The sequence below is a fragment of the Dermacentor silvarum genome, unplaced genomic scaffold (assembly GCF_013339745.2).
Source record: "Dermacentor silvarum isolate Dsil-2018 unplaced genomic scaffold, BIME_Dsil_1.4 Seq496, whole genome shotgun sequence".
Classification (NCBI taxonomy): domain Eukaryota; kingdom Metazoa; phylum Arthropoda; class Arachnida; order Ixodida; family Ixodidae; genus Dermacentor; species Dermacentor silvarum.
Window position 1 is genome coordinate 1 of NW_023606328.1, and position 140001 is coordinate 140001.

The 140001-nt window shown below is 46.7% G+C and overlaps 1 pseudogene; it reads right to left on the minus strand.

Annotated features, from left to right (window-relative positions):
- Nucleotides 1-36889: 36889 nt before the first annotated feature.
- LOC119435171 (structural maintenance of chromosomes protein 4-like) lies at nt 36890-111868 on the minus strand (annotated as a pseudogene).
- Nucleotides 111869-140001: the final 28133 nt, after the last annotated feature.

Sequence of the window (140001 nt, forward strand, 5' to 3'; positions counted from 1 at the left end):
ACCGATCGAACATATAAAGAGCATAGAAAATTGTGAAAAACCTGTTGGTCTTCTAGTTATCGTGTCATTTGAATGGAAAAGAAACATTGCAAAACGATTATTGGCCGATAATTGGTGTTTAATGCAAACCCTGAGGAAACTCATACCGCTGCGGACGAATATGAATGTTTCAGTATTTAATTAGAAGGTTGCCATGATCATAAATGCTAGTGTCCAAGTGCAGTTCACTGAGTGACATTTATTATGCTTGAGCTATTAAACAGTTGCCACGAAAATATGCCACTTCACTTGCAGCTACCTAAGGAAACAAGTATGTAAAAATTGTAGTGGTCGAGTATTATCTTCACCTTGCTGTTCGAGGTGTCGCTGGGTTGTGTGTAGGCAGTGCTGCAGAAGCTTCACCCTTGAGCGTCCTGGAGGGCCTTGGACTGGGAGACTGGACAAAATACACCAAGTTCAATGAGGAGTGACTGCATACTGCAACATAGCTTGAAATTGATGGCCGTGCAAACGAAACACCAGATGCACAGTTGAAACTAAAACCCGGGGCTAATAGCGACACCATTGGCTTCATTTAAAGTTTAAGCGCAATAATGACCAGCAAGCAGGACATTGTTAGGGAGATCTGTGGCTGTGGCTATATACTGTATTTTTTATCTACTGTCCCAAAAAATGTTGATAAAGCTTACCAGCACAGTTGGAATGTTATAAATTTTATTACTGTTGTAAATGTGGGAGCCTAGCAAGGGTGTTAATTATGTGTGTAATAAGAGGACATGGCTGAAGTATAATTAAGAGAAGGAGTGTGTTTTCCTTATTCCAACTTTACTGAAAAAAGTGGTTTTTCATCTTACATAACACTGCATTGCTGCAGTTTGTTTTATTTTCCTTATCTTGTACTTATCCTAGATTGACTAAAATGAGATTATGATGTAGCATATATGGCTTTCATTCATTAGCGCTTGCTTTTGCCAGTGTTAACAATGAAATCTGAACGCAGTATGCTTGTCACCTGTGTCAAAAAAGGGCTGTAATGTAGCCAATGATAGGTTGAACAGTTCTATCTTTCTCTTCATTCTGAGCATTACTAATACATCTTTTAAATCTGTCGAAAACATCTTACAAAAAGCTGTATGACAGTCTCATATATGCACTTTTGAAACTTAAATAATTACTTTAAAGGTGAAATCCAAAATTTATATTACAGGGAAACACCAGATTTTTGCAAAGCAGATCAGAACATGAATGAACCAAGGCACACATGTGAGAAAATGTCTTAAGCAAGCTCTGTGATCATTACGACAATCAAAAATGCCAGGACATGTTGGATTTCGGAAGGCTCATCAGCGATGTCTGAATCAGTCAAGGACGCGCTAGCAGATGTAGCAGTATCCTCTGCTAGCACATCAATCAGACAAGCCCTCAGAGATGGCCATATTCATTGTGGCTTGAGAGAGAAAAGAAAGCATATAAGAAAAGCATATTTCACTTCAGGAATGGTGGGGGACATCTACCACAGTCATGAGAAAGGTATGATCAAACTGGAAACATGCATTATGGCTGCATACAGCTGTGCATCAACTTACTGGCTCAACTTGATGCTGTTATGTTCCCGTAGATGTAGCTGCTTCACTTTAAGGTTGACTCATTGCTATGGCATCGTCCTTTGCCAGCGTCTGCAGTTAAAGAATAACCCACCAGATATTTTTATGGTCCAACAATAACATTTGCTGTGGAATGCATTTACACAACCTTTGCAGAGTCATGCAAAAGACCTCGCATGATCTGTGCACGCTTTCCCTACACACCGCATCCCCTTGTGTAGAAAACTATCTTTGATCTAAGTGTGCTTGTAAAATACAGATACAGCTAATTGAATCTCGGGGAAAATTGAGCTGTAGTAACTTTGCAGTGCATGTTTCACACAAAAATATCAAAGATATAGCTGTAACACATACATAATGTAATGTAATGCCCCCTCTGTAATGCCTCCAGGCCTTCAGGGTACTACTAATAAATGAATGAAAATGATGTTCACTCCTGTAATTCAAAGTAAAACTGTGTTATTTCATCTCAACTGTCATTTACCTGTTGTTTAAATTATGTCAACCAACATCATATCTTCTGAAAAAAAAAAGAAAATGATATTTAGCCTCAACATGGGGACTGATTGAACTTTGCAACATGATGTTTGAACTTTGCATTCACAAGCCGAGTTACTACGAGCAGAATATTCTCTACAAAATTATTGTTCTTGGCGACTATTGCAAAACTTGGTATGTTATGTGAAGACTAATCGTTCATGGTTTCTTCAATTAAGTAGTTTTATTGCAATGTTGATTGTTTTCAGCCACAAGAAATACATACAAAATTCAGTCAATAATAATTTTTATAGCAGGAAATGGTAATTCTTCGACAATAAATAGTTTCACATCGTACCTTTTTAGGAGTGTACGCTAGTTGATAAAAGTACTTTAAAGACAAATAAATGTTTAACACTTAGTGGGAATTATGACAAAGTTGGAAAAAAATGGCTTGAATAGTATTGCACCACTATTTCGTCAGTTATAATTCACACGAGCACGTAGTCACTAACGATCGCGAATATTGCAGTTCCATTTTCATAAATAAAAGAAACGTTCATTGTGCTTACCTATGGAAGGACAGGCCATCGCGCCGGTTTTCTGTTCGATTAGGGCATCCTGGCACAAAACACTTCATCACGCAGGTGCGCCTACTGCTGACGGGAGTTCTCGCCGGTCTGCTAAGAGGCCGAAGACTTTGAGCAGATCTCGAGCAACAGTGTCGACTGCGCTACCTTAACTACGGGCCGGCACGGCCCTAAATATGTTCGGAGTCTCCGGCTCGCCAGTCCATCCTTGGGCACAAGACAGGACGCATTTTTTTCCCGTAGGGAAACAGTCGCTTCGGACCCTGTACGCTCGCTTAATTGCGTGCACATTTTGCGGGGGCGAAAGGCATCATTGTTTCCCAGAAGACGTCGTCAAACGCAACGAATCGTCGTCGGAAGGGCGGCTTGGTTGCCTTCACACGTTTGCAGGGCGAAAGGTTTCTCGTTTCCCTGAAACCACACCGAAACGCAACCAGTCGTCCTTGAGGTGGTCCTCCCGGGTTGTTGGGCGCAATGCCGGTTAACCGACGCCTTCGTTCGCAACAGCCTTGGCGCCTGTCTGCTAATTAAGCGGCGAGACTCAACTGCTTCACACACTCGAATTCCTTCAATAACCTCGGCGCGCGTTTGCCACGCCGAGTATGTGCGCATATTCCGAAACCCCCGCAGCAGACGAAACCGAAGCCACCGAGGCGCGCCGAGTAAAATCTACCGCTTGCCTATCACGTGAGGGCCTATTTCCCATCATCCCATTCCTCTAAATTTTTTATGACTAGGCTTCGAGATTGTCACGTGACGCTCCCTCCTAGTTTTTTTCCTTCCTTCATGGCAGCAAACGGCGGTTATGGCATATGCAACGTCACCACTCCCTGGTTGGGTGGCGGGGGATTTGAATTGCAATAAAGGTATTCGAACCCTTCAGATGCAATTTTCTCATAAACTAAGTCTTTTCTTGACACGAAAGAAGCGCTGAGAGGTTTATGGAATGGTATTTAAACAGTCCAAGTCGACGAAGTATTTGCCTTTAGCGTCCCTTTAACTTTACGCGAGGTCCTTGGGCTCCGAGGTCGCATTTGCTACATTTAACTGAAATTCGGCGACTTGCGCTGAGAACAGCAGCAAGGTGGTGACGAGAGAGCCATAATGTCAACGTTTTCTGTATACATGGAAGGGGTCGGCCAGACACTGCTGCTCCATGGGAATAGCACCTCCCATGCGCATACCTTCACTAGATGCCCTGGCAGCAATCGCCCAATCGAATCCGTCTATGGGAATCTTGCATCTGACGACATATGCCAGTTGCTTGCAGCTTCGAAATGGGTGAGGAGAAGGCCTTTGTTTAAGAGGAGGGCGTTTGAGATTTACGTAAATGTGTTCTGCTGTGAACATCAACCGCCACGCACGACTGCACCATTTGGCTCACATGTTTGCAGCAGCCTGTGCTATCTGTAGAATGTGTCAAGCCCGAGTAGTAGTTAGGTGACATGCACTGAAAACTCTACACGAAAGCTGTTTTGCATTCGGCTCCCCATGTAATTAGTCCGAGGATCTAACCCATGGCTTTGTGCTCTACAGCAGATAGATGACCAGTACCGCTGATCGACTTTGGTAACGCTTTGGTTACCAAGCCGTCATTCCAAACCAAGTGGTGCAATATTTCATTGCTATCTCTACAAACACTCGAGAAGCGCTCGTGTGTCGCCGCACTGTGGCCATGCAGTCTGTCGGTGTTGCCTGCATGCTGTGCCTGTGCATTGGAGGTCACAGAATGTGCTGCGGATACGAGCTTTTACAAAGGCTTTCCTTCTTACATTATTGCGGTGTTGGAGGTCACGTGATCTGCTTAATTTCGGTGGCGTGTAACAGTGAGATGGTAAATGTGCGGCAGCACGGAACATTAACTTTGGGACCAGTGCAGGCGCAGACCGCTGCCAGTGCCCTTAATTGCACAAGCGCGATGACCATGAGTGCTTCTTCTTTCTGGGGTTTTTACGTGCCAAAACCAGTTCCGATTATGAGGCACGCCGTAGTGGAGGGCTCCGGAGTAATTTTGACCACCTGGGGTTCTTTAACGTACACTAAAACGCAAGCACACAGGCGTTTTTGCATTTCGTCTCCATCGAAATGCGGCCGCCGCGGTCGGGATTCGATCCCGGGATCTCGTGCTCAGCAGCGCAACGCCTTAACTGGCTGAGCCACCCCGGCGGGTGACCATGAGTGCTCATCATCGGGGGAACTCTGTTTTTATGAGTGGTCACTGTAGTATATCAGTTTCAGTTTCTGTTTGCCATTACACGCCGCCAGTGGCGCCAGTGTTGTCACCTGTATATATACATGCCTCTGAATAAACAGGCGGTCTTGTACTGTTGCGGCCGTGACTGTCACAGTGGCTAGAATGGGGAAGTTTGTCGAACGCGCCGGCTCGCGCGTGCCCCTTTGGGAGGAAACCGCCAGGGGGCGCTGACACACGCTTATACGTAAAACCCCTATATTTATAAAAGTAGCGCCATTCTTAGATCTTGCCGCCACCGCGCTCACCCCGGCGCTTCCTCCTCGCCCTCTCTTAGCCGCCTCCTGTCGCCCCAGCCTCCTCCGCTCCCCCATTGGCCAATCCGTGTCACGTGGAAGTTCGCGTCGCGCTTTTGTATATTTTTTTCTTTCCAGCGCGCTCCGACTGCCATTCTCGGGCCTGTGCGACGAAAGTGCTGTACGCACAAACGGATCAAACGTGTTATGGACAAAAACATCGTTGTGATGGCATGCTGCTGCGCCTTAAGTTGCCGCAACCGACAAGGCGAGGGCAAAAGGCTTTTTTTGTTTACCATCCGGCGTGCGCAAACGCTTGCTGCACACTTGATATTTGCGCCGTCTCGCATCGTCGCGTTGCTACTTCCAAAACGGCATTATTAAGACCAGTTTACTGACTGACGAAGCAAAATCGCGCCTCAAAAACGTCTCCGCAGGGCGCGATCGAAGTTTTCCTCGGATTTCCTCTGGTAGCGCGTTAGCTGTCGTCTGCCACGGCAGGCCCGACGCAGGCGGCGCCACTGTCGATATCGCGCCTCGATCGCGCAGGTCGCGCCGAGCGCGATAGTGGAACGGAGGAGGAGAGAAGTGGATGGCGCTACTTTTATAAATATAGGGGTTTTACTTATACGTAAAGCCCCTATATATAAAAAGTAGCGACACTCTCCTCCTCCGCCTTCCCTCCTCCTCGTTTCTCCTCTCTTTCGCGCTCCTTTTTCGACCGTTGCGCCGCCTATACCGCTTGAAAACACGTGCACTTGTTTATCTTTCGCCGCTGATCAGATTCGACGATCGACGACTGTGTTCGCCGCTATCGTTGTGCTCCTCGCCAGTCGGTAGACGCTTCTCGGGCGAAAATGGCGATGGAGCGTGATCGTAAACAAACGCAGCCAGCGCCCGGCGGCGCGACGGTCCACGTGATGCCATTAGGCCAATACCGACGCGGCGTCGGCCTCGGACAGGGTGTGCGAGGAGGCGGCGACATTCTTCAAAGCGTGACGCTACTTTTTATATATAGGGGCTTTACTTATACGTAAAACCCCTATATATAAAAAGTAGCGCCATCCACTTCCCTCCTCCTCCGTTCCACTATCGCGCTCGGCGCGACCAGCGCGATCGAGGCGCGATATCGACAGTGGCGCCGCCTACGTCGGGCCTGCCGTGGCAGACGACAGCTAACGCGATACCAGAGGAAATCCGAGGAACTTCGATCGCGCCCTGCGGAGAAGTTTTTGAGGCGCGATTTTGCTTCGTCAGTCAGTACTGATCTTAATGATGCCGTTTTGGAAGTAGCAACGCGACGATGCGAGACGGCGCAAACATCAAGTGTGCAGCAAGCGTTTGCGCACGCCGGATGGTAAACAAAAAAAGCCTTTTGCCCTCGCCTTGTCAGTTGCGGCAACTTAAGGCGCAGCAGCATGCCATCACAACGAAGTTATGGTCCCTAACACGTTTGATCCGTTTGTGCGTACAGCACTTTCGTCGCACAGGCCCGAGAATGGCAGTCGGAGCGCGCTGGAAAGAAAAAAAAAATAAACAAAAGCGCAACGCGTGCTTCCACGTGACACGGATTGGCCAATGAGGGAAGAGGCTGGGGCGACAGGAGGCGGCGAGGAAGGGAACGCCGGAGTGAGCGCGGTGGCGGCAAGATCTAAGAATGGCGCTACTTTTTATATATAGGGGTTTTACTTATACGTCGGCCGCGACGGCGGCTAGCATCCGCAGTGCAAGGGCGCTGCGTTGAATGCGATCGTCCGCGCGCGCAGCCGAATATGCAATAACAAAAAAAAGAAAGCTTCGTAATATATATTATCGCTCGTGCATGGCGGCAAATGGCGATAGAGTGGCTATGCTAGCCCTTTCGTAATTGAAAGGTGCCAAGGTAACAATGCGATTGATCGCGCGTCGATGGTAGAATGTAGCTTGCTTTAGGCGATTTACTCCGGCTGACACCTTATCGAACTCAAGTAAGAAAATTCCCAGTGGTAACTCGGAAGTAAACATTTTATTTTTTGACGCACTGTTTACGCAAACAGTGCGTCAATTTTTGAAGAGTGCCTCACAATCCGTTTAAAACACACCATTCTCCGTCAGCGATTATTTTTTGCTACGCGACGCACATGAGCTGGTGCTTTTTTTCTCATGAGAAAGAAATGTTTTAAATTGTTGACAAACAGTTGAAACAGAACTTTGTCAGCCTTATGTTATTCTCTGCTAAGTGACGCGACTGAGCTTCAGGTGCTTCTTTTCAAGGGAAGACTCTCTCTTTGTTGAGTGCCTTCGTGTAGAAGGAAAAACGGATGACCAAAAATAATTTTGTAACTTGGTTGGTAAGGCTGGGGCCATGCGGTTGCACAGCCCAATATGACGTCGTTTTTGTGCAGACAGTAGACAAGCTCTTCCAAGCTGTCACTGTGCAGCTCGTTGTAACTGAACCACATCGAAAACAGTGCATGGTTTCAAGGGCGTCTATACAAATGAGAAGAGCTTCTCCGAAGGGTGAATGAGGCCCCCATTGACGCAGAACTTGGTGAACATCGCCACCTGTTCGATGGCTTTGCCGGTGGCAACAAGGAGCTCGTCAAAACATTTCTTGCGCACAGACTACTGGGTATTTACCCTGTCATGCAGAAGACTAACCGCGAGTCGCTCATCTTTTCAGGTTAATCATGGTCGGGTAGCATTGCGGATTCAAAACGACAGATTGGTGGGCTGGTTGGTATGACATTATTTACACAGTAGCGCAGAAGCACACGGACGGCGAAAGAAACAGACGGGACACAGCGCTAAGAATTAACTGAATGTTTGTCGCGTTAGGCGCACGTGTCAGTTGAACTTGCTAGGTTATTTGTTTGTGTCTTCCGTGTACATTCCTTTTGTGTGTCGATATATATATATATATATATATATATATCTGCTCTCGTCCAATAAACACTCAGTTGTTAGCGCTGTGTTCCGTCTGTTGCTTTCACCGTCCGTGTGCTTGTGCGCTATATCCTGCGTATATAACCATTGTGGACTTCTTTATCACGTGAGAAGCTTCTTCAACCTTCCCACTATCCAGCAGAGCGTCCAGTTCATGGTCTGCATCCTGAATGCTGAGGAGAAGTGTCAGATCGCCCCCTTCACAGTTGCCACTGCTGGGAGCTTTGACCAAATCGTAGAAACTAAGGCAGTTCACGGCGAGCAAAAATTGGGCAGCACTACGATAGTAGCATCCAGACACGAACAATGTTTTTGCACCATTAGTACGCATATAGACTTGCTGTAGCACAAAAAGAAACGAACGTAACGTTCCACAGGTCAGGGCGGGCGGCGTCACTGAAGCAGCAGAGCCGGCGCGACTCGCATCGGGCGACGTTGATGATGATGATTTGTGGCTAATGAACCCTTTGTAACGGGTGGACTCAGTATATTAGTGTCCTAGCCAAAAGAAAAAAAGAAAAAAAAACAATCTATACCACATAGTCACGAGTTATATCACACCCGGCACCGTTCGCGATTGTTTACCGCTTTCCACCACCGCTCTAGGCGAGCTTTAGTTGTGGCTACGCACTCGAACCAGCGGCCACCTCAGCATCGAGAAATCCGAGAGCCTGCGGCATGGTGGTGCCCTCTTTTGGGGTGGGAGACAACTTCGCACAGTTAAGGACCAGGTGCTCCGCCGTCTCCCGCTCGCTACCGCATACCCTGCACACAGCGGCCTGCACCTCGGGAGCGCAATCGAACCGGCCTGCGGTAGTCAAGAGTTCGGAGTGCGCCCGCACGCGCCTCGAATAGGAGGGCGCTGCCACCACTGTGTCGTAGATCGGCTCCGGTGTGATGGTCCCCTTGTTGTCGCAGTACAGGCGGAGCGTCGTCTTCGAGGCCATCGCCGATTTCCACAGCTCTCGCTCTGTCTCACGCACATGGTCCTGAACTCCTTTAGCCGTCTGACACCTGGCTCCTCTGGTTTTCCGAATAGTTCAAGAGGCCATATTTTGCCTCAGGAACTGGACACGCGCCCTCCATTGTGTCTGGATGCCTTAAGGTAGACGTACCGAAACACCCTGCGCGCTCACCTACCGTCATCCATGTTGCGCAAACGGCACTCAAACGCAATTTTGCTCTTGGCCCTCTCGAGCCTCGACGGAGGACCAGCCGACATCGCCCTGGATGGCCTCTACGGCAACTAGGCCATGGCAGCCCAGGGCCAGGCGGCCTACCTCTCGCTGCCCACGTTCTAGCCAATCACGGGTTGGTACCGTCAGGCATATGGTTGAGTTCGCGAAGGTCAGTCCAGGCACATGCACTGACTTCCATAGCTCGCGCACCATGAGATATATCGGCTACAGCCCCCACAGGCATTGTCGGCGCAGTATGCGACTGGCCCGCTGTGCCGATTGTCTCAGGTGCGCCTCGTGTTCCGCGTTGACCCATCTGAGGCACTAAGCAATACACCAAGATAGCGGTACTCTTCCGCTGCCGGGAGCCTCTTTGCCATCTGGGAGCACCATAGTCGGATTTTCCCGGTTCCCCGGAGAACTGTATCTATCGTCGACTTCCTCGAATTGGAAGGCTAGGCCCAAGGTGCCAAGGTTTTTGGCTGATTGTTAAAACCAGCTGCTGCAGTTGGGCTTCATTTTCGGCCAGTAGCACAAGGTCGTCCGCAAAAACAAGGCCAGGAATCCTCCAAGTTGTTGGGGTGCTGTCAAACGAGAAGTTGAGTGTGAACCCCACGTCAAATTTAGAAGGGCGTGCTCAAGACTCGCTGTATATAGCATATACAGCAATGGGGACGAGGGGACAGCCCGGCTTCAGGCCTCTCTTTACCTCCACTGGTCGGGCGCGCGTCTCCCCAGAAGCGGGTTTCAATGGTGTTGCCAGTGTAGAGTCGGCGAAGTAGGTCGATCACACGGGCGGCATGCGAGGTATCCATGCGAGATAGGAGGAGGTTATGCGGCACGCTGTCGTAGGCTTTGGCTACGTCCAGGAAACAGCGATGTAACCTCGCGATCCTTGCGCGCAATCTCAATGCACTGCATGAGCACAAATAGGTTGTCCTCGACCCCGCCGTTTCTGCCGAAAAGCCATTTTGCAGCTCCGTGAGTGTCGCGCTCTTCTCCGCCACGCGTTCATCCAGCTTTGATGACCTGCATGACGATTCGGTAGAGCACACTGGTGACCGTGAGTGGCCTATAGTCTTGTAGTTGGGCACTGTGTCCTCCCTTTTTAGGTATCAGGCATACTCTACCGCGGAGCCAGTCTTCAGGAACAGGGTCGCCTGCAACAATGCCGGTGAAAATTGAGGCCATGGTTTCTCGTGCTCGCTGCCCAAGTTGTTTCACGAGACCAGGGGAAATATCGTCAAGCCCTTTGGCGCTGTGGGACCCAATGTGAGCTATGGCCCGGTCGATCACAATGCGTGTCACCCTCCACTCACAATCCGCTGGGGTGCTGTCCCTCTCCTGCTCTGTCACGAGGCACAGTCGATCTTACCTGTTGTACTGGTATCGGGCTATTGTTTGTATTGTATTGTATTGTATCGTTGCATGTAGGCCGTGAGATGTCATCAGCGTCTGTAACCTCTTCACCTGCTGCATCGCGCATAATAGGGCGAGGGGCCTCGCGGTCAAGCGAAGAGATGTACGCCCAGAATTTTTGTGGTCCGTTGCGGCCAGCTTCCGTAATAGTCCGCAATTGCTTCTGGTTACTTTCGGTGATCTTCCTCTGTACCATTTGTTACATGTCTTTCTTGCGTTTTAAGAATTCCTGCCACGCCTGGTGACATTCTTCGGTCGAGAGAGACCTCACCGCGTTGCGATGTGCGCGATTCGCCGCGCGTCGCGCCTCGAGGGCCGTTTTCACCTGCTGGTCCCACCAGGCCTTGCGTTTAGTGCCACCGCGGGAGTGGACTCGCTTCTCGTAACGACGCATAGTGTGATGCAGCTCATCGATGAACTCGGCGTATGTGGTTTGTCGCATGTGTATACCACTCTTCTCAAAATCACCGCCACTCTCTCAAAGGACGTTGCCGGCAGATACTGTCTGACTGACTTGCGACGATCTGTCCGGTGGACTCGATGGCGGAGGCAGAAAATGTCAGGGCGATGCGGTTGTGGTTGCTGCCCAAACTAAACTGTCCGCTCTCGCCCACGTGTACTCTCGTCATATGGGCTGTCAAGTTTGGCGACGTGAGGGCATAGTCGATGCAGGAGCGGCTATTTCTAGCACTCCATGTAGTTTCGCCTATGCAGTCGGGGCGGAGGTTGGCGACTTCTAGGGAGAGCCTTTCGGCTAGCTGCAGCATCAGCCCACCGTTACGGTCTTGGTAACCATCGATAAGTTGGACATGCCCGTTAAAGTCCCCCATCACCAGAACCTCCCTATTGGAACCCCAACATCCAACGTGTTCAGCGATACTGGATGATGTCCTGATTTTCAACATTTTGCCCTCGATCAACGCTCAGGTATAACACCGCCATGATCACGGGCATGCCCAAGATAGAGCCCGCCAACCACATGTGTTCATTGCACGGGCCTTCTAGCTTCGTCCAGATGTTGCCCGCGTCGCTGCGCCATAGGATACCTACTCCTCCTCCCTTACGAGCCCCTTGAACTCTATTGCACCCGGCCCATTGCCATTTTAGGTCTACCGGTGGTTCCTCGATTCCAAGTAGATGGGTCTCTGCGACAGCGTACAGCAACATGTCCTCGGCATCGAGCATCTGGTATAGCTCCTCCCATTTGCTACGCTTTCTTGCCCCGTGCATATTGAGGAAGCCAATCTTTGCGATGCCTTGTTTTTCCTGCGGCGGCGGCGGCGGCAGGCGCGCGCTGACGTATAAACGTCAGCGCGCGCCCCCTCGCGGCTCCCTGCCAGCGGCTTCAATGCGCCCCATAGGCGCTGCCTGCCGCTCGGCACACTTCCCCATTCTAGCCACTGTAACTGTGTTTGTGGTTCTTCTGTGGCTTCCGCCGAAACACAACAATGGCGACGAAGATGGGATCTTTTCCAGGGGCGTAACCGCGCCTGATTTTTTTTTTGCCATGAGCTGTATCCGGCTCGTTCCGCCGCCCCCATTCCTGCCTGTACCCGGCCGCCCCCTGTTCCTTGGCCGCAATGGCACCGGATGTTCGAGAACTTCCTACTGGCATCAGGAGCGTCCGACTTCAAGCCCGAACGTCGCAAGGCCCTGCTGATACACAGCCTCGGCGTTGAGGGTCAACGTGTCTTCTCCAGTCTACTGCTTACATCGGATGCCGCCCAGAGCGGTGAGTCAACTGCCGGCGGTAAACGTAGTGAGGATAGCGGGGACGCTGCTCAGCCTTCCGTTTACGACGAAGCTATCGAAACCTTAAAGCAACATTTCGCAAGCACAAACAATGTCGTCGCAGAAAGGCATCGGTTAATTGCGCCGTCGTATTCAGCAGCCGGGGGAGTCTGTACAGGAGTATGTTTGCATTACGTGCGCTCGCCGTAGCATGTTCTTTTGCGTCTCTGGAAGACTCGCTTCGTGACCAGTTCGTGGAAGGGGTCGCGTCACAGCACCTTCACGAACGCCTTCTTCTAGAGGGCTCGACCCTCTCGTTCTGCCGAGCAGTGGCATTAGCTTCACAAGTCGAACAGGCCAATGAGGACATTCGAGAATTTGCTTCCGGCAACGTGCAGCGCATATCAGGGCACTCTCGCTTGGCGTTAAACGACCATAGAGGCACTAGAACCCGCCACCCTTCTTCGCGTGACGACGCGCCCTGCGTGCCCCTCGTACCGAAGCGAGCCTGCAGCACGACAGCCGCCAACCTGCCTCGTATCTGCGCCCATACAACTCCCTCTCACGGCTATCGTTCTGGTTCGCGCCAGCCCCGTGCCGCATCACCCCGCTGCCCTGCCCAAGGTCAACGTTGCTATCATTGTGGTCTCATTGGTCATTTCAGTGCGGTTTGGAAAAAGGAGCAACGGGCCGTTACTGTTCGTGAGCTTAGCGACCAGACATTACCCGACAATGAAACTGACAATGAAGCTGTGAACATTCTATGTGTGAGCGCGTCCGGCCGCGCCGGAATTGTAGTCGAGGTAGCAGTTGGTCACGCGACTTTAACATTCATTATCGACTCGGGATCTTCAGTCTCCATTCTAGCGGGTGATATTTTTGATAGGCAATTTGCCGGAAATTAAAGGTGCTGCTGTCCGCGCCCCGTGTGAAGCTGTTAGATTATTCGAAAAAGCCTATCCGAGTGCGAGGATGCTTTCTTCGAAAGTCTTATACAAGGAACGTGAAGCGTCGATTCTGTTCTACGTTGTCTCGCAAGGCACATCGCTTCTGGGTGTCGACGCCATTATGGCTCTTGACTTACAGATTGATGGCTCGTCTCTCCGCTGCCTTGAGACTACTACGTCAGCTAACAGTGCTACCAACGTACAGGTTCCAGATCAAAACCAGTTTCATCTGCACTTCTTCCAGCACAATGCGCAATGAATTAGCATGCCTTTTCGACTCCACCCTCGGCTATAGCCAATGGGTTTGTGCATCGTGTCAAAGTACGGCTCTTGATTCCGCCCGTTGTAGCAAAACTTCGCGCCTTCCTCTTTCACTCCGAGCCCAGGTATCTGAAGAACTTCGTCGGCTAGAGCAGTTGGGTGTGATAGAGCGCATTAACGCTTCAGAATGGGCGTCTCCTATTGTTGTTCAAAAAAAAGAATGGAGGCATTCGTCTTTGTGTTGACTTACGAGAGCCTAACAAAGCTGTCGTGACGGATAGCTTCCCTCTTCCACACACCGAAGAACTCCTCCGCAGTCTCGTTGGGGCACCGCATTTTTCTAAGTTAGATCTCGCATCGGCCTACTACCAGTTTTTCTCGATCCTGAAAGCCGTGTCTTGACCGCTTTCATAACTCACGATGGCCTCTTCCGCTTCAAACGCGTCTGCTTCGGGCTGTCATCCGCCCCCGCTGCGTTTCAACAAATGATGATAGAATCCTTCAAGGATGCTCTGGTGTTTTGTTCTATATCGACGACATCATTGTTTTTGGGAAGAGCGAACAGGAACACTTGACCAACCTGACCGCTGTACTGCGGGGCATTAAGGAAGCAGGGCTCAAGTTGAATGACAAGTGCGTATTTGGCGTACAAGAACTTTCCTTCTTGGGACACAGAATCACACCGCAAGGTATCTCTCCTTTGCCACAGAAAATGCTTCCGTTATGAATACTCCAGCGCCCACTGACAGTACTAGTCTGCGCTCTTTCCTCGGACTGATCGAGTATTATGCCAAGTTCGTTCCCATGCTTGCTGATGTAGTCGAACCAATGCGAGCTCTTCTCCGGAAGAAACCATTCATTTGGAATGATGCTGTAGACGCCAGTTTCGCCAAGGTGAAGTTTCTGCTCTCTTCCAGCAAAGTTCTGCACATGTTTGATGCGTCCTTCCGGTTGTAGTGTCCCTGACTCTCTGACTGCGGCTGGGTGCTGTTCTCCAGCAGGTGGATGGCCACAGGCTGCGAACTGTTGCCTTGCTTCACGCACACTTTCACCAACAAGAAGAAATACGAGTAGGAGAGCGTGAAGCGCTGGCGTGTGTTTAGCATTGGCATACGTACTTGTGGGACGGCATTTCACGTTGCGCACGGACCACCAGCTTTGGTCTCGCGGCTTCTTCTAAGGCACTGGGCGCCGCCCCCTTCGCATTGCACGGTGGTCGGAATGGCTGCTTCGCTACAATTATACTGTAGAATATCGGAAAGGGTCTGAAAACCAGGTGGTCGATGCCCTTTTCCGCCCTCCAGTTCCGTCTCCACAAGAAAATATCTTATTTGATGAGGTTGTGTCCTTTGTTGAGTTACCGTGCCTCACTAAAGAGCAGTTTCAACAGGCCCTTCGTGAAGACTGCATGTTGGAACAAGTCAAGACCTATGTCGCCACATCTTGGCCTGCACATAAGAAGCTCTCGAGTGAACTTCAGCCTTTCTTCCTGGTACGTGAAGAAATGTCCATCGTTGACAACCTGCTCCTGCGTGGCGCACGAATCGTCGTTCCCTTGTCTCTCATACCGCAAGTAATCGCTGCTGCCCATGAAGCTCACCCTGGTATAGTTCGAACAAAGGCTCGGCTACGAGAACGGTTCTGGTGGCCAGGCATGGACAGGCAAGTGGAGCTTTCCATCCAGAACTGCAGCATCTGCCAAATGGCTGACAAAAGTGCGAAGACTGCTGCTGCCCTTGCAGCCAGTACCCTTGCCAGAACGTCCATGGCAGAAGCTTGCCGTTGACATCGTCGGCCCTATGGAGAGAGCACCACATGACTGCAATACGCCATTACGCTCATCGACTATTTTTACAAATGGCCCGAGGTTCAATTCTGCAGTGAAGTATCATCCGCACCATCATAAACTTTTTGCTTTCTGTGTTCTCCCGTGAAGGCTATCCGGAAGTGGTAGTCTGTGACAACGGGCCCCAGTTCTCATCTGTGGAGTTCATTGAGTTCCTCAAAGATCGCGCTATCCGCATTGCGCACTCTTCCGTTTACTACCTGCAAGCGAACGGACTTTTCGAGCGGTTTAACCGTGTCTTCATGAATTTTGTGCAGGTCGCCATGCTGGAACAGCGTCCGCTTCGCCAAGCAGTAACCGAGTATTTGGGCATATATCGCTACACGCCACATGCCACTACGGGAGTTGCACCGTCTGTTCTACTACACGGACGGCGACCGAGAACACGCCTTGACGTTGTGGGTCACCCGTCACCAGTTTCTTCAGCGATCCTGTTTCCGAACTTCATCGTCTGCGCCAACGCGAAGAAGACAACAGTGTCTGTCAGTGATTACGTTAGAATTAAGAAACCTGGAGACCTCACGTTTAGCCAACCGCGGAAGGTAGTCCGCCAGCAAGGTCCATCATCGTTTCGGCTTGATGATGGACGAGCCTGGAACGCGTGGAAGCTATCCAGGGTACCTGCAGCTTCAGCCACATGGAATCTGCCGCATAATGCTGTTTCTGAATCCGCCACTCCGTCGTCGGCATCTCAGCAATCCAACGACTACGCCTCAACAACTCGACCCGAAGCCTCGCCAGCTACGCCTACGCTACGAGCTCCAGCGCCAGCTGTGTCGGAGGACCCTGTGTTTCAACGTCGGGTCCAACCACCCAGGAACAGAAGGCCCCAGATCGATACCGCGACTACATGTAGCTTGTGTGAGGTGCAGTGTCAGAGAACTTCGAGTACATGTAGCTTCTGTGCTAGGTGCAGACAGGTGCAGTGCCAGGGAACTTGGAGTGCTGCATGGACTGTGTTCAGATGGTTGCGTGTCTCTGCGAGCGTTTATTTTAATTTTTTTTGTTGTTGTTGTTGTGTATTGCTTGTTCTAGGCCTTCTTGTTCCATACAGTGAAGAGCACATGCCATGTATGGTTGCAGATAATTGTAAAATTTTGTAAACACTGTATATCAATACTAATCTACTAACTATTGCTTACCTTGTTATTGTAAGGAGGGGAATATGTAGTATTTCAGTTTCTGTTTGCCATTATACGCCGCCAGTGGCTCCAGTGTTGTCACCTGTATATACATGCCTCTGAATAAACAGGGGCTCTTGTTCTGTTGCGGCCGTGACTGTGTTTGTGGTTCTTCTGTGGCTTCCGCCGAAACACAAGTCACCATCAATACTTCACCCTTCCACGCAGCTGTGACTTAGGTTTCTTTTTTTTTCGGCCATCATGGATTTCAGTGCATGTAAGGAATAACATTATTGAAGTCTCAAAAGAGAGAAGCGAGTACTGTTTCGTATGACTGTTGTAGGTGAGCTGCTGCAGTTGTGCAAGGGCAGCACTGTCACTTTAGCTCATTCTTAGGCAGCGTAATGCGATTTTTACAACGTAAGCTGTTATGGGCTCATTCCAATAGCCGTTTCGGTTCGCGATGATGTCCGCCGCCGCCGGGTGTGGAACCGCTATCGCCGGAAATTCGTAAAAAAGTACCCGGTTCCCGCCGGGATCGAACGTGGGCCCACTGCGCGGGAGTCACTCTACCACTGGGCCACGCAAGCGCTTGCTACCAGGCAGCGGGAAAATGCCCTCGCGACTGCAATAGGGTGCCTCGATGCCCAGCGCCGCCGTCCAGGGTGGAGACAACCCCGCTGGCGCCGCCATATTGAGTCACACGAGCTGAGACTCAGCTACGCTTGCGTTCATAAATAGTGTTACTTGCGGCGCACTTCCAAGTGCGTTGCCTTGAGAATTTTTTATTGGTATCGCATCTGCACATCTTTATAACCAATAGCCGTTAACTCGTCGAAGGTCAAGACTTAAATGTATGGCGCCGGGAACATGCCACAAGTTGCCTAATTCAATTTAACATGCATTTAACATGCCGTATGTATGTTTGAAATACGCACTATTTTTTTTGCGCTTCGATGCTTGATATATAAGGTTTGCGACCCCCTGTGTGTGGAAGTTTTTCTTTTTCGTTGTTGTATTTTCGTTTACACGTCACGCCCCCTTTACCGTAGCCAGCCACTCGCGCACGGCGGTTAGTTTCCCTTGCGTACGTTGCGCGTGCTCTTCGCGTTCGTTGCAATTATTTGACGATATCTACGCGCAATTTTGCTTTTTTTTGCCCACAAAACTGTGTGCTGACAGGATTAAGCTGGTGTAAAAATAACTGCGATGTGAAAATAAGGTTTAGTTAGTGCTGTAGAGAAAAATGTAACGTAACTTGTCTGTGTCAATCTTGCGTAGTACACATAAGAAACCAAACGATGCACAAAATACATTTACTTAGTAATGTCTAGTACAGTCAATCATGAAACATGAAAAATTATATGTACTGTGTGGCGCCTGAAGGTTATGTTGAAAGACGAGATAAAAAAATTCGCAAGGTAGGCTCGACACACAATTCGGGATAGTGAGAGTTTTTTTTTAATTTATGCATTACATGGGGGGGGGTTCAAGTGAGTACATCAACCTTATTACACAATATAAATCGAAAACAAGAATGCAAACAAGAAAACGCAACCGCGGGTAATATTAATCAAGATATCCAGCCAGAGTATACATCAGCTACCATCGAATACGTCGCATCAGCCAAACACATCGATGGCGAGTACAGAACATTTTATAAATAACCATTAGAACACTGATAACTACATTGAAAAAATAATCAACACTGCATACATTGCGTACAAAAACCGTAAATGAAACTAAGACAGTCAAATACAGATTAGCAATGTTTTCACTTCGAAAATATAGTCCATGATGATGTAGGGCTGTTGACTTTAACAGACGGCGCCCATCCTGTCGATTTCCCTCGTACTGGTCCTCTTCAAAGTGTTTCTAAGTACAAGTAAAACAACAAAGTGATTATTGATATGAAAAGTTGCCTTGTAAATACAGAGAACCCATTACAGTGCTTAAAAATAAATTTCGCAGAAGTAATGTTGTAGCACCTCGCTTCACACGTTTCGAAGAAATGCACAGGCTACAACAGACACCATGCCAGAAAGCGCCGAAACATTTTGGTCCCATGATGCCCCTTAACTCTACTACACCTGGGCATACCGTGCACAGGCATTTAAAGACCGTCACAGTACCCACTACGATCGGGAATGAGCACGAATGACCATCGGCTTACGAGCACCACGCTACAAATATATTCGTCTAAAAAATCAGCTATATAACGTAACAACCTGAGATCCGCAAGATATCTGCTGAGAATAGAGAAAATCACAATGCTTCGCTTGCCACGTACACAACAGCCGATCTCCCCAGAAGAAGCACTGCGTTCTTTAGTCCCAAATAACCAGTAGCGAAAAAAGAAACTGAGGGGGAAAAAAGGAAACAAGAGACACACGATGTGTGCTTCCCGTGAAAAACTAAAATAGGTGGTTTACATGACGATTTGTAGCTAATGTAAGGCTATTTCGCGGCGAAGCATTTTCGTCAGTTCTTAAAATAAGGGTACTACTCGCATAGACTGCGCTGATCAAAACGGCAAAAGCCTATGCGACGCGCGCTCCCAAACCATAGGCTACTCAGCAAAGGTGCAGTGCTTAGTTCGTGAGCGAACGTAGGTACGTGAGCGAGGATCAGAGAATACTTTCTTATTTATGAAAAACACGATGCGATAGTCTAAACTTTCTTGACACTTACCTCGCAAATGTAGTAGCTATCCGTTGCCTTCCAGTGATACCGCTTTACTTGGGCTTCCCATCTTCCTTCGCTCTGGGTCCCGGGGGAAGCGTAAACAACGAAGCCCTTTACGCGTCGATCCGGTGCACTTGAGAACACAACAGCCCGTCATGTCGACTCGATGCACTTGACAAGCTTGTCATTCATGCGGCTGAACACTTTCCAGCAAGTAGAAGCGTCAGCGAAGCATCCGCGCGCACTGTGTCTCGAACTAAGCACCGGCACCAAGCACTCACAACCGCTCGCTGTGACTCAAGATGGCGTCGCAGCGAGAAAGCGGCGGCGCGGGTGCGGTCAAAGGATGGCACCCCCCTGAACGGCGGCGCTGGCATTCATGCGACACCTAGCGACGAGCGCCGGAAACCTCACACGGAGGTCGGAGCGTCGGAGCAGACGGCTCCGCCCGTAGCCTTCGTGCTGCGATCGGGTGCGCTTCTAGTGCTATACGATGGAGCCACCATCTACGAAACTCCGCACAGCCGTGGAATTATGCTGCGTTTTGCAGTTTTGCGGCGCCGAAGAGCTACATGGATTGCGAATCCTGTCATAAGCTGCAACAACGGCAATAGTTGTGTTCTCAACATCTTGCTCGAGAAAGTTTTCTTTTTTCTTTTCAGGCGAAGGTCGGCTTATTTGTGTGAAGAGAACGCGATCCTGTTGCTGGTACTACGTTTGCAGTAAAGTGCTACAGCGAACTTCAGGAAGTTTGCGTTGAGGTTGTTACTGCCTTCGTGATAACGTTCAGCGTATGCGTGCTGCAACATGCAGTTTCATTTGATAGCCGGCGTGGTAATGCAGTTTATGATGCGAATGTCGCCGCGGTACTGAAGCCTTCCTTGATTAAAGCTTTTATATCGGATACATGCGGCGCACAACGTGGAACTACCGCGTATGATACATCAGCGAAAATCGGTACATCGGAGTTTCAGGTACTCCCGGGTAACGTCAATAAATCGTTCTATGTAAGCACAATATGTTCGTGCCAGCGTGCAAGATAACTATGGGGTGGCATAGCGGTACGCCTTCCATGCGACGTGGACATGCTACCCGTGTAACTAGTGCAAATTAGCATGCGCTTATCTGAAAGTGCGTAATTATCAAAGCAATTGTATCCCTTATCAGTGTATGAAGGAAATATGCAGTTCAGAGGCGAACACAGTTTTGGCCACTGAAAGTGCAGGATACGTCAATTATAGAATAACATGGAAAATTAGATTCATAATGCAGTAGCTTAGTTAACATTAATTTACACAGCAGCCATAAGCGACATGTTCGTAGAAAGCGGGGATAAGTAATCAGTCATGGTCAGGCCACGCAGCACAAGCCATACCTGTACATGGTGTGCAAATGTTTTTTATTGTAGTGAGCAGATCTTTCGGTTTCTTATTTATCGTTTTGTTCTCTACGAGAGAAACAATGCGCGAACTACTGCAATAACTACAGCTAAGCGAAGGATTCACGTTGCGCAAATCTTGAATGTAAAATAGGTAACAGGAACGCAAAAGTAGCGGGAAAGGTTCGCCACTTATTCGTAGTGCATGCTCACGAGAAAATGCAAAGCTTGATTTTAGGTTCGCTTGCTCTCTGCACTGAAAAGAGCGTGCAGAGTTTGCGCCTTCGCCGAACGAACAACAATGAGAAAGTGCATGCGCGCCGGCTGCGCATTTATCCGCATGTACAGCGGCAACAGCTGATCGAGCAGGTCGGTGCGCTACTGCGGGCCATGTTAAACGTGCCAAACTGAGCAGGTTGTAAGATTTCGGCAATCCTAGCGAGGCCAGCGTGACGTATCCAACTTCGCCGGCCGCTGTCTCGCACGCTTGAAGCGCCGGACTATACCTATAAGCGCCTTCACAGTGAATCAAAGCAGCAGAAACGTGCTTGTACTTTTCCGACAATCCGACAATGCACAAGTACTTCGGTTCCACGACCAATGGGTTCAAGAATACATCGGTGATTTTTATCAGAATCTCGTGCGGGTCCGCTGTCACGCCAGATGTTTGCACACACCCTGCGACCATTTCAGCCTCATTACCCACTGTGCCCCTCTCAGATCGGCTAAAATGACTTGGTCGGCGTAAGCTACCCGCTTTCCTTCCACAAAACAGTGCAAACTGGCATCACACTGCACGAAAATCGTCAAACTACAGTGTACTGTACATCCAACACAGCGGTTGCGGCGACGGGGGGGACCTCCGTATAGCCGCCATGTTGCACAGTGTAGCCAGACGCGGCCAGTTTTCGCAGCGGCCCCTGCAGTTCATTTGAGTTGCGAATAAACGCCCTAGCACACGAGGAGACACGACGATGATGATAATGATTTAATTGCATCCCCTGTGACATAGAGTTAATATAACCAACTCTAGAGGAAAAGCTCCCCATAGCGCCCGTGTACTGAAATCGGAAAAGCAAGGGCGCTGCCATGCTGCTACCCTAGGCAGGCGCAGACGACGAGATGCGATGCCTAGGGTAGATGGCTCCGCCAGTATGGTGACGCCATCTAGTTAAGGCGCCTGCAAACGCAGCGTGCCCGGCATGTAAGTTGCATATAGCAGTTGCATGCAGCATGTAGCTGGACCTGGTGAACTCAATAAGGCTATGTGACTATTGTCACCAGCCTATTTTGAAGATTCCAATAGACGGTTTGCACGTGACGTCATATTCGCCGCCTGGCCCGACCGTCCGCCATCACTAGGCACCTCGCTACTAGCTGCTGGCCCGATGTACCGCTACGTTTGTGTTCGGCGTTCGCTTCTACGTGTCAGCGCCGCATGTTTGCTGTCGTGAAAGCTTTGCGATGGCAAAAGTGAGGAGCCCTGAATTTTGCCCTTCCTACATGGACGAGCTTGTAGGGCCGACGTGGGCTTGCTACAAAAAAAAAATGTCGGAATGCGCGACGGTGTGGACCCATACCAGCTGCACGTTGGCTTAGATACCAGTTCAGACCCCGAGGTGCTCCCGGCCATGACGTACTACGTGGATATTATTAGTTATCTTGTCCTGTCCACGAGCTACGTCACGCTGAACGGAATGAAGGCTTACAAATTGGAGGCGCACAATTATTTCACGAGCGGTTGGGTGAGGAACGTTGCAACGAAGCGCCTGTCGTCGCGGGTCTTATCATCGTACTCTGTGAGGTGAGTCAATGAAAGCATATGTTCCTTGGCATGCGGCAGAGAAAACTATATCAGTATTTTTTTTTTGTGCTGCCATTCACGGACAGCTTTCTTGCAAAAAAGTTCACCCAGATGCACTTTTTCCCTAAGCTTCAAAACGTGTGTTCGCTTCTTTCTGCGACTTTTGGTTTACAGTTCGGTACATGTCCGTGCATATATTTGTTTTGTAAAATAGAAATAGCCCTTTATATTGAAAGCATGCAGTGATCTTCGGTATTTAACGTGCCTTTCTGAGAACTTCAGCAGCTGAACGTGAGCACTCGGTCCAAATTATCTCTGGTTTTACATGCTAATGTGTGCCAATTCAGGCCTTTAAATCGGGAAAGAAGCAAAATGTGCTCTTGAGGTAATATCAGAATGAAGTCACAAATACAGAAATGTTTGTGAAAACTTGGATTACCAAGGCAAACTTTATTTTCAATTTCAGGCCAGCCATTCCCAAAGACAATGGGAGCCACTAATAAAATCTTGGTTTTTGGCTAAAGCTGATGGCTCTGTCATCACAGCCCATTGTATATGCATGGCAGTGTTCAGACAATGGCAGACTGAGGCAGTCAAAACGCCCACCACTCTATGAACTTGCTGTTTCCACTCACTTCTGACCACAGATTTTCCGCATTACGGCAATAATCCTTTTGTTGTCTCGCCTTCGTACGCAACATTTCTTGCTTTAATTCTATTTTTGACTTCATATTGATGCGTACTCTATGTAGATGTTTAAACGACGATGACAATATGTGCTTTAAACTGACTCCGAGTAGTAGGACAGGGTAATTCGAAGACGAAGATGTCTTTGTTCTAGTGATTCTGGTGACCAACGGTAATTTAAACACACACCACATTGCATCGCTTAGCGACACTCTGGAAACAAAATATCTACGATCATTGCCCGATAGTGTCCATGACATAGCTCTGATGCGAAGTTTGTTAATTGAATATGTTCAAAAGTCGCTCCCTAACCCAGTTTTCAAGGAATCCAATGAGCACCTTATTTTCAAGGAGCTATAGGGGCCCTTTTCTTTTTCCTAAATTCAAGGGTTTTCAAGGATGCCAAGATGGTATAAGAACCCTGGCCCCCAGGGTTCGTACTCTCAAGAAACTAGGAAAACGTACACAAACACTTGTAAATGCAGTGTTCTCTTTCTACATGCACCAACTTTGCGCACACGTGACATATCTTCTCTTTCCACCAAATACGAAGTCGGTCCGACTTAGTTCTCTAAAGACATCAGGAAACCTACTGTGCACCTCGTATTTTGCAGAAAAGGAAGGAAAAAAGTATTCAGTAATTGTTTGCACAGTGTAATGAAGAAGAGTAACCTTGCCTCAGCAGCATCCCCACCGGCATGAGCTCGTGGTTGCTGTCCTTGGCCGAACGCTTGTGAGTGCTACCCGTTCACTGCATCCGTTGCCAATAAACCTCTTAGCAAGTGGTGGAGTCTGCTGGGTTTCGACCACCCTGGAACTTCGGAGTCGCACTCTACCCCACATCATGCCCGAGGACGCAAGCGGGACTCCTCCAACTCCTCCAACGGCGCCGCCCACCCTGGTTTGTGCCGGCGCCTTACGTCTGCGAGATCCCCCTATCTTCTCCGGCACAGATGAAAAAGACGTTGAAGATTGGCTCTCTTCATACGAGCGAGTGAGTGACCATAACCACTTGGAAGATGCTACCAAGTTGAGAACCGTATATAGCCTTCTATCTCTCGGGCGTTGCGAAACTGTGGTTTCTAAACCATGAAGGCGACCTCACTTCATGGTTGGTCTTCAAAACCATGTTTACCCAAGTTTTCGGTCGGCCAGAAGTAAGAAAGCTCCGTGCAGAACAGCGTTTGCGCACACGAACCCAAGAGATCGGGGAGAATTTCACGAGCTACATTGAGGACATTATTGACCTTTGCAAACGGGTGAACGCGTCGATGTCAGAGGAGGAGAAGATCAAACATATAATGAAGGGTATTGAGGACGACGCATTCCAAATGTTATTATCGAAGAGTCCTCGCACTGTCGTTGAAGTGATAGAATGTGTGTCAGAGTTACGACGAGTTGCGTAGGCAACGGCTTCACACCAGACGTCCCCCTGCGCCCGCCGACTCTGTGTCCAGCCTTGGTGTCAGCGACGACCATGCTACCCTGTTTCTGAAGATTCAGGAATTTGTTTCCGCAGAGGTCGCTCGCCAGCTATCTTTGATGTCTTGCGTCCCGGAACCACCACCCGCTTTGGCACCTACGATCCGCGACTTCATCCAGGAGCAAGTTTCGCAAGCCATTCCTCCAGCACGTGATCCGTCGCCAGTCACTGCACCTCTCACGTATGCCGAAGCAGTTGCCCGACCTCGCTTACAAACGCTCTCGCCGCCCGCTATGCATCGACCACCGACCTTTTCGCCGCCTCCTATGCCGTTACCAGACGACAGCATTTTCCGACTTCTCAGCCACGAGTCGGAGCTTACCCCCAACAATGGCGCGCCTTCGATGATCGTCCAATATGTTTGCTTGTGGTGGTGCTGGTCATGTGGCGCGCCATTGCCGTCGTCGCATGGTTCCTTTCCCGAACATCTGGCGAGCGCCACCGTTCCCCGCTCAATTTTCATCTTCGCCTTCCAGCCTTCCTACCTCTTCCTTTTGTCCTGATCGCTCACCGCGCCTACCCGCCGCTCACCATCTCCACGTCGTCGCTCGCTTTCTCCGATGCGTCGCCGTGCCGGACCCACCGAGCAGGAAAACTGATGGCCGCAGTTCCCGAGGCACGAACTGCGTCTACGTCTAAATGCTCAAGTCCTCGTCCCTCTCCAGCCAACGTAATTGAAGTGTATGTCGAAGGAGTCGCCGTCCTGGCACTTGTCGATACAGGAGCCGCAGTGTCTGTAATTTCCGCCAAACTCTGTCGCATACTAAAAAAAGTTCTGACGCCTTTTATCCGACCTCTCCCTTCGAACCGCGACCGCTCCAAACATTACGCCTCTCGCTGCCTGTACTGCGCGAATATTCATTCAAGGAGTTCTGTATACCGTCGAATTCGTCGTGCTGCCCTCGTGTTCCCATGACATTATATATTAGGCTGGGACTTCCTTGCAACTAACAATGCCGTTATTGACTGTTGCCACGCCGAACTTGAACTTTCTGCGCTTCACGATTTTGAGTCAATCGACGACCACCTTCTAGTGATAAACTGTTGTGTCCGAAGAAAATGCCGTTCCTCCGTGCTCTTCCCTGCTTGTCCCTGTATCGTGCGCCGCTATTTCTGAGGGCACTGTTCTCTTTACGCCCTCTTAAAGTTTTCCTTCGCCGCAAATGTTCTCCGCTGCCCTTTGCTCTCCTTACTCTTCGCAGTGGCGCCACGAAGATGCTCATCGACAATCCCACGGCGTGCCCTTCACCTTTATTTCATGGCGAATGCCTAGGCCTTGTTCAGCCGGTCGACACCTTTTGCATCTTTGATGCTCCTGCGGCTTCTCCTCCTACGGACCTTAGTGCACTTAATTTCGTGTGACCCCGCGGTTGATCAGGCTCTCCTCGACGCTTTCAACCGCTCCATCAACGATGAAACGTCATCTTCACAAAGAAGCCAGCTGCTCACTCTGCTGCAGAAGTTCCGCGCCTCTTTCGACAGCCCTGCTTCCGGTTTGGGTCGCACATCAACCGTTTTTCACCAGATAGATACCGGCAGTCATGCACCTCTACGGCAACGCCCTTATCGGATTTCCGCCTCGGAGCGCCGTGTAATTGATGACCAGGTTGATGACATGCTCAAGCGCGGCGTTGTACAGCCTTCGAGCAGTCCCTGGGCGTCACCGGTCGTTCTTGTTAAGAAAAAGATGGCTCTATTCGGTTCTGCGTCGATTACAGACGTCTGAACAAGATAACGCGCAAGGACGTTTACCCGTTACCGCGCATCGACGACGCCCTCGACTGTTTGCAGGGAGCGGAGTTCTTTTCTTCGCTGGATTTACGTTCCGGATACTGGCAAGTCCCTATGGCACCATCTGATCAACATAAAACAGCATTTGTGACACCTGACGGATTATATGAATTTACCGTGATGCCTTTCGGCCTGTGTAACGCTCCAGCCACTTTTGCGAGATGATGGATAATATTTTACGCGGCCTCAATTGGAACACATGTCTCTGCTACCTGGACGACGTCGTTGTCTTTTCCGCTGATTTCGATACACATCTCAGCCGTCTCGAGCACGTTCTGAAATGTCTCACTGACGCGGGACTTCAACTCAACTTAAAAAAATGTCGTTTTGGTGCCCGAAAGCTCACCATTCTTGGCCATGTTGTCTCGCGAGACGGCATTCTTCCGGACCCAGCCAGCTCCGCCGTCGCTGACTTTCCAAAACCGACGAAGTTAAAGGAGCTTCGAGGTTTCGTTGGTTTATGCTCGTATTTCCGACGTTTCATTCGAAATTTTGCATCCATAAGTGCACCCCTGACAGACCTTCTAAGCGGCGACAACGAACTTTCAGCTTGGTCACCCGCCTGCGATGACGCCTTCACGAAATTACGCCGCCTGCTAACCTCGCCACCTATCCTCCGTCACTTCGACCCTGCCGCCCCCACCGAGGTCCACACCGATGCCAGCGGCGTCGGACTCGGTGCCGTACTCACGCAACGGAAGGCGGGGTTCGATGAATATGTCGTCGCCTACGCGAGCCGAACTCTGACAAAAGCCGAGGCTAATTACTCGGTTACAGAGAAAGAGTGTTTAGCCATTATTTGGGCCCTTGGGAAATTCCGCCCTTATTTGTATAGCCACACTTTCGACGTCATCACTGACCACCACGCCCTTTGTTGGCTGTCCACCCTCAAGGACCCATCTGGCCGACTTGCTCGCTGGGCCCTTAAGCTACAGGAGTACGACATCCGCGTTCTTTACCGTTCTGGCCGCAAACACACGGACGCCGACGCCCTTTCTCGATCACCGGTCGCAGCTGACAACGCTTGCCTATCCGCCCTTGAGCCCGCACACATCACATGCACTGCACAACATGCCGTCGGAGCAGCGCAATGATCCCTGGATCAGTGCTCTCATCACCATCCTTTCTGATCCATCCACCTCTTCACCATCTCGCGCTCTTCGCCCCAGGCTACCCACTTCTGCATTCGCGATGGCCTTCTTTATCGTCGTAATTACCTTTCTGACGGACGCAAGTGGCTTCTTGTGATAACCCGACATCTCCGTGACCTTATCTGCGACACTTTCCACGCGGACCCGCAGTGCGCGCATGCCGGCCTCTTCAATACCTACGCTCGACTACGCCTCCGATTTTATTGGCACGGCATGTATAACTACGTGCGAAAGTTCGTTCGCTCCTTTACTCAGTGCCAACGCCGTAAATTACCTCCCGGACACAATTACAAGCTCCCAGACAATTCAGGACTATTTTCAAGGTTTATTATTTACCTACAAACTTGAAACCTTCAGTGCATATTTCCCATAACAGGGCCCCATTCCCTTTAAAAATAAAATGTTGGGCTTTACCAGGACAGTGAGAAAAGTTTGTAAGCGTTTCATATAACTCCTTACAAACATGCAGAAACAAGTTCATATTTTCCCCTCTAATCAACACCGACAAGTCGTAATTTGTTTTCTCATTACCCTTAACATGGCAAATCAGTTCTGTGGAAGCCTGTTAATTGGAATAAAGCACAGCAAGGAATAAACTGTGATCCACTCGAAGTGTAACATGAAAATACAAAGGAAACCCATATGGGTTTCTTGGAAAGAAAGCCTCGCAGTTGAAGAAAAATTCGTCTGGTCTAGGATTTTGTCTTGCACCCTTAACGTGCCTCTCATTCCCTCTAAATATAAACTCTGAATAAGCTAGTTCTCTCAGGACCGCAAAACGCAGACATAACATACGTTTTCGAGCTCTTCTATACAGACACACTAACAGCTTGGCTGTAAAATACAGCCCAGTGCAATGCTTCAGCAGCAAACTGAACTGAGCTAAACAGCCTTTCAATGCAGTGCAAAAAGTGAAGTTCACTCCAATTCGTTTGTTGCTTGGATGCACCCAGCATCCTCGCTCATTACCTGTAACAGCCCGCAATAGCCGAGACTGCAATTAAATTGTCCACCAAGTCAACACTCTTGTTACCAAATGAAACTACTGTTAGTAGGTGGTTACGTTCGCCCAAAAATCATTTTTATATACTGAGAAAAATTGCCATCCACCAGAATGTAGCTACAAAGGAAACCCATAAGGGTTTCTCAGAAAGCTTCGTAGTTGAGGAAAAATTCGTCCTGGTCTGGGATTTGAACACGGGACGAATGCCTTTCTGGGCGTCGCTCTACCATCTGAGCTAACCAGGAGCCCAGCAGATCACAGCCCGTGGGCGAATTGATAAGTGACAACTCAAAGCACATCTACACGGAATGACAAACCAGTTCTGCGGAATTCCGCAAGGTGGAGGGAGTATCATGAAAAGGGAAAATTGTCATCCACCCAAATGTAGCTTCGTGCTACATTTGGGTGGATAATTTCCCCTTTCATGATACTCCCTCCACCTTACGGAATTCTGCAGAACTTATTTACCACATTCTTTATATACGTGCAAACATAGCTAAGCCTCATCAGCACTGGCACTTGGAAGCAGTGGCCATTTCATAATTTTTACGGTACACACATCATGCCTGATAGCACTCTCCTGTTGAACCTGACCCTGAACCCTGACCTTTAACAGAATAATATACTCGATATGAAATCACTGTACTTTCACGGCTCAAAAGAATGGCGCGGCAGCGATACGGCACTGCTAGTTCCAGTGACCACCACTTAGGACAGGTTTTGCGGCGAATTTGTGAAACTGGGCTGGTCCTAGTAACATCAGCTCAAGTGTTGATTTGGACACCACCTATTTAAGAATGGAATTTGGAGAATTTCAGAGAATTTATCAGTGAACATAGGATAAAAAAAAATTAAAAATAACAGGGTAATAGTTTTCTTCCTTGAGGTTTCCTCATGGGATCTAATCGGAAGGTTTTGCAGCTGAAACCCCTGCCGCCAGTTCTAATGCAATTGCATTATACATGACGCTTGCCAAACCTATTGATGTAGGCACAAAATAAAGCTGGCCGGTTCCGATCATGCTGTAGCAATACAGTCGCTCAGGAGTAGAATAAACCCTGGAAGTGTTTTGTGTATACATCATATGGATAGGAAGGAATAAAACACGATAGTCATGACACTGCGTCTAAGCAGCACCCACAGCAGAAGCTGGAAGTGGAGCAACCTCGTGAATGATGAAGGTCCCGGAACTGTGTAGAGCTAATAGACATGCACACATCATGCCGCCACTTTAAGCAATTTTTTTCTTAATGTTGCAAATAAGTGGTGAAAACACTTATTTGCATTTAGGAAATTGTAGTCCATGCCTATGTAGCAGCTCCCCTCCAACTGGACAATGTGCAGTTTGTAAGTACAGTTTCTCTTCAATTACAAACAGCATGCACGATTCCACCCCCTCCCCCCCTTGATGTAATACGAGGCCAACAATGCCATGCTTTCTTTCTTGAACAATGCAGATCTAAAAGCTTCATTGTTGAGCAATGCACGCGCAAACAAAGCAATGGTAGGCTCAAAAAGATTCTTAAATTTGGAAAAAGAAAAGTTCTTAGAAGTTCAAGAGGACGTCACGAAATTTAAACCCAATCTCATGTTATGCCTCAGTCATTTAGCAGTTTTTCAATCTGGTACTGAAACTTATCTTTGCAAGCATGCATCAGAGCTATCACTACAGCCATATAGAGGTTTTCACAGGTTAACCTTCATAAAGTGCACTTAAGAGCTGATGGCTACACGAGTTGGTATTGGTTCATTCTGGAACATGGTGCCACAGAAAAAACATGTGACACGGAAAGCCATGGTAACATGACGTGTGTGTGTGTTGTGTTTTTGCATCCATGTTTCTTCTATGGTGCAATTTTTCTAGAACGAAATTGCACATAAGCACAGCCTTCTATGACATGCAATCTTACAGCAGCGTGCTATGCAACTAGGCATCCAAAAGTGACAAATTACGAAGGGCATCTTGAGTCATCCTTTTCAAAAGTGGTGAACGGAAGTCCCACAGTGGCACCTACTATTCCAACAAACTGCTCTTGTACTTATACCTTCAGGGCCACATCCATTACATGGCACAACTATGGGTGAATGACTCAAACTCGTTTGTTGTCACAGGCCCAGCATTACTTGTAACACATATCTGCCTCACAATTTTGGAGATGCATAATTTACCCAAATGCTAAAACACTATAGCCTTCCCAGAAAGAGAACTAGGTGATGTACTATAAATCGCACCATGGCTTTTGACGTTGTCATACGATGAAACCCCTTGGCAGGCAAAATGAAAAAAGTAGCAAATGAAATCTGATAAATGTATAAGTGGCTGCGAGTTTTGTTTGGTGTGCTCCAGTAGTACAACTTGTCAGGAAGCAATGCACAAATATTTGACTTTCACCAGCTGCTTTCCAACTCAATATGGTGCCACAATTTAAGTACTGAGTTTTGAATGGCCTCTGACATACTGGAGCGCTGTAGTCGGCACAACGCATGATGCAACCCAATCTCATAAGCCACCATTTTTACATACTGTGGTCAACACACATATGGGTGGTCAATGAAGTGGGATACCTTGTTCAGGAGCTGAAATCAGTGCAAAAACAGTTTTTTTTTCTGCTGATGAGAAGTTCAGCATTCATGTTGTTATTGGCACAAGCAAACCCAGATACACCCAACAGTATTTGCACAACAAGGAAATAATATGTGCGACCAGACACTGCAAGTAGCCAAGAAATCATTGGCGTTGTCTAAGTGATGTTGTGCATGGGCACCGCCTATGCATTGTTGATTGCATATGCAACTGTTATATCCAAAAGAAGTGTTTCCTTTATTAAATCGCATTTGTACACGTGCTTGCACAATTAAAAATGCCTTAAGTGGATATACAACCACCGATCATGAAATAAAAGTAAAATTCTCCAATGACAAAGTGCTCATAGGTAATAATTAGAGAGTTCAATGAGCTTAAAGGTGATTCAAATATAAGTTAAAAATTTACATATACAATATATGAATCAATTCATGCAGTAACGTTAGTCCAACACATTTTCTGGCTGTGGCTCTTCAGGTTGTTCTTCAGGTGGTTGTTGCTCTTCAGGTTCCGCTTTAACCTCTACAAGGTGCCGTGGGTTGATGGTGCACGAGTTGGTGCAGTTGTGCACCTTATAAATACCAATCAGGCGATCGGACAGTTCGAACATGTTGTTCCTCAATGATATGATGATGAACTGCGCATTTCTTGTTGCTCCTGAAAATGCAAGCAGACAAAAAACGGTGAAACGTCTGGGGCAAGCCATGCAGCATTTCACTACACGAGATTCCAAGGAGGTTGCTTATGGTATACATAATTCAACTCGTTCCTACCATGCTCTGATTTGGTTTGTAGGTCGCAAAGGCTTCTCTACATTTGAACCAGAGAAAGCTTGCACGAGCCATATGTTCAGCTGCTTCCAGAGTAATTAAAGGAGCCACGTGATCTAAATTCTGTCGGATCTCAGTCACACTCGCAGCTCGAAGCTGTGAACACTTTACAGCGCTCCAAACTGAAGTGCAGCACTCTAATGAACCAGGCGAATGTATCCCAAGCGCTCAATTTTGAAGAGCCAAATGTAAATCACAAAGAGGTTTTAAGATAAGGTTGCTGGAGTGGCAGTCCCTGTAGCTTCTTACCAGCAGAGGTAAAGCTCACCTCTACATAACCTCTGTAAAAGAGCTGCAGCAGCAGTAGTCCGTTCACAGTTGAAGTTGGGTTTTGTAAATGATGGGATATATAATTGAAAAGGTTCTTGTTTCTGGCTAAATATTACCTTCGGCAAATTTCTGATATCATCTCCATAAAATTCCCTGTGATTCAAGTTTTAATCTAAGACAAGCGACACAAAGATGCACGTTGAGCCAAATCCACAATACAAATCTTGAACCTGCACGATGTAGGATGAAAGCGCTTCCTATATTCCACAATACATTAACAGTTCTTTGCCTACGGTAAGACGGCAGTGGACTGGCTTCACCTTTGGCACATTATCTTCGCTCCAGTAATTTTATTTGAAAACCTCTTACCTCACCACGATAGCATTTAAGAGACCAGTCAAATAATCATTACTTGAACTTGGCTTGTTTTTCATTACTAATAAATTATCTGCCTACAGCACATGTATAGTGTCAAACAATGTTTAATTTTTTAATTTGGCTCCTTGTATAAAAGGTACATATGTGCGCAGAAGTCTGAAGACCACAGAAGCCACGAAAAAATTTCTCATTCGAAGTCTTAAGAATGCAGACCAAAATCAATTGTACAGTGTACTTGTTCGACCAATGTAATACATTCAGACAATTCCATGCTGCACTGCTGTGCTAGAAGAAATTAATTTTTTTTGCCAATACCATGATCTAGACTTTTGCACCTAACTTCACTTTTCAATGGGTGCTTCAGCTTCAGTAGTTTGGAATGCAGGACCATTGTAGCGAGTTTTCAAGATCACACTTTTGCCAATTGCCTCAGGGAAGTTGGCAGATCTACTCGTCCAGTAAACTTGAAGCTGAACTTCAAGCGCCATTTAGAAAGTGTGCTTTGTTGCACGACACCAAGAGTTTCTCAAGTTTAGTCTCATGATAAAGCAGTCAAAAAGGTGTCTTAAAATATGACAGCGTACACGTGTGGCATGAATTCACTGAAACTATGACATGCAATGGCGACGATAGCCAAAGGAGACATTTTTTTTCATTCCGCAAGTAGATTCTATCAGTGAGACCATGCACGAAGGAGCCCTCGTGCTTGCACATAAGTTCTACATGTCATTTATTTATTCACTGTTAACTGATTATATTAGACTAATGCTTATCACACCTACACTCTTTGCAAATGCAGAGCTACACAATGACAAAGGCACATGTCTACAGCGTTTCACTATAAGTATGCCCTTAATCTGGCCAACCCAGCCTACATACCACAAGACCGATAAAAAGAATTCTAGTTAGATGAGCTTGCAAGAGGCAGTGCGAGACATACCTTGATATAGTACCCGACGATTGACACATTCCTGATGTCCAGCGCAGCGTCAATCTCGTCCATCACATAGAAGGGTGCTGGCTTGTAGTAATGCAGAGCAAATACAAGTGCCAGAGAGCTCAGTGTTTTCTCACCTCCCGACAAGTTGGATATGTTCTTCCAAGACTTCTTTGGGGGCCGCACACTGTTGGAGATGATTTTGTTATAGCAGTGTAGTGAAAGTGAACACTAAACCCCCCCCCCCTTTTTAACTGCAACTGCAGTTACAAGAATATTACACACTTTCTGGTCCAATGACTCCTGTGGAAAATGCAATGCTGCATGAGGACACTAAGCAAAGCGAAAGTGAAAACTAATGTGAAAAATTGTAGTTAAAACACTTGTAGCAGTTGGTACACAGTAGAATCCCGCTGATACGTTTTTGATGGGACCGTAAAAAAAACAAAACAACAAAATGTAAGAGTCAGGAAACTGGAAAAATTGAGAAATGAGAGTAGTGTTGAGCTGCACACAATTTCATTTGAATTCTTACGTTTCGAAAAAAAGTTGCAGTTTCGCACGAGAGCTGAAGCATCGATTGCGATAGCTAATTAGTAGACAGAATATGTATTTAAAGTAAGAATAGTAGTTTTATCGCCCCTATAAACTTAGAAACATTCGCTTATTAACTATATTAACAAGCATGTTGTCAGCACGCACAGGCAAACATGAACACATCACACTTGATGAGCGCGGACACTCGATATCAAAACGCTGGTGTGAGGAAGCGCCGCAGCAGCGAGGGAAGTGACCTTCGTGCTGTCTATCGCTTCAATGCAAACTGAGTGCCGAGAACCACGGCACGCAAAGAGCTACGAACTGCCGACGCACCTACACAGCCTAGATTCTGCCCTCAACGCAGATCACGTTCAAGATACGGCCCGCGCCAGTCGTGTGCGGCGGCGCAGTACGCAGTTGATGCCAAAGTACAATGCCGTGCAGGCGCACACTTTTTCCACATCGCAGATCGCTTTCAAGATACGGTACCGGAGTAACCCCTCTCCCCTTTCTTCCCCCCGTGCCCCGCGGGCGACAGAAGAAGCACGCTTCCGCCCCGCCTTCCTGCTTCGTGCGTGCGGGATTGAACTGCAATCGTTGACTGACCCTCACACGCCTTTCATTCGCACATAAAGCATAGGGCGTGCGGCGACGGCGTTATCGCCCTTGGACTTTATACGGTACAGCTATGGCCCCAAAAATTTTAGGGCCCCAACGCGTCATAGACACCATCTTGAGATAGCAAATAGGGATCTCTAAGGCCATGCTTTTGCTAGTGGAAACTGAAAATACTCATAGATGTTGCCCCGGCACTTTGGGCAGCCAATCCCATCGTCAATACCAAGCCAAGCGACATGAAAAGTCAACATGGCCGCTTGGGCTGGCGCTGAGCGGCAGTTCGCAACACATTATGCGGGAATGGTCCCACAGTTGCGACGCAACAGCCGGTTCCCAATGCATTGGGCCTCATGGGGGCTATGGCGGGACTGGCCGAAAACAATGTAAGAGCCGAGAAAACGTAGCACCGGAACGAAACAGCGGCGTTTTCTGTATTGTATACTTGTTGCTATGGATCACTGGAAACTACCTAGTTCTAACCGGAATTTCACAAATGTCCATTTCCAAGCTAGCTGAACGATCACAGTGCCAGATGTCCGCTTGTAATTTTAGTAAGAAACTCTACGACCCAAACCACTTGAAATCTCATCATACATGCATAACACTGCACCAGCTATTGCCATAACTGCTTTGCAAACTGTGTGAAATTGCAATGTTTCAAAAAGCAGTCGCCGAAACTATAGGCAAACAGAAGCTCTTTTGTGAAGACCACTCAGAGAAACAACACAACAGAGACCCACCTGAACTATGCCTTCGGTGAACGGGTCGAGCGAGTCAACCACTCGAGCTCTGCATCACCTCCAGAGTGAGCATCTGGTACGTCTCCTTCAGCTTGCTGTTGATGATGCCAAATCCCTTCATGAACTCGTTCAGACGCGCCTTGCGCAGGTTGTCGCGATGACGTTGCTGCTCAGCCCGTTTCTTCGTTACCGCTTCCAGCTCAGTGACCCTCTGTTTGTAAGCCTCTTGCTGTAAAAAATTGCGCAGTAGGTGTACCATGTACTAGCTTTGCCTCTGAGCCAATGAAAACTCACAACAGCATACCGCCAACCTGTGAAGCTTAAAGTTAGTGAAAATCTCAAGGACATAACATCTAGCGGTCAGAGGCATTAAAAATTTGAACTCATCTATGAGACTATCTAAGTATGCCAGTGCCATCATGGATGAGCGTGTACTGCAGCCGGGCTCCTCTCTGGACAATGCATTGTTCTTTAACCACACTGACTTGGCTGTTTCTCACTTCAGGCCCAATGGTAAGCCCAAAGCAAGTACCCTTTGGTATATGGCGCTGCCACGAAAGGATGAAAAGATGTCACAGCTACCACCATATTTTCTGTATGCATTTTTTTGCATCCATTTGGTTAAAAAAAGGGTCTATTTACATCATTACATGCGCTCTTTCACTTTCACTGATTTACTATACGTACCACCTATAAGACTAACTATGGATTAGTGCTTTCATTTTCTTACGTTGCAACAACAAATTTGGAATGCTACACCACACCATTTTACTTGCAAAGCAGCTCATCCACTTTCACGTATTTCGTTTACAAAACAATTCCCATGGTTCAACGCGGTTAATTAAACCAAATTTGTCGAGCGATAGCACGGTTTTACTTGCTTTGGGAAAGGACACAGATGCTGCTCGGTGCGGCAGCAGCAACAAGTGAACTGACCTTCATGCTGCTCTCGCTTCAATGCGAACTAAGCGTCGAAAGCACAGCGATTACGAAACTACAGTCAAACCTCGTTAATACGTAGTTGGCCGGGAATGACGTTTGGGTACGCACTAAGCGATGTACGAATTAACCGTCAGTGCCGGTTTAGCGGCTACTTACCAGCCAGAAAAGAACGCCACGATCCCCACAACACACTCTCACGCACACACAGGCACGCTAGCTTTATTCACTGGCAGGCAGCAAAAAGTCGTTATTTTCACTTGCCGCCGTGGTGGCCTCAGCCGCGACGACGGCATCTTCGAAGTCAGCAAGTCCAGCAGCCAGTTTGTCCATTAGGCCTCGCTTCTCTGCGAACGCTCGCATCACCTGCCACAGCACGCGCCGCGTCGGATAGTGAAGGGCCGTCGTCCACTTCGACATCGCTGTCCTCCTCACTTTCGCTTGAAGCTGGACGGAGGTGCGACGGCAGCAACAATGTCGCTGTCCTAAAAGTCCGGGGAGGTGGTCACGTCGCCGTCGACATCTCGGAAGGTGCCGAAGTTCACCTCCTCATCTGCTGCACCTTGCCGCTCGAGCACTTCAACCAAAAGGTTCTCGCAGTCCCTCGGCGTCTTCACCGTCCGCGTCGTCGTCGCCTTCAAGTATTTTGAATTGCGCTCGCGTGAAACAATTCTGTATTGTTGCTGGCTGGACCTCCCTCCATGAGTGCGCGAGTAGGTGTACAGCGCCCAGTAGGTCTATGGTGTACGTTTTGCCGCTATCCATAACGAGCAACATCCTCCGTAGCAGATTTTGCGGTACGTCTGCTTCACTGAGCGGATGATGCCCTGATCGAGGGGCTGGGCGAGCGCTGTCGTGTTCGGGGCAAAAAGAGCAGCTTAATTGCCGTCAGGTTGTCCAAATCGACATGCGCCGACGCATTGTCGAGAACGATCAGGACATTCATTTTCTTGGCAGCAAAACGGCGGTCCAGCTGGCGCACATACTCCTCGAACAGCTGAGCAGTCATCACGCCTTTTGTTGTGCTTGTAAATGACATCGGATGGCAAACGGGCGCCTTTGAAGCAACGCGGTTTTCCGTACCTGCCGATCACCATCAGTGGCAGCTTCTCACTACCGGTCATGTTGACCGCCGAAAGCGACCGATACCCGATTTTGGCATGTTTCCCGCCGGTGCACTTTTCATTCTTAAATGCCAATGTCCTGTCCGGAAGCAGGCAGTAGAAAAGTGCCGACTCATCAAAATTGAAAATGTCGGCGGCATCGTAGGCTGCCAAGGCTTCCTGCAATTCGTTGTGCTGCCACTCATCAGCGCCTTCTTTGTCCGCTGCAGCAGCCTCACCGCAAACAGCTTTCCCCACTATGCTGTAGCGAGCTTTAAATCTCGACAACCAGCCATTGCTGCAGGCAAAACCGGTGCAATTCAGCTGAGCTGCGAAAGTTAGCGCTTTCTCAGCCAGAAGGGGTCCACTGACTGGCAGGTTCATGCTACGCGCCTTCTTCAACCAAAGCAGCAGGGCCTTTTCTACTTCGGGAAAAGCAGAGTCTCTGATGCGGCACCTCTTCAGATTGCTGCCTGAGCCGCCCCACAACTTTTCGCGAGCGTTCCATATTCCGCACACAGTCGTCAGAGGCAAGTTCTTCTCACGGGCTACCGCAGATTTCTTCGCTCCATTTTCAATGGTGCGAATGATTTCCAGTTTTTCCTTTACACTCAAAACGTGATACGGCATAACAGCCTTCACGTGCAAATTAAATCGCACAATACGCGCACCAAACAATGCAAAAAAAAGGACACACCGCGCAAAAGAACGTTGTAAAAGCACACAACACTACGCAAAAGCACACCACCACTGCCGTTAGCACTGGTGGACACGGGAGAATGAAAGAAAAGAATAAAGAAACGTGGCGTTTGAGCCGTTACGATGCTTGGATTGGATTCCAAAGTGACAGCGAATTCCCCTACCCTCAGCTCCTGCGGGCTACCAGAAGCTAATCTCGAAGGCCACGCTTTTGCGCCCTTTGATCGGCAACAACCGTACGAACAAAAATACGTCGACGTGGCCATGTTGTGACGTCACTACGCTGACAATTGTAGTTTACCAATCTCGAAGGCCATGCTTTTGCGTGCTTCGATCGGCAACTCCTGTCGTCGCCACTGAAATTTTGGCGATTTTCTGCCCGTGAACATATAAAACAAAGAAAATGGTACGTACTAACCGTATGTAATGCAACAAGCGACTACGGCTTAAGCGGTCAGCCAATACATGGGGTACAATGGGGACCGGGTGGGGGAATCTTCGCGACTACGTTTAAACCGGACTTACACATTAGCGGGTACGTATTAACGAGGTTTGACTGTACCAGCACTCAGTGCCAGGGCGTAGCCAGAAATTTTTTTCGGGGGGGGTTCATCGGCCCGACCGGGGGGGGGGGGGCAAGCGTCCGCTTTCCTCTACGTGACGTGATCGATAATAAATATCGGTAGTTTAAGCATCCTCTATGTATGTATATCAAAGACATGGGACCCCCCCTCCCCCCTCGCGTGTGTGTGTGCTAGAGCACTGCACGGGCTCGGGCTTACCCGAAAGCCCGGGCCCGTGGGCCGGGCCGGGCCGAACTGTTTTTTCACGGGCTCGGGCTGGGCTCGGACACGGCGTGTGCTTTTTGACCCGGGCCCGGGCCGGGCTCAGGCTTTCTGGTGGTGTGCATGTAACGTGCAGTGAGTTATTCTCGGGCGACTCAACTCTGAAAAACATTATTTTTCGGTCTCGGGCCGGGTTCGGGCCAGTTTAGAGTCGGGCTCGGCCGGGCTCGGGCCTAAGGTAAAGGGGTGGCCGGCCGGGCCGGGCGGGTAACGTAGATTATGTCCGGGCCCGGGCCGGGCCCGGGTCTCGCCATAAAAGTTTTGATCGGGCTCAGGCGGGCCACCCAACGTAATAACGGGCCCGGGCCGGGCCCGGGCTGAAAAAATCGGCCCGTGCAGTGCTCTAGTGTGTGCTTGTCAAGAAATTAAGTAAAAAGTAATGTAAGCTCAGTAAAATACAGTAAGTACGACAGGTACAGTGGGCGTTGCAGCAACCGTCTCTCATCGCGCCACTGAATGGACCAGTCTTCGAAAACGCATCATTGAGACGACCCGCCCGATCGGAGAAGACATCATTAATTGTTAATCTCCGTTAAGCGTGGATGGCGTCGTCCTCGTCGGGGCGAAGTGCGTTTCACAGGTCAAGGACGGCTATACATGTGAAAATGCACGTGTTACCAGGCTATACCTACTCCCATAGCAATAGCTGTTCGCTGCGTCTTTGCGCTAGAAAACTTAAATACGCGCAAAAACGAGTAATACTTTTTTACGAAGCTTTCGTCGCCTTGCATTCCTGTGGCAAGTGCATGGGCTGCTGTGTCTTCCGCTGTGTGCGAGCGTGCAGCCGTCATTTGCCTTTACGTCATGGCATGTGTACGCATTTTAAGTAGTGCGTGCGAGTCATTTCTGCTTCACTTAGGCCGGTGCAAACAGGAAGCGGCCTTGTACCTCACAGAATCTCGACTGATTGGTGTACTAGTGATGCAGGAATGAACTCCGGTCTTGTTCAGTGCATAGTGCAGATAATCAATTTCTCAGCACGCGTGAACTCCGACGAGAACTGTCAGCGCCTGCAACAAGAGTTTACTTACGCTGTACTGCGCACATGTAATCCATGCTTGTCGGCTGTCTGTTTCGTGCATTCTGTTGCGAGTCGGTGGAATTTCACTGCTGGCATCAACCCTTTGGTGGGCACATTGCTGGTTTGGGATTCCACAACACAACAGCAACTACCAGCCTTTCGCAATTGCTGGTTGGGGATTCAGCAACACAACAGTAACTACCAGCCTTCCGTAGGGGCGCAATCGCAAACGAGAGACGTTCTGCACTGCAGACTATGGCTACGTTCACAGTTGGGAAGCGGCAAGCGGGTGGAGAGGCCAAAGCGGCCGGAAAGGCCAAAGCGGCCGCAAAATCTTTTCCGCGCATGTCCAAGTTCACATTTGTTTTGCTACCACCGCGGCCGCCGCTGCCGCTTTCGTCCACATCCATCTAGTCTGCGTACGTTTGTCGGCGTGGTGGCGCTCATTATCATATTATTTCGAGCGGTATGTTCATTCACTGACCCACCCGTCATCAAAAGTGATCATCTTGCGCAATTTCGCGTGTCACCTGCGACCTTCGGTAAATACCTCGTTGGCGTTCTGTAATTCTCTTCACACGGGTGCGGTAGCGCTGTGTCACAGGTTGCTGCCTAGGCGTGATTACATTTCTTTAATAGCTTTTATTTACAAGTTGTAATAACATTTCATCAATTCGTATTATTTTCGGCGCCTCCAGGACACGAAAGTGGCAACGGGAACACCAAAGCTAAAACCCGGGCTGGCCCTTTGTGTTGAGGCTCGCCAAAGCCTGCGCGTCCTTCGTGAGACCTACGCTCCCAATCTATCGTCGCGACGAGAAAAGCACCCCGCGACTTCTGCAACATACCGTGCACGTGCGAGGAGAATTATGGAGCGCCAACGAGGAATCTGCCTAACTATTGTCTGTCATGGAAGTGGAAGAAGAAATGGCTTTTATACTTCTACCTACTTGTTTTCTAGAAATGGACGATGAATAAACGGAAGACAAGAAAACCTCGGAAACGGCGGTGGTGGGTTCGCCTGGCTTTGCAAAAGCGCGAGAAGTTGGGTCACGCGACTCCGTTGGCTTCGTTGCCGCGCCTCCAGTCGCGCGACGTTGAATACTATCGCGAGTATTGCTGACAGTACGTTTTAGTACTTCTCTTGTTGTAGAGCAAGGGGTGGTTCTTGATCGCGTCGATCAGCATTGCAGCCTACACGTTTGGTGCCATGTTCAATGTTACGACCTGAAGTTTACATGCTAGTGTAGCTTCCGGTCGAGCAGAACGACTTCGTTTCCGCTTCGCCATGGCGAAAAAATCGGTCCGAGACCAATTTGGCTCGCCGCCTGTTTTTCTGCCTGTTTTGCCGCCTAGGCGGGCGGATTTTTGCAAGATTTTGCCGCTTCCGCCAGCTTCGAGACCAAGTTCCTACGCGAACGCGGCCTAACCGGCACCTGAAGGGAAGCGGTGGAAATGTATACCGGAAATTTCGACCACCTGGAGACTTTAACGTGCACCTAAATCTAAGTAAACGGGCCTCGAGCATTTTCGCCTTCATCTAAAATGCGGCTGCCGCATTTGTTTTGTTGCTTCATTTGTTGCGCATTTGTTGTTTCAGAATGCGGCCGCCACATTCGCGCCCAAAACCTCACAGAGTGTCAAGGCCTTGACAAACACCGTGACAGTTTTTTTTCCACATGCAGACATGATTCGCTGTAAATTACCAACCCAAACGGAAGCGCCCAGGAACGAAAGTGTGAAAGTAGCACTGGTTTCTTGAAATATGTCAGCGCGAAGCGACGAGAGCAAAGGGTGGGTTAGTGGGGGGGGGGGGGGTGCAAAAATTTCGGGGGGGGTTTGAACCCCCCCAACCCCCCCCTTGGCTACGCCACTGCTCAGTGCACTTTGTCCACATCGCAGGTCGCTTTCAAGATATGGGTGCCCACGCGGCGTATGCAGCAGCCGCTGGTAGTGACAGGCTAAGTCCCAGTTTGACCTTGGCTGAGCTTGAAAGCCAGATTTACGGAACCAGGCGTTTTTTGGGTTTGTACCTGAAGTACTAGAGCTATCGCACTAATAACTCCTATGATAGCAAAATAAATTTGTTGCACGTGTTTCTTAATTTATTCTGTTATTCGCAAAACTTACTGTAATATCTGTATGTATTATACTTGTCTTGTAGTTCCTTGATAGCCCCGTGTGTTAACGAACCCCTGCCACAACCCTTGAGAAGGTTCTGATGTCCTGCCTTTGTGAAAATATAATGTTACATTATGTAAGAAACAATATTGACTGATTAATACATGCATGTGACGCCCTTCACTGAGAAGCTTGTAAATGACAAATAACTGTTTTAAGTTATCTGGTGCACCATTAGACTGCATTTGTGGAACAAGCAACAGCACCTCATCAGGTGCACATAGAGCGTGGTGTTCACTGAAGGAGGAGTTAAGTGTAAGAACTACAGCACTGCAAATTATTTTCAAGGGTTGCAAACACGGTGAGATTGGAAATTATTTGCCTTGCCCTAAATAGAGGCAACAGATTTGTAAGCTTCCTAAAGGTGAGCCATTCTCATGGAACAATTGTAATATGTAATTCAGAAGTTATCTGTTCCGTGTGCTCACTCGGGAACCTGGCACCTCTGAACAACTACCGTTTTCTTGCAGCATAACTTGAAAACACTTCATTGTAACAGTACCCAATGTTCTCATAAATACTGTTATTCTTATATTAAAGAACAAACATTATTCGACAGTTTCGAATAGTGAACTGTCAAACTGAATGCGAATCAAATAGCCTGAACCATTCGAATCGCATAAGAAATTTCCGATATCCACACACCTCTACCATTAAGATATTGAACAGGCAGTAAGTACACTATGAAAAGCTTTCATGGACTTAGCTTCAAAGTTACGAAAATTTAGCGCAAACACAAGAGACAAAGAAGGAAAAAATGCACAACACGAGAGCCGAGACGCTGCTCGTGTCCTTTTTCCTTTGTCCTTCTTTGTGCCTTGTGTTTGCGCTGAAGTTTCGTAACCATTAATCCAACATTCGAACTAGCTCACTTAACAGTCTTGAGTCAGCTTCAAAGGTTCCACCTACAATAAAATACAAGAGTACTTGAAATAGGCTTGCCTTTCGACAATACTCCTGTATCGCAGCCATGTTGGCTTCATGGCAGACAGGTTCTCCTTGAGCATGGTGGACTTCATCATTAGCGCTTCCTCATTCAGGTCTTCCAAATCCTTGTCTTCCAGCTCAGATAACGTAACTTCTGCTCGCCATCAATTGTATGGCACCTAAGCTTCTTCAACTGTAAACAGAAAGAACACAGGCACACCCTTATTAGGCTATAAGTGGAATTAAACCACGCAAACCAGCAGTAAAACAGCACTTAAGCTTTCACTACCAGCACCAGTGGACCCAATAGCTGAACAGCGAACATACATTTTTTCCAGTAACACACATCATGAATTAACATGAGACAGTGAGAGATACGTGCAGTGTGAAATGCACAGAGCATTATGTTTCAAAGTAACAGCCATAGAGGAAGGAAAAAAAACAGCATGTATTGAGAGGAGTGTGGCAGAAGTCACAGTATCACTTTAGGCTTCACTGTCTTATTTATGGGGCAACGTTTGCAAGGATGCTAACTGGTCTTTCTGATGTGACCTCAGTGGCATGGTGCAAATCCCGGAGGCAGCACACTTGGCTAAGAGATGAGAAAGGGTTCGTGCTGATACACAAGTTGGATGTGCCAGGCATTGCAAAGACAGATGTCAGAGCCTCTCCTTAGTGTTCTTTTTCCATGTGCAAAGTCAACAGTGATACAGGAAAAAATTCATGCAGATCCCACAGACTGCGGGATAAATACAGTAGAACCTTGCTCATACGTTCCCAGTTAATACGATTTCCCGGCTCCTACGTTTGCAATCGCCAAAGATACCAAAACACCATAGAGGAATGTGTTAATACGTTCCCGGAAAATACGATTATTCGGCAGCAACGTTCAGCATCGCGGCAAACTGCGGTCGTATGATACGTTCTGCAGCGAAAAATAATCATTCAGGTGTGCAAAAAGGCCACTCTCGTGTGCTTGTGAAGCGCTAAGTGGCAGACAGCCGCCGCGCGGCTTCTCTACAGTGCTCAATTTACCCCCCCCCCTCTGCGACTTCTCTGCATTGCTCGTTTGCCCGAACTGACGAAGCGCGGCAGCAGCGGCGAGCGAATTGACCTTTGCGCTAACTCGCCCCTCGCTTCAACGCGAACTACTAAGCGGCAAAAACAGGCGGACGCCATGGATGCTGCGCGCGCGGCGCTACGACTTGCCGCGATAGAAGCAGAGGTGGTGGCAGACAATGCGCCTGAAGACGGCGGCGAGAACGAAGGCTTGCACCACCGGCTACCTTCACCGAAGCCCTTGCTGGCCTGGAAGCCTTACGAAGCTTCTTTCGCACGAAAGACAACGAAAATGCGGACAAGGGTCTGCAATGTGTGCAAAAGGAGTTGTTCCCGTCCAAGGGTGTGACGCACCAGCAGAAAATACAGTCGAATCTTGATAATTTGAACTCGAAGGAGCCCGAAAATTTGTTCTAATTAAGAGAAGGACTTACCGTATTTACTCGAATCTAGGCCGACTCCGATTCTAAGCCGACCTCCCAAAAGTTCGAAGTCAGAAAAAAAAAACTTACCTCGAATGTAGGCCGAACGAAAAGCAAGGAAAGCATTCGCAAAATGAAACAGCATTTATTAAATTTGAACATGCCGAGCTCATTCTATGTCACCATCGCTGCTAGCCTCGTCGCTATCTTGCTTACTGCTGACATCTTCAAACAGTGCGCTATATTCAGTACCATCCAGCGCATTAGAGATGCTGCATTTTTGGAAGGAGCGCACGTTGCGGTGCACGCAAAAACCATCTCCCGTGGCCCCCTCCAACGACAGACCGATGCCGAAGTTCCGCCCGGGCTTGAATGTTTGACGATGCCTCTACGGCTAGCACAACTACAGTATTTACTCGATTCTCACGCTTCCTCGATTGTAACGCGCACCCGTTTTCCGTGAGGAAAAAAAAGTCCTTTACCAGTACCGCGCACCTCATGCTTTCAAACAGAAATACAACTTTCTGTCATTTGGAAAAATAGATTTCCTCCCGATGCACTGAAGTTGCGATGAATAACAAAAAGTCGCAGTTTCGCCCGAGAGGCGATGCATCGAATGCGATAGCAAATTAGTAGACCGTTATTAACAAGCACGGTGTCACGCACGCACAAGCAAACATGAACACATCTCGCTTGTGGACTGCGGAAACGAACTGTCAGAACGCTGGAGACGAAGCGCGCCTTCGTGCTAGCATGCCTCTCGCTTCAATGCGGAGAAAACACGGCGCGCGGCGGACTTTACCGTCGCAGATTGCTTTCAAGATAGGGCCAAGGTGATCGCATCGCCGGAGTGGATCGTCGCAGGTTACGTCCTGCTTCGGTCCACTGAAACCGTTCCGCATTGCTTTGCTGGCAAAAATCCTCTCCTTCTGTTTGCGCCAGTCCCGCTCGCAAGTTTCGGATTCTCCGAACGCCCATGATGCGGCCCGATTTCTGTCCGTCTCCGCACAGATGATCACTTTCCTTTTAAATACGGCATCATGATGAACTCGGTACTTCATACTGATAGAGCAGACGCTGAGAACGTGAAGACAGACGGTAGACTATTGCCTAAGCACGTGTACTGCAGCACACGGAGGAAGCTTCCACATGCTACGGTAGCTAGGCTCGACGCGCGTGAGAGGTGGCCATTTTGAAATGCCGACGCAGATTAGGGTCGTGTTGAAAGTGCGCGTTAAATTCGAGTAAATACAGTATTTCGTTTAGAAAGTGGCACTATAGTGGCATCGCCCATTTGGTGCCATTACGATAACGCCACACCGCGTGCCGATGCTCCACCATACCCGATACGACGCAAGTCAAAATGGCGACGTCGCTTGTGTACTTCAGTTGGCTACTGGCGCGGCTAGTAGCGGCTGAGATACTGACTTTCTAGATGGCTCTAACTATGCACCATATTTATCAGTTTCAGTTAAAAACTGGCGCGTTTTTTTAAATCCTCGAATCTAAGCCGACCCTAGAGTTTCGTATGTGATTATTTGAAAAAAACTATCGGCCTAGATTCGAATAAATACGGTATTTTCGACATATTTGTGCACCATAGCGCCACGTACGAACGGTGCGAGTCGTGAAATATGCGGCGTGCAAGCACATAGCGAGCGAGGGCCCCGAAACTGTCTATGCCGGCCAATGTTTGCATCGCGATAGCGCCTCTTCCTTTTCACAACCACAATCTCTCTCTGCATCCCGATAATGGCAGTGAACAAAACTTCAGGAAGCGGGACGCGCCGGCACGACGACGCGCGCGCGCGGTGACCATCGAGGTGAGGGAGGAGGGTGGCAGGGAAGCACATTTGGCCTCGGCAACCCCGTCACTTCAGTGGCTCCCCTTACACTCTTTCTTAACTCCCTCGTAGCTCCCTCACCTTCGACTGCCTTCGTGTGCGCCCGCCGGCCCGGCGCCAGCTTAGACAGCTCCCCTAAGTTTCGTTTTCTGCCGTTGAAGCGAGCGTTGGTGGGCGGTGGGCAGTTTCGTTGGCCCGACTGGGCCTACGCATTGCTTCCCTCTGCACTGCAGCCGCTCCGTTTGGTTGAGACGTTGGCATGTACACGCGTGTTCCGGCACGACGCTGAAACGGCGACCTTACCATTTGAGAGAGGAAATTTTCACCGAGGTATTTTTTTCTTTCTTTGGTATTTCTCCACGCGGCGTTGAGGGGTCTCTCTTAGCTTTTGCTTATGGCGGTGTCAGAGGATTGCCAGTCGGAGGCGCCGCCACGTGATTTGGCGTGCTGCTGAGAGCATTGTCGGTGCGCGGTTATGCTCCAGTTAACCGTCGCAAATGCTTTCGCATTCGAATTACCGAGCATTCTCGCCCATTGGAATACACATAACTTTGATGGGACCACAGCGTCATTCGACTGTAAGTATGTTTTTCAAGAAATAAATGTTTTCTGCCCTTGCACCTCAATATGGGCTTGTCAGCTTCAATTTTTACTGGATTCGGATCGTACTTTTCCCGGATCATACATTTATTTTTCGCGTATTTTTGGAAAACATATGAACGAGGTTCTACTGTACCGTATTTTTGCACGTATAACCCACCCCGAAAATGCGAAACTTTCAGTGGTGAAGTAGAGGTGCGGATTATATGCGAGGTTTTTTCTTTAGTACAGCTTTACGGCAATGTGCATTGTGCCGTGAAGCCCCTACCACAGAGAGTGAATAATCCTCTCTTTATCACGCTAATACTGCTCATTTTGCGCACACAGCCCAATAATATAGCAACCTGTGAAAAAATATTGGGCTGACAAGTCAGATAGAGTTTTCCGCAAGAAAAAAGTGTCATTCAAGAGTGAACAGCTTCAATGCCAAAACTAAAACTCTGCTCCATACCATGATTCTGATGATGGTTGCAAGTGGAATTTTCTTAGAAATGGGGCGGTGGCTTTTGCCACCACACTCTAGTCAACTGTTTAAGTGTTCAAATTATTTTAATGTAAAATGTTTTTAATTTCTACCTTTTGCTCTATATTAAAGGTTGTATTCTGCGGTTATACAAGAATGGTAGATGGCGACGCCGCGCGGGAAGTCGGAGAAGTGCTTTGACAATCTTCGCCCTCATTTTTTGTTGTCATTTTCGTTTGACTGCTCGCTTGGTGGACATACACAGGCGGGACCAATCTATTCAGTCGTTATGAGCACTGTTCGGTGGCACTTGTTTACCCCTGCACAAAAAGCTGAAAATTGTTCCCATCGTCGAGGAAGTTGGAAACCGCGAAGCGGGAAGACGATATGATGTGATGAGTCCTGCATGCGTCAGTGGAGAAAGAAGAAGAAAGCCTCCAAGCTGCGCAACCGTGACCGTAGGTTGTTTCGTTGCCCCAAAACTTGGTTTCACCACGTTTGATGCAGCATTTCCTGCATCAAATGTGCGGCAATAGACGAGGATATATAGATTTTTTCAGTGGGCTGAAATTGAAGGTGCGGATTATATGCCAGGGCAGGTCATACGCGTGAAAATATGGTAACTGTGATGCAACATGACAGTGATACGGAGCGGTCTTTCCTCCTGCCTTGCGCAGTAGATTTTGGCAACAAATGTTTCTTGCAACTATCCTCAGCCATGCCGGTGAACCTTAGAGATGCTGACAGACAAATTTGGCACTGTGCCACCATTATCCATGGCAGCTAAACCTTGTGATGCCACAAGAAAAACTTAGCTAAATATGGCATCCCAATTACACCCCGTTTTTTCCCATTAAACCTTTAGCCATGTAGTTCAGCAAAATACGGCTGCAAATGACTGATGGCATGGCTGCGTGGGCTTATTTTCAGGTGTAAAGCTCTTCATTGTCAGCTAGCAGAGCAGCGAAATAACCCCCCACTGAGCTCATCAGGTGAGCCAATGCGCCAAACCCCTGGGGGTGGGCACCGACAGCTTTGTTTAAAACAAAATGAGGTCTGAAGAGATTAGCAGCTCACCTCTCTCGTCCAGCGTGTCACTTTGGCTTGGCGGTCTTGAAAGGCAGCCTCGCTCTGCTCCAGCTGGTTCGTGAGCTCGATCTGCTTTGAACTCAGTGCATTCTCGGCAAATTTCTGCTGTCGATCCTTGCCTGCACCTCAGCAAGTGTTTGCTTCAGGGTCTTCAGTTCCTCCTGCACGAAGGGCGAGTAATTCATGCTTTGGGCTATTATACCAAGTGAGACTAGTTGGCAGCAGATCATGGTAGAGTGTACAACTATAAATGGCATTCGGGGATGATGCACATGCACACACAGTAGAACCGCTTTGATACCTTTGTTGCTGCTGCGTTTGCCAGCTGTTATGCCACGTTTTCGCGGTCCCGAACTAAAGCTCATTGGCTCCTATGTATTACGTTCCCATTTGATTCATCAACATTCCATAACACTGCTGTGTCTTGCATTGCATTTGAACGAGGCAATCACGTAAATTTAGCAGTGCAGAGGCAAATTCTCTTTCGCATGTTGCTACGAAGACAATAAAGGCATATTTGCTGATAAGTCTGTCAAGCCCTACCTATGGCCCTGCCCCAAAATGCCGGAAGTATGTGATTGTCAGTTCAAAAACCGAGTCTCGGCTAGTGTTTATGCCTGTTTCCGAAAGTCAGCTTTGCTGCAAAACAGTTGTTACACTGTGAAGCACACGCAAAATAATCAAGAGAAGATAGGTGCCACTGTCGCAGCATGTGTCACATAGTATGTGTCCCTTAATTATACACATGCTGTCTCTGGCTACAGTACGAGTGCCGAGACGTTTTAAGTGTACTGGCAGTCATTCAGAGCTGTTTCTGATGTTACTGTGGCGATTCAACGCCTTCCTCACTGTCATGTTTCCCCGCAGTCCCTTGAAATAGGTATCAATGGGGTTCTGCTGTAATTAGCAGAAGCACCAAGTCATAACTGGTGAAAAGACACGTAGGAGACACAGACAAAACGAAGTGCGAACTTGAGTTGGTGCATAATTTCATCTGTATATAACAATACGCTGACTTCACAATATTCAGAGTGTGTGAGCAGTTGCCGTGACGGTGCCATGATGAGAATATTCCTTGCTGCTTTTTGCTGTACTTCGTTCAAGCTAACATACAGAGAAAGCCAAGAAAAACACCACAGTGGATTTCTTCAGTGAATCTTGGGATAGGGTTGCGGAGTGCTCTGTAACACTCAGTACACAACAGCATTTTGCCACCATAGTTTGTTCTTCTCCGAGGAACATTTCACTCTCGCACAAACAACTATGCATGCTTTCGCTCTTAAAGAAAGGCCAAAGTTATTTTGACGTATCCGCACCTGACAACTCCTAGGTAATTAGCGTAATGTTATAAAAATCAGGAAGCGAAAGCAGTTTCAATTCTGCAAAGAGTAGCTTTGTGTATCTGTTATGTAGCATGTTCACAATGAATCGAACGGCTTCTTTTGTGTTATGTGAAGTATGCTTATTTGAAGTCTATTTATATATTGATGAAAGGGTCCTGCGTTTAGTATCGCTAGTAATGTTTATCACTGTTCTCGCTACACGAGGCAGGGATAATTAGCCCCAACAAGAACACCACATCGAGTGTTGATGCAATCCACGATACACCGTGTCGACACTGCACTGGCCAGTTATGACCTCTGAAATGAGGCAGCGTGCGCGACGGGATTTTTGGAGGACACCATCAGTTCAATTTGCCACTACTGGTGAATGAAGGCACTGCTCCACTTTGGCAGCCGCTCTGTTATGCAGCGTGCGATTGCAGACGTGGATTCGCAAGCAAATGCATGCAATTCAACTATTTGACCATCTGCGTCTGTGGCAGTTTCCATATTGCCTTGGTATTCTTTGTGGCGGCAGCGAAATTTCATTATGTTGAAATCGCATAGAAACACACTTCATTATATTGAGGTTCAAAATACATGGTGTTTCTATTGACTAGAAATTAAAAGGTAAATACTTAGTTATGTGAGAATTTCATTATATTGAAGCTCGTTATATCGAGGTATAGCTATTTAACTAAAATCTATATAGTGTAATAATGTACATATAATAATGATGTTGAGTGATCAGAGAATGGCAGTGGTACACGCTTGAATGCTCTATGACTGATCTGAGCCAAAGTTACAGCATGTCAAACTTATGTTTGAACCGATAGTAACACCCAGGACAAATTATTGCTAATGGAAATATTCTGTGATAATATATGCCTATATTATAAGTCTACTGCAATCTCCATTTGTCTACCTTTTTAAAAAAAATATTATTGCAATAGTGAGGAAAACATTTCACAGTAGTATGTTGATGGTGATTAAGGCACAGGCTAAATTTATCAAGAATGATATAGGGATATAATCAAGCAAGAATAAGTGCTCTACATCAATCTTATTAAGGAATATTAAGATATATTTTGGCCAATTTTCAGCTACAAAGAGCAGGGTCAGCCCTTACCCCAGCCATTTCACTGACAGTGAGCAGCTCCTTTCCCACTTTTTCCAGTTCACTGTACTTGAGCTTGGCCGCTTCGAGTCGCTTCTTGGCATCCTCAAGCTCTGTCTCCAATGATGCCGCCTTGCTCTCAGCTTTGCTTAGATTCCTGGCACAAGAAGAATCACACGGTCACAACACACTCGCTTACATCGGCTTGCAGATATAGAGCTCCTCACTCGCTTGCCGTGAGTGAGGAGCTCCTTGTAGTATGAAAATTCGCATGCCGGTTTTTTACTGCCACTTATTTGGTCAGCAAACTAAGAAGAATTAAGCCCTGTGTCTTGAAGAGACTAAAAGCTGATTACACTTTCAGAAATACCGTAAAACCTCGTTAATTCGACCCCCTTTGATTGAGGAAAATTGGATAATTCGGACTCATCCTCTGGTCCCAGCAGGCGCATGCATTATTTAATGCAATCAAACTGCCGTTCATTCGGACGTACTTCGACAAACATTGGTTAATTCTGATCACTCTCGGAGCTCGGTGAGCACTCAGCTCCCCAAATGTGCGACACAAATGAGCAAAAAACGCTGCTAACATCCAACTGAAACGAAGTGATGGAGTCTGCATCGCCATAGGCATCAGTGGAAATCGTATGTGAATGACAGCAATGCCGGAATGCTTCGTGCCTATCTGTGCCTTTAAAGCCGTTAAAGTTGCGTTTCCCGCCACAACTAACACCATGTTTGCCGTGTGTCTTCATAACTGTGTAGGCGCCATTATTAATCGCGTCGATAGCCACCACAGTTTCGTCCACAATGGTTGTGGCAGGCAGTAGTTTCGGTTTTATTTGGTGCACACGTCAGCCACGTGTCTTTAGAACTGAAAGATCGTCATCCATGATCGTGTACACAGCGGCCAGTTTCCTCCGCAGCGTTTGTCGCAAACAGTAGTTTCGGTTTGACTTGTTCATCCATGTAGCCATCCAGGAGTGTGTCGATTAGCCGCCACGATATCGTCCGCAATTGCAGCAGTGAGTGAGTATGAACTTTATTAAGGTCCTGAGGAGAAAGAATAAATGGTAGCTTTGTTTTGACTCAGTGCAAAGCTGTTGAAGATGAAGAGCACCGGCTACATTGTGAGGGAGGCGCGATCTTTTGGCGGCCAACTCACCGGTGAAAAAATAATCAGGATGAGTGTGCTGCGTGACTCAGATGAAGGCACATGCCACGGCCACGCTGTGAAGGAAGTTGCGAGGCCATCACTGCTGCGAAAGCCAATCAGTCACGAGATGACGAGAATTGCAGCTTCAGCACTGCTTTTGAGCAAAATAGAAACAGGATTTGATCATTCTTCAGTCAATAAAAGTGTGTCAACATAGTAAGCACTTGTTTGTTTTCTGGATACCCTCGATGACATTCGGGATAATTCGGACATTTTTTTCGGTCCCATGAAATTCGAATTAACGTAGTTTCAAGCCAGTAATGAAGTGAAAAGAAAAGCAACACCCCTCATTGCGATCCATGGATAACAACACCCCGTTTATGACACCTGTATGTTAAAATGAATAGGAATGATTGAAGCAACACTCATGAGAAACGCCAAGTCAACTTATACAGGTACAGCATCCTATCAAAACTGAATATGCCTTTTCTTGGAAGAATAATATTGTTTACCAGCAGAGGTATTGCTTTGCTGGCCTGTTTGAATGCATCATTGTTGCATTTTTCCCAAGTAGCGTGTACGCTTTTGCTGAAAATTTGATATATTGAAGTTATTGTCATGTTGGGGCAACATTATACAGTGACGTTGACATATTCCAGATGTGCCCTCTAACCAGGGTTCGTACAGGTTTCCAAGAAAAAAAAATTCAAGGACTTTTCAAGGACCTTTTAGAAAATTTTAATATTTAATATGGTAGTTCACATTTATTGGTCAGAGCAAAGTGACTTCACTAGTGCACGTACAGTTTCATTGGAACTAGATGAAATTCTGAAGCTCAAAGCAGGTCTTTCTGTTTCTTTTCTATTTGCATCTTAATGCTGCCGGTTCTTCAGCCTTCGCTTTTGCAGTCTTTCTCAAGCTGTTTGATTTCTCCATGTGCGTGATGTCACCAGTTCTCTCCACCTTTTCTGCATATCCATCTGCAGAAGCCGTTAAATCGGCAACAACTGCCTCAAGCTTCTTTTCTTTGTCCGCAACCGTTTAACTTCTTCCACGATTGTGTGCCTTTTTGTCTGCTTTGAGTTTTTCCTGGTACCGCTTCTTTTCTGATTCCAAGTGTGGCACTGTAATGCTGCCTCGTTGCAGGACACACCTATCCTGAGTTCTTTTGTTATTGGGAAACATTCAAAATTGACCTGCCCTGTCCACTGTTACATATGATACGCTGTGAAAATGTATGACAAACCTTTCAGATTCTCTACGGAGATCTGGCGGTTGATGTTGCTTGCCATGGCTCAAATAAGCAACATCCTGATGGCTTTCCACAGCTCTTTGTAGGAGGGATTGAAGCTCAGGAGGTCATGAAGAACTCATCCAGCCTGCTAAGGCTCCTCTCAAACAGGCGAAGCTCGTGCTTTACCTCTGCAGTAACTCAGTGTATTCTACCATTACACATTCCTGTTGGCAGTCACTCAGTCCTTCCTGCCATGGTCAAGACGTCCAACACCTTCCTTAGGCCCACAAGGCACTGATCCGGCTTTGGAGCACATGAGCCGGGGGTCTAGAGAAGCCAGGTTTCTACGATTGATGATTCAAGGAGACTTCGTTCAGTATTTTCTTGGTCACAGCTGCCAAAAATAGTTACACTCCATTCTGAATTGAAATGTATCCTTTGCACTTGCCCTTGAATTTTTCAGTGCTTGTTCACATTTGGGGCCAATATCCACTTTTTCAAGTGGAGAGTGATTATCAGGTTATCAACGTCTACCCTGAGCAAACCACCAATCCCTGCCAATGAAGACAACAATGAAGCCTTCATGAATTCACAAGGAGCTTCCGCACAACACACTCAAGGTCTCTAGCAAGAAAGAAGATCATTAGCTTGTTGGACTGGTAGTCTTTCAAGAATGGCTGAAGAATGGAAGCAACACTGAGAGCGAAGTTCGGTTTTGCCAGCGTCAAGGAATCACGACAAAAGCTGTACACATTTCCAAATGATGCACACTTTGGTAAGCTCACCTGCTTACTCCTTGCAGACTCCACGTATTTCTTATGTCATTCCAAAGAAGCAAAGCTCTTTCAATGACAATTGTGTTTTCAACCCCATCGATGAGACACAAACTATAGTGAAAATGTTCCTGGTTAGTCACCGTTGAAAAATCTCCCTTCATGCTGGTGAGTCCTTGGAAAAGTGCACTCAGGCTTTGAAAGCAGAACGTCAATGCCCCACTTGCTGGCTCCTACCCCTGCCCTGTAAGCATTGTGGATGGTATGAAGGCCACAAGTCCCCAAGTCAACACATTGGACTGATGGGTTTCCTGCAAGTGCACTTGCATATTCCTGAAGAACTTCAGGCTAACGTTCGGCCCATCCATCGAGATCTGAAGAATCTTGCCGAGTGGCAAAGGCTCCAAACCACTTAGAAGTATTCCCTGAATGTCCTCTGCCGTGGAATGCCCCATAAAAGCGGATGTGTAATATCTGGTGGCGACGTGTGACGAGTCCCCATAGTGCACATGCACGTCCCTTTGCTTCTCTTGTAAGAAGTCATTCGCTGACTAGTCAAAAAGCACGACGTAATAGACTTCTGTACCTCTTGTTGCAAGGACGACAAAAAAAATGGCCTGAGTACATGGCATGCAACATACGCGCATTTTTTTTCTCAGCAGGAAAACGATTTCGCCACGTCGCTGTCGGGAAACATCTGCTTGAAGAAGTCGCCGGTTTGTGCGGATGATCTGTACGAGTAGTGGGAGGTAATCACTTTCAATGTCCACAGAATTTCTGCATCGGTAACCACCTCGTGTGACTTGCAGGTGCTGTTTAGATGAGTCGCCTGCGATGGAGCCAACCCAGTGGACTCCTCGCTTGTGCTTGGTGCCAGGTAGTTCTGTATAGAGTTTCCAGCTGCCATTTGCACGATTCCACAGTGCTTTGCACTTTTTGTGTGGCTTCTGAAAGCAGATTTGCCCATAGAAGGTCTTTCTGCAGGATGTGCATTTCGCGCGGTGGCGGTCTGATATATCCGGCGCAACCCAAAGTTTGTAATCGTCGTTGCTGAGCCAAGTGCTTTGGAATTTAATTGCCCAGGCATTATTCTGAACTACCGTAAAATTCCAAGCAAGCACCCTCCCTGTGCAAGAGCCCCCCCCCCTAACTGCCCTGCTAATTTCAAGTGTCCGTGCCGTTCCGGGAAAGTGCCCCCCCCCCCGCTCCGCACCCACACTGGCCTGCCAAATCCAGGCCACGAAAATGATGGCAAATTCGGCAAATCGCACCGGTGCGCATCAGGGTGCACCGATGAGCCATTTGATCGAATCATGGTTGCACCCGGGCGCCCCAGTGGACGCATGTGCGCATCGGGGCGAACTGCGGCTGGCGGTCTGTACTTCATGGACTGCCGGCGAGACCTGCCTCTCGCACAGACGATTTCGCTGCGGCAGAGCAATGGTCCCTAACATTGCCGGTAATTTCGACTTGCTTGAGGGGGGGGCGCTTGCTCGAAATTTTACTGTATGCGCACCACAACCGAAATGACGGAAAAAGCAAACAAATCATCGACGGCGCCGGAGTGAGCACGCACAGATAAACACAGCACAATGTGGCCAACAGAGAACGCTCAGGCTATGAGGCTGTACCTGTTGCTAGTGGGTTGCCAATAAAAACCAGCCCAAGGTGAACCCCCCCCCCCCCCAAAAGTGAAATAATACCAAATTCAACTGTTAAGATTCATGTAACTGCTTTTTTGTCACAAATACACATGATGTCACAACTTGTTTTTTCCGAGGAGGTCGAGGTGCTCTAGCCTGATTGTGGCCAACAACTTATGGCTTTTGGCCAACCCCAAAGTTGATGCAAGCCAGAGGGGAAAAAAATTGCGTGGCAGAAACGCGCTCGCCTCTTCATCGCGCAAGAAGTTGACTTCGCGGTCCCCGCATTGCGGAAAGCAATAAAGTTTGCTGGGACCACCCTCAACCGCAATATAATGTGAGTCACACTGTCGGACCCCGTGAAAACCCAAGAATTCAAGGGTTCTCAAGGACGGAAAAGAAATTCCAGGACTTTCAAGGCCTTGAAAACGGAACTTTCAACTTCAGGGGTTTTCAAGGATTTCAAAGACCTGTGCGCACCCTAACACTCCATACTGACATTTCTCTTTTTTGTTTTTTAATTAAGGAGTACGTTGGAAGCAGCATAGTGATAACGAAGCAGCTTCATACCGCTCTGAAGCTTTGATGCTGGACTGCGCCCTTGTGATCTCCATCGAGGCAGCATCCAGTTGCTTTGTGATGCTTTCCACCTTTTGCTGAACTGAGCCCATGCACTTTCCGGTGATTTCCATGATTTTAGCGTGAAGTCTACGGGCAAAACAGTTCATCAGGAGCAAGAAAGGTCAACATTTGCAACGCCAACACAGACAGGCTATAACACAACTGTCTTTTTTTCCACTTACTACACTCAAGAAAAACAAGAAGCACATGTTTTACAACAGGACACAATGTAAACATTTTATAGCACTACCAAAGTTCATGTTAGAGATGCAGCCTTTCGTTAAAAGAGATTGCACGACCATAGCTGAGTACAGGACACTTAGTTGGTGTCCTGTTGTGTCTGCAGTGTTTGAAATTGAAAGCAGGACCCCCCCCCCCCCCCCCCCCCGAAAACTTATCTTCAATTTCCAGAGCTTTCCAATGCAGTTACACAGGCACGAAACGACCCAGCTACATCTATTGAACACACACATAACTGCACTAATTTGTCAACACTTACTCCAGAACTTTGTTTTCCATTTTGTTCCATGATGCCATGCTTGGTCATACTCTGCAAAGAACAATAATAATTGTGTAGTACTATGCAATGCGTAAAATGACACAGCAATAGCTGCAAATCTGCTTCCTAGGAAACTATTTTGATGGATTGATTCTTTTGGCACAAGGGCCATAATAACAAATTTTCAATTGCACGTGAACAATGGATTAATGTGGCAGTAAAAGGGACTAAAAGGAGGTTTTACGAGCATGTTCAACTTCCACTGTTTGTTGCAGTAAATAAAGCTAATCCTTGCATAAACTTCATCCACATCCAGTGAAGCAAGGAAAACATGTTTCTAAAGCAGATTTCTAAGAAACAGGTTTTCCAATTACACAGGTGATAAAAAAATAATGCAACCACATTTGATGGATAACCGTTAGCCATAGTAAGGGAACATTGAACTCAAAACAATGTTGTGACCAAGTGAAAATAAACTTTCAACATGTCAGGCTCTCCACAAAACCCATGTTTGTGTGGGCTACTGAGTGTTACATAAATAGGGGCGTCAGGCATACACAGCGGTCTCTGCTAAACCACTGGCTCATACACACTGATTTTGCTTGGGCAAGTAGCATCTTGTAATGAATTACATATTTACCTGCATAATGAACGCAATTGTGTAATGAATGCACCCCCACATTTCAAATCAAGAAGTGTGTTCTTTCTTTTCTTTGCATAATGAACGCACCCTGGACTTCCTGCCATAAAGTAGGAGAGACAATTTGGCGTCTGATGATATGGCATCCGGATGGTACGATTGTATTGGACACCGAATCGTACCGTGCTCCTAATTTTATTGCGATAGCAATCATATGGACAGTCCAGGCGCATTTTTGCCGTCGGCGCCGACGATTGCGGCTCAATTTCACGTGTTCGAGGGAGGGAAAGAGGGTAGGAAACGCACCGTATTCCATCGCATGCATGGCGTCGGAGGGAGGGAGGGGGGACAGCGCAGTAACCACGCGCCCTATCTTGAAAGCAATCTGCATTGGGGGCTGAGTCCAGGTGCGATGGCGGCTTATACCTTTGTGTGTGCTCCGTTCTCGTCGCTCAGTTTGAATTAAGCAATACACGGCACGAAGGTCACTTCGCTTGCTGGTTTAGCTGCACTTGCTCACACCAGCGTTTTAACAGCGACTGTCCACGGTCATCGAGTGTGATGTTTTCATGTTTGCCTGTGCACGCTGACACCACGCTTGTGAATTTACATAGTTAGCGAATGCTTGAAAGTTTATATGGCCAATAAAACTACTATCATCACTTCGTATAGCAGTCTACGCCTTTGCCATCGCAATCGATGGTTTGCCTTTCGGGTGAAACTGCAACTTTTTTAGAGGTGGCTGCGGAAAAAAATATTGCTCAAAATGTTGCCCCGCATAATCAATGCCCTCAACTTTGCGCATATTTTTTGGGCAAAAATTGTGTTCATTAGGCGAGTAAATACGGCAGTTTAATGCCATGTCGTAGAGGCATTACTCACAAGGTTTGCCTGCAATAAATCCAAAGTGGCATAGCCTTAGGCGACGCATTTAATGGTTTTCGATTTCCCTACAACACATATTATGAGTGGTGTAGCAGACACCTACTTTCGATTTATTGGAGATGAAACTGGGGGTAAATATTGCTCATAAAGTGTATTAAACCAAACTGTCTGTAAAATGCAAACCCTGCACAAATTTAGCAAATATAAGTGAGTGGTTTAGCTGTAAGAATTACCTACACCTGTGATCAAAGGTATGCAGACCACAGGTGTCTCAGGAAAGAAAGAAAGAAAGAAAGAAAAAAAATTTGTTCCTTATTACAGTGCTATCCCGATAACTCAAAATCTCTTAATTTGAATTGATGGATAATTCGAACTGCTCTGTTAGTCCCGGCAAAGTGCTGCGTATTTGAATAAAGAAAAACTGCGAATTCAAAACCCAGAAACTGCGGAATGGTTATTTTGAACAATATTTCTCACTCCCATGGACCACTTTTTGAACAAACTCGATCCAAAGGCGAAGGTTCAATGCTCATGCCTTAAAAATGACGAGCAAAAACACACGGTAATCCAAGATCGAACTGGAGCAAGTACAGCAGCGTGCGCCCTCCTATCCCATCTGGCTTAAAAGGACCAGAAATGAGCCCCCAGCATGAGCTTGGTTACGTCACCATGCACCTCCACCTCTCTTAACATACACTTAATCACATTAACGTGCTTGATCACGTCATCTTTAACATTTGGCACGCAGGACGGCCAAATCAAACAACCATCCCTATCGCTCACCCTCGCACATTTTCCCTCACACCCACAGAAACCACATGCGAGACGCGATCTTATCTCACTTGGACTTTACACAGAACCTAGGCTTCTTCTGGCACATGTTGAGCAGATAGAGAAAATAAGACTTTTTCAATGCGAGCTCAGTGATGGTTATGGTTTAGCGTGCAGTACCGCACCGTTGATTCGGATGCTATATTTATTTTTTTTTATAGATACTGCCAGCCCTTACACAGGGCTATAGCAGGAGTGGAATACAAACATTAACAAAACAAATGTTTTGTACATTGAAAATTAACACACAAAGGGACAATAAAATAAAATAACACCAAGAGTCATATAAGCAGATAACAGCATTAACCGCAGAAGAGCACATAGAGACGAAGAAAAGTATATTACTTATAAACAAGGATATCTTCTGTGTTTTGTGAAAAAATCAATTTATGAGGATGAAACACCTTCTTCCGACAGGGAGTTCCATTCTTTGATAGTTCTTGGGAAAAAAATACTTAAAACAATCGGTATGAATAACAGGAGAACAAATAAACATTGAATGACGGTGTCTAGTGGTTTCACCGTAAAGAATTTCAAGAATGTCTGCATACATAATATAAACATGATTATGAATTATTAGGTCAAGATATTTAAGTCTTTCATATTTAGTTCTAGGCTGTAATGTGGGCAGTTCTGCCAGTATGCAAAGTTGAGAAGGGTCCCTTCGCCAATATTTATTGGTGAATCTGACTGCCAGATGCTCTATTTTTCAGTTTTTGATATATTATAGCACTGAAGGGATCCCAGACAACCTTTGCATATTCAGTTATAGATCTAATTGGTATTTTATATGCTAGACGTTTTGTTTCCCGAGTTATGAATGGTAAACTAGGCCTCACACACCAGAGGGACTTATCGGCCTTGGCACAACATTATCTATATGGTGGTTCCAGCGAAGATCACTTGTGAAAATCACGCCAAGGTACTTATGCTGCTCAACTCTGTAGGTTCCTTATTACAGTTAAACCTGCTTATAACAAACCTCCATATAATGAATTCCTGGATATAATGAAGTTTTTCTATTCCCCGCCGTTACTCTTAAACCTGCTTATAACAAACCTCCATATAATGAATTCCTGGATATAATGAAGTTTTTCTATTCCCCGCCGTTACTCTATAGAAGCACATGTATTTGAGACCTCTAGTAACGAAGTGGCAGCAGGAGATCTCAAAATAACGAATTTTCCCCGCCAACAACCTAGAGATTTCGCCCTAAATTTTGTCATTTTGCGCGAGCAGCAACCAGAAGCATCTTCTCAGCCGCGGCGGAATGCAAAGCGCGGCGGCAGCGCACTCTAATTGACGGCGACTGCGAGGCGAGAGCATGCGTGCGTGCGCGTGAGCATGTGCGAGGCGGCCTGCATGCCCCGACCGGGCGATCTTGCCGCCACGGGCATGATTTTCCCCCCTCCCTTCATTCAAACCTGATCCTGCCGCTTGCTGCAGCTGGCCTAGCCCGCCAAGCTGGCACTCTTCTTTTCACTTGATGTTGCCGAAGAAAAAAAAATTTTTTTCAACGTGCTGGCAGCCCCACTCTTGGTTACTGCGCAAGTCTCTGCGCTTCACTTCACTAACCTGACACTAGGTGACACTATACGACGCCATCATGTTGCTCGCTCTTTGTTTCCGACGCCTCGCACTTGTGCGAAACGACACGCGTCCATGGAACTTTTTTGTTCATCGCAACTTTAGTGTATTGGGAGCAAATCTTGAGTGATAGTTGTATTTCTGGTATGAAAGCATGAAGTGCATGGTACTGTAAAGGATTTTTTCCCTCTCTTTTGGTCACGGAAAACGGGTGCGCGTTACGATCGAGGGCACGTTAGAATAGAGTAAATACGGTAAGCGTTTCTTTTTCGAATTTTCATGCTGAACCTGCATATAACGAAGCTATTCGGAAATTTGTCAACTTCGTTATATCCAGGTTTAACTGTATTAATAAAATAAGAGTAGTTTAAATATTTCAACTTTCTAGAGACTGCCATAACTACATTTTTTAGCGGGTTTAACATCATTTGCTATTCATCCACACCATCTCTTTATCGTCTGTAAATTTCCGTGTAATTTATCCTGGTCACTTACTGTTTCTATTTTATTGTATATAATGCAATCACCTGCAAAAGCCTGATAGAAACGTCTATGTCAATCAGGAGGTCATTGACAAATAGAGGAATAAAAGGGGGCCCAAAACACTGCCTTGGGGCACTCCCAACTTAACAGACGAAATCTGAGACCTTGAATAACTAATTTTGACATATTGCTTGCGAGAAGAAAATAGGAGAATAATTTTGTAATAGTAGCATTTTTGAACATCAATTTTTCTTAGCAGTTTATGGTGAGACACTATCAAACGCCTTCGCGAGGTCCATGAAGACCATATCTGTCTCTCCCCGAAAGGTACGGTAATAGTTTCTTAAAGATCATGGGCTAATTCGATGAGCTGAGATGTTGTGTATAGGCCTTGACGAAAGCCATGTTTGTAGTTAGATAGGTTATATTCATTTATATAACTTGGGAGATGTTTTGAGATATGTTCAAGGTACTATTAATTGCTACAGGGCGATAGTTTGCCAAATTGTCAGCACTGCCGCTTTTGAGGATACAAAGCAGTTTAGCTTGCTTTCACACTTTTGGTAAAAAAACACTATGAAGTGAAGACCGAAGAATTAATGCAAGATACAGTAAAACCTCGATAATTCGAACTCGGTTAATTCGAAATTTCAGTTAATTCGAAGAATTTGAGCGGTCCCATCATTCTCAATGCAAATTCTACCGGATAATTTGAATGGCCCGCGCGGCTCTATTCGGATAATTCGAAGTTTCCGGCTAGTAGCAACATGCGGCGGTTAGGTTAAGGCGCTCAGTACTGTCTCCAACCGATTTTCCGAGCTCGTGGGGACTGAAAAATAGTCCAGAAAACTCGTTCGGCTGAAAAAAAGTTATTAGTGCGGCTTAAAAAAAACAAAAAAAAAACTCTAATAATGCCCTGCCTCATACTACGCTTGGAGGGGATCGGCTTGCTTGGATTTGCGCAGCAATGACATCGTCTCCATGTACAGTCGACACGAACGTCACCGCGTTGGCGATCTCCGCCAACGGAGTTCGCCATGAAGATCCAAGAAACGAGCTTCGCACTGCTTAGCTCTCGTGAAGGTACAGGAGGTAGTGCCGATCACTGAGACATGGGTCTCCTAGACACCTGCTCAGTGTACACGCCACGTCAAAAATAGCAACCGAAACTTGAGAGAGAGAAAAAAAACTCACTGAATTAACAAGCGTGGTGTCAGTGCGCACGAACGAGCGCGGCCGCCGCAGCGAGCGAAGGTTCGTGCAGTCTATCGTGTCAACGGAAAATGAGCGGCGAGAGCACAGTGCATACAAAAGGTCAGAGCCGTCTGGAGATTGCTTTCAAGATACGGTGCGCGCGAGAAACCGCTCCGGCGCTAAGTACGCAGTTGTTAGAAGAGTAGAAGTCCCTCCCATACCTCCACGGCCTTTCGCACGAGGGAGGAAGTCGTGTTTACGCTCCGCCGTGCGTTCGCTCTCCATGAAAGCGCGCATCCTCCGCGCGCTGTCACTCGCACATACGACGGGCGCGCGGCGATGATTTTATCGCTCTAGGACTTTGTATGGAACCTCAGGGCGTCGATGCCGATGGCGAAAATCCGTTTAAAGTGTCCATATAATTGCTGTTGTAATAAAAAAACATCCCACAATAAATGGTTACACGATAGTGCTGAGCGCATATAAGAAAAAAGAAAAGAGTACTCTGGACGTTTTGTCAGCCAAGGAAAGCGGGCATGGCCTCCGAGACTGGAGGATTGCGCGAGCTCTCTATTGATAGCGCGCGTTCCAATCTGGAGGCTATAAAGCGAGCCACTGGAATCCAAGCCAGTGCAAATCCAACATGGCGGCCTTGGGTAGCGCGGCTCGGAAAGAGCGATTTAGTCCGCAAAATCGAACTTGGGGTCTCAATTCATCCGAAAAATTGGGTGCGAAAATGCATGAACTCAATGGGAACCCTGACGGTGCATTTTTGAAGTCCGGAATATCCAGAAAGTCCAAATTTTTGGAGTCAAGCACCACCACGCCCGCTTTCGCGGCAGTTATCGATTCCGAACATCGTCCCAACTTTGTTGAATGCAGTGCGGGTGATATTTGTATGCTACGTTTTTTGAGCCAGCTGGAGAGCATGGCACTAGGGGCGGTGGAACCAGCGCGCCAAGTAATCCCGCATCGGATCGGTGATTACATTGAGTAATTTTTCTCGGACATGGGAATATAGGTGATTTCTTTTTGCGGCAAGTTCTTGCTTTTTTTTTTATTATTCATTACCGCTTATTCATGACCGCTTAATTCGAAGAATTTTCGTGGTCCGGCGGCCTTCGAATTATTGAGGTTTTACTGTATTTAGAATTCCATATGGCGTATCGATAAAGAAACTTCCTTAGTTCGAACTCCGTTTCAGTCAAATAAATTTGCAGTCCCCCGTTGAGTTCGAATTAACGAGATTCTACTGCATGCACAAATGAGAAATGACAGGTGCATTGGGCATTTTTGTGAAGTTTGCACCACACTTAAGGCTTAGCTTCAAAGAAATTCACTGTTTTCCCGGAACCTGTGGTACGTACACTTTTGATTGAGGGAGTACACTCGGCACTGGTATTTATGTGACGCTCAGTAGTATATTGTTTTGACTGGGCCATGACAACTCCCCCGACCTCGAATAACTTGATTTTCACTTACTTCAAACACACTGGCAATTCCTAGCGAGAAAGCATGGAAGGACACTCCTTTAGTTCGCAGGCAAAAGCAAGCCACTTTGGTTTATTCAACCCCCTCCGACACCCTCTGAGCCGCGCAAGGGTTACTAAACTTCAATACAGGAGGAATCGGCAGACAGCATGGACCTTCTGAGGTGGCGACAGTGATAGCAGCACTTGTCTTGTAGTGATACTAGTGACGATCTGCACTGTGCCCCGAGTGGTGTCTCAATTTGAGGATTTTGCAAGGGCTGAGACAGTGTCGAGACCCGTGGGCCACTGGCCCATGACGACTGTAAGTTAAATACTGTATAAAGTAGTCTTTAAAACCTTAAAAAGTAGTTATTCAACCAAACAAATGTAATCTGTAATTTCGCTGCCATTGTTAATTCGACCTTTCGGATAACTCCGTCCCTAAGGGTGCAATTAACAGGAGTCAAAAGTATTAAAAAGAAACACATATCAAGCTAGACAGAAGGCAGGCATACCTTTCTTGTAGGCAGCAAGCCTTTTCCTCCTTTGGGCAAGCTGCTTCTGTCCGGAGCGACTTGATAACTTCTGCTTCTGTTCAGCCAACTGACTGGTAAGTGACATTTGCTGCGCTTCAGCTCTGTAGTATATCTTGGAATGTCACAGTGTAGCACACAAATTGTAGAACCCCGAAGATTTTACATTTTGACGGAAGAAGCACAGCATGCAGAATACATAGTTTAGATGTAGCTGGCATGTAAAGCTGTAGACACGTGCTGCTGCATGTGTCACCCTTATAGCCCTTGCCACCTGCCAGTCCCAAGTAACATGTGCGCCACCACCATTTTATGAAAACTTTGTCATGGACACAAGGAAGAACTGATCGACACAGGCACTAACTTTACTGTCAACTCAACTGTTGAAGAAAACGAAAAGAACAATAAAAAACATGCAAGAAGGAACAGAACATTCATCAGTGAAAGCTTATCCCTGGAAAATATTCCCATGTGTTCCCCCCCTCCCCCGCCTCTAAAAAAAGATAAAACACAGTCATAACCTTAACAATATAACGGGATATCAAGTGGTCTTATGACCACTTAATATCATAATAGAACTTTTTTTTAGGGGGGAGCACACATGTGGATACTCTCCAGCAATTAGTCTTCACCATCGTGTGTGCAGCTTCTCCCGCTTTTTGTTGTCCATTTTGTTTTTTCAATACCAACAGTTGATAGCGTTCATGCCATTCAGTTCCATTCCTTTCTGCATTTCTGTCTTAATTTTCTGAGCTGTTTTTCCCATCGTTAGTTTTATGCACATCCATTTCTGTGTGTGTCACTCAGCTTGTTCTTGTGTTAAGTCCTAATCTTTGTACTGTTTCACCACTACTAAATTTATGCAATTTTTTCTGTCTTCGAGTCATTCAGTTCTTTACTGTGTCTGTGTCTTAGTTTCTCAAACAATGGGCCACAGCCACATTCCTTGACGTGGGCAGGTAGACGGGCGCCATAACACAATGTCTTCAAGATGTTGCCAGTGCATCCATACCGTCGCAGCAACCAAGGAATCTTCTAATAAAACCAGAGCCGCAAGCAAGCGTCTATGCCTTCCCCTCACCTATCTTCTTCTTGTAATGTTTTCTGCTCAGCATAACGTTCGAAATGCATTACCAACTAAACTAGCCCCAACAGTCAAACATCCGAAGCCTCACCTTTAGCCAACGTTTAGACAAACTCGTGCATGAGGGCCTGATGAAGACAAGTTCCTTTGTCGAAAAGTTGGCCCAAGGCGGAGGCTGTTGCCCCACTGTTGGTCATTCAATTTTCCATGTTGTTCTTGTTGAAGTTTGTCACAAGCCTAAGTCGCGTTTCAACTACCATATTTACTCAAATCTAATGTGCACCTTTTTTCGAGAAAATGAGTCCGAAAATCACCTGTGTATTACAATTGAATACGAAACAAAAACCGCATTCACAATGTTGACAAAAACCCGCTGTCAGGGTCATCAGAGGCAGCACAATCACCATCACAAGATGGCGATAGAGACGTTTTCGCAAAGGTAGCCGTGAGTTCATTTGTGCTCGACTATGACCTGGAGCAGCATTCTCGGGCAAACCCTTTCGGAGATACTATCACTTTTGCGAATTTATTATTCTTTTATAAACTGGGCTCACATTACCTTCAGGTAGTTTCATTTTCTTACTTTAAACTCGCAAAAATTGGATGCACTTTAAATTTGGGGATGCGTTAGAATCGGGTAAATAAGGTACATCCCGGTAAAACAAACGTGCTTGGCACCTTAACTTCCACTTGGAACTTCTGCAGGCATGCTTGGAAGCTGTGACATCCTTGCGAAGAGAGTTTATCTTGTCCTCCAGCACAGAGCAGCGTTCGTGAAGGTCCCGGGCCTTGTTCTCGAGGGCTGTCAGCTGAGACGTGAGCTGCTCCATCTGCTCAGCGCTCATGTTATCATCGAGCACCGCCTGACCCATCTTGCCGTGCAGGACACATCCACCTCCTCCACTCATGGTGCCTGTTGTGAAGAGACATGGTTGCATGGCATTCAAGCCACTTAACCTGCCAACCTGTGACTGTTAAACTTCATAAAAATCCTGCAGTCACAACAAAGAAGGGGGGGGGCCACGGCAAGCATTTTAAAAATATTGCATTGAGCACGCACATTTTGTGGAATATTACACACTTTCATAAAAAAAAATTTAAGGACACTTAAGCTTCACCTTCAAGAGTGGAACACGATAGCGTTATCAGGCCCTGTTCGCATTTTTTTGATGAGTAGGCTTCCCTGCGACACAGAACGTGAAAAAGCCAGCTTGCAAAGACCAAGCTTACACCGATCACCTAAAAGTCGGCTTCACTTTTAAACCAAAATGCATTGCTGGGAAGAACGTTTCTCCAGGGGCAATATAAGTCGTCTTATATTAAAATGTGAAGGCCCTAGGACCTTTCTTTATTATTTTATTATTTGTTTGCTATTGCCCCAACGCGTGTGTGTCCAGAATGCATTAGGCAGGCTATGTCCCAATTTGACCTGCTGAGGATGCGAGCACCATCTGGATAGGATTTTCACAAGTAACCTACCCTAGCGCGCTGCTGTTGGTATGGTAGAAATGCTGGAAAAGGGGTTTGTGTTTCCTCGTAACAGAATTATGTTTTCTCGTACATTCATATTACAATCCAACGCTAACATGTCTGTAGGTTGTGGTGAATCATACTTTACCATTTTTCTGACGAATTTTACTGCGAGAAATTCAATTTTTGATTTTTTTGTTCACTAACACCTTGCGACATGCGGAGGGCCTGCACGGTCGGGATGGTTCGGGACGATTTTCTCCACCACAGAAAATGCCAGCGTCTGTGGCGGATTTTCTGAGACACGGGGCCCTTAACGCTCTCGACACAGCAGCCAAACTTAGAACAGCAGGGACCGAAAAGCTAAACATTTTTTAGATCATAGTGGATTTTTCAGAGGCAGCCATTGCCTATTTAGCCTGCCTCAGAAACATGTATGCAAACCTATTAGAACGAAGTGCACATCTGATGCCCCTACTGCTGATTTCCAAGAGCGTTGTCAGAAACTGACGAGCCACACTTTTTTTTTGCAAACAGAAACTTGGTGTGTGACAAGGAAGTCTGGCACAGCTGTGCATGACACGAAGGATGCCGAAAGGAAGACACAACAGCTTGGTTTAGCCAGGCGCACCAGGAACAGCGTCGAGCCCGAGCGCCACTTCAGTAGCACTGGCGAGCTGGCTGCGGAGCTCTGCAGGGCGCACTTCTTTTTCCTTACATCTTCCCCCCTCGCTGAAGACGGAGCTTCACAGGAGGCCTAAGGCGTCGTGATACGGCTTGAGCCGATCGACATGGACAGTTTCACAGCCTCAGTGATGCAGGTCCATAGGGGGCGTCAGAGGTTCGATGACATAGTTCACCGGAGAAGTTTACTGCAGAACCTGGTAGGGTTCATGGTATCGGGATACAAACTTGGAGGAGACACCTGGTGTTGAAGTAGGAGGCACCCACAACCAAACGAGAGCGTCAGGCGAAAAGTGGGTGTGGAGGCGCCTGTCGTCATGACGAAATTTCTGTAGCGCTTGTTCTTGCGTTGTAAGGGAGCGAGCTAGTTGACGACATTCTTCTGCATACCGGGCGGCTTCGGAAACCGGAGTACCCTCTGTTAAGTCGGGACGGTAAGAAGATAGTGTCAATGGGAAATGACGGTTCTCGGCCATATAGAAGAAAGAAGGCAAAAAAGCCCGTCGTTGTCGGGGTGCCGTATTGTAGGCGTACGTGACATAGGGAAGGATGAGGTCCCAATTGGTGTGGTTGGAGGCGACATACATCGAAAGCATGTCGCCAAGAGTTCGGTTAAAGCGCTCTGTCAAACCATTTGTATGCGGGGTGATATGTGGTGGTACAGCGATGAATAATGCGGCATTCAGTGAGAAGTTCTTGAACGACATCGGCGAGAAAGACGCGGCCTTGGTCGCTCAGGAGTTCGCGGGAGCGCCGTGAGTAGAACGAAGCGTTGAAGCAGGAAGGAGGCAACGTCACGAGCCATCGCAGCTGGTAGGACAGCCTTTTCTGCATACCTCGTGAGGTGGTCTATAGCTACAACGACCCAGCGATTGCCAGCAGCTGTGTGTATGGCAGAGGCCCGTATAGGTCTATTCCAACCCAGTCAAAGGGTCGCGAAGGGCACGGCAAAGGTTGCATTGGTCCAGAAGAGCGGCAAGGATCAGGCTTGCGGCGTTGACATTCTGTGCAAGAGCGAATGTACTTTTGCACAAATGTGTACATACCGTGCCAATAAAACCTATGACGTAGTCTGGTGTAAGTCTTGAAGAGACCAGCGTGTGCAGACTGAGGGTCGGCGTGGAAAGTGGCGCATACATCAGTGCGGAGCTGCCGGGGTATTACAAGCAGCCATTTGCTTAGACTAAAACTGTAGGACCTGTAGTTACGGCAATAGACGATTCCGTCGCGGATGGTGAAGTGTGAAGCTGTCAGTGTAGCGGTCGGGATGGTGGGCATTCAGGTGAATCAGAGACGTAATCTATCAAAGATGAAATCCAGGAGTCCTTGCGCTGCTCTAAAGCCATGTCGACAAAAGCGAATGGGGAAGTGGGTCGTCTAGGACGGAGACACTGACAATGTCGGCGTGGACAGGCGAGCGCGAAAGAGCATCGGCATCGGCGTGCTTCTTGCCGGGGTGGTAGACAACCCGGATGTCGTACTCTTGGAGCCTCAGTGCCCACCGGGCTAGGCGGCCGTAGGGATCCTTGAGGGATGACAACCAGCGAAGTGCGTGGTGATCGGTAACGACATCGAAGGACCGGCCATACAGGTATGCACGAAACTTTGTAATGGCCCAGATGATCACTAACATTCTTTTTCCGTGACAGAATAATTCGCTTCAGCTTTCGTGAGAGTGTGGCTCGCATAAGCAACAACATTCTTGGTAGCCGGGCTTTCGCTGGGCGAGCACGGCGCCAAGACCAACGCCGCTAGCATCCATATGGATTTCCGTGGGAGCAGTTGGATTGGAACGGCGCAGTATCGGTGGTGTTGTAAGCAAGTGATGTACCGTCACGAAGGCCTCGTCGCAAGCCGGGGACCACATGGAAAGATTGGGGTCTCCCCAAAGTAGCTCTGTCAGCGGTGCCATAATCGAAGCGAAATTTCGAATGAACCAGCGGAAGTACGAGCAGAGGCCAATGAAACTATGGAAGTCTTTTAGAGACGTTGGCCTTGGGAATTCTTTAACAGCACGGAGCTTTGCGGCATCGGGGAGAATGCCGTCCTTCGACACGACATGTCCGAGAATTGTCAGCTTGCGTGCCCAAAAGTGACATTTTTTCAGCGTCACTGAGACAGCGTAAAACCTGCTGCAAGCGATGAAGGTGTGTAGCAAAATCTGGTGCAAACACTACATCCAAATAACACAAGCACGTGTTCCATTTGAGGCCTCGAAGAATAGTATCCATCATCCGCTCAAAAGTACATTCATAAAATTGTAGAGTAAGCCCAAGTTCAGGAACTTTATGGAAAATTCAGGAAAGTCGGCAGGTATGCTTCATGTATCCGTGTAAAGCCACAGAGTCCGGTTACCTCTTCCCCCACGTTGTGAGTGCTAGCTCCTGTCATTTTTATCACTTTTCATTAACTTTTATCCTTCCTTTTTAGCACACATTTCACTTTTCACAGCAGAATTTGCCCTTAATGACTGTTGTACTAGATTTGTCCGTCACATCAAGGTATGTTTAGAATATAACTTTTGTTCACAAATAAAAGTTTAACAAGGCTCAAGCAGATAGCATCAGAATTCCTGGCGTCATGGCAAGCTGCTGCAGAAACCTCAAAGTGGTGTCACCATGGTCTTACATTTTTGGTATTGCAGAAGCGTAATTTACTAATACAGCTCGGATTATATTTTTCTTCACTGTCCCTTTAATTAGGCTTTGAGAAAAATAACTTCCATAACCAATATTTCCTATAGGCATATGTTTCTTATATGTTGAATAGCGGCAATACATTTTAGGCATACTTCGTGATATCAAGGTTTATGCTGTACTGTTTCTTCAGGATGCACCAAATGAATAGCTCGTCCATGCATGCCTTACCAGATACGTCCACCAGCTCCCCCTGCAGGGTGACCACGCGGTGACGGGTCCTTCCCTGAAGCCCGATGCGGGTGGCCTGGTCAAGGTCGTTAGCCACCAAAGTGTCTTGCAGGGCAAAGTAGAAGGCCGGCAACAGGCTAGTGTTCTTCACTGACACCAGGTCGAACAGACGTGGCACATTTTCAGGCCTGCACAGAGTTTGCCAGTGAACATACGTTTGAAACTAGCCAGTATAATTCCAGTGTAAGATTTTATCCCTGCCAACCTCAAGACCTTCAAATTCGTAAACTCATGACCGGGGGGGGGGGGGGGGGTGCACGGGAATTCTACCGAGGAGTACGACTTCACAAACACACTTGGAAGTACTGATGGAGTCTAGTACTGACGAGTCTAGTACTGACACCATCACACTTCACAGCCGCTACGGCTATGAAACACCGGAGCACCAGAGTCACAATGCGCCCGATGCAGCAGCACATCGCACAAAAACAAAGTGAGGCCCACAAAACAGGTCATACTCGGGAAAAAAGCCTAGCGAAGGTGACAGGAGACGACAAGCCACAGCCTCCAATACAGAAACTGTGCCTGCCGCATCCACCCGAAATCGCCGTCGTCTCTGGGGGCGCCACTTATGTACAGGTGGGTCTCTATGTTGAGAGTAACGACAACCAGTGATGTCCAGCGTCATCGGGTCGTCCAATGACCTGATGATGAAGGCAACGTCACAGAGTGAAAAATGTCCTTACTCTGCAGACAATAAAGGTTACGGCGCACACCCCCATCTCTATGCGCCCCTATGTAAGTGGCGCCCCCGCCCACCAGCAACGATGTGATTTATTATGAATTTTAAAAAATAATTTAGTGAATATACCGTATTTACACGATTGTAAGTCGACTCGAATGTAGGTCGACCCCAAAATTGCATGTCTCAAAAAAAGGGGGGGGGGGGGAAAAACGCGAGTGCATTTCACTCAAGGGAAATTTATTGATGGGGTTGCTAAGACTACTCATCGTCACTAGAGTTGACCTCACTGGTACTGCTGCGGTCCCACAGCACGTCGTCATCAAGTGTGAGTCCACACTTCGCGAACGACCGCACCACGACATCGCGCGGTACAGCCGCCCATGCAGAGAGGACCACCCGCACACAGTAGCCAGGGAGGCCAAATTTCCTCGCGCTGAAGCTGCCACTGCCGCACCACACGTTCACTGACTCCAGACTTGCGTCCCGCTGCGCAGTTGTTAGCTTCCTCGGCATGGAGGATAGCAGCCCGTTTGAACGCTACTGAGAACGAGCGCCGAAAGTTCTTGGCATCATGACAGGCGCGACGATTCAGCACAACAGCAGAAGTGACAGATGCGCGCGGCCGTCGAAAACAATCGTATCTCAAAGAAAAGCTCTTCCGCCAACTACTAATACCCCCTAAACGACGGCTCTTCTGCCAATTACCAATACCCTCCTAACGGCGGCTCTTCCGCCAGCTAGCAATACCCCCCTAACGGCGGCTCTTCCGCCAGCTACCATTACCCCCCAAACGGCGGCTCTTCCATGATCGATGCTCCCACAAGAGCCGTGCGCTCGCGGTGCACGCAATCAAAATGTATGCAATACGGTAAATTAATACGCTACGCTTCTACCGTAACCATAAAAACGTAGGTGCAAAGTTGTAACCACGCCATAGCGCCCTGATTTCTCGTTTTCTTGCCGTTACTAGCGGTACACGGTTCGGTTCGATTCTAAGTCGACCCCCCAACATTGGATTGCCAAATTTGAAAAAATGGGTCGACCTACAATCGTGTAAATACGGTAACCACTTTCCATAAAAATTGAGCCGACATTCATAAAATCGTAAGACGGGTCCAAATTCATACATTTTACGAAAAATTCAGAAGAGTTGGCAGGTATGTTATTTACTGTTGGTGTTTCTAATTTAGCAAACTGAGGTCATGAAGAAAGAGGCAGTGAGAACAAGGCTAGTTTTATTCTACACAATTTCTTTTATAACTAGGCCTTTCAACGTGAATTCAAAATCATCACGGCTGTCACATGTTTACTAATTAAAGTTACAATAGAGACTATACTTTTTCGCCCTTGCACCTTGTTTTCCAGATAACTGTTGTGGCTTTGTTACGAATTTCTCATAATAAAGCAGGACAAATCAACCTTTAGGTCTACCATTTGTTGCACCTGACAATCCGTTACATCAGTATTCATTAGAATGCTCAACAGTACCTCGATTCCACTTGGCAAATTATGCTGTATTGCAAGCCAGTTAGCAATCCACATATAGCAAACCATTTAGGGTACCTTAAGCGACCTGGTAGTGCTTAACTCCAATTGAAGTCCCCAAACTGCCACAAAGTCACGTATTCATATAGCACTAACTACTCTAAAGAACGTCCAGTAGCTGTTCCAACTTATAACTTACGTGTTAATCTTATTTTGAGTATAAGGTATCCAGCATTCCATCTGCAACGAATTAAATGAAACAAGTTTTTCAAGCACATCTCTATATTTACACATAGTAGCAGGCATGCTATGCACATGCAAGCATCACCAGGGCAACACAACATTCTTACTCCCCTCAACAGTCAATTGTGCCCATTGTAAGTAAAATCCACCAAGAATGAACCAAGCACTGCAGAAGATATGCATGTCTTAATGACAAGTAATGCTGATGATTAGGGGTGCGTGAATATTGGAAATTTTGAATACGAATTGAATAGTCTTTGCTATTCGATTCATATTTGGTTTGAGAACTTGCTATTCGAAATTGTTGAATATTCATTTCTATTTAAATATAAAGGAGAACAACACTTATTCAACCCTCAAAGGAGAGAAGCTGATGCCAATGCGGACTATTCCAAATCATTCTTCTAGGAGAGCCGCGACTCTTTAGCAGAGGCACTGGTCCCTGAATGAGGGCACATGGCAGATGACTCCCGCTTAATTTTAAGTCATCGAACCAGATGCCTCACTTTTAGGCAACAAAGATATAAATTTGTTGTCCTGATTGAGGCAAATCAATTTATTATTTGGCCAGCATCACCATGTTTGCCTTCCTTTAAAGCAATGTGCTGCTATAGCATCACATCGTCAACGAGCACAGCTACTCTGTGTGCATCTGGTGGTGTGCCGTTTTCTTTTTTTCATTACTGTTGCCGTCACGGTATAGCAGCTAAGTGAAAGGAGTCGTTTCTCATTTACAAGCTACTAAGCTGACTGCGCAGGACATGCCCCTGCACTTCCTGTTGTGAATGCCATCACAGTCGAAACCACTTATAAGATAACGATACGGTTTTAACAATATACTGCTTATAACAATGAGAAGCTGCTGCACTTTTGTATGTTTACTATGGTGAAATAACCTGCTTACTACAATGCCCCCATGCCGCATTATCAGTCATAACGATGAATTCTGGCTACTGAGTGTCCGTGCTGAAAAGGAATGGAATGCGAAATCTTTAAAAGAAATAAAAGAATTTGAGCTGCATCATGCCGCGCGTGCTGTTTTCCAGCCTTCTCCGCATCGCCAGCCTCGAGCGCCCTCTCCCGTCGCCCTTCCACCTCCGAACACGAATGGGCTATGCCATAGCTCTACGTTGCACCACCCTATGAAACACGAATGGACTGGGCCAAATGCAAAAACGTGATAGCACTGGGGCATACTGGGCACTGCCCGGGCTGCTCTCAGATTGCTCGCTCGACCCTCATTCTGCACAGTTCTGCCGACGGATGAAGTCGGTGGGCTCATCTTTGTTAGTTGCGTTGAAGGCATTCCGCGCTACGTGGTTTCTCAGCCTCGTTTGACTCGCTGCCGAAACAGAAGACGGCTGATCCGCCCGCTGATCATCGGCAATGCACAATGTTGCCAGTGAAAAGAAAGCGCACTGCTATAGATTTAGAAACAAAGTGCTTCTAACTGATGAGGCGATCGTCGCGAACGTGCTTGCATTGGATAGCGATGGCGACAGTAATGACGACAGCAGCAGCGATGCCACGGTAGGGCAGGCTGCCTCAACGTCGACTTCGCAGGAAGTCCTGCAGATGATTCAGTCCCTCCGGGGTTCCTCTTTGCGAGGCACCTTTGCGAGAGAAGGATGTCAGCAAGCTTCGCATAAAGCAAGCAAAGCTGACGGACATGAGGTTTTTCTCGTGCAAGCCAGTGAGAATACGCGGCAAGATGCTTGTGGCGATCTCTCCCCAGCATTTCTTCTGGATTTCTGAAGCCGAGAGGCTGCCGCGGCAACTTTCTCGCTTTTTTAAAAGGCCCCTTTTGATGCCACCAAAGGGATGCCTTGGCGGAGATCGCATGTCACTTGCTGCCCATCACTCCGCTGTGCAGTTGCTATAGCAGTGCCATTCCTGAAGGCCGACAGCCGTGGCTTTTACACGTGATCGCAGCACGCAGTAAATAGATGTACACAGTTAAACTCGTCAATACAATCAGCAGCCGGATGGAGAAAGGTCGTGGGGAGGGGCACTGGCCTCCCCGCCTAATATATTCTCAAAACAGCTCTGCCATACCCCTTTATTGATGTTTTTCATGAAACCCAGTTATAACAATTATCAGTTATAACAATATAGTTCTTGTGGTACTTGAATATTGCTATAAGTGGGTTTGACTCTACATGCATGTAGAAAAGCCTTACATTCTTTCTATCTTTTTGCCATATGTATTGCACACGAACTTTAAATTTTTGTTTACAAATGAGAAAACATTCTACGTTTGATTCGATAATCAAAAGTTGTCTTTCTCGAATATTCACATTCAAATAGATTTGGAAATTTCACTATTCGTATGTCCCTACTGACAATTGAAAAAAAGAAAAAATTCACTTGAACTTCATCTCACTTGCCTATCTAAACATGTAACAAATGCATGAAAACTGTTAATGGCAGCCACTAATCTCATGTAGATATATTTTATAGTAAATAAAGCACTCCATATGGCAGCTCAGTGATGTGCCCTGCGTGGTGAAAATATTGGGGCACAGTCGGGGAGCGCTGTTTCACCTCTTCAAGAATACTTGCTCTGTGGGTCGAAGTGGTGCCACTTACACATTTTAACATCTGTCCTAGTTGTAGAGGAATTGCAATTCCAGGCAGGTGTTTTCACCAAAAAAACATTACCGGTCCTAATAAGCACTGTTTAATTAGCTGGCAGACAGTGCTTTCAAATGTACCACAAATGTCATCTCTCACTGCATAGTTGTGCAGCTACGGCAGGGTTGTCGAAATGTCAGACAAGTCCTTTCGTGGAATTCAGGGCACGAAAATGGCAGCAGCAAAATTGCAAACAAAAGAAATTTTGAATCAGGAGACAATGTGGGCAACAGGTGTGAAATAATCTAATTTGGCAGTCTAACCTTTTCGAGAGCAATGAAGTTGGCAAATCCAACGTCGTGCTTCTTCAGGTACTCAACACGTGCTGGGCTGTAAGCACTGTGTCCGTGACAACATAATCCAGCTGGTCACACGCTGTCGAAATCGCCACGTCATATTTCTCATCAATTGCACCGAGGTCACCCTGCGGTATTCAAGTTCACAGACCAGAACACTGTCAAGTTCAGGTTCTAAGAGGTTCTTATTCTAATTTTATAAAGTTCTACTCCCATTGTTCAGCAGCACTTTCTACTGCATTTACCTGCGTACAAGTAAACCCATGTTTTAGATATGAGAATTGATGTGGTGATGGTTAAGTGACATGTAGGCTAATATATGAAGCAAATTGACTTCAGGAATACTATTAACATCTCCTTGTGTATTTGTGTCAATAGTTCCTTAACAGTAAAGTGCTGCCTTTGTCGTGCTCCGCGCTGATGTTCACGACCTCATTTATTGTATGTAAAGATGAAGAGCACTACAGACCTCTTTCCTCGCCAAAACATGTCACAGTGCACAATGCAGTCACAAATCAGTGTTTAGATCAAAGAAGTTATAGTTTCTCCCAAGTGCATTCTTTTTCTTTCTTGTATATGTGTGTGATTGTGCCCAGGCAATGCAAAAGTGTTAAGTGGCAGGCGTCACCACAGCAAGGAACTCACAAGTCGTCCAATGACGCCTGGTAGCCGTCCAGACTTCTTAGCCTGCAGAAGTGAATCGAGGACTCGCGACCGCGACCTGTTGGCCTGGGCATTAGAGCAAAGCTCTTCAACTGATGTCGGTCGGCCCGAAGCTGTTCTTGGGACTCCTGGTACTGCTGGCCCACTTGTGTAATCTCGGCTTCAAGCTGTTTCAACTTGGCCTCCTTCTCAGGAACGAGTTTTTCAAGTCTGGTCAAGCAGCTAGAGACAGAAGAAAAAAAAATACACGTGAGGAATGAAGGAATGATATAGTGGTGCGTTAATTAACAGGGTAAAATGAAGAGTCAAGCAAGTGCACGTCTGACATTTTTTTTACTTCCACCTGCAACCACTGTTCACATGCTAAAGCAAGGTTTCTACATGAAATGAATAACTACTTTGGGTAACTTAATTTTTTCTATGTGAGAAAGAAAAATCTGATATAGTTAAGTTACAGAGCTTGACAAACCGTCAATTTTGTAATGTCACAGAGCTCACCATTGCAATTTTGTCATTCTATACTCTTAAAGTTGCTTTCAGTGAAATTCTGCACCCATGCCTTTAACACGAGCTGAGTTTAAATACAGCCAAACCTCACTATATAATGACGATGAAGGGAAAGCCAAAAATACTTCATTATACAAATATTGTAATACCACGGTCAAGATGACGCTTTTTCAAGAAGAAAAGATGGCGCCGATGCAAAAACTAACACGAGACGATACTGATAATGGTTTTGTACAGATGAAGATGAAGTCCGCATAAATGCTTACACTAATTCCCCTGTGGACGAAAGCGGCAGCCTGGCGCACTTAGACAGGGAACGGAGATGAAAGGGCTTCAGGCGGGAAACGTGCACGATCTCTGCCACGGCAGCGTCGGTCAATTGGGGCATCAACAGGTGTAACGCGATAGTTCACCGGCGAGGTCTGCTCTACGACTTTGTAGGGGCCAATATAGCGAGACTTAAGCTTCTCACATAAACCGGGTGTTTGTGCAGGTGTCCATAAGAGCACATCATCACCAGGGCAGTAGGAAATGATGCAGTGAGAGGCATCGTACCGGTGTTTGCTGGACGTAGCTGAACAGAACCAAGGTAATGCTGTTTGCAGTCGCTTGGAGATACTCAGATTATTTTGCATTCCACATAATTACATAATAAGTCTTAATTAGTAAATCAACTTCTAAATTATTATAATTAGATGAAAAGTGTCAATGAGAAAACTGTAGAGCACTACGAAAAACTCCCGACACAGCTTTCTGTTGCTCAATGTGCAACATAAAAGTGTTTTTGCGAGCATGAAAGAAGCCCGCAATGCACGCAAAATTGCCGCGCGACTGGCCGCTCGAGGCACTTTGCGTGTATTCGCGGGCACTTTTTACGCTCGGAAAAATGCTTTTATATTTGTCAGAGTAAGCGCCGACGGCGCCATAAAGAAGACAAAGACGATGTGAGCGGAGCGTTCTGACGGCGCGAGCGCGTGAGGTGCGTGACCCGCGTGATCGAAGGAGAAACGGCGTTGTCTGAGCATTATCGACCTGGTTCCGGGCCAGGAGGTCGCATCGCCAGCACCGCACTGGCGACGGGAACTTGGGGGTCTGGCCGAGTCCGTGGACGTTTGGCCGTCCACGGTGTGCCGTCGACCTCGGCAGTTCGGGCGAGGCTCCTGGACGAGCTGCAGCTCCTCACGCAAGACCAGGCACCCCAGAGAGGCTCCCCCTTCTACGGCAGACCGGCACGTGCGATGATCCCCGGAACGCCACGTCGGCACTCGGGAAAGAAGCTGGACGGAAGCGACGACCGAGCACGTCACTAGGCCCAACCCGTCACCTCTCCCGGCCACGTCAGCAACAGCGACCGGGTCAAACAGGCTCCGAAGATGAGCGGGTGAACATACCGACTGCAAGGCAGCCACGACTATGCGACAGTCGGCGAAAAGCAACGACTTCAAGAAAGGCCCAACGAGATTCTCGCCGGGAGAATACGAGCGACGAGGGCGAACTGAGTAAGGACGATACATTCTCGCAGTAGGCCAGAGTTGCCAGACGTTCGCGTGGGAAACGCCCAGAATTAGTGTAGGCATAGTTAAGGACATGTTTAGTGTGTATTTTAGTGTGTTCATTAGGTTGTACATTTGTTGGCATTTATTTATTCATTGTCTTTTAGTTCAGTGTGTAGCTTGATTTTCGGTTTGAGGCTTTTTGGCTTTGAGTTCGCGTGTAAATAAAATCTGCTTGCTGTGTTGCCATGCCTCTTCCCTCTCCATCTCTCAAAACACCCGCACGCCCCCGAGATCAGTGACAACAAACACATCACAATATTGCACACATTGAGAACAGAAAGCTGTATTGGGAGTTTTTCATAGTGCTCTACAATTTTCTCATTGACACTTTTCATCTAATGATAATAATTGAGAAGTTGATTAATTAATTATGACTAATTATCTAATTAGGTGGAATGCAATAAATATCTAAGTATCTCTAAGCGACCGCAAACCGCATTACCTTGGTTCTGTTGAGCTAGGTGGCATTCGCATATTCTTAAAGTTTGGCTAAAGTTACGTGGGACACCCTGTTATATTATATATAATATATATATATATATATACACACACACACACACACACACACACACACGAGTACCACTACACACAAAAATCACGGACACGCGAGAACTTTCTTGTGGCGGAACTTCGTTGACATGAAATTAGTATGTATATACCATAACTTCTGGTGTATAAGTGGCGCTTTCTGAATTTTTCGCCGGTGCATCTTATACACCGATGCGACTTGTGTACGTTTCCTTCCCCGGCAAAACTGCCGTCAAAATCGGATTGGAGGCTATGGCCACGCAAAGCACGCTGGGTTGACCTCCTCTGCCATTTAATTAATTGCTATGGGTTCTGTGCGTGCTATCGAGTTCCCGCACGCGTGCGAGGACGCAGCAGCAACGCAAGGGGCAGCAGGCCAACTGCGAATAAACCGACCCAGAAGTTGTCGCATCTACAGATTGCTTTCAAGATACGGCGCACGCCGTTGCGCAAACTTCGCAGTTGCTATCAAAGTACAAGCCGACCCCCTCCCTCCCACGATACCATCCCGCTTTCCTCCTCCGGCTCGCTGTCGCACGCTTTCACTTGCACAGAAGGCATACGGCACACAAGACGATGTTATCGCCTTTGGACTTCATACGGAACATTGCGGCGACCAAGATTGCAGAAATGCACCTGGTGCAATCATCGCTATCACAATTATGTAGGAATGACACCCATACGCTTGCACGCGACCCGCGTTTACGGAGTGAAACGTCACTAATTTTTTAAAATCGTATACCGAAAGAACAGGTGCATCTTGTACACCAGTATATACATTTTTTTTTTCGGAAGAGCTGTTATTTTTAGGAGGGTGCAACTTACACAAAGGTGCGAGTTATAGCCTGCAAAATACGGGTACAGGGTAATACGGGCGAACGAAACCGAAACCGTCGTCCGGGAAATCTTTGCGATGGCGGAGGGGCAACGGTTTAGACGTCCTAAGGCGGTCAATGAAGTGTCAACTTAACGAGAGAATGCATTTCGCGCCGCAGTTACAGCATTTTTCATGCATTTCGACCGACGCCTAACTCAAAGCATGTTCCCGGCCGATTGCGAAACACTCGCTTCGCGGCACATGCACCGTCGCAATGAAGCAGTTTGAATTATCTCAATTTCATTGCATATTTATGACAGTCGGCAAGCTTGGCAAGCTTGCGCTTACCGGAAGTTTTATTTCCAGAAGTCGGTCAGCCTGGATTTCTTACGCTTCACGGCAAGCAAAGGCGTTACGTGAGTTCCACAGTCCATTAAAAGAGCATCGCAATGCCATTGTAACCGAGAAATTTCGTAGCTGGTCGGGTTTTTTGGGGCAGAGTGGCGCAATTTCGACATATATCATGGTTTTGGCGCAAAAACACGAAATTGTATCAAAATGGCGCAATTGACGCAGCCGTTGCACCTCTGTTGAATAAATCCCCCACCTTAGTCCTCTGCCGTTTTTTTTTCTTTACTTGCTACTATTCGAAGTATTCACTTTGAAATTATTCGAGAAGAATTACTATTCCCTTCGAATTCGCTTCGAGCCAAAAAAGCACTATTCGCACAAGCCTAGTATGCGCTCGTGTTTTGTGGTAACCCAAGTGGCCTGACGTAGGGTCATCGTGTGAGTTCTGCAGAACTTCAGCGTGAAGAGAGGGCGGTAGAACGGGAACCCATCGATGGCCTTCCAGGTGAAAAATGTAACGGTAGAGCACGTCGTCTTCGCATTGAATAGTTTGAGCTGTTTCTGTAGCCTGGCACTGGGTGGAGATGAAACACCGGTAAGGTGATTGATGATGGCATGGCAATAAGAATCGGCGCGCTGGTGAGTGGAAAGCGCTGAAGGTAGTTTGATGGAGTCAAGGAGGAAATTGGTGTAATAGACGATGCGTCCTCCGTGTGGCCAATTTGACAAGGTGATGCGATGTGCTCCGATGATGGTGGTAATGGGCATCGTGAAAGAACATCGGCATCTTGGTGCTTTCCTTCCGGACTTGTATATGACATCGCATCGAAATCATATGCTTGTAATTGGAGTATCCAGCAGCCAAGGCATCCAGACAAGTTTTGATTATCGACAACCAACATAGGGCATGGTGGTCGGTCACAACCGTGAAATATCGACCGTGGAGGTATGGACGAAATTTCGGAATGGACCACATAACAACCAAACACTCTTGTTCGGTTATCGAGTACTTCTTTTCTGTGAAAGTCAGAATGCGACTGTATATGCAACAACCTTTTCGCAAAGTTCGTGGTTGCGCTGCAGCAGTACGGCACCAATTCCCTGACTACTAGCGCCAGTATGCAGTAATGTGGGCGCCTTATCATCAAAATGACAAAGGTGGGGATGTTAGTGCGCGCTTGAGTTCTTGGAATGCGGCTTCACACTGATCGTTCCAATCGAAAGAAGTGGAACTAGCAAGGAGCTTGTGGAGGGGCAAGGCAATGCTGGCGAAGTTCCGGATAAAATGTCGAAAGTATGAGGTGAGTCCAAGGAAGCTGCGCAGTTCTTTTGCATGAAGTGGGCGTGGAAAGTTGAGCACTGCAGAAATTTTGTCCGGATAGGGCTGGATGCTGTCTTTGCTAAGGAGATGACCCAGGACTTTAATCGTTGTGCTAGCGAAATGGCACTTCGTGTTTAGTTGAAGTTCGGCATTAGAAAGGCATATTAGCACGTCATCTAAGCATTGCAGATGGTCAGTGAAAGTCTATGAAAACACGACGATGTCGTCGAGGTAACATAGACAAGTTTTCCACTTGAGGCCCTGAAGAAGTGTCTATCATCCTTTCAAATGTGGTGGGAGCATTGCATAGGCTGAAAGGCATTACATTAAACTCGTAAAGACCGTCCGAGTAGAAAAGGCAGTCTTTTCTTTGTCCGTTTCTTGCATTGAAAATTGCCAATATCCGTAGCGAAGATCAAGGCTGGAAAAGTATTGCGCGCCTTGCAAAGAATCAAGGGCGTCATCAATACGGGGCGATAAGGTGGCGGGTTCAAACACCTTGTGGTGTATATTGTGAACCCACTACCGGTGAAACCGTGATTAGGTGCAGCTGGACTTCGCGTCTCTGTGTGAAGTGCATAATTAGCTGCACGGCGAACTAGCCCAGGAAATCGATACGGGGCATCGGATATACAGCCTTACAGGTGATCTTGTTTAGCGCGTGGTAGTCAACACAAAATCATGCCGATCCATCCTTCTTTTGCACTAAAACGACGGGTGATGACCAAGAACTGGCGGAGGGACGTATGATGTTTCTTTTCAGCATATCGGCGACGTTCTCCTCGATGATTTGGCATTCAGCCAAAGAGGCTCGGTAGGGGCGACAGCGTACAATAGTCTGGCCATCGGTGTCGATACGATGGGAGGCAACGGAGGTCTATCCGAGTGACGAAGCATTCATGTCAAAGGAGGCCTGATGTTTCATGAGTAATTTTAGCAATGCTTCACTCTGAGCAGCAGTACGGTTCGGACTTATCACGCAAGAAAGGGCAGATGAAGCAGATTTGCCCTGTTGAGGAAGGGCTTGCAAGGCGGCAAGAAGAAGCAGGGAGACTGGTTGGGTGTCGACATAACAGGTCACTGCAGAGCCTTGAGGTAGGAGGATTGTCTCAGTGGTCCTGTTTAAGGTGATGAGTAATGCAGCGCTTTCTTTGAACCGCACCAGGCAATAAACAAAGACAATCCCACGGGCAAGACAGCGGCCGTAAGGAGTGATGAACACGTCGGCATTGGTGATGTCTGTAGAAGAGAGAGTTATGATTTGCTCGTGGCCGGGGGGCAGTAGAGAATCGGCAGCAGTGAAAAAATATAGTCGTGGCTCCTAGGCACTCCCCCAGCAATGAACTGTCTCGGTCATATGGACTACACGTTGACGGCAAGAGATTAAGGCGGACGCTGACAAGAGGAAGTCTCAACCTAAAATAAGTTCATGAGTGCACGGGAATAAAATCGCGAACTTAATGTGATGGCGGATACCATCAATGAAGACGCGTGCTGTACAATGGGCTGATGGCCGAATCAGTGTTGCATTAGCCCCAATCAAGGATGATCCAACATAAGGCATCTTCACTTACCGCAGACGGGAGCAGAGGTCCGCACGCATAACAGATATTGTAGCCCGTGTCAATCAAAGCTAACAAATGCACACCCTCCACAGATACCAATAACATGTTCGACAGACGTTAAGGAGGACTTGTATCACTTCGCGGCGATGCAGTTTTCCCTCCAAAAACTGCACTGGTTAGTTTTCCGGTCCCTGGACATGGAGTTGGGAGACAGGCCGAAGTGGCGAAACATAACGTCGGAGCGGCGTCTCGAGGTACGTGTGTTGTGGGCGGTGTTGGAGAAGTCGACCGGAGAAGGAGATCGGCGAGCGGGAGGATTATCGTCGTAAGTGCGGTAGACGCGAGGAAGTGGCTCATCACATTCAAAGGCAGCGGAACCACGACGTTCGTCTTGGGTTGTGGCGGTAAAATGGGAAATATGTCCTCGAAAGCAGCAGTAATAGCAGATAGACCTCGACGAACGCCAGGCAGAGTAGTAAGGCGGGTTTGGAGCTCAGGCGAATAAAGGGGCCAGGTGATCGTGAACAGGCGCAGGCGGTGCCATTGGAGATGGTGCGGCTGGCATTGCAGCAACCTGGGCGTAAGAAGCCGGTTGTAGGCAAGAAGCGTTGGCATGGTGGGCGTTCTGCAGGGAGGCCAATTCCTCCTTAATAATGCCGCGCAGGTCAGGTGAGCCATGCGCTTGCAATTCCTCACGAATTATGGCTCCAATGATAGACTGGAGCTCAATAATGTTTGCCAGGGGGTTGTCGGAAAAGACTGGTTGCAAGCGTATTGATTGCAAGGTGTCGAGGCGCTGACAGATGGAGACGACGTCCACGACACTGTCAAAGGGTTTTGAGCAGCAAGTGCGTTGAAGGCAGTAGATTCAATACCCAAAGGTTTCGCACGCGGTCAGTTTCTGGCATGGCACTGTGGACACGGCGGCAAAGCGTGAGGATGTCCTCAATGTACGAGGTATACGACTCGCCATAATGCTGGATGCGCCCAGACAGCCTCTTTTTCGCAACTTCCGAACGAACCGTGGGTGTGCCAAAAGTTTGCCGTAGCTGCTCCTTGAAAGACGACCAATCACGGAAGGCTCTCTCGTGATTAAGGAACCATGTCTTGGCTACTTGAGAGACGTAAAACGGTAAGTTTTTTAACCTAGATGTCTCGTTACAGTTATTGTACTCGCTGACACGATCGTAGGTGTCGAGCCAGTCTTCAACGTCCTCACCAGGCAAGCCAGAGAAGACTTCAGGATCGCGATACCGGTTGTTGGCCGGGCTGGAGTAGGGGTGGCTGGCACTTGAACCTAGCTGGTTGATGCTGTGGGCTGGTCTTGCGACATGGCGGCCTCCTGGCGTAAGCAGAGTCCCGAACGTAGCTCCAGGAGAGATCTTAAAGAGGATTGAGCTCGAAGGGATCTTAAAGCGCCTCCACTTGAAATATCATGGTCGAGCTTATGCTTTATTCCAAGAAAGAAAGATGGAACCGACGTAAAAACGAACATGAGCCAATGATTGATGATGGTTTTGTACAGATGAAGATGATGTTTGCATAAATGCTTACAATATTAATTTGTAATGACCATTGTCTGTTCTCGTGGCCAACATTGCCTACCATGCAATGTAAGTGGGCATAGTAACCACAAGGTGAGACCATGCCAATGCAACAGCATGCCGTACAATATGACAGTACTGCAAAGCCCCTTCTTATTTCGATGTTTACAATTGTGCACCCCATTGCATATATTGCACTAAATGGCAATAATTGATTTAACAAAGTTTTAATTAACTATAGTAACCCAGAAATAAAAAAATGACCTTTTTAAATCACCCCCTTATATTTCATCGCGAATTGACCACAACGTCAAGGTACAAGTACCAACTTGCCGCACAAACCTTTTCTTCAATTCCTTCCTGCCCAAGACAGCATCCGAATGGAACCACCTCCCCACCTCGGTCGCCAGCAATCCGGTTCATTCATCCTTTCAAACTGCTGTTTCTAACATTATATAATGATTCACCACTCCTCTCTGTAACGCCATCAGGCATTGAGAGTATGTTAAATAAATAAATAAAAGTAACGGATATAACAAAGTCATTTCGGCCGCCCTTCAACTTTTTTATAATGAGGTTGAAGTGTAAACTAAATGTGAACATTTTTCAAGTACTTTTAGAAGATTTAGAAATGTCAACTGTGCCCAAATAAACATAATGTTCAAGCAAAATTACGGTAAATTTTCACTCTCATGGGCATAGTATAGACATAACTAAAACATGACAACTTGCGTAGTGGAGCAGGCTATGTTGCTTAGGTAGCCACACCGTACCGGCTATACAGTGATCATCACTTTCTGAAGAGTCCTGTACTTGCAAAGAAACCTCATAATCCTCCACTCATGTTTTTCATAAATGCTTCATAACATTCATTCTATGTAATGACAGAAACTTGCTAATTTTAAGAATACTAGAATGTGAACATGGTTGTATATTAATTGTGCAAATAGCTGCCCATTATTCATTATTCGATTCGGTCTCAAAAATCACTATTTGCACACCCATACAATTTACCAATAATTCTACCTCCCTAATACTAAGCTTCTTACTGTAAAAGTCGCTTTTACGGTATTGCAGAAGGATACTTTACTAATAATACAGCTGACCTTTAATTTTCTTCAGTGTCCCTTGCACAAGGCAAACTTGCACTTTCAACACTAAGGAGCAGCAAAGCAAGTGCACAAAACGGGTGTTCATGCAAGCTTACCTGGATTTGTCGGTTAGTAAGTTGTTCACTTGCTCAAGGTTAAGCTCGATTTCCTCCAACCTTGACATCTCTCGCTGGTACGTGCTGACACTGAGGTCCAGCTCCAATTTGGCAATCTCATACTACAGTGGCGGGTGGTGGAGGGAGTAAAGCAACAAGGACAGTTGTGCAACGGTTAGAGCAAAGACCACTAATGCAGTGTTGCCGCTGATGAGCTGAGATTTGGAGCAACTTTTGGAGCAGCAAAATCTTAATTTTGGGGCAGTTTGGAGCATCCAGATTCAGATTGTGGAGCACTTCGGAGCTAATAAATGCCAGCTGTTGGACACGTCCTAGGCCATTTCAAACACTTAAAATTGATAAGCATTATTCCAGAAAGCATTTGCTTGCTGTAAAACAATGTTGCTCTGCCTCCAAATACATGAGTTTCCCTTTAATTAAAATGAAGGCAACAAACCTGTTCACACAGTGTGCTGTAATTAGTTTATTCAAGTTGAGTGAAGCTGCTCAGATGGTGCCTTTTATACATTGTATGATTTTTTCATTGACAGCTGACACTTTGTTGTCTTCAGCAAGGCTCTAGCATCAGTCAGAAACACCCGACCAGACTCAATGTCATCAATGCTTTTCTGAGCCAGGCAAGCCTTGATGAGCACCTCGTAATGCTCAGTCATTGCTTCACACGACACCCAGGTTTTCAACGGTCTGTTTTCCTCATAATGCTGAAGCTTCTGTTCAGCAACTGGCCGATTCACAACTGGCGTCAACCAATTATTTCGACACCAGCAATTCAAACAAGCTCGATGATTCGGACTACCTTGAGGCAGCATCACTGGCCCATAAATTTGAAGTATAAGTACGACCGAAATTTCGGACACCTTAAGGTACGCCATTCTATATAATTCGGACTCCACCTGCACGACTGCATTTTAATTTGAATACCGAGTTGAGCAGAAATAGCAATATTTTGGCATTGATACGTCACATAGCCGCAGCATAGTGGTCAGCCTTGTTGCCGACACATCCTGGAAACGGAAACTTGCGAAGCCTAGTTAATCCAGCACCGACCGCGCTCAAACCGTCGGCCAAGCGAACTCCGGCAAGCCATTCGGGTGTGTTCGGGTTGGCTCCACGCATCCAGCGTTTATTCATTGATATGTTAACTAGCAACACGGTCGCGGCAACTAAAGTTGTTTAAGCAGTGCCGACTACGCCCTCAATGTCTCCGCCGACGAGGACAGTGACTGTTTACAAAAAAAAAGAAAACTGCCATCAGGCTATGATAACACGGTCGACTCCTGCACGGCAATTTGTAGCGATGCATTTGCTCGATTCTATATGCCGCCCTTATCATCCATCGTTATCTGCCAGCTGATACCAAATAACGCAGGCGGAGCGCCACTCTTATACCACTGATGAAGCGCAAGGAGTGGCAGTAGAAAAGGCATCGCTACAAAATCGCGGTCCTGTTGCCAAAGGTTGAAGATTCGGTGCATGCATTAATTGTACTTTCGTCTATTTGTGGCAACAGCATGACAATGGTAGAGATACGAACTGACCAGATCGTAGGCAAGCATACGTGCGCGAAGGACTGCATTGACAACTTTGGCTTTATTTTAGACGATCCCTTTCTGGGATGCTTTCACTTAGCGACATTTCGCGCGAGTAGCACTGGACACGTCGACAGATGATAGCGCTCCTGGCATACTACCAAGTCTGCCGACGCTAACGCGAAATCCCGCAAAAGTGAACATATCCCCAAAAGGGTCAACCGTGAATAATGGCTTTTTTGGCCACTGGCGGAATATATTTAGTTATATTCTGGTGAATTTGGATATTTCTGACTCCCAATTTGAACTTTTAGGCAGTCCCCATCGAGCCCGAATTATCGCAGTTGCCGTTCGATTTATGAAGCCGCTTTAGTCATGCGCGGTACGCACGTCTGCAGGCCACTGCAGCCACACGCGTAATGCGCAGGCGCTAATTTGGGCGCACTTCGGCGCAAAATCGTGTATTTTTATCAGGATGGCACAGGAAATCTCGTATGGCGCAATCTGGCGCAAGAGTGGGAGCACTGCTAATGGTACTACAACACAGGACAGAGAAAGGACAAGGATGTAGAGCTGCAGGAGGATATGTTGGAGGACACAAGTAGGACCTCACATATGAGAAATAAACGTCAAGGTTCTTGAAAACATTTTGTGCAGCACAAATAGACAAGATAAAATAACACAAATGACGTACATGGACACTGACTTCCAAATGTTTATTTAGGAACTGTTCAACCAAGTTTGTCTGCATGCAGACTTGTGGTAAAAGCAACAATTCACAACTAAATATGACCATCATAAAAGTGCATTTTTGATTTGTCAATTTTTGCTTTAAATAGAGGTCCAAAGCGTCTAAAACTCCAGAAAAAGTACTAGCAAGCGTCAAGAACACCTTAAGTATATAATTAATACAGTCAAATCCCCCTACAACAACGAAATTTCAGCCACAACGAAGATTTTCCGATTCCCCGTCAGCTGCTTACAGAAAGTAATACAAAAAAAGTCCCTTCATAACGAAGGCGTTTTATTCAGTATTTCCGCTTCAATGAACTTTTCAAGAACGAAACTGGGACTGAATTGAAACTGAAACTGCAGAGTAGTCAAATTAGAAGGCCTTTCCAAAGCTGTGACGATCGTATGTCCTCTGGAACGAGGTTTTCGCAAACGAAATCAAATTCAAAGTACTGGTTTAAGCCACTGCAATCCATAGCCACGCGTGATCATCAAGTGCCTGCACGACACTGCAGGGGATCACCACAATCGCTGTGTTTTCTGTGGTGTGTGCCCGATCGAAATGGCTACGCCAACGAAGAAGCGTAAATTTCTCTCTCTCTTGAGGAGAAGGCACATACGATCGCCGAAGCAGAAGGAAAAATCTCAGTTTCACCCACAAAGCGAAGCATCGGTTGTGATAGCAGATTAGTAGACAGCTATACGAACTCAAGATAATAGTTTTATTGACCGTATAAACTTGTAAACATTCGCTAACTAAATTACAGGGCATGGTGTCACACCCGCACAGTTCAAGAACAGATCTCGCTTGATGACCACGGAAACTCCGTGTAAACACGCTGGAGTGAGACGCGCAAGCAGCGAACGAATTGACCGCCGTGCCGTCTCTCGCTTCACCGCAAACTAAACATCGAAAGCACAGCGCACACGACTCTACCGGCACTACTTGCACTTTGCCCACATCGCAGATCGCTTTGAAGATGAGGCCCGCGCGGGCGCTCACTTTGTGCACGTCGCAAATTGCTTTCAAGATAGTGGCTGCGCCTCAGCCGCTGTTGTCAACAAGATGCTAACGTCTCGTCGTCTGGGGAAAATGACTATCCGCTAGACACCCCGACTCCGGTGACTACTTTGAAAGTATTGGATTATTTCGCCTCATCAGAAAAGTTATCAGAACCCACGACAATTGCAATGGCTCTTTTAACGGATTTTGAGACTTGCGTAATGCCTTTGCTTGCCATGAAGCATAAGAAATCCAGGCTGACCGACTTTGGGAAATAAAACTTCCGGTTAATGCAAGCTTGCCGACTGCCATAAATATGCAGTGAAATTGTGATAATTCAAACTGATTCATTGCGATGGTGCATGTGCCGCAAAATGAGTGTTTCACGATCGCCGGGCACGCGCGTTGGGTTAGGCGTCAGCTGCAATGTACAAAAATGCTGTAACAGCGGCGCGAAATGCATTCTCTCGTGAAGTTTGACACTATCAACTGCCTTCGGTACGTCTCTACCTTTGCCCCCCCGCCATTGCGAAGATTTCCCGGACAATTGTTTCGGTTTCATTTGCGGCTTTGCCGTTTGGCATACGTATATCATATCAATTTCGCGTCAATTAAGTTCCGCCACAACGAAATTTTTCGTGTGTTACGTGAATTTCGTTGTAGCGGGACTCGACTGTAGTAGTTGTTTATATAACATAGGTTTTGTCATGGTACCTGAGGTGGACGCATCCTACGCTGACTCGCTTTGCTCCTGCAATCGCTGTGGCTGCCATACACAAGCACAGCCAGAAGAAACGCATACAGCACTATTAAATATTTTTTTAGGAGCAGCATCATAACACCTAGCCTTATTGGTACGAAATGTCAGCAAATTTTGCTATGTCATGACATTACAATATTGATGGCACCAGTTCGACATTTTGAGATCAGCTTTAGTATCAAGTTAAATTAACTTATAGTGTTTCTGAACCTTCATACTTCTTAAGTGTCATCCTTTTTCATGCAACCAGCATGTGAGAAGTTTTACAGCTTCAAAAACCTGTGTCAGAACTCTACTAGGCCCCGCTGGAAATTTTAACTGCTATAGGCTGCAAGTTGTGAAGCGTCACACAGGGGCATTGTGCAAGCAGCTTGAGATGCATAGACTCTTTGATAGTGAAAAAATGGTGATGCACTTTCAATTAACTTTTAGTAAATTAGTCATAAATTAAATCTCAAAGAGCGCCTAGCCCAGGGTCAGGTGATCCTAGGACAAGGTTTCTGTCCCAAGCCGAGTACTACTTCTGCTGTCAAGCACTTACCTGTGACTTCTTTTCACTCACTCCCCTTTTTTGAAGGCCAAGAAGTTCTTGCTCATGGACTGCCTTCTGCTCTTGAAGTTCATCGGTCTGTGTCTTGAGGGATTCCATGACCTACAGAAAAATTGCGATTGTGAACTACTACAACGTTCATATACCAAGTCCTAGCTACAAGGTTACCTATTTTCAACTGTGAACTTCCAGATGAGAAAATGCAAACTACTGCTGTACAATATGAAAACCTAGTACGTAAAGGAATTCATTTCAAACACATCTCATGCAAACATTTGAACAATTTACAGTAAACATCAACCCAACAAAGATGGACATACAGAATCATAGGATATGAAGAAATAAAATTTGGTTGGGTATGTTTTATTTTAAGGAGTATTCTGCAGCTATTACAAAACCTAAGCAATTCAAGATTCAATACAATATTGGTTGCACAAAAGTGAATACTATTTGTTTGTTTGCAGAATAATATATGTGTTTCTGGTAGGAAAATGTCATATACTCAGCTAAAGGAACTTGAAACAGCACATTCTGGGCATGTGTGCGTATCTTCACCAGCAGCTTGACTCTGCTGGCCACCTGGCAGCCAACATGCCGATTATGTGGGAACACACTGACCGCATTGTTGCAATCAGTGTGATGGTACTAAGCATTTTTGGAATTAACCTTGGTGTAAAATGAATTTGTGAGCATTGTTCATGTGCCCCACACTGACTGATGGCCATGCAAATGACAAGACACCACTGCTCGCCAGTTGGAGACACCATGCTTGAATTTCTTTCAAATAACCTGATCGCAAGTTTTACACATAGAATGATATCGGATGTAACGAAGGTGTTTTCATGTCGGACACGATTATTATAACAAGCTTTGACTTTAGTTCTAAATGGCATACGTGTGGGCCCTACAACAGCGTTACAGTGGCTGAAGCTCACCTCGGCAAGCTTGGCCTCCGCTTCAACCTTTTCCTTTCGATCATCTCTTTCTTGGCTTGCAGTTTTTCAATGTCCTTCTGTAGCTTTTCCGGCTGTTTCTTCAGGTCTTGAACCTAATCACGCAAATTTGCTTGCATAATTCAAGACGTGAGGTCTTAACACAACAGCAAAGTGCCCATACAATGCAAGATGACAGCGCAGGTATCCTCACTTTAGTGACTTACAAATGCTGCAATAAAAAGTCGCAGTTTCGCCCTAAAGGCAAAACATCAATTGCGACAGCAAATTAGTAGAGCTATACAGTAGAATATTAGTTTTATCGGCTGTATAAACTTGGACACATCTGCTTATAACTGAATTAACAAGCATGGTGTGAGCGCGCACAAGCAACACCAATAGATTGCACTCGATGACCGCAGACAACCACTATCAAAACGCTGGTGTGAGCAAGCACAGCAGCAGCAGCAGCGAGCAAAGGTTCGTGCAGTCTATCACTTCAACAGAAACTAAGCGGCGAAAGCACAGCGCATACAAATTAGGACTGTGTACAGATCGCTTTCAAGATGTGGTCGCACGACAGCTCGGGCCACGCAAGTACAAGTGCGCAGTCGCCGGCAGAGTAGAAACTGCACCCCCTCTCTTCCACGCTGCCTTCCCACTTCCCTACTTTCGCGCCCATGAGATTGAATCGCCAGATCCTTTTACACCGGTCGCTAATTGTGCACTTGGTTCCGGAGCACAACGGCGCCCCCCCTCCCTCGCTTCCATCCTCCCACGGCCTTTCGTGCGACGGCCATCGCGTTTGCTCTCTGCCGTTCGTTCACTCTCTGTGAAAGCGCGCATCCCTCGCGTTCTGTATGTGCGTCCCTCGCACATACAGCATATGGCGTGCAGCAACGATTTTATCGCCCTTAGACTTTATACGGAACCTCACGGCGATGACAGAAATCTGTTTGGAGTGTCCATATAATTGCTAGCGCAATAACAATAAAAAGCCTCGAAGATGCGTGCAAGGTGCTGCTGGCAGTAGAACTGACAATGAGCCAGTTTCACATGCAATCTGAATTCTCATAGCAGAATGACTGAAAGATGGGCAAATTGTTACGGATACATGATTATGGCTGGGCAGCACAACTTAACATAGATGGCATACAGAAAAAGCATGGGAATACCTCACAAAAGTATCTGCATGCGACAACTCTCAAATTTTTTATAAAAGCAACTCTGTGAAATTACTAGCATGTACGAAGAAGAGCTTCAAAATCAACTTGCTTTTACCATCATACAATTCAGTTTTCATTGGTGCTCCCAGTTCAAATCTGGTGTGACTTCATGACAATGTGATGCTGTGAAGCTGCACTGAAGAGCATAACCAGTACCCTGCCTTCATGTGTGAAATTCTTGGTGCGGCTTATATGCGCCCAAATAAAGCATGTAGATTGTCACGCTACTAACAAGTGTTGTTATCGTCCCAAGCTGCTATCAGTACTTGTGCACTGCAATACCTTCCTCATCCTTGATATTCGTGTTGACATTAATCAAGAATTGTTATTTACAAAATACTCCTACAGAAGTCCACTTCAACACAAAGTGCTCTTTTAAAGATATCTAGCATCACCTGGATAGAATTATAGGAAAGTTCATAATGCGCACTCTATTTTAGTAAGGGCACGAAGACCTGCAGATAAAACATCAGATAAGGGCAGGCCGGTGATGTCTTGATGCCATAATTTAGATATTAGGCACATTTTCACTTTGCTCTGACTAGACAAACCCAACATCAACAAAAGAAATTGCAAGTGGGTAGAGTTAACGTTAATGTAATCTTTGCAACATGCAGCTTCTCTCCTTTTAAGCTTCTCTCTCTCTCTCTTAACAAGGTAATTATTAGGCGAGTGAGTGTTTCACCATTTTTAAAAAGCGCACTAACGCTGTTCTTAAATACCACTAACATTGTTATCCTTCGATAAATGTAGCACTGTGTATGCCTATATTGCCTTTCTTCCTTGTGGTCCCACAAGTGCTTTTTCGAGATGATCTCTTCCTTTCTCCTCTCCGGCCACGGGACATTTCAAGTGTCAGTGCAAATGTGAAGTTACAGTGCCTACAGCCTCCTCATTTCGTTCATCCACAATAAATAAATGAACACCAGAAAGGGGCTGCAGTATTTTGTTTGAATCATCTGAAGTGGAATAGTATAAAGCCTAAAGTGCAATTATTATTATACAAAAAGATACACACATTTGGCCATGTCTGAACCAGAAGATGCCTGCAAACATACACGTGCTTCTTCGCAGCAAACACAAGACTGGATTCACCACCACCTTGTCTGAACAGACATGCTAGTAAGTACATCAAACACGGGAACAAATACCCTTATATCAGCCATATTTGGCTATATTGCACTGCGCAGAGAAGCCAGAAGTTTCAACCAACCGAAGGCGTTGTTCAAACCGCGCAGCTCCAGAAGGCATTGAAAACAAAACAGACTAAGAAATATTTGAGGTCTGTATGAACCAGCCGAAATATTGAAGTGCCAAAGTTTGATTTAGTTATCTTTTACTAATCTAAGCTGACTGCAGTGCCAAGTTGGCTATCTATTATGTGCAACTGTATGGATTAAAAGGAAAATTCAGGGATTACAGTGGGACCTTGTTGATTCTTCTGCAAACTATGTTTTTAAGGATAAGTTTTTTTTTTCATTTCCCAATAACATGATTTGTTCTTTCTGGGCTTTTACGTGCCAAAACCAGTTCTGATAATGAGGCACGCTGTAGTAGGGCTCCGGATTAATTTTGACCACCTGGGGTTCTTTAACGTGCACTATAATGCAAGCACATGGGCGTTTTTGCATTTCGACGCCATCAAAATGCGGCCGCCGCGGCCGGGATTCGATACCGCGATCTTGTGCTCAGCAGCACAAGGCCTTAGCTAAGCCACCGCGGCGGGTCACGATTTGGTTAGATAATACGTTGGATGATACGATTTTCAGATGATATGCTTTATTTTCCGGTTCCCGTGAACATCATATCAGCGAATTCCACTGTATCTGTAATAGTTTAGCTGCTACACATCATAAACCTCAACTTTCAGCAGCCACATACAGACCATGAACATCTAGTACTAGCAGTGTTGGTTAATTTCTGGATTACCTACACATTGTCTGCAACAGTTTTATTGCAATAAAATTGATTGATTAACTGAGTGAACATGTTGCTGGTTTACTACACCCACTGGGTAGATAGAAGTTTCGAAACTTGCAGACTCGCCAAGCCGCGACGTGCCCCTGACACCGAAAAAGTGGCAGCACTGTGATCAAGATGCTTTCTGTTCATGCAACTAGTGCTCAACGTGAGGTGTCATCTGCTTTTGCCAGCATTCGATTCGGGTTAACCAGGACAGCCATTCTGAAGAACTTTCAGCTCTCCAAATTCTGTTTACAGGTGCTCTCTGGAAGCAGAAGTTGTCCCCCTGCTGCAGAAATCATAACTGTCATGCTCAAGGAAGACACAGTGGAACTAACGTGCTGGAGGAAAAGTCGTGAGTGGTCAGCGTGCAGTGCAGGAGTTATTTTTTACTGAATGCTGATCAATACCAGAGCTGCTTAAGTACGGTTTTACAGCCTCTGGTACCATAGTATAGCATGCTGAGAGCTGTACTACACTTCTCTATAAAAAAAACACTTTTTTATACACACCTTTTTACACTGTTATATATATATATATATATAGCAAACATGGTCAGGGCCTCTGGCAAGGCAAGGAGCTCAGGAGTTTTGAGACACGGAGAGAAAGCAGAGAAGATTGGCAGGAAGGGCACCATAGACAGTTGTTAACGGAAGAGCCAGAGAGCGTACCTTCTCCTTAGCAGACTCCAGATTCTTTTCCAGCTCCTTTCCTTTCTGCTTCGTGTGCTTGATGGTCTCCCTGCACTGCAAGTCCCGGCACTCGAATTCAGCATATTCCTGCTTCTTGGCATCCACCTCCTTCTGTTTCTTCTCACACTCCCTGAAGAAAGTGACCCATGCTCACTCCTTGCCATTCATCATCTCACCAATGCAGCCTTTGCTGGCACTGTTAGCATGGTTATCATCATCATTGGCTTAGCCCTTAATGATGGCATATATAAACGTTCATTTGCGAAAAAAAATGTTCCTGCGAAAGCTTCAAATGACCCACTGAGTGAAAAAGCCGGCATCTGTCGTCTGGAGCAGTGAACGACACCTAAATTGCCATTGACTGCGACGCCCGCGACATAAGTGTGCCAGGCGTTACATGAGGGGAGAGGGCATCGCCGCGACACCAAATCACCCACCTCTCGGAAGCCTGTGTTATCCATGCGTTTTTTGTCCGTGAAAGCTCTCGCCTGCGTTCCAACTGCATCTTGGTACTGCTAAATAAAAAATGCGCTAAGTGTCTCAACGCTCTCGCTTGCTTGCGAGGAGTTCATAATTTTAAGGACCGCTCAGCAGCATTCAATTTCACATTATTGCTTTCACATTCACATCTCATAATGCTTAGCTATCCTTGGATCTTTTTTCTAACCGAAATAAATGTGCAAAACGAGGAAAGTAACAGCACTGAGTAGACAAGGACACAAAGAGGAACACGACACTGGCACTGTGCTTCTCTTCTTGTGCAAAACAAATTGAGAAAAGAAAAATATTTTGCGTAACCCTTTTCAGCAATACGGGCAAAATACCAGGTAGAAAACTGGAGTGGGCTTCACCCCAAGCCACATACAGCTTCGTTTTGAATTTGTAGCCAGCACTTGTGATATGTAAACCATATGTGTACACTGCATTTGCTTTGCATCACGTGTGACACCACTGCAGCCAGAATCTTTCAACGGTCTGTCTCATCTGAGAGCGCTTTCGAAAGAAAGCTAGTCGCACGCCAACCTTCTTTCTCATCCTATTGGTGAGCGAAAACAATCATGTATTATACGGTATTACTCGAATCTAGGCTGACTCCAATTCTAAGCCGACCCTCCAAAAGTTCGAGCCAGAAAAATAAAACCTACCTCGAATGTAGGCCAAATGAAAAAGCGTGGACAGCATTCACAAAATGAAACAGCATTTTAATATGAACATGCCGAGCTCATTCTATGTCACCGTCGCTGCTAGCCTCGCTGCTAGCCTCATCGCTATCTTCCTCACTGCTGACATCTTCAACCAGTACCATCAAGAGCATTAGAGATGCTGCACTTTTTGAAGGAGTGCACGATCAATTTTCCTGGGTAAATATCACCCTCATTGCGGCGCACGCAAAAAGCATCTCCCGTGGCCCCCTCAACGACAGACGTTTTTATTATCGATGCTGAAGTTCCGCCCGCTTGAACGTTTGAGGATGCCTCTACGGCTAGCACAACTACACTACTTGCTCGATTCTCACGCACCCTTGATAGTAACGCGCACCCGTTTTCCGTGATGCAGAAAAAAAGTCCTTTACAGTACCGCGCATCTCATGCTTTCAAACAGAAATACAACTTTCTGTCATTTGGAAAACAGATTTCCTCCGATGCACTGAAATTGCGATGAATGAACAAAGTCGCAGTTTTGCATGAAAGGCAATGCATCGAATGCGATAGCAAATTAGCAGACCGCTATACGAGTAAGGATAGCAGTTTTATCGACCGTATAAAATGGCAAACTTCGCTTACTAAATAAATTCACAAGCACGGTGTCACGCGCGCACAAGCAAACTGAACACATGTCGCTCGTTGACCGTGGAAATGAACTGTCAAAACGCTGGAAGCACGGCGAACGAATTGACCTTCGTGCTAACGTGCCTCTCGCTTCAACGTGACCTATGAGCGGTGAAAAACGGCGCGCGGCGGACTTTCCCCTCGCAGATTGCTTTCAAGATATGGCCAAGGCAATCGTATCGCCGAAGTGGATCGTCGCAGATTACGTCCTGCTTCAATCCATTGAAACCGTTCCGCATTGCTTTGCTGGTGAAAATCGTCTCCTTCTCGCGCCAGTCCCGCACGCAAGTTTTGGATTCTCCGAACGCCTGTGATGCGGCCCGATTTCCGTCCTTCTCTGCACACATGATCACTTTCTTTTTAAATGCGGCATCATGATGACTCGGTACTTCATACTGATAGAGCAGAAGCGAGAACGTGAAACGATGATAGCTATTGCCTAAGCCACGGAGGAAGCTACAGCATGCTACGGTAGCTAGGCTCGACGCACGTGCGAGGCGGCCATTTGAAATGCCCTAAGCTATACGTCGACCGGGGTATATGAACTCGCCAAAAAACGTTATTAGTTTCGTATATGGCATAATTCGATAGCCCGCTATAGGATTTGATGACGCAAAGGCACATACCAATAAGAAAAGTACTTTATTAATATGGTGGCTTACTTGCGTGCCCTACTTTGGAACAAAATAGTAGTGGATTTTCTGTTTCAATGACTTTGCTGCCTGCGACAGCACGCACGCCTCCATGTTGTCCAACGAGTCAGAGCAGCTGAGCTTTGCCAACGATGTCGTGCCATTCTTTGAACCGTTGGAGCCAGCCGGAACCGCCTTGGAAATAGTTCCTGCCAAGCAAGAGAAGCAAGGTTCTGGCTTTCTGCTCAATCATAGTGCCGGACACCGGGATGTTTTGCGACCGAACGTCCACAACCATTTGTAAACGGCCGCTTCGACATCTTCGTACACAGCGGTGCGCACACGTCAGGTGCCACAGGCACCTGGCCTTTTGTCCGACTTGGCCCCTGATGTCTGCCTTGTTCTTCGGATAGTACTCAAGGTGCTCCTTGGAATTTTGTAAGCGGCGGTGACGTCGGACTTCTTCTCACCGCGCTCGACTCCATTTATGATTTTTGAGTTTCGTGGCGAATGGCAAATTCAGCCTCTTTGCACAAGCCATGACGACTAGCGCGCCAAGAAAGTTCACAGAGCGCCAACAGGCAACACCACCAACACGGACCACGCTGATGAGGACTCGAGGAAAAGAGGCAGCAGCAGGCACACAAGCATAAAGAAAGAAAAAATGGCGCTCACTTGTACCGCCTCCGCGCCTCGGAGAAAGCACGACGGCCTCTGATTGGCTGTAAGCGCTGTGAGCAGGCTAGGATCATTTTTTGCAGGGGGGTGTTCACCCGTGCACAGCCGGGTCTAAACCACTTTTTCTAGGGTGGCGCCAGCAGTTTTCCCCGCCACCGCGAGGGAAAGCCAACTTGCTGGGGCACTTTGAGGCACATGGAGTTTGATATATCGGTTGTCGTTGCTATTTTAGCTCGATGTAACAGTAACTTTGCTATATATTCTCAATGTAAATTCACCGTGTTTAGAAATTGTTTGATATACGGGATAATTTGATATAAACGGGTTTGATATAGTCGGGCTCGACTGTATGGTAACGCAGATTTAGGGTTGTGTTAAAAGTGCGCGTTAGATTCGAGTAAATATGGTATTCCTTAGAAAGCGGCACTACAGTGGCATCACCTGTTTGGTGCCATTTTACGATATGCCACACCGCGCGCTGATGCTACACTATACCGATACTACCGATACGACGCAGGTCAAAATGGCGACGTCCCTCGTGTACTTCAGTTGGCTACTGGCGCGGCTAGTAGCAGCTGTGATACTGACTTTTCTAGATGGCACTAACATGCACCATATTTATCAGTTTCAGCTAAAAACTGGCGCGTTTTTTAAAATCCTCGAATCTAAGCCGACCCTAGAGTTTCGTATATGATTATTTTAAAAAACTATCGGCCTAGATTCGAATAAATACGGTATGACTACAATATTTAGAAATAGCTTCTTTAGACCTTCGAGATTATGACAAAAATATTTCAAAAATCTTTTTTCCCCCATTTTTCGGCCTCCCAGACCCATGTTTCCCTTAAGTTCATGACATCACGTAATCCTCTGCTTCCCTCAACTGCATTTCCGTTCCCATGGAATCAATTCTATTACTTTAATAGTGGTACCTGCTCTACACGTTACACGGCCTGCCAAATTCAATTTTTTTCCTGTTAATCTCAACTAGAATAGCAGCTATATATACTAACCGTGTCTGAGCTGTTGGATATATGAACTAGTGTACTTCAAAAAGATCTGTGATAACACCTGCACAGACCGACACTGTGGAGGTTAAACAACTATGGAAACTAACTGCAGTTGTCAGTCGCTGATGTACTGCAGGGCATGGGGTCGTTAGTTACTAGTCATGGGAAGCAGCATTTTGTGCAAATCAATGTGGCCACACTGTAGAGAATTTGTTGAAACCAGGTGCGGTGTATTCGGGTTCAACTGTATCCCATTTTCATGTACATAATACTTACCTGAGGGCCTTCTTGAGCTCAGCTTGTTGCGCTTTTTGTGCCTGCTGCTGTGTATCGAGCTCTTTCTTGAGCTCAACCATCTGCGCCTGGGCCTCTTTGACTTGTTTGTCAGCCTGTGCTTGCTGCGTCTTTTCATTGCGCCTGTGGTGGTGGGAAATTAGGTGAACTTGAGACTACATTCTAGATCTGAAAGTTGCTCAGCACAGGTAACAAACACCTTACATGTACAGACACAAGACACTTACACAGACATTGCAAGGAATGACTTTAAATGCTTGATTTGCAAACCGAAGACCCCACCAAAAAAATCTTATTCTCCAATCCCACGCATTTAGATAGGAGTTCCCGAGCTAAAGCCTCCTCTACGCACAAGCGGTTGGTTTTCACTGGAAACCAAAACAGCATGCACAGAACATACCTTGCATTAACAGGTCTCACAGGATGCAATATTCAGTGCTTGCATACGCTTCATGCTGTTGTGTCAATACATGGACAGATGCACGCAATACTAACCTGTAGAACTGGAAGAGCTGGTTCTCTATCACAGCAATGTCGTTTCAAGCTTTAAGAACTCAACAGCTTCGTCACGTGCACCCTTAAGCTCCTCCATGTCTTTTCCACAAGCTTGGCACGGTTGAGCTGCCGACGTGCACATGAAAGTAAAGAAAATGAAATGAGCCATTTCAAAAAAACGACAGTGTTGGAAGCCACGACAAGACTGAGGCCACAATGCTAGCCATCTGTGCATGAAAATTGGAGCCATGGCTGTATCATGCATCAATAACTGATGATGTATGGTGTTTAATGGCGCAAGAGCCAGGTATGGCCAAAGAGCGCCAGGCCAGTGTGTTCATAAGTTGACAATGGAGCAATGAATTGCGAAAGGTAGATGTGTCGTGGCTATAAAAGGGCCTAAAAAACAATCGCTGTAAAATGCGTAAAATATATATGTATAAAATTATGGCAATGGCTAATGAGGTGCACTATGAACACGAAAGAACAAATTGCAAGATAATGAAGATACATGAAAATTTATCCCTGATAAACTTTTCAAACAGCACTACTGCCTTGACAGATCCTTTGAAACGCAAGGGCCTGGAGGCGCATGCTATGCAAAACTACTATCGCGACGACATCCTCTGGAGAGAGGATGCGCTACGAAACTATTGGGCAAATAATATGCAATACTACATCGCTCAGAAAATCCAGGACAGCTTTAGTGCTAAAGAGAGGTTTGTCGCCCAGAAACATAGCGGGATGGAGTGGGAGACAGTACCGGTACGCTTGGGGAAAGTGCCTTTTTCTTTGTTTCGGCTTCCCTGCACTCCACGAGGACATGGAGCACGGTAAGCCTCTCTCCACATCTACCACAGGTTGGCGGGTCATTTCCAGTTAAGAAGAAATTGTGGGTGCCGTATGTATGTCCTATTCTCAGACGAGAGAATAGGACATTTGTTCTTCGTATTTTCGTAACGGGATGCCAGGGACCTATCTGTGGCTTAACTAAGTGAAGCTTATTGTTCGTTTCGGCATCCCACAAGCGCTGCCAGTGGCTTTGAAGTTTCTTTCTCAAGTAGGGCTTGAGATCGCTGGCAGGGATAGAAGCGGTAGGGTTAAGGGCTCACGATGTAGTTGATGTGGCCATTTGATCAGCCAGAACATTGCCCTCGATGCCTCTAGGCCAGGCACCCAGCATATAATAATATGCTGGTTAGACATGTATGCCTTGCACAGAGCAGAATACAGTTCAATAAGTACAGGGTTTGTGTGTCTATGTAGAGTCATGATGGCTTTTACGATGCTTAGGGAGTCTGTAAATATTATTGATCTTTTGAGTTTCGATTTGCCTATACTCTTCACAGCCGATAAAAGTGCATAGGCCTCAGCCATAAAAATGCTTGTTTCCGGGTGCAGTATATCGGACTCGGAGAACGATGGGCCGACTACTGCATAAGATACCCCTGCATGTGACTTGGAAGCGTCAGTGTAAAACTGAGTGCATGAAGAGTACTTGAACTGGATTTCTAGAAAATGCATCGGGATATGTGCCTCTGGAGCGTCTTTTGTGACTTCTACAAACAAAGTATCACACTCTATGAGTTGCCACTGCCACGGTGGCATCCAGCATCCTCAGGGTGCTTGGCGTTGCGGAATGGTAAACTATGGCGCCGTAATCTAATCTTGTGAGTATGAGGCTCTTATGCAAATTCAAAAGACACTTTGTGTCACTACCCCAAGCGGTGCGTGACAACACTTTTAGAATATTCATTGTTTTCATGCACTTGTTTCTTACATACCGTATATGTGCCATAAATGTATACTTTGTATCTAGAATCACACCTAAAATTTATGTTCTGTTTTTACGGGCACCCGTTCTCCCTGCAACTCAATGTCAGGATCGGGGTGCAGACCCCTCTTTCTGAAGAACAGTACGCAGGTGGTCTTTTGTGGGTTAAGGCTAAACCCATTGTCGTCTGCCCACTTCGACACCTTGTTCAGACCAAGTTGAATCTGCCGCTCACAGACTGCAAGATTGCAGGAGGTGAAACCTATCTGTACATCATCGACGTATGTACAATAAAACTGTTTCTTGGGATATACAGACGCAAAGAACTCATTTTATGATAGAGTGCAACTGAGCACCCTGCCCTGTGGCGCTCCAGTTTCCTGCACAAATGGTCTTGATAAAGCATTTCCCACACGAACACGGAAAGTGCGATTAGATAAATAACTTTCGACGACATTTAACATGCAACCACGTATACCAACGTGTGAGAGGTCTCTAAGTATTCCAAAACGCCACGTGGTATCGTAGGCTTTGTCTATATCAAGGAATACAGACAGAAAGAATTGTTTACGGACAAAAGCTTCACGAATTTGCGTCTCAATACGTATCAAATGGTCGACGGTGGATCGACTTTCGCGAAACCCGCATTGGTACACGTCAAGCAGTTTGTTTGATTCGAGGAAATGGATTAGTCGGCGGTTTATCATTTTTCGAACAGTTTGCAGAGGCAGCTTGTTAGTGCTATAGGGCGGTAACTCGAAGCAGACGATGGGTCCTTGCCCTGCTTCAGTATAGGAATGACAATGGCCTCTTTCCAGGCAGAGGGGATCTCGCCGGAGGTCCATATAGCATTGTATAGGGAGAGGAGTTTTCTTTGTTTCATGGGGAAGGTGTTTCAGCATTTGATAAGCTATGCGGTCAGAGCCTGGGGCAGACTTATTGCAACAACTAAGTGATGCATACAGCTCAGCAATGCAGAAAGGCTGGTTGTATGCCTCGTCTCCGGTACATTTTCTTTCTAGTTTCTGTTTTTCTATTGCAGCCTTGTGCCTTTTAAATGTTTGGGAATAATGAGATGAGCTGGACACACGTTCAAAATGTGCTCCCAGGCAGTTAGCTTGGTCTTCCAGACTGTCGCCTTGTGTGTTTACCAACGGGAGTGAATAAGTTTGTAGCCCTTTTATCTTATTCACTTTCTTCCAGACTCTGCCCTCATCTGTATATGAGTTGATGCCTGATAAAAACTTCTCCCAACTCTCTCTCCTGGCTTGTCGGCGCGTTCTTCTGCCCTCCGATTTTACTTTCTTAAAACTAACGAGATTCTCCGCAGTTGGGGAGTCGCGTAGCAACCTCCACGCTTTATTCTGTTTCCTACGAGCCTTCCGACATTCGTCGTTCCACCATGGGACACGGCGTTTGCAGGTCGCACCACTCCTTTCTGGTATACATTCAGAAGCGGCACCGATTATGAAAGATGTAAAATACTCAACAGCAGCATCAATTCCCAGCGAAGATATGTCAGGCCACGAGATACCGCTTGTAAGAGTTTGGAATTTCTCCCAATCTGCCGCATCAAACTTCCGTCAGGGAGCCTGTGGTGAAGGTTCGTTTTGTAGTGGTGATCTCAGCAGTATGGGGAAGTGGTCACTCCCGTAAGGATTTTTTATAACTTCCCATTTACGTTCAGGAAATATAAACGGGGAAGCTACACTGAGATCAATGGAAGAAAATGTTTTGTTTGCGAGATTGTAGTAGGTGGGTTCCTTCTTATTCAGGAGACACGCACCAGACGAGAAAAGAAATTGTTCGATTAGGCGTCCTCGCGCATCCATACGCGTGTCGCCCCACAAGCTGCAGTGTGCATTGAAATCGCCAAGAACGAGGTAAGGTTCTGGTAATTCATCTATAAATGACTGAAATTCATGCTTGTGTAAATGATAATGTGGGGGTATGTAGAGCGAGCAAATGGTTACGAGTTTACCAAGAAGTACAGCACGAACGGCTACTGCCTCAAGTGCCGTATTCAGTGGAAGTTGCTGACAGGCTACACTTCTGTCGAGTATGATGGCCACACCACCAGTGGTGCGGCAGAATCCTCGCGGTCTTTTCGGAAAACAATATTCTGACGTAGGAAGTTGGTGTTCCTGGAGTTTAGGTGTTTCTTGAACACGCAGCACCTTTGGATTAAATTTATTGATAAGTTCTTGGATGTCATCTAGGTTGTGGAGTAGTCCCCTAACATTCCACTGGATTATTGTGTTCATGTTAGAGGAAAATAAAGGTGCTGTGTGTCTCAAGGGAAGTGTACAGCCTATTTTACAGAGCCTTTTCCAGGCGCTGTAACTGGTGTCTTGTCTTTTTTGGAAGAGCATTCTTGGGAGAGACGCCTCTCCCTAGGCACTCTGTGTGCCGTCTGAGGAGTTGTGTCCATTTCCTCTTGCGAGGCGTTGGACACTCGCTCTATTGAGCGATGTGTACGTCGGTTTGGCTTCGCCTCGGAAGACGAAGCCTTTGTCCCCACCAGTGCGGAGGTTGACGGTACTTCCTTAGCCTCCGTGCTATCCTGGCTGCTACCAGAGCTAGCAGAGGCCACTGGTGTGGCCAAGTTCGGTGATGGCTAGGCAGCCTTGGCTGCTCCCACCATAGGGGCGGCTGCCACAGCCGGCGGCTCGCTGCGCGCAGGCCGGGCAGGTGGCGGAAGCCGGTGCGACGCTGCCCCCTGACGCGTCGCCTCGGCATATGTTGTGTTGTGGAATGGCAAGCCCCTTTTACGTGCTTCCTTGAACGAGATGTTCTCACGCACTTTAAGAGTGATAATTTCTTTTTCTTTTTTCCAGTTGAGACAGGATCTGGAGTAAGCTGGATGTTCACCATCACAGTTTACACAGTGCGGTGTCGCTTCACAGTTATCTGATGCGTGACCTTGGGTTCCACATTTCGCACATGTCAGTCTACCACGGCAGCTCTGCGAGCCGTGGCCAAATCTTTGACATTGGAAGCATCTTCTGGGATTAGGAATGTATGGCCTGACAGCTATCTTCGTATATCCGGTTTCTATGGTTTGTGGCAGATCGCAAGTGGCAAAGGTCAGGATGAGGTGTTTTGTGGGAATTTCTTTATTGTCTCTTCTGATAACGATGCGCTGTATGTTTGTTACGTTTTGTTCTTTCCAGCCTTCCAATAGTTCGGTTTCGGACAAGTCGATGAGATCTGCATCAGACACTACTCCACGTGCTGTGTTCATAGACCGATGCGGTGAAATGGTAACAGGTATGTCGCCAAATGCCACAAGCTTGTTTATGTTGCTGTGCTGTTCTTTATCACGGATCTCAAGGAGGAGGTCCCCGCTCGCCATTTTGGTAACCTTATAACCAGGGCCAAGGGCTTCAGTCAGGCCTTTTGCGACTAGAAAGGTGATATGGTTCTAGCTGGTTTTTCTGTTTTTTTGCTGTGAACTACTTGGAAACGGGGAAAGATTTCTCTCGGTTTGAATAGGCTTATTAGTTCTTCGGTGCGTCCCCTCTTGTGAGGGTGACGATCAAGTAAATGGGGAAATGCAGGCGTTCCCATATTATTTCGTTTATTTCGGCGGCAATGGCGGCCACCCACCACGGAGCCCAACTAGGGGACGCTGCAGCACTTACGTGTAAGGCTGCAGACGCCAGCCGTGCATTGCTGCTATAACCCAATATAAATACCCAAGAGAGGGCACATACACAGGGTTAACCCAAGCCACCTATGAAATGTAGAAGTAACAGAAGAGAGGAGATGATAGGATAGTAAAAGAAAGGAGACAGGAAAGCAAAAGTTTGGAGAGGGGGATAGGAAAAGGCGACCACCGATTTCCCTGGGTGGGTCAGTCCGGGGGTGCCGTCTACGTGAAGCAGAGGCCAAAGGAGTGTGTTGCCTCTGCCGAGGGGCCATAAAGGTCCAAACACCCGCCTTCGGCTCAACTCCCAGGATCCCCTTTTCCCCGGACACGGCTAAGCCGCGCACGGCTACACGCGGGAGGGTCCGACCCTCATGTGCTCGGGTCCGTGGTGTCGCAACACACCAAACGCCTGCTGACGCAGACGCCCCTGCGGGGATGCATCAATAACTATGAATGCTTATAGTGTTGTACACAATAGCAGAAAGACTGTAGAATCTGAACAGAATCTCATACGTTTTACAATCATAGTAGAGGAAACTGAAAATATCCCATTTGGATCACAATTCACATTCCTGATTCCAAGTTTTGTTTTCCTTTATTTTTTAGGCATTCATCTACGAGACTCTGTAGTGTCCTATGGCCCCACGTGAACATTAATATAACATTATGCAGTTCCCACAAAACACAGTGTGCCGTATATACTCAATTCTAATGTGCCCTCAATTGTAATGCGTGCCTTATTTTCACGGGCAGAAATGAAAAGTGCAACTGTGCATCACATCTAATCTTCAGTACTGCCCATGACATTTCATACAGTGTCTTAAATGCCATGTATATGGTGGCACCCTAACAAATTGCACAGCGGGCACAAGCAATGCTACAGCTCCTCAAGCTGCAGCTGATGTGTGGAATGGTTTGGATTACAGTGCTCTTGAATGGCAGTGACATCCTGTCATTATTGCAGTTTTGGTGTTGTACTTAATTTTAAACGCACATTCCACAAGAAAGCACTCTTTAGAATACAGAAAAAAAATTGGTGACTAAGTGACAAACCTGCCAAAGCTTGGGCTTTTTATCAACACCACGTACCTTTTCTGTTCTTTCTTCTGAAAGTTTTCAACACGCTGATTCAACAGCTCAATTGGCTCCTTGTAGCGGGAGCTACCAATGATGTCTTCAAGAAACTCCAGCATTCCTTGGTCATGCTCGGTCTGTGCCTTCGGCTTCATCAGCGCAATCTGTTCCACTTCTCCCTGAGATTAGAAAGAAGATGCAGGACCAACACTGACAGTTGAATTTTCAGGCCTCCTAAAAACATGAGCAAGGTAAATTGGGCAGTCATCTATTGAGAAAAAGCAATCAAAATGCACTTCCTTGCTGTGTCACTAGATAGCCACACTTTAAGGACACAAACTATGTACATTAAGTTCCCTAAACATGCAACCCTTGATATTATCACACCAGAAAGCTTATTTTATCGAATACAGGCTGCCATATCTGTTTCTTAATGTCTTAAGGGCTCCTTTCTGTTTGAAAAAACTACCATAATGGCTCATTTTTTGACATAATAAGCTACCAGAAGTATGTCTGCAGATATCGTGTGTAATCTAATTCAATAAAAGCAATGATACAATAACCTACCACCAGAGGTACTGGGAGAGGTGGGCTTTTCATAAGCTAAAAAATGACAATTGTTCATGACAAGATGATGACATCAACATCCCTTAGGGGTTAATGATACTTGATAGCTTACAGAGCATATGTAAGGGATCACACAAGAGGAAAGAAATAACACAAAGGTAAAAACCTGAAGAATAAGGAATCGATTGTGGTCAAGATCAATTCCAAAAGAGCGTAGAGTTCTTGTGGCCTCCTTGTAGGTGCAACGATGGCCATTCACCGTGTAATAGGATGTGTTGTCACGGTGCGCTGTCCTACCAACCACAAACTCGGAGTTTTCCTCCACCTCGAAGGTGTTTTCATCCTGTAGCAAAAAGGGAAGAAAAAGAATACTAGGGTAAGTATAGTTATTACTAGAGAGAGTGTGCCAGTCAAATTATAAACTAAAAATGTGGTCGCATGCCAACTCTGCTCGCTAATGATTGGAACGCTGTTTCAGTTATCCACAATTTTCAGAATATCCCACACTTTGTGCCGAGAACAAGAGTGCCAAATACAGTAGAACCCCGCTGTTACGTTTTTCACGGGACCGTAAAAAAAAACGTAAGAGCCGGGAAACGCAAGAGCCAGGAAACAGGAAAAATTGAGAAATGGGAGTAGTGTTGAACTGCACACAATATTTTCATTCTTACGTGCGACAAAAAGTAGTTTCGCCCGACAGCGGAAGTATCGATTGCGGTGAGCTACACAAAGTAAGAATAGTAGTTTTATCGTCTGTATAAACTTGTAAACATTCGGTTATTAACTAATTAACAAACATAGTGTCAGCGCCCACAGGCAAACATGAACACATCACACTCGATGAGCGCGGACACGCGCAGTTACGCGCCGCTGCAGAAGCGAGCGAAGTGACCTTCGTGCTGTTGTCTATCGCTTCAACCCTAACTGAGCGCCGAGAACACGCAGCACGCACAAAGCCACGAGCCGCCGACGCACCTACACTGCGTAGAATCTACCCCCACGCAGATCGCTTTCAAGATAGGGCCCGCGGGACCGCGCGCGCGCCGCCGCGCAGTATGATGCCAGAGCACAACGTTGCCCGCTACCCCCCCCCCCCCCCCCTCGCTCCCTCGCTGGTGCCTCGAGCGCAACGGAAGGAGGCGCGCTTCCTCTCTGCTTTTCTTTCGCGCGCGAGACGCGGTCATCGGCTTCCCTCGCACGCTTTCACTCGCACACAGCATACGGCGCGCGGCGACGTATGCTGTATGTGCGAGTGAAAGCGTGCGAGGGGAGCCGACGACCGCGTCTCGCGCGCGAAAGAAAGCATACGGCGCGCGGCGACGGCGTTATCGCACTTGGACTTTATACGGAACATCTATGAGCCAAAACCAATTTTAGGGCCGCAACGCGTCATAGACATCATCTTTAGATAGCAAAAGCGGATATCAAAGGCCATACTTTTGCTGGCGGAAACCGAAAATACGTAATAAATGTCGCCCCCAGCACTTTGGGCGGCCAATGCCATCGTCAAGCAACCAAGCCAAGCGACATGAAAAGTCAAAATGGCCGCTCGGGCCGGCGCGGTGTGGCAGTTCGCAACGTATGATGCGGGAACGGTCCCACAGTTGCGACGTAACAGCGGGGTTACCAATGCATTGGGTTCTATGGGAGCTGTGCCGGGACCGGCCGAAAACGACGTAACAGCCGGGAAAACGCAGCACCCGGGAACGTAACAGCGGGGTTCTACTGTATTGTGGTTATTACAACTTTTCATACACTATATATTTCAAACAGTAGATGGAACATCGATGTAGTTATTGTGATCTGGCACCCGGAGAGAGAGAAAAAAGTAAATGAACTGTAACTCCGTTTCTGATAGCTTTTCCGTGAGTAGTTCTAGGAAAATTCAGTCGTGGCAACAAATAATCAACAACCGAAAACCTAATTTGTCAAGTAGAGCTCACACTATTTCTGCAATGGGCTGGGAAAAAGTTACGGAGGATGCTCAGAACTTTCTAAGAATGTGAAGGCGAAAGCCTAGTTGGACCTTCTGCTGATCTGCTGCTGAACTTTGTTGAACTTTCGCTTCATCCATAGCTGCTTCCTCCAGCAGCGGTTATGATGAGCAGCATTTCGAGCTGCTCCAACCTCTTCTGCCAAGACATACCTTCTCAGTCTTCCCCGCCTGCAACTAGGGCCTGGTGCGTCATCACCCACAGTAATGTGCAATGAAACTCTGGGCCCATGTGGCGACGTATACAAGGCACGCGAGAGCCCTCCCGCCATTTCCAAAACGTTCTACGGACGCCCCTGCCGACGTTTCCCTCCTCCTCCTCAGCCCCGCTGTTGTTCTTTCTCTCCACGCTCCTACTGCACTGTTGTTGCCGTTTCGCTCAACTCTCCAACTGCACTCCGTCACCCTTTCTCAGAGCCCTTCTCCAGCACTGCTGTTTCCCTTTCCCAGCGTACTCCACATCACAACGCTACATTGAAACATAGAGATCTAAGGCTTTCGCCTTAAACAGACACAGGTCAGTGCCATATATTTCAGTTTTATATTGTTCATATCTCAAAGCTTTGGCTGTAGGGGATACTGCCATGGATTGTTTTCAGATTAATGTCTGACTGCCTGCTGTACTTTAACACACATCAAACTCAGTGCATAAATATTTTCGCATTTTGATCCCATTGCAATGTAACCAACACAGCCAGGTATCAAATCCATGACCTCTTGTGCAGCAGGTGAACACTTTAGTTGCTGGCTCACTGTGGAGGGCACAGAACATTACAGACACACACACAAAAAAGCACATGTTTTACTGCTTGTCTTAGCTTGGTATGTTCAACCTGGCATAAACTGCAGCTGCCTTTGGGCATGCCAGTGCCACCTCAAGTAGACGTTCCATTGACAACACCTGAACCAACCTGAGCACTCGTGCTATAGACGATGGCATCTGACACTGCAGAAGCCCAGCATATGCCAAAGAAAACAGATCTATCCTCGTGCTAGACTACGGTGCTTCAGAAAGCCGTTGCAGTGCTACTACCCTAGCACTCTTGCTGGTTTGTACAACTGCACAAGCATTCAGGGCAGGAGATCTTGCAACATACCGTATCAGTGATTCTCTGAAAGTAAACATTCACAGTGCAGCTGTCCAAGTTTGTGTGGTTCGTGCTGTTGTGGATAAGCACACCAACTTCCTTGGACCGAATCTTCTGTGCCCGGTAGCCGAAGACAAAAAGCATAGAGTCGATAACATTTGACTTGCCGCTCCCGTTGGGCCCAACAATGGCTGTAAAATTCTGTACAAGGAAATCAAGATACAATAAACTTGTCATTTCAATACTGAACACAAAGCCGGAATGGTCACAGCAAATCAATGATTATTTCTGGAATCGTAACACAAACACGAGGACACTCGGATGAGAGCAGTCATGAGCTAAAAATTATGGGGTTTTACGTGCCAAAACCACGATTTGATTAGGAGGCACGCTGTAGTGGGGACTCCGGAAAATTTGGACCACCTTTAACATGCACCTAAAACTAAGTACACAGGTGTTTTCGCATTTCGCCCCCATAGAAAAGGCCGCCATGGCCGGGATTCGATCCCGCGACCTCGCGCTTAGCAGCCCAACACCATAGCCACTAAGCAACCACGGCGGGTAGTCATGAGCGGCCCCAACTATCATTTATTTGCAACAAAATTTATGTTAGACACTTCTTTCCATTCATTTCACTTTGGAAAAACGCACAGCAAACTGCCCACATGCTCACCTTATGAAACGGTCCGATAATTCTTGTGCCGGCGTACGATTTGAAATTGATGTTCTCAATCTTCTGTATCATGAGGCGGGGACCAGTTGGGCTAAATGTGCACGCTGCTGGCGGCGGTGGCGGGACGTAGATGTCGGCTATGCCTGTAGCGGTGAGAATTGAATGACCTCACATATTTGAACTACCTGCGCAAGCTCTGTATGCAGTGGCGTCAGGAGGGCAGGCAGGGGCGCAAGCAGGGTCGTAGCAGGGGTGGCCCATCTGGTGACCAGTCACCCCCCCCCCCTACGCCACTGTCTGCGTAGAAGGGCACAGTGCAACAGTATCCACTGGTAGAGGTGTGCATAACTTCATTTACATGTGTTTCTTACGCGCTGTATCACGAATGAGAGGATGTGCGAATCGCATGCAGTGAACTCACGGAGGCCTCCTTCCTCTTCCTCCTCCAACTCGTCTTCGTGGTGCTCGGTGAGGCCGTTCTCCGCCATCCTGAATCTTTGCTAGACTGAACTACTGAAGAAGAAATAGACCAAAACGACGAGCGATTACTTCTAGAAGGAACAATTTGCATCAATACGGATGCGCTAAGCTCAACCCTCCCCACTATTCCCCACACTCCTCGTCGCAAAGGCAGCGAAACGTAAAGAAATGCGTAGCAGGTGAATAAAAAGTGAGTCGTTGAAAACGAGCGAACACGGCTTGCCTGTCCTTTTTTTGGAACTGCGGACGAATTCTCGAAGTAGGAACGGTAGGAAAACAACACGAAAGTCGCGATTCCACCGTTACACCCTAGACTAGAGAAACAACTTTGCTTGACTTGTTCAACAACGGCCAAATACGCGCGTCCCAATCGATGATGATGATGACCTACACGCCTTTTTCTGACGAGTGCTTGTGTTTATTCTAGTACACTCTACTTCGACCATAGGGTTTCATATTACTATATGGCTATTTCTTTAGAAACTCTATGCTAAACGCGAACAAAACGCAACAACGCAACTAGGACTTGGCATGACTTGGCTGGCGGCTACGAAACGTGAAAGATGGCGGCACTGAGTGGTGAAGATAAACGCAGTGCTCTCAAGGAAACTTTCGATGGTTCGTACAGCTTTCTCTCTGACTGACCGTGCGCCTTCTTTTCAGTACAACGGAAGTAAACAACGCGCATCAAATCTGTCCGTGCAGTGCTGCTGGAAATGTCCCAGCTGCTGAACACCGGCCTGGACGCGCGGTCGATGGCGCTGTGCATCCAACTATGCGAGAGTGGCGCGAACCCGGAAGCTCTGGCTGGCCTCATCAAGGATACAGTAGGGGGCAGTGGGCTTTCTCAGCCGCTGCTCTGACGCAGTCAGCGTCGCATCCAAGAGGTGGCGCCACTGGCAACTTCAATGGAAGCTTTGATTTTCCTTGCGTTTCTGTCGGTTCAGTTCGAAGCAGTTCACGCTCTTATTTATTTTTAATTTTGGCATACTTCACAGTCTTTACATATCTTTAGCAAGCACTATATTTGTTTAGGCCACATGATATTTGCCATAATAGTACCTTGTGGAAAAGGAAGACGGCAACTCTTGGGCAATTTGCTGCCTATCCTAACTCAAACCTTTTGTGCAAAGATCTCGTTGCTGACGGATGTTGCTTATGCGGAGGGGGCCTTCGAATTTTCCGAATTATCGGGCAATCGTAAAAAAAATTTGAAAGCGGTTTCATGCCGTGTCGACCTAATGTAAAATTTTGTCAGACAGAAAACAGTACGTCCATACTTCCCAGCTGCTCTCAAAAAAAAAAAAAAAAAATCAGGCATGCTAATCAGGTTTGTGCCTTTGCTTAGCCAAAATGAATTTGTATATATGACTTAAATATTTCATTGTTCCATTTTAGTTGTTCCATGCTTCATAGTAGCCTTCTGCGTTTATTATTAACCATCATTACGCCGGCACACATTTGTTAAATCAAATCAGGTTTGTTTTTTCCATAAAGAAATGGAGGGAGGCCTGAACAAAAAGTGAAAAACTAGTTCACGTGACAAAGGCTCCGGCCTATGCTTATGTACAGTTATATAAGGGTAAGCAAAATGAAGTTAACAGGGCTGTTGCTGACATAAAGCTTTTATTTGCAAGAAGTACAGCAAGCCATTGTTTCATGCACTTCATCTCATGTGCAACGGCTCAACTTCAGCTGCTTGAGCCTCTGCCGCTTTCCTGCCTTGTCACAGTTAATTCCTTTCATATAAAAATGCAGACGTGTGACAATGTAAAAACTAATTATTTTAGCTGTGAGGCTAAGAGCGTGCGCATTGCAGCCAACTTCGAGGAAAAGCTTACTCTTAACAACTGCCAGCATATCCATAACGCTGTCAGAGTGTAGCTCACTCTGAGAGAAGCATTCTGTGAAAAGATCCTCTAGAATTTTCACGAAGCCGTACAGCTGACTGGAGGGATAGAGGAGGCCTCCTCGGTCACAGAAGTTTGTTAGCCGGGCAACTTGAAAACTTTCGCCTGGTGGCATCGTAGTGAGCAGCTTTATGCATTCTTGGCATTTTGTGCTGGAATTGACAATACACTTCTGTGCAACATAGCCCGCAATGTGGTAAGTGAGCCTCGAGTCGCTTCTGGCCACGTGCTGGTTATGGTCATTTGAAACCCACAGGCCTGTGCAATGCTGGGGTACCATGTTTGTTTGGCCTTTGTGGCAGTAGTGCTAGCAGCAGTTTGACTGCACTCATTTCTATCACCTGATGCTTCGAGAGTCAACTTCCAGTAAGGAGGCCAGTGCACCTTCCTCGCAGTTTCCTTCGCTAACTGACCTAACTAGACCATAAAAAGAAAGACAATTCACAGTAATCAGGAACTGCGTTGGAGTTGAGCACAAAACGTGGCTCGAAATGGAGCTCGCATACTGCGCTCGTGTCGTTCAGGGGAGGTTCTTTTCCCACTCTTTCCGCCTATTTTTATCCTTCGGGATGCCAAACAAGGACAACTTCGGCCCATCATTCACATAAAACATAGCCTGTTTGGCACCCAGGCGCGTCACTGTTACGTCGATGCCGCGGCATGGCTCAGTTACTGCAAGGCATACTAATCTCTTGCAGGCTATGTGCAAAAAAAACACTGAAGGAAAAAAAAAACCACGCGACGACGTCCACAGAAAAAAGAACGCAGCTCAGCAACTCCAACTAATATGATCGGGCACTGGGCGGGCACTAGGCAGCTGCGCCGTCGCACCACGTTCCATTGAAACCGACGCCAGCGCCGCCACTCGGGCTATCGGAGAAGCTCATATTTGCGACATTTGTGGAGCTGCCGCATTGCATAGCCCCCGCCAGAGAGTAAGCCCACTGCCCCCTTCTAGTACACTGTATCAAGGAGCTACGCGCCTGCACAGCGCCCAACGCCACCACTTCAGTCGGTGTGATGTCTTTAGCAACAGGACAGTTAATCTTCTGGCCTTTTTGCCGCTGTTTCCTATACGCTGCGATTGTCATGCATGCCAGAATGTTTGCACACATACCCACAAAAAGAAGACGTATACAAGCAGTGCAAGTGGCTTTGCTAGAGTGTCCTAGAATATTTTGAGAGGCGCAACCGGTGGCCATGGAGAGGGCCTTTTCGTGTAGAAAAGTAGCCGCGGCGCTGTAGTTTACCACTCTTGAAAGCGTCGTCCGGCCTCACAGGTGGCTGCTTGCCGGTGCGTTTGCTGAAATGCCGAAGTTCCATGAAAGGAACGTAGACATTAATGTTTCATCGCAACTGAACTACATTACTCTCCTGGCTACAATTAATATGCGTTGGGCGAGCACCTGGCATAGTCGAAGAGTTTTTCTTTTCTTTTTTTATGACACGCAAAATGATTGTAAGATGATTGGTGAAGCTCGACAATAAGCTTATTCTAGAAAACCGTATTTTAATCTGCTGCTTGGAAATTGGATCAAACTTTGCTATTGGAGCGATCAATGCCCCTCATTCATTTTATTGCCTGCTTAATTATAAATTTTCCTGTACAAAACGCATTCTAACGAGCCAGTGCGCACCCAGGATCTTTGCCAGGGGTGGGGGGGGGATTGAATTGTGGCTGTGGGGGGGGGGGGGGGGGGGGGCAAGCACCATGCATAATATGCATTTCCTTGCTTTAGCCAGAGCAATCCAACAGCAAATAAAATGCCTATAATTGTAAAATAATGACACCAAGGATGATGATTATTTCTTCAGCGTTTTACTCAAAGTAATTTAAGAGTGAATGAATAAATATAAGACAGTGCTAGAGTGTTTTTGTTAATCAGAAAATTTGACCTAGAGCCACCTCCTGAATTGTAATGACATTGTGAACAGAGCACTGAAGGTGCATCTTGTACTGGTAAGGCTGCATGCGTGGGGGGGGGGGGTTAACTTGGCCTCAGGGGGGGGTCCAACACCCGAAACCACCCTCCTGTCGGTACACCACTGTAATGAGCACGGCGGAGTGTGTGAGCAGTGGGTACGGCAATACAGCCGTGACTGTGTCACCCAACATACCGCTCTTTGTGCAGGTCTTGTATGCGTGCAATGCTATCATTTTCAACGAGATAACAGCCCTCTCTGACGGTGGATGCTCGGAGCCTCGCTACAGCATTATCGCATTGACACGCATGAACCAGGACAGTGATTACACTACATCGTTCACGAAAAGCTGCACGGTACTGCTGCCGACACCACACGTGGAAACCATCTTCTGCGCATCTTCGTCGAGCACGATGACCACGGTATCCGCCCCCGAAGAAGGACCTGCTGCGGCCTATAAATTGGAGCTCACCGAGGGCCAGCTTCAGTGGGCACGGCAACACAGCCATGACTATGTCACCCAACATACCGCTCTTTGTGCAGGTTAGTCATACAAAGTACTGTTTCTGTAGTGACGACCTATGTCTTACAGTGTTGCCGTGCCCACACACTGTGTTATGCTGCTTTTCGGAGTGTATATCATTAGCGGGTTTGCTGCTTAAGTTGTCTGGCGATGTAGAAGAAAATTCTGGACCGGTAACGGAAGCGATGATTGCAAATGTAATCCAGAACCAGAAAGAGATCCTGTCGAAACTCACTGAGGTTCAGACAAATCAGGCTAGCTCAGAAATGAGAATGCTTGAAATGCAAAATCGACTTCTCGCAATTGAACAAAAGCTACAAAGCTTTGACGATGCTCAGCTCAGGCTTACAAATGTTGAAGCGATTGTTGACAGGTGGGATGAAGGCGCGACGAGCCTTGTTAGGCAGGTTGATTTAGACAATCGTTCTAGAAGAAATAATTTAATAATTATAGGCAGGCAAGTAGGCACGCAGGAGAATGATGCAGCACTGATGAAGAAAGTCACTGAAGAAGTTTTTAGAGACATCCTGAAAGTGCAAGTAAGCTCCATTGAAAGAATTCACAGGCTCGGAAAGAAAACGCCTGGTGGAAATCTCTATTATTTTTAGGCTAGCAGACTTCAGGGAGAAAGTAAAGATTTTGAGCAATTGTACCAAGCTCAAAGGTACAGAGGTAAGCATTAGTGAAGATTACTCCAGACGTGTAGTGGAAATTAGGAAGAGACTGTGGGACTCATGTGCCGAGGAAAGAAAAGAAGGTCATAGGGCCAAACTTCTCCTTGATAAACTGAAAATGAATAATGTATTGTATGGATGGGATGAGGATAAAAAGGTGAGGTACCAAATTTCGAGGGTAATTGAAACTGGCAACTGATGCCAACAAGGTAAACAGGATGGCTTTAAGATTATAAACATAAATGCGCGGAGCATAATAAACAAAACTGATGTATTGGAAGTTGTGGTCTTGGAGCATGAACCTGACATTATTGTCATAACGGAGACGTGGTTACATAGCAGTATCAAAGACGCCGAAGTTGTGCCAATTGGTTACAAAGCATTTAGGAGGGGCCGAGGAGGAAGAGGTGGAGGAGTAGCCATATTTGGTAAACAAAGCATATTGTGTACTACCCTCCAACAATCAGATAGTTTCGAAGCTGTGTGGATTAGGACTAAGCTTGCTGATTGCACAGTTTACATTGGAGGTATATATAGGGCCCCAAATACTTCACCTGATGGAATGACTAGCCTACGGGAATTTATGGAAAGAAATTTTCAAGGAGACAATATCATTCTCCTGGGTGACTTTAACTTACCAGGAATTAATTGGAGCTCATACTCACCAGGGGAGGTACATGTGGCTAGTTGCGAACAGCTTTTGGACTTGGCATTCTCTTATGATTTAGAACAAATTGTAGAAGAGCACACCAGACTATGTGCAACAACTTCATCCATTTTGGACCTCATTTTAGTGTCGCATGGATTGGTAGGGCTTTTGACGGGCTGCCATGTAGAGGACGGAATATCACACCATAAGATGCCAATAGCTACTTTCAGTATGTCTCCATCCCCCTCACTGGGTAACCCAAAGAAAAGTGTTTGGAATTTTCAATCCACAAATGATGTAAATATCTTAGACTATCTCGAAAGCTCCTTTGATGAATTTATCTACTTGTATCAATTGGACTTGAGCACTTATAATTTATGGAATTTCTTTTACAATGTATTAACGCATTGCATGGATAAATTTGTTCCCAAGAAGAATAAAAAAATGTGGAAAGACAAATCTGTGGATGAACCGAAAAATCATTCAGGCAAAATGGAAAATTTAAAGAAAACGGAAAGCATGTTCTCAATATTGGAATACAAATGACAAAACTTCAATTCGAAACATGAGGCAAGAATTGAAGCGGCTAATTAAGGAGGCAAAAGACGAATTTTACAATTTAACATTGAAGAAGTTCCTCTCAGAAGCACCGGCTAAGTTTTGGCATTATGTAACTCCGTCAAATAAGCAGTGCTGTTCTAATCCTGAATTTAATGATGCTGAAAGGGCTGATCAATTTAATCTTTTCTTTTCATCGGTTTATACAAAGGATGATGGTGCAGTGCCTAGCGTATGCGAATTCTCTGCCCGCCCTCCCATTTCACATATTGAAATAACTGAGGAAGGTGTTCTAAACCTTTTGCTCAATATAAACACTAAAAAGAGCCCTATACCAGACAATATTCCTAATGAATTCTTAGTGAGGTATGCTGAATGGGCGTCTAAGTTCCTTACAAAAATATTTAATTCGTCAGTATTCAATGCTGCTTTTCCTACGGCATGGAAAGTAGCGAGAATAATACCAGTTCATAAAACCGGGAACACTTCAGACATTAGCAATTACCGACCAATTTCCCTCGCAAGCACATGCTCTAAACTCCTGGAACACATCATATCCAAACACTTGTCACAATATCTTGAAGTGTATAACTTGTTATCCCCTGTGCAGAATGGATTCCGTAAGGGACTATCTACGATCACTCAATTAGTTGAACTGGTTCATGACACTTCCGAAACGATAAATTCCCATGGACAGATGGACCTCATTTACAGTAGAACCCCGCTGTTACGTTCCCGGGTGCTGCGTTTTCCCGGCTGTTACGTCGTTTTCGGCCGGTCCCGGCACAGCTCCCATAGAACCCAATGCATTGGTAACCCCGCTGTTACGTCGCAACTGTGGGACCGTTCCCGCATCATACGTTGCGAACTGCCACACCGCGCCGGCCCGAGCGGCCATTTTGACTTTTCATGTCGCTTGGCATGGTTGCTTGACGATGGCATTGGCCGCCCAAAGTGCTGGGGGCGACATTTATTACGTATTTTCGGTTTCCGCCAGCAAAAGTATGGCCTTTGATATCCGCTTTTGCTATCTAAAGATGATGTCTATGACGCGTTGCGGCCCTAAAATTGGTTTTGGCTCATAGATGTTCCGTATAAAGTCCAAGGGCGATAACGCCGTCGCCGCGCGCCGTATGCTTTCTTTCGCGCGCGAGACGCAGTCGTCGGCTCCCCTCGCACGCTTTCACTCGCACATACAGCATACGTCGCCGCGCGCCGTATGCTGTATGTGCGAGTGAAAGCGTGAGAGGGAAGCCGCGCGGCCGTATGCTGAATGTGCGAGTGAAAGCTTGCGAGGGGAGCCGACGAACGCATCTCGCGCGCGAAAGAAAAGCAGGGAGGAAACGCGCCTCCTTCCGTTGCGCTCGAGTCACCAGCGAGGGGGGGGATAGCGGGCAGCGTTGTGCTCTGGCATCATACTGCGCGGCGGCGCGCGCGCGGTCCCGCGGGCCCTATCTTGAAAGCGATCTGCGTGGGGGTAGATTCCACGCAGTGTAGGTGCGTCGGCGGCTCGTGGCTTTGTGCGTGCTGCGTGTTCTCGGCGCTCAGTTAGGGTTGAAGCGATAGACAACAGCACCAAGGTCACTTCGCTCGCTTCTGCAGCGGCGCTTAACTGCGCGTGTCCGCGCTCATCGAGTGTGATGTGTTCATGTTTGCCTGTGGGCGCTGACACCATGTTTGTTAATTAGTTAATAACCGAATGTTTACCAAGTTTATACAGACGATAAATACTATTCTTACTTTGTATAGCTCATCGCAATCGATACTTCGGCTGTTGGGCGAAACTACTTTTTGTCGCACGTAAGAATTAAAATAATATTGTGTGCAGTTCAACACTACTCCCATTTCTCAATTTTTTCTGTTTCCTGGCTCTTGCGTTTCCCGGCTCTTACGTTTTCTTTTTACGGTCCCGTGAAAAACGTAACAGCGGGGTTCTACTGTATTTAGATTTTGCCAAAGTGTTCGATAAAGTTTCCCACTACAAACTTTTGTTCAAAATTAATACAGTGTTTAAGGATCCCAACTTCACAAAGTGGTTTACCTCGTACTTGCAGTGCCGTCATCAGTACGTTAAAATAAACGCGCATAGATGCAGTCTACAACTGGTGTTATCTGGAGTACCTCAGGGAAGTGTCCTAGGACCTCTTTTCTTTCTTATTTTCAATAATTACCTGCCACACCACATTTCTGTTCCAATAAGACTATTCGCTGATGACTGTGTTGTTTATATTACTATGGAATCTCCCAGGGACCAATTAAATTACAATGCAGCCTTGAAAGCATTATGAAATGGTGTTCTGACTGGCAAATGGTTATAAATCCTAATACAGTAAAACCTCGATAATTCGAAAGTCGCTGGACAACGAAAATTCTACGAATTAACAGAAATGAATTTAAAAAAAGGAAAACAAGCAAGAACTTGCCGCAAAAAGAAATCACCTTCATTTCCCATGTGCGAGAAAGATTACTTGAAGTAATCACTGATACGGGATTACTGGTGCGGTAGTTCGCCGCCCTTAGTGCCATGCTCTCCAGCTGGCTGGCTCAACACATAGCATACAAACATCACCCGCACTGCACTCAACAAAGTTGAGGACGATGTTCACAGAATCGATAACTGCTGCGAAAGCGGGTGCGGGGGTTCTTGACTCTAAAAATTTGGACTTGCTGGATATTGCGGACTTCAAAAATGCACCGTCAAGGTTCCCATTGAGTTCATGCATTTTCGTACCCAATTTTTCGGACGAATTGAGACCCCAAAGTTCGATTTTCCGACTAAATCGCTCGTGCAGAGCCACGCTACCTAATCTTGGAGGCCGCCATGTTGGATGTTGCACTGGTTTAGATTACAGTGGCTCGTTGTATAGCCTCCAAGATTGGAAGGTGCACGCTATCTAGAGAGCTCGCGCCATCCTCCAGTCTCGGAGGCCATGCCTGCTCTTCTTTGGCTGCCAAAATGCTCCAGAGTGCTGCACGTTTTCTTTTTTCTTTCTAGTGTATGCGCTCAGCACTATCGTTGTAACCATTGATTGTGGGATGTTTTTTTATTGCGATAGCAATTATATAGACACTTCAAGCGGATTTCTGCCGTCGGCGACGGCGCCGTCGTTACCGTGAGGTTCCATATAAAGTCCAAGCATAGAGTAACATACGGAATCCTTGTATATGTTGCTCTATGGTCCAAGGGCGATAAAATCATCACCATATGTGAGAGTGAAAGCGCGCGGGGGACGCATGCTTTCATGGAGAGCGAACGCCTGGCGAAGCGCAAACGCGGCTTTCCCCGCCGCGCGAAAGGCCGTAGGCGTATGGCAGGGAGGGAGGGGGGGGCGACGCTGTGCTGCGGCACCAAATGCGTAACTTGCAACCGGGCGCAAGGGGAACTGGTGACGCAATCGGGGGGGGGGGGGCACCTTCTACTGTTCTAACAACTGCGTACTTAGCGCCGGAGCGAGTTCTCGCGCGCACCATATCTTGAAAGCGATCTCCGGACGGCTCTGACCTTTGTATGCACTGTGCTTTCGCTGCTCAGTTTCCGTTGAAGCAATAGACCGCACGAACCTTTGCTCGCTGCGGCGACTGCGCTCGTTGAATCCAGCATTTTGACAGTGGTTGTCTGTGGTCATCGATTGTGATCTATTCATGTTTGCTTGTGCGCGCTGACACCATGTTTGTTCATTCAGTGAGTTTTTTTCTCTAAAGTTTCGGTTGCTATTTTGAACGTGGCATGTACACTGAGCAGGTGTCTCGGAGACCCATGTCGCAGTGATCGGCACTACCTCCTGTGCCTTCGTAAGAGCTAAGCGGTGCGAAGCTTGTTTCTGCTATCTCCATGGCGAACTCTGTTGGCAGAGATCGCCGATGCGGTGACGTTCGTGTCGACTGTACACGGAGACTAAGTCACTGCTGCACAAATTCAAGCAATTCGATCCCCTCCAAGCGTAGTACGAGGCAGGGCATTATTAGCAATTTTTTTAAAGCCGCACAAATTTTTTTTCGGCCGAACGAGTTTTTCGCACTATTTTTAGTCCCCACGAGCTCGGAAAATCGGTTGGTGACTGTACGGAGCGCCCTAACCTAACAGCTGCACGTTGCTACCAGCCGGAAACTTCGAATTATTGAAATAGAGCCTCACGGGCCTATTCAAATTATCCGGTAGAATTTGCATTGAAAATGACGGGACTGCTCAAATTCTTCGAATTAACCAAAATTTTGAATTAACCGAGTTCGAATAATCGAGGTTTTACTGTAAATCAGTAAGCACGTTTATTACAAGAAAAAAGAAGATGCTGCAATTTTTATATACAGTAGAACCCCGCTGTTACATTCCCGGGTGCTGCGTTTTCCCGGCTGTTACGTCGTTTTCGGCCGGTCCCGGCACAGCTCCCATAGAACCCAATGCATTGGTAACCGCGCTGTTACGTCGCAACTGTGGGACCGTTCCCGCATCATACGTTGCGAACTGCCACCCCGCGCCGGTACGAGCGGCCATTTTGACTTTTCATGTCGCTTGGCTGGGTTGCTTGACGATGGCATTGGCCGCCCAAAGTGCCGCGGGCGACACTTATGACATATTTTCGGTTTCCGCCAGCAAAAGTATGGCCCTTGAGATCCGTATTTTCTATCTAAAGATGGTGTCTGTGACGCGTTGCAGCCGTAAAATTGGGGAGCCGACGACCGCGTCTAAAACTCGCGCGCGAAAGAAAGAAAAGCAGGGAGGAAGCGTGCCTTCTTCCGCTGCACTCGAGGGAGCGTGGGGGGAGGGATAGCGGCAGCATTGTGGCATCAACTGCATACTGCGCGCAGTTGCGCGGGCCCTATATTGAAGGCGATTTATGTTGGGGGCAGAGTCTACGCAGTGTAGGTGCTTCGGCGGCTCGTAGCTTTGTGCGTGCTGTGTGTTCTCAGCGCTCAGTTTGCATTGAAGCGATAGACAACAACACGAAGGTCACTTCGCTCGCTTCAGCTGCGGTGCTTAAATTCCTCACGCCAGCGTTTGACAGCACATGTCCGCGCTCATCGAGTGTGATGTATTCATGTTTACCTGTCGGCGCTGACACCATGCTTGTTAATATAGTTAATAAGCGAGTGTTTACAAGTTTTTAGGTACGATAAAACTACTATTCTTACTTTGTATAGCTGTCTACTAATTTGCTATTACAATCGATATTTCAGCTGTCGGGCGAAACTATGACCTTTTTTCACACATAAGAATTAAAATAATATTGTGTGCAGTTCTACACTACTCCCATTTCTCAATTTCTCCTGTTTCCCAGTTCTTGCGTTTCCCGGCTCTTCCGTTTTTTTTACGGTCCCGTGAAAAACGTATCAGTGGGGTTCTACTGTAGTATACACGGCAAGAAGCTTAAAAATGTAGAGGAGCACAAATGTTTGGGTTTATTATTTAGAAATGACTTAAGCTGGAATAGACATGTAGAGGAAGTAAGTAAGAAGGTTAATAATGTGCTTTGGAGCCTAAGACAAAATTTAAATAGAGCAACCTCTGAAGTTAAAACATGGCCTATAGAACACTGGTCAGACCAATCATTGAGTACGTGAAAATTGTCTGGGATCCTTACACAGAGACAAACCGTAAAAAACGAAATGATTCAGAGGTTAGCTTCCCGATTCATCTTCAACAAATATGGTCGACATCACTCCCCTTCAAAACTATGTCAGCTTGCAAATCTTCCCACTTTAGAATTAAGGACTAATTATGATAGGATTGAGTTCCTGTTCCTTATTATCCATAATGAAATAACAATTAATAGAACGAACTATTTTGACATTTTCTTCTGATGAATCTTATAGACATCGCCACAGCATGTATATTCTCCCTCCAGTAACCCGTAATGACACATATAAATATAGCTTCTTTCCCTGAACAGTAAAAGAGTGGACCATGCTTTCCGATTTCGTTGTTCAGTCTGCCTCTTTTAATAATTTTCTGAGCAATTTGCATGCCATTATTTATTCCGAGAGCACGTTGTGTTAATCATCTGACTTTGTGAATCATCTGATTTTATGATTTATTATTATCTGTGTGTGTTGTTCTTATTTTTACATGCTTCAAGGGATATTGATTGTTTTTTCTGCTTTGTTTATTAGAATGTATATGAACTGCAATTTATTTTTTGTACGTTGTATTCAGATGTATTGTACGCCCTGCCGAAATCAGATGTGTTGACTTTGCTTGTTTTATTTATTTTTTCTCCACTCCTGTAATGGCCCTAAAAAAAGGCTGACAGTATCAATAAAGAAAGAAGAAAGTATTGCAAGAACTGTATTGTCACATGCCATTCTGCTGCACACAGTTGCTTTCAATCAGCATTCTCTCTTAAATGCAACAAATTTCGTCGTCATTATCAGACACGAACTGACGCCATTTCGTCAGTGACCGCGGTGCCGGTGTTTTATTGGTTAGATATCTAGGCACATTCGGCAAAATAGTCGGCACCGCGTCAGGTTGAAGAATTGGTTTCATTCTTGGCACTCGAACATCTGTTGCGTTATGTGCCTGTAGTTTCTCACGATGAAATGAGGCTCAAAGTAAAGCTCGCACACAGTGCAGTCAGTGCCGACGAGCTTATTAAGTCTGCATCCATTTCTCTGCCACACAAGTCATCGCTCTTCATCTCTGGGAGCTTTAGAAAGCGATACCTTGCACCCTTGGTCCATGTGAGCATACCCAGTCTTGCACCTAGGTGCATAAAAGTGATTTAAACGCTGCTTCTCCCCCCACTTTTTTACCCCTTTGTTTAAGTCGCAAGTGTGTGGCAGAGCTCGCACGTGCGCACGCACACACCCATCACAGGCCGGAGCGTGCCAACTTGCTTCAAGAATGCGCGACGCCAGCGCCACCGCTACTTTCTCCAAAAGAAGGGACGCTGGTATTCAAGGCGCACCGGCTTCGGTCACGCCACTCAAAAGTTCTAGTACACTCTAGCTTTGCTATTCCAGGCTTGTTGCATTTGCACAGCCATTAGTGGTTACTGACGATTTATTAAATACAAGGAATCAGTAGTGCACCCAGGATCTCTGCCAGGGGGGGGATTGCATTTTTGTGGTTGGGGGGGGGGCGGGAAGTAAGCACTTTTCATAATATGCAATTTCCTTGCTTTAGCCAGAGGAATCCAAAAGCAAATAAAATGCCTAATAATATAATAATCATGACACCAAGGATGATGACTGTGTATTTCTTCAGTGTGTTACTCAAAGTAACTTAATGTGAATGAAGAAATACCGTAAAAACCCACGTATAATACGAGGTTTTTTTCTAAATTTTACCATGTAAACTTTCTGCCTCGTATTATATGCGGGTCCCAAAGATTTCAGTGTAAAATTTGCAGTTTCAGGATCGTTTTTGTTCACTGCTGTCATCATCAAGACTCGTAGCGGAGTATGCGTCATCTTGCGGTGGCGTCGGTAAGCTGCTGCTGCTGCGCCATTTTGACCACGCTAAAAATCGGCACGTTCACTAGTCTATCTCGCACGATGTCGGGACTGCGAAAGTAGTACTCAGCTGCCTTTAAAAGCAAAGTTATTTTAGCTGCCGAGGCCATCAGAAATTGCGCCGCAGGGCGGCACTTCGGCATCACCGGGGTCAGCGTTCACGGCTCGGATGACATCCCAGTTGCAAAGTTGCAACGGCGGCAGATAAGCGCATTTGGCCTTGTCAACGCCGTCGCTTCGGTGGCAGTGGCTCCCCTCGCCATCCCTCTAAACTCCCTCGTAGCTCCCCTCACCTTCGACTGGCTCCGTGCGTGCCTGCCGGCGCGGCACCAACTTTGCCCTTTCCCTGAAGTTTCGTTTTCTGCCGTTGTCTGGAAGTTGGCCGAGACGTCGGCTCGTACAAGCGTGTTCCGGTGCGACGGTGAAACGGTGACCTTGCTATTTGAGAGTGAAATTGCCGCCGCGTGTTTTTTGTTTCGTTTTCTTTTTCTCCGTGTGGCGTTGAAGGGTCTATCCTAAGCTTTTGCTCTGTGGCAGTGTCGGAGCAATGCTGGTCGGAGGCGCCGCCGTGCGATTTGGAGCACTGCTGAGGGCATTGTCAGTGCGCCGTATGTTCGAATTAACCGTCGCAAATGCTTTCGCGTTCGAATTACCGGGCGTTTTCGCCCATAGCAATACACATAACTTTGACAGGACCACAGCGTCAGTTCAAATTAAGCGTATTCGAATTAACGAGATTAAATTGTAAATGCTTTCTGTGGGTTTTCCTCGCTTGCATTATATGCGTATGAAACATTCTTTTTCGTTATTGCTATCCCCAAATAGCATCACGTATTATATGCGGGTCTGCATTATACGCGGGTTTTTACGGTACAAGACAGTGATAGAGTGTTTTTGTTAATCAGGGAAAATTCGACCTCAAGCCACCTCCTGAATTGTAATAACAATGTGAACAGAGCACTGATGGTGCAGCCACCCAAATCTTAAACTAGTGTGCACGAGCGGCATCTGTTCTGTGTGTCAGCACCATACGACTGTGCCAAGTTGCAAACAGGGCGAGAGTAAGCGTATGCCCACAAAGTGCGCTCAGCTGGGCCCATCGTCTGCTAGGCTATTCCTTCTTAAGGACGTCACCCCGTATTAATGCACTTCAGACGAACAGGCAGCGTGAGTAGGCAAATGGTTTTGCTCGTGTTTTATGTTCCGGAAGATCAGCAATTGATGCGTGAGCCAGACCAAGTGTTTTAGCAGCTTCCCTTAGCCATTACATTTCAATATGTCTGAAGCTATAAAGCACGCATGATGCAGATAACCGCCCTTTCTACAGATGAAACAAAAAGCGTTTGAGTCAGCAGGCAACAAATAAACACGATCCATATTCTTCGGCTTACCTTATGAGTGGGGGCATGTGACGTAGCTTTAAATTTAATTCCCTCGATCACTTGCTGATCTTCGGAACATAAAACACGAGCAAAACCATTTGCCTACTCACGCTGCCTGTTCGTCTGAAGTGCACCAATATGGGGTGACATCCTTAAGAAGGAATAGCCTTGCAGACGATGGGCCCAGCTGAGCGTGCTTTGTGGGCATGCGCTTACTGTCACCCTGTTTGCAACTTGGTTCCGTCGTATGGCGCTGACACACAGAAAAGTGGCCGCTCGCGCACGCTAGTCATAGAATTCGGCGGCTTTACACGTTGGACAGGTGGGGGCTGGATGCATGCGTTGGGGGCGGGCTACAACACCTGAAACCCCCCCCCTCCCTGTTGGTGCGCCATTGCAAAGAATAAGGAACATAACAACAGACAGTAGTTCTGCCGTTTGAACAAGCACTGACAAGCGTTTGCCGTGTGAAGTGCACTCATGCCCAAGCGCCAGTCCAGCTAGCGCATGAACTTCATCTAGGGGCCGGAAACTCCCTATACCTCCCTTGGGGCACTCGGTCCCATGCCAGTACTAGAGTGCCTCGATGCGCGTGCCCCCGCTCGTGGGCATCAAGGTAGCCTAGCCGATACGTGGCGGCAGTGCTGCTTCCACCACTGGCGGTTGCCGGACATCCTACTGGAAATAATTCACAAACAAAACAATGCCTCCATGATGTCACTTATGAGGTCTGAAGGTAGAGGGAGAAGGAGCAGCTGGGAGGAGGTCTGCCACAAAAGCCCTCCTTTCCCAATTCGCATGCAAGCGGACTGTGTTCGTGCTCTCTTGCAGGTCCGCTGCCCGCACGGTGACAGTGGCCAAATCGCGGAGCAGAACCCGCTGAAGTGTGTCATGTTTAGGAAGCTCTGTCTTCCACGTTTACCTTGCAAGTTTCTGTTCATCTTAAAAAATCAATGTGGCATCGCTCGTACCCGCCAGCATCACGCAATTATAGTGAGAAATATTATGAGAAATATAGCAAACCATTCTTAACTACCAATATTCGCTTTAAAATGTTGCATTTCGTCATTTCGTGAACTAGCACTTTGAAATTCCTAACTTGTGGTTAAGTTTAGGGCTACGGTTCAACTAGTCCACAGATACAGGGGCGCAAACATAAAGAAAATAACTTCCTGGCACCATCATTTGTTCATTTTGTTCATGTGTTGTGAAGTGGATCAACTAAAGCTGGCCAATTCTCAGTTAGCCAAAACTCAAGACAAGTAAAAGTCGGAACGTTTTCATTTTATTCTTTCTTACTGGAAAAAGACTGACCTCCACGCAGTGCGAAAGTGCCAATCTGCAGAAGCAATTTTTATTTACAATGGAAATTTGTACACAATGAGTGAACATAGATTCCAGAAGATCTAAGCCAATGCAAAAATTATTAACCATCACGGCTGTGTCTTTCTTTCTTTTCCTTTTTTAACCTTGGCTGTGCATGTCAACAAAGAGTTAACAACATGTATAGCCCAAAAAACACGCTCTCAAGCTCTTCATTACAAGTATTTCACCAGCAGCATGGGCTGCCGTCATTACGAATGAGTTGAGCAACACTGCTCTTATGTCAGTCCACTCAGGCTTGCACATAACTGGTTTACTCATGCAAAATGAATACCTGCTCAGAAAATAGAGTGAAATACTTGTGCTTACCTGTGGTCATTAGTAAACCTGAAGAACTTGGCAGAACTGGAAATCCCGGTGTTAGAACACCACACAGCAACACAAGACATGCGATGCCACAATTTAGCCATCTTCATCTAATGCTTTGTTGGCCTTGTTTCCTGCGTCTTCCATTCCTTGCACGCCGGATCAAATTTATCCTTTCTCACCTTTGACACACACTTGACATTTTCACACTTGACAGGACAACAGAAGCAAGTGACCGAACGCGATCTGGCTTGTGATATCGCTGAGCGAGTGGCAAGGGTGAGCAGAGGCAAGCTCATTGGACGCACGAAGACAACCACTTCCCGTGCTTCGCCCAAATTAAAATTCACAAAAAGAGAAATAAGAAAAATAACTTAGCTTGTCCGGCAACCGCTTGGAGCGCACATGTTCCTTGCAACCGAAACTAGCACTCGCCTTCCGGGGGCTGCTTCATCATTGCCATCTTCAGAGAAAACGCATCAAGGCTTGTGTGCAAACTATCTGGATGTCAGAGCAACGTCTACTACGTGGCGAAAACGCTAGCCCATTCTTGGCTGGTTTGTAGTATGCTGCCCGACAGTTTCTTATACGATCTGCTTTGACACCACCGAGCTTGACATACATGAAAAACTGTATTCATTGAGTGCTGCGGTTTGCGATGCATTTCAGATTTTCTGATCGCGAGATGACGACCACACTATTCTAAATGAGTGGCCTCTGAGGTACAATCTTCACATGTCAGTTTTTATGTGGACATCAAGACGCATTCCTGGAGAGCATGCAAGATAGTTGCAGTTGCAGTGCTTTGACAGAACTCTACACACATGGAAAGCTCCTGGCAAGAGACAAATGCCTGTACATCCATTCCTGACATTTCATGACGCTTTGTACTGTAGTGACTATGTGAAGCCACAGCTCACACATGCTCGATTAATTTTCATTTCTTTCAATTTATTTTCTGTTTTAATGGAATTTGTTTTCATTGCGTGAAGGAGCCAAAACTAGCCGAAATGCTGAGCGCAGACTGAGCACATCCTCTTGTTAAAACACAGCTGGCCTGCCAGTGAGTTCATTTAGCAAAATGGTTGCTAGCCGAGCTTGTGGGTACAACGACACACTATCACAAACAGTACAAAAATGATACTAAAATTAAGGCAACAGACACGGGCGCCCATGTCGTCTGTTCCTTTCATTATAGTACCTTTCTCGCACTGTTTGCCATAGTATGTGGTTTTGTTGGGTTGATGGATGTGTGAGAATATTTCACATTTCAAATATGAAAGGAAAGCTTTTGCTTTGAATCGAAGCAGCTGAGTATTATGGAGAATCCAGCTTTTGCTGTTGTAGGCAACATATTGGAACACGTGTGTTGCAACAAGTGAAGTGCAAACTGTCAACTTAAGTTTTTCAAAAAAAAGAAGAATTTATATCCGTAGCTGCTATCAGCAGCTGCAGTTTACATACACAAATAACAAAAAAGGAGACAGAAGGAAGATTAAAACATAGATCTAACGCGTATCTCACTTTAGTCATAAAAAGGAATGAAAGTTTGATTTGATGTTGAGAGAGTGACACCGGTAGCTCACTTTGCAAGCTTCTGCACGAGCTGCAACCATGGAAAATGCTTGCCATATCTAGTCACTTTCTTTTCTTGCTTCTCAATGTCACCTTCTTACTTGGGAGCAGGAGGGTTGCACACAGGCGTTACCCTCGATGGAGGAGAGACGCGACTGGCAGCACAGCAAACAAGGATTTAATATGCACAAGATTGGGAAAAGCACGAGGCACACAAAACTAAAACCATAATTCGACAAAAAGGTTCACTCAAATAAAACACAAAACTTGGACTAAATACAACTACTAACAAACAGTACTCGGTTTCGGAGCCTAGATCCGTCTTAAAGTCTCTAAGTCAATCTTAGCCCTGACTCATCAAAGTCTGGCCACCCTAAATTCGGCTAACTGCGTTGCAATAGAGAAATGCGGGTTCTTACGGACCGTCAGTTTGAAGTTCTTGTCGTTGAGTCCATGTCGTGCTCGTCCGAAGTGTTGCGGGTGCCGTAAGTGCCGACAATTCGCAGTTTCGTCGACCTGAGCGAATACGTGGCTGGTGCCCCGGTAGCCGCCGCTGATGTGTCAATTGCCCGGTTAGCCTTCACGAAGCGTTCTTCGCCCTTCGTCGATCTGCATGGCGGCCCAGTGTCGCGGTGATTATCAGTTGATCGGGCTCGGCCGAGGAAGAGGGATTCTTGCAAAGAGGACCGGAACCACCGTTAGCAGCAGCAGCCGGTCCCAGGAGCTTCGCCCGGACGTCTCCGAGCTCTACAGCCACGCCTGGGCCTTGCCAGCATCACGAGCTTTGTGGCCGGGCTCACCGCACTCCTGTCGTCAGGGCATGGCTGATGAAGCAACCTTCCAGTCCAAGAGCCACGTCGATAATCCTGTTTCATCGCTTCTCCCTCGCGGATTACACCTCGGTTCACGTGCCTCAAGCGCTTGCGCAGTTTCGAATGCTCCACAAACTTCGTCTTCTTCGTTTTCGTTTACCGCCGGCGTCCGACTCGTGACACTTCGCAGAACTTCCATTCTGTCAAAAGATGGTGCACAACCACAGCTTGTGTAGAGCAAAATAATTTTGAAGAAAGGCTCGAGAACATGTACCAAAATAAATGGGCAGCTAAAGTGCATAAGCATCAGTACCTGAAAAGCTGGGGCACAGTATGGAGGAAAGTTGGCAACCAAGTACAGGGTAATTAAAAGTGTAAATAGACAACCATGAGTCATCAGTAAGAAAATGAGAGAAACAGACAGCTAACTGGATGCAAAGAATGGAAACAAAAAAAGACCACGGAGATATATAAGAATGAGAAGAAAGAAATTAGAAGGGAAGATCTGTATGATTACAGAAAGGGCAGTGCCTTGCTATTTGAGGCTCAAGCTGGTTGTTAAAGGACCAAACATACCGGAGCAAATATTTGGAACAAGATATGGCATGTGTATGATGCAGCAAAAATCAGGAGACTACTCAGCACATCTAATGGATTGCGAAGGGATTCACCAGTGAGGCCTGGAGGTAACATACACCTTCCAGAAGCATATTGGATTTAAAGTGGACGGAACCATCAACCATTCAGCTGTCGAGATAAGCAAGAGATGTTTAGAGTATTGGTGGAAAAAAAAGCAGGGAATTTGATACAACTGGATCCATTACAGGCATAAGTAGCCATACAAGGTAGATAGAGAAGTCTTGAGTAAAAAAAAAGGTTATGGAGACGTATACAAAAATGCTAAAAGGAAATACATGCATAGTATACCTGATTAAATCAAGAAGGCTAGGTGACTATTTGTCACCCGGCCGCATTTAAAAGGGGATGCCAATAAATCATCATCATCATGCAATGCGCAGCTAGTTGCCCGGTGCATTAATTAGGCCGACAGTGTCTCTATGCTCCCTGACCCTCTCGTTTCAGCGCCGATTTGTTTGTAAACAAAAGTGTGATTGCTTGAAATTGGTACCTTATAGACAACTCACTATTCACAGGCAACAAATTTGTGTATGTGGTTTAACACCACAGAACCTATCATCCACTCCTTTCTTTCTTTCTTTGGTTCACTTTTGCGTAAAGACCCTGAACTGTTATGGTGCTAAGAACATGACTGACATGTCTTATTTTCCAGCAACTTTCTTCAACCCATGCGACTTTTCAGCGACTTTCTTCAGTGATGAAGCTACACCAACTATACTCTGTCTCAGTAGTTCCTTGCAGCACTGTGGAAGCTACACAAATTTTTAGCCAATAGGAAGGCCAAATGCCCTTAGAACTGTGCTCACCTGCGTCGCGTCGGTCTGCTCAGCATCTGCTTGCTATCCTGGTGATACATGCTCCATAGTTGGTGGATTGACATACAAAATGTTCTGATGTAACCATAAGTTGCATTTACATGCATGTGACAGCGGGCTTCGCTTTACCTGCATGCTTTCCCTGTAGTAACTTGCAACCTCCGTAGCAAGCAGTAAGGGTGAGCACACCCTCATAAATGTTCACCTGTGCCACAGCGTTCGCTCGGCGTCTAAAGTCTGCGCTCATTACAACGGACCTGCATACAACAGACTTTCGGATATAACGGACCATATGTAAACCTTAGTTTGCTCTACCTGTTTTATTTATGCAATGAAGCTCTCTTTTAACAGACCATGCTACAACGGGCTATTGGCTACAGCGGACGAAATTGGCGGTAATTTTTCAAGATTAGGCGCATAAAACATACTTTTGCCGTGTCGACACGGGCTGACAGCAAACTTGCAAGGGTCAACCGATGATCGTGGCTCAATCTCGCACGCAAGGGAGGAAGGCGAGGTGAAAGAGTCTTCTTCCGCGCATGAGGCAAGGGAGGGGGCTTCTACTCCAGCAGATGCGGCTTACAGTGCGGCCACGCGGGCGCCGTATCATGAAAGCGATCTGCGATGTGGACAAAGAGCGCACTGCACGGGCCTTATCTTCAAAGCGATCTCTGATTTGGACAAAGTGCACCCAGTGCCAGTAGCGTCATATACGTTGTGCTTTCGACGTTCAGTTCACGTTGAAGCAGCACGAAGGTTGATTCGCTCTCTGCTGCTGCCGCACTTCCTTACTCCAGTATTGTGACAGCGACTTTGCGAGGTGGCCGAGCGTGATGTGTTCATGTTTACCTGTGCGCGCTTGACACCATGCTTGTGAATTAGTAAGCACATGTTTACAACTTTATACAGCCGATAAAACTACTATCCTTACTTCGTATAGCTGTCTATTAATTTGCTATCGCAATCGATGCTTCGCCTTTCAGGCGAAACTGCGATTTTTTTAACTTTAGACGTTCATCCCTCACTCTTTACAATAACATTAGACATTGCAATAAAAGTTTCCGAAGTGAGGCGTTTCGGGTATTACGAACTTTTGGATAAAACGGCCATTTATTGTGAGATTAACAGGATTCGTTGTAACGAGAGTTGACTGTACTTGCGTCTACTTGCTACTGTCATCCATAATACTAAGTGGGACGGTAAATTAATGATGCAAGGAAGAACTAGGGCCTTTCTAGGGTTCCACATCATCAACGCATCACCAGCGCTGTGGCGCCATCGCTAACTAGAAATCAAACCAGTTTTACGGCTTGGTGCCATTCTGTAGTCCTAGCAGCGTGAAAATAGACAGCCGATCTCAATAATTACAACAAAACATACCTCATGCTTTGAGCTCAGCTTCAGATGAGCCTTAGCAATGACAGATTTTGCTACTTGTTTCTTGCTGACAGGGTGGAGAGCCAGTAACAACTGCGAATTTGGATTGAAACACGTGGTCGGCACTGTATGGGGGCTGCCATGTTGCTAGGTAATCATGGTTAGGGTGGGCTGTTACGGTTACCGGTGGCAACTGCCTCAGTAATTAGAGGTATACGATGTGCTTGTGCAGTGGTCCTAACATGTCATGTATTGTGTCATGTAGCAAGGAAAAAATACAACTCTAGTTCCGCCAATAATCAGCCAGTTATGTCTGGAACTATATTCCACTGCGCAAGAATATTGCTTGTGTACGCCTCGTACCTTTGGCACTGCTGTAAGGTACTTGTGAGATGGAGTATAGGCCCTTTTCATGCTCTGCTTACTTTCATGCCATACCTGCCAACTCCCAAATTTCCCATAAAATTTATGAATTTGGGCTTGGTCTACGGTTTTAGAAATGTTACATCAATGTTTACACATGGGGTTTCTTGCCTCTTTCGTGGGCCATTTGGGGAGATGATGAAGTCGAAAGTCGTTCCTGTTGGTATGTACAGTATAAAAATCCGACTGTTCCCATGGGTATTTGCAGTTTAAAAAATTGCGGCAGAAGCCATCTCACGATGACTGTCGATGGTGATGGGTTAGCGTTGAATCAATATAGTCAGACAATGTATGCCACCGTCGAAACAAGTTATGTATAAGCTATATGTACTGCAGCGGGATTCCTCTTTCGCGATTCCCTAAGATCACTCGGCACCATCTAGCGCTGCCGCCACAAAGCCTGGGGTGGCTTCCAAAATGCATGACGCACTAGTGCGTTGAATGCTGAGAAATGCAACATGCGGCAACCAGGCTCCTCGCGCATCTTTCTGAACATGTTGGGCCATCTAATAGCACTGTCGAGAAGTGTGGTGCACTGGTACCTGCGAACGCTGACAATTTTTCCCTCGCTTGCCAAACACTCAGTGGCACATACTCAGTGCATTCATGGTGCAGCTCGCTAAAGCGTTAACATGAAAACGTTCAGTGAAAAATGCCACCTACCCAGTACATTTGTGGCACAGCCTGTTAATACATCAAGTTGCTGTCCTTGAGGAACCTTTGTGACCTGGCTTGATTCCGCTCAGCATTGGAGAAATTTCAGCATCGGCACATTCCCCGTACACCACCAATTACCCAAGTTGGTGCCAAAGACGTTCATTGAGGAGCGGTATACACCTACTACCTTGGGTGACTGGTCACCCAAGTTGGTCACCCAAGGTGGTAGCAGGCGTATGCCAACTTGGGTGACCCATTCACCCAAGTTCACCCAAGTTGGCATCAAAGCGGTTCATTGGAGCAGAGACCGAGTGGCACATACCCGTGCTCCAACTGGGTGTCAGGGTTTCTTCGAACAGTGGTACCAACCTAGTCTCGCATCTACAGTGACCCGTGTTTTGTGAAAGAGGTTCATTGAAGAGTGGCACATTGCCATGCATGTACATTTGCCACATACTCAGTGACCCAAGTTGATCCGATGGTTCTTTCAGAACCCTGTTACTGTAGCACAGCAGCCCGACGCGCTACTCATTCGACTACCCAGTGACCTTGGTGTGTGGAAAACAGATACAGACTGACTGACTGACTGACCTAACTTGACTGACTCACTGACTTTTCACCAGACAGACTTTCAGCCTGCAATTTACTCGCTGCACTTGCTTGTTTGTAGTGGCCAATCTGATGAGGTGCCCTTTAGTGATATAAACGCAGATGAAGGTGTAACACTGTGTGGTAGTTGGCATGCTGATGCTAGATACTGGATTTTCATCTCAACTCCATCTATTTAAAATGTACTTCAGAGATGCTTTCCTTTGACTGTGACAGCACATTGATCTAGATCGAATCGGTTTAAATTTTTACGAAACCTGACGCCAAGAATATCATTAAATTGCTTTGATCCAATTCTGCATGCATCCAGGAATAATGCTGTTTTTACATAATCGCTTTCAAGTTAATTTTGAACACCATTAAGGCAATGTGGATTATAATGTATAAGGGCAGCTAATGATTTTGGGTGAAGACGACATTGTGTACATTGCAGAAAAGCTACTTGAGGTGGTGCCATTATTTGAGGAGAAAGCAATAGTGGTGTGTTCTGTGAAAGCACAGGCTTTCACAGTAAAGGATTTCGGAGCAAAAGAGGATATGTAGTGATCTTTGATATCTTTGAGCACTCTTGAACCTGAAATGAAACTGCCACATTCAAGGCCTTGAAAGCCTTCAAGTTTCATATACCGTAAATTTCGAGCAAGAGCCCCCCCCCCCCTAACTTCACTGCTAATTTCAAATTTATGCTCCATTCCGGGAAAGCGCCCCCCCCCTCTTGCTCCACACCAACGCCTGCCACATCCAGTCCACGAAAATAATGGCAAATTCAACAAATTGCACCGTGCGCATCGGGGTGCCCCGATGAACCATTTCATCAAATCATAGTTGCACCTGGGCGCTCCAATGGCACATGTGCACATCGGGCAAAGTGCGGCTGGCAGTCTGTAGATCACGGGCCGACGTCAAGATCTGCCTCTCACACAGCACAGAGGATTTCCCTGCGGCACAGTGACGTGACCACTCGGCAACAGAGGAGTGGTTGCGGCTACGCTGTGGCGTCGCCGGCAGCTTCACCGCGGCTAATCACTTGCCACCGATATCGTCGCTAGGCCTTTTCCATTCACTTTGAATCTGTAGCAGACTGCCGGCACTTCAGAACGACTGGCCGACGCTCCCAAGCAGCAATGTTTTTGTTCCGTCGTTGCCACTTTACCCTCTCCTTGCAATATTTCACACGATGAAGAAAAATGCTGATATTTGCAGTGCCACCAGCTGCGATGCGAGCACGGCCAAGCTGCAGTTCGCTGTCGGCTATCGGTATCCATGCACTGCAGCTGAGCTGACTTGTATCAAACTTTCATTAGTGCTAAACGTTTTCACCATGGACATGGTTTTTAATAAAGTGAACATTACGCGTCACTTTACCTCTAGCGGACATAATTTTGCCTGGAATAGAAGCTGCATAACCATGTTCGTGTCGCCGGTCGCGGCGACGCGGCGGTGCAGCAACGATGCACTCTTTCTGCAGTTCTTTCGGTGGTTTGAGAGTGATAAACACCACTAACGAATCTTTGGCTTCATAAGTTCGTGTTCAATAAAATTTAATGCCATTCCCACTGCACTTTTTTGGGGGGGCAGGAGAATTTTGTCGTTGCCATCTTGAATTTTGGTGCTGTTCAGGGATAGTGCCCCCCCTAACTTTGCCGGTAATTTCGACTTGCTTGAGGGGGGCGCTTGCTCAAATTTTATGGTAGTGCTTAAAAATTCTTAATTTCATTCAGCTAAGCTTAGTGGACGCAATCCAGGAGTGCAGCTCTTGTGATCCGATTAGTATCTTTGTGGCTGGGAGCCATGTTAACATGTTTGTGGTGGCTGGGGATGGTTTATTTGAAAAAGGCGCAATGAGCAATAGTTCAATCTTTCATCTGGTGTATAATGAAAGAAGTGTTTCCTTATTTCAAAAACAGCGTTTTCTCTTCTAGTTGTCAGGCATCAAGGTACTTTAAGCCCTGAAAACACATTTTCAGGGCTTAAATTTCTTTAGAACCGTTTGTATTTTTTGTAAAAACTACTACAAATCCTGCAGAGTAATCACTGAAGTCTACTGATTTTTTTTATTGCCTGTTATTTTTGTAAACTTATTCAGCATAGCAACAGCTCAAGTTTACGAAAATTCCGCAAAGTCCATGGCGTTATGCTGATGTCGGCAGCATTAGATATTCATGCTAAATTTGACAGAGGGAGCCTGGCCATCATTTTCTTAATCATTCCGTAATTATTTTCATAATCATCATCTTCGTAATGAACCTTTTTTAAGAAGTTCAAATGCACTTCTAAAAGCAATGATTAATTATGGTTTAATTTTTTCATGCACACCATTTCAGGAATGCCATCTGCCTCTATTTTCTGGTTGTCTGTTGCCTGTTTACATCATATCACTGTGCCGTAGCATTCTGACGGGATAGTTCTACCGGATGCGCAGCATTAGAATATCAAAATGTGCACTAGACTATATGACAGTTATTGCTGTGGCACAACATTACACTAAGTCGTGTAAATTCTGAGAGTGTAGAGCTTTGAGTTGTCTTTGCTGGTGAAAGCCGATGGGATATTTCTCTTGAGTGTGCCTTAAAGGGGAGAGACCAAACGGGAAAAGTTGGCCAGTTACTACTGGTAGTGAATTTTGCTTTTATTATACCACAAAAGCCACTCATGCCATGAGAAAAGCCTTAACAAGCCAGAAAAAAAAATTCAATAGCGAAAGACAGGTGGCATCGCTCCCTCGAAGTTCCTGCACCATCTCACTGTGAAGTCGTGGATTTTGACAGCGTGCACCGGCTTAGTTAACTCTTAATTGGTAAGTGTGGACTAGATGTGCTGTAAAGGAACCAAAAACTGAGCTTGGTTAGTTCCGAGAACATTTACTGTGTTCCAATGCAACGACCCCTCCCCCCCTTTAGTGCGAAACATACTACTATGAAATACATGACGTCGCTCTGACATAGGGCCACTGATGTTTCAGTGCAAAATTGGTAAAGTGGAATTCTGCCCTTAAATTTTTGGTATAGTTATCAGTGGGTCATATTGTGAAATTGATGAAAGTAGTGTCTTATTTAAAGGAATACTTTACGAGTAGAAACTCTCCATAGTGTCTCTTTACCATTTGGACCAGCCTGTTCGAGGTATCAATTTGAAAACTTTGTTGCAGATTACTCCAATAGCGGCCATGGATAACCCCACTCGCTACTCTCCAAATAACAGAACAGCTTTGCATAGCTGCTTCAAAACTCTGTGGCACCTGTACATTTTGGTCTCTGAGACTTCGTCAAAGGCACAAGCACGCATTTCCGCTCCTCTTTGTGTCCACAGTGGACCCTGAGGAAGTGGCAAGCAGCATACAAGTTGTTTCCAAAATGCACTTAAAGCTTTTCTCACGTGCTGTCCATTCAATGTAGCATGACAGGATCATGATACCTTTACTGGGAGTGGCCAGACCTCCACTCAACTCCAGGTAGCAGAAATGAAGTGAACATTGTCACCGAACAGCGGCATCAGATTTGGAATGTACGCAACCTTTTATTTGCCTTTTTATTTATTCTATGACACATCTCAAGATAGCTGGTTTTATTTGAGAAACCTTGAATAATTTAGTCGCACCAATAAAGGATTGCATTGCAACATCAAGGCATTGAAAATGTTTTGGAAGATCTAAAAGGATCATATATTCAATTACTCTGAAAGAAATGTGAAAGCATCAGAGGAAGTGCATACATGCCAAAAACTCATCCCCACATTGCAAAAAGAGATGAGTGAAAGAGGATGGCTTGTTTGAGTCAAGTATATTTCAGAAACATAGTGACAATGTTACTGTTCATTTCTGTTTTTCAAAGATCCTGCAGCTGTCATTTGCATTCTCTGGCAGGTGTTCTTGACAACATTTCGGACTTCCTGGCTTACTCACAGCGGCCAACTTTTAAAGGGACTCTAAAGGAAACGCTAAGTCAAGCTAAAGTGATGGATTAGGGCTCAAGTATCTCTAAGGCGTCTATATTATCGTGAACAGAGCCTTAGTAATCGAGAAATATGTAAATGTAGGACATGATTAGAGACTCCCCCGGGGCATTCAAGTATGTACTTGCCCGATGACAAAGGCACTCCTAATTTGAATTCTGTCACTAGTATGCAACCACTTGTTATAAAAACATTATTGTAATATAAGACGAACGCAAATGCTTTTTGACAAGTTCTATTTCATTTCTAGAAAAAAAATCTCATTGACAACGACGCGGCCGGTCGAAAGGTTTCGTTTTCACTCGACTCGGTGCTGCCCGCGCTTTCACGTTTCAGTAGTTCCTTTATCGCGTAGTGCTGCCCTGGTTTTGCTGGCTCGTGAAACTAGCACAAACTGCAAGTAGCACAGAATTCAACGTCCATGTGATGTCGTGGGATGCCCAAACAGTCAATGCCACTTGACCAAAAGCAGCTGCAGTGGCGCATCGTACTGCTGTCTGTCGGGCACTCTTTTACTCACCGA